The 137,347-nt window shown below is 51.9% G+C and overlaps 10 protein-coding genes across 16 annotated transcripts in view; 6 read left to right on the top strand and 4 right to left on the bottom strand.

Moving 5' to 3' along the window:
* The first annotated feature begins 24,339 nt into the window (after positions 1 to 24,339).
* On the top strand, positions 24,340 to 40,975 carry DELE1 (DAP3 binding cell death enhancer 1). The gene is made up of 11 exons (XM_084215761.1): positions 24,340 to 24,514; positions 24,599 to 24,695; positions 24,804 to 24,924; positions 25,229 to 25,372; positions 31,671 to 31,726; positions 33,424 to 33,517; positions 34,234 to 34,376; positions 35,197 to 35,355; positions 36,192 to 36,284; positions 39,552 to 39,708; positions 40,562 to 40,975. Exons 1-11 carry the CDS (start codon positions 24,411 to 24,413, stop codon positions 40,816 to 40,818), a joined length of 1,425 nt encoding a protein of 474 aa, XP_084071887.1. The 5' UTR covers positions 24,340 to 24,410; the 3' UTR covers positions 40,819 to 40,975.
* A 1,753-nt stretch (positions 40,976 to 42,728) lies between these two features.
* PCDH12 (protocadherin 12) lies at positions 42,729 to 53,779 on the bottom strand. Its single transcript, XM_084215760.1, has 4 exons — positions 50,735 to 53,779; positions 50,256 to 50,350; positions 48,957 to 49,144; positions 42,729 to 44,248 (listed from the first exon to the last, which is right to left on the bottom strand). The coding sequence occupies exons 1-4, from the start codon at positions 53,636 to 53,638 to the stop codon at positions 43,884 to 43,886; spliced, it is 3,552 nt and encodes a 1,183-aa protein (XP_084071886.1). The 5' UTR covers positions 53,639 to 53,779; the 3' UTR covers positions 42,729 to 43,883.
* A 7,223-nt stretch (positions 53,780 to 61,002) lies between these two features.
* Positions 61,003 to 61,386, bottom strand: SMIM33 (small integral membrane protein 33; the record flags this gene model as incomplete). The annotated part of the gene is made up of 1 exon (XM_084216037.1): positions 61,003 to 61,386. One exon carries the CDS (start codon positions 61,384 to 61,386, stop codon positions 61,003 to 61,005), a length of 384 nt encoding a protein of 127 aa, XP_084072163.1.
* A 2,710-nt stretch (positions 61,387 to 64,096) lies between these two features.
* On the top strand, positions 64,097 to 82,986 carry ECSCR (endothelial cell surface expressed chemotaxis and apoptosis regulator). 2 transcript variants are annotated; one of them, XM_084215657.1, is made up of 11 exons: positions 64,097 to 64,209; positions 73,442 to 73,483; positions 74,009 to 74,059; positions 75,358 to 75,474; positions 75,945 to 75,998; positions 77,840 to 77,908; positions 78,449 to 78,547; positions 79,295 to 79,393; positions 79,952 to 79,988; positions 81,093 to 81,192; positions 81,735 to 82,986. In XM_084215657.1, the coding sequence occupies exons 1-11, from the start codon at positions 64,158 to 64,160 to the stop codon at positions 81,741 to 81,743; spliced, it is 729 nt and encodes a 242-aa protein (XP_084071783.1). In that variant the 5' UTR covers positions 64,097 to 64,157; the 3' UTR covers positions 81,744 to 82,986. The 2 variants fall into 2 exon arrangements, with proteins under 2 accessions (XP_084071783.1, XP_084071782.1); XM_084215656.1 differs by lacking the exon at positions 81,735 to 82,986 and having other exon boundaries at positions 81,093 to 81,722.
* Positions 82,987 to 84,174: 1,188 nt separating this feature from the next.
* DNAJC18 (DnaJ heat shock protein family (Hsp40) member C18) lies at positions 84,175 to 98,635 on the top strand. Its single transcript, XM_084215986.1, has 7 exons — positions 84,175 to 84,288; positions 84,409 to 84,554; positions 85,882 to 86,067; positions 88,839 to 88,951; positions 90,700 to 90,809; positions 92,507 to 92,679; positions 96,108 to 98,635. Exons 1-7 carry the CDS (start codon positions 84,251 to 84,253, stop codon positions 96,230 to 96,232), a joined length of 891 nt encoding a protein of 296 aa, XP_084072112.1. The 5' UTR covers positions 84,175 to 84,250; the 3' UTR covers positions 96,233 to 98,635.
* Positions 98,636 to 100,918: 2,283 nt separating this feature from the next.
* PROB1 (proline rich basic protein 1) lies at positions 100,919 to 106,734 on the top strand. The gene has a single exon (XM_084215514.1). It carries the CDS (start codon positions 101,680 to 101,682, stop codon positions 106,372 to 106,374), a length of 4,695 nt encoding a protein of 1,564 aa, XP_084071640.1. The 5' UTR covers positions 100,919 to 101,679; the 3' UTR covers positions 106,375 to 106,734.
* A 650-nt stretch (positions 106,735 to 107,384) lies between these two features.
* On the top strand, positions 107,385 to 108,639 carry MZB1 (marginal zone B and B1 cell specific protein; the record flags this gene model as incomplete). Its single annotated transcript, XM_084215645.1, has 4 exons — positions 107,385 to 107,576; positions 107,860 to 107,966; positions 108,156 to 108,260; positions 108,337 to 108,639. 4 exons carry the CDS (start codon positions 107,385 to 107,387, stop codon positions 108,509 to 108,511), a joined length of 579 nt encoding a protein of 192 aa, XP_084071771.1. The 3' UTR covers positions 108,512 to 108,639.
* Positions 108,640 to 108,916: 277 nt separating this feature from the next.
* Positions 108,917 to 113,289, top strand: SLC23A1 (solute carrier family 23 member 1; the record flags this gene model as incomplete). The annotated part of the gene is made up of 15 exons (XM_084215686.1): positions 108,917 to 108,970; positions 109,469 to 109,540; positions 109,728 to 109,832; positions 109,922 to 110,079; positions 110,151 to 110,239; positions 110,316 to 110,383; positions 110,499 to 110,680; positions 111,251 to 111,371; positions 111,474 to 111,630; positions 111,813 to 111,960; positions 112,058 to 112,163; positions 112,240 to 112,369; positions 112,557 to 112,700; positions 112,839 to 112,934; positions 113,051 to 113,289. The coding sequence occupies exons 1-15, from the start codon at positions 108,935 to 108,937 to the stop codon at positions 113,287 to 113,289; spliced, it is 1,851 nt and encodes a 616-aa protein (XP_084071812.1). The 5' UTR covers positions 108,917 to 108,934.
* Positions 113,290 to 115,528: 2,239 nt separating this feature from the next.
* PAIP2 (poly(A) binding protein interacting protein 2) lies at positions 115,529 to 123,907 on the bottom strand. Of its 2 annotated transcripts, none has more exons than XM_084215774.1 (4): positions 123,769 to 123,907; positions 120,219 to 120,384; positions 117,829 to 118,008; positions 115,529 to 116,634 (listed from the first exon to the last, which is right to left on the bottom strand). In XM_084215774.1, the coding sequence occupies exons 2-4, from the start codon at positions 120,354 to 120,356 to the stop codon at positions 116,569 to 116,571; spliced, it is 384 nt and encodes a 127-aa protein (XP_084071900.1). In that variant the 5' UTR covers positions 120,357 to 120,384; positions 123,769 to 123,907; the 3' UTR covers positions 115,529 to 116,568. The 2 variants fall into 2 exon arrangements, with proteins under 2 accessions (XP_084071900.1, XP_084071899.1); XM_084215773.1 differs by having other exon boundaries at positions 120,219 to 120,378; positions 123,769 to 123,902.
* A 2,338-nt stretch (positions 123,908 to 126,245) lies between these two features.
* MATR3 (matrin 3) overlaps positions 126,246 to 137,347 on the bottom strand; it is a 24,282-nt gene continuing 13,180 nt past the window's right edge. For all 5 annotated transcript variants that reach the window (XM_084216069.1, XM_084216066.1, XM_084216070.1 and 2 more), the window contains 10 exons: positions 136,742 to 136,794; positions 136,142 to 136,267; positions 135,426 to 135,551; positions 135,072 to 135,242; positions 133,725 to 133,856; positions 132,490 to 132,533; positions 131,632 to 132,022; positions 129,671 to 130,064; positions 128,965 to 129,086; positions 126,246 to 127,469 (listed from right to left, as the gene is read on the bottom strand). In XM_084216069.1, the coding sequence (XP_084072195.1) occupies positions 127,419 to 127,469; positions 128,965 to 129,086; positions 129,671 to 130,064; positions 131,632 to 132,022; positions 132,490 to 132,533; positions 133,725 to 133,856; positions 135,072 to 135,242; positions 135,426 to 135,551; positions 136,142 to 136,267; positions 136,742 to 136,794 (1,610 nt within the window). In that variant the 3' untranslated portion in view covers positions 126,246 to 127,418. The remainder of the gene's footprint in view (positions 127,470 to 128,964; positions 129,087 to 129,670; positions 130,065 to 131,631; positions 132,023 to 132,489; positions 132,534 to 133,724; positions 133,857 to 135,071; positions 135,243 to 135,425; positions 135,552 to 136,141; positions 136,268 to 136,741; positions 136,795 to 137,347) is intronic.

The following is a 137,347-nucleotide window of genomic DNA, read 5'->3' as shown; positions in this document are numbered from 1 at the left end:
CCCAGCTGATTCTGGGTCACCCCAAACCTTGCCAGCACCACCTTCACCCTCCTCCCAAATCACTGATGAGTTCCTAACCAGGGCCAGGCTGCAGAGCTCCTTCCTCTGGGAAAGCCCAGCTTTCCTCCTCTTTTTGTCCCATTTTATCTCAATCTTATTTCCTTACAGAGGACATCTGATTACCTCAGCTTAACCACTTGAAGAGTCTTTAGAGAAAGACTTATTGGCATTTGTTTGGGAGTCCATGTGCACTTTATCAGCTGCACCAGCCTTACCTACGAGCTGGGTGACATCTCCAAAGAGCTCCAGGAGATTGATGAGACACAGCCTCCTTCTGCAAGAACTGTAATGACTTCTTCCAAATAAATCACATTTATGAAATTGCCTCCTGGTTCTCTTCTTTATTATTGTAGTTTTTACCCACTTATTCAGGCTGAAGGGAGATTTACTGATCCCTGCTTTTCTCCATTTGTTCTGGAGACCTTTTCCTCAAGGCTGAAGACGCATTTGCCACTGTCCATCCCTCTTGCAGTGTGGTCAACTCGAGTGACACTTTTCATGCTACATTTAGCTTTCTCTTAATCTACTGTTTGAGGTCTTTCAGAGCTCCTGATCAAGTATCATCTTATCTTGTTGCTTTCTGACTGCTCCTTTTATTGATTTGTTCCAAAATGTCCTCTGCTGGAACTTCATTTAGGGACAATTCCTCATGCCCTCCACGGCTTCACCACTAATGCACCCCTTCCCAGCCTTCCTCTGTAATTTGTTCCCTATTATTACGGTTTCCTACCCTTCTGCCAAGTTTCTGAGGCATTTATTATGTCAATAATTTCCTTTAAAATCAGTCTAGTTCACCTCTCTGGGGCTCCAGAGTTACAGCATTTGTATAGATATATTTTTACATTTTTTATTGATCTCATTGCCCATTTTTCATGGGACCTGCTTAGCTGGGACTTTAATTGCTTGGGCCCATTCTTTGCTATTTCCTTCCTTGATGTTATTGATTTCAGCTCCTTCCATTTTTCTAAATCACATGAATTTTCTTCTTTCTCTTGAAGAGGAGCTGTGATCTGGAGCCATGTGCAGTTGTTTATTTGGTGAGTTTCCACAACTGCCAGCTATAAAAATCCCTCCTTGCTCCAGAATGTTAAAACCTAGTTTGCAATGTTGATTTATATAGCTTATCTCCCCTGTAAAAACTACCTCACCAACGACTCAGAATCTGCCTGTCTGCTGCTGTGACAATTTATAACTCAGTGATTTCACTTCCAAGTCTCTTTCCTACTCACTGCTGACGTTGGTACCCACATCACTCACACCACCAGCTCCCTCTAGCACCAAGTGTGGACACAGAAGTCCAGCAGAGCTCAAAGCGCTGCAGAAAATGAAGCTTTTTTCCCCCCACGTTTCAGTAATACATTTCATTAACACCTCCTGGTTTGAGACTTTGGTGATTGCTCACTCTTGTTAAATTTTTTATTTTCTCTAATTCCCATGTCTGTTCCTGGCACGCTCCAGGCAGGCAGTTGGATCTTTTTTTATATATTTTGGTATCTGTTTCCTCTTTCATAAACGCGGTACAAAGCACTTGTTTCTATTTATCTGTTGATTTTTTTGATCACTTTCTTCTCCAGGTTATAAAATCTGATCCTGACCTTCAAAGTGCATCCTGCTTTTACCACAGCCTTTGAGCAAGCTCTTTGTAAAATCACATCGATGATTAATTAAACAACTGAACAGAACACCAGGACACAGCAGCAGGATCCCAGCCCAACAGGGCACCCACATTACAACAAAAACCTCTGCATGAGGAGCTGCCAGGACGAGAATTTGGCTGGAAGCAGGGCTGCCAGAGGGACTGCCTTGCTGGGAGCCCACCCAGTGCCTCCTCTCATGGACCTGCCCTCCCAAAGCAATAAATCTGTCCCCAGGCCCGTCCCTGTGCCTGCACGAGGCACTGCCATCCATCAGAGCAGGGGCTGCAGCAGATGGGCTCTGCCTCACACAGAAACAAGGTAAGTGGCTGGCCCAGCCAGAAATGCTGGGCACACTGATCCAGACCATATTTCTTTAGTCTGCTTCTCAGAGAATCATGTGGAACAGTTTCAAAAGCTTTCCTAAAGCAAAATATGTCCCATCTGCTGCCTCCTCTTCATCTCCTAGACATTATTTTCTCAAGGAAAGAAATTACAGTGAGCTCGCATGATTAATTCTTGCTAAATCTATGTCTTTGCCTTTCTAGCTCCTATTTCCTTTAAATTGATCATGTAATATTTTTTTTTTGTCAGACCTTTTTCTGGGAAGAGTGGCCCCTCATTCCATGGTTTGTCTTTTTTAAAGGAGTGAGCTGTGTTTGCCTTTGGACAGAGCTCAGTGATCTCACCTGCCTTGCAGGAGCTTCCAGGGCAGCCACTAATGCTTCAATAATTGCTTCAGCTCCTGCCTGCCCTGCCCACGTGGCTCTGGCAGCACAGCCCCAGAGCAGTGTGAGGCCAGAGCTGCTGATCTGGGAAGACAAAGAGAGAACAAATGTAAAGCACAAACCCGGAGTAAAAGGACGAGAGGGACGAGGCCTCGCTCGCCCTCTGCTCTCCTCTCACAATAAATAGTTTAGCCCAGTGCACAATCATGCAATGGTTGGGTTGGGAGGACCTTCAAGTTCATCTTGTTCCGCTCCCTGCCACGGTTCCAACCCTTCCAGGCTGCTCCAAGCCCTGTCCAACCTTGGGCACTCCCAGGGATGGGGCAGCCATGGCACAGGGTGTTAAATCAGCAGGAAGCTGCCTTCCAGCTGAGGAGAAGCAGGCTGCCAGCTCCAGGAAGGCTCTGGCTGAAAACCCATTTGAAATTGAGAATTTTTGGTCGACTGTGCTGCTGGGGATTCAAACACCAGGAGCAGGGAGCAGCTGCAGAAGCACTGACAGATCTGCTGACTTCAGAGAGCACCGAGGGGCCTCTCCTGAGACACCTGCCTGGGAAACGCTGGGAGCAGCACCAGGTCCTGCTGCATGGCACAGATCCTGGAGGGAAATGCCAGGGAAGGATCCTGGAGGCAGAGCCAGGCTGCTGGCTGAAGCTTTAGCCCCAGGGGGAGGAGATGCTCTCCGGAGGTGATGGGCTCCATCAGAACTCCACAGAAATCAGATGTTGGGAAATCAGGCTGGGGAAAACGTAGAGGATGTGTTTAATTAAGTGGGAGCTGGGGGAAATCTGTCATGAGCTAAGGGTAAACAGATTGCTGAGGGTTGGTACAGCACAAGTACTCAGTGTGTCGAGCCAGTGCAGAGGAAGAGCTCAGTACAGATCATGGGTGAAATTTTGCATCTCAAAATGGACTAAGAAACTAAACAAAGCTGCCCCCTTAATTAAGAACTATAAATACATGTATATAAAAATGGGGCGGTGTTAAATTAAAGGGAAAAAAAAACCCAACTAGATGAAATAAAAAGCAGGTAATAAAATCAGCAGCAAAACAGCAAATCCCAGTGACAAACCCAACAGAGTGCTAAAATATATGGCCATAAACTACAGAAAAGTGAGTATAAGTCATAAAAGTGAAAGATTCTTTTTTTATATCAAAGAGAATGTTTTAAGGAATCTAGTCAGACTGAAATTCTTACTGGAAAAGACCATACACTGAAAGTGTCTGGCAGTGAGAATGTAAATATATGAGCAGAGCTACCCCATCAGTCACCAGAGAAAGGAGACTGAGTGCTTAATGCTGAGAGGTGAAATACCAAACATGGGCCCCTCTATTATTCATAAAATAAATGGATATAATGGCACAAAGGGAAAAAAAAGGTTAGAGAAGCAATTTCCAGGAGCAGAGGCTGCTGTGCAGAGCTCGAGCAGGCTCTGAGGGGCTGCTCCTGCTTCGTCTCCTGCGAGCTGCAAGAGGAGCCAGCTCAGGAAGAGGCAGGGGATGAAGCAGCAGAGAACTTGGGCTGCTCTTGGAGCACAAAACTCCTCTTGGAGCGCAGACCTCAGGGGTCTCAGCAGGCACAGAGCTCCCCACAAGTCGAGGTGAATCGAGATGAAATGGGAGGAGGGTCAGAAAAAAGGAATTCACTCCCCCCAGCAGCATTGAAACAGAATCCCACAGAATCAGAGAATTCACTGGGCTGGAAAAAACCTTTGAGACCATCGAGTCCAGCAATGAAAGCCCCAGTACATCCAATTCTGGTGTTCCCATTGAACAATGTGGGAAGATTGGATTGGGGGCAGAAAAGAGCCATAAAAAGGATATGAGGAGAGGAGAATGTGTATCTGGAAAGCTTAAACAGCTCAATTGTGGGGCAATTCCATAAGAACTTTCACAAGGGGGAAATATCAACCAAGGCTTTTTAATCTTGCCGAGACAGAAGAAAGACTGAGGACTGAAAAATGAAAGTGATTCAAAGCAGAAATGAAACCCACATTTTTTAACAGCAGTGATGATTAAATTTGGGAACAAACTACCACCTGAAGTGATGGATTTTTCAACTCTTGACATCTGGAACATATGTTCCTGTGAAAAGTTCAAGTTTTGATAAATAAGGATTTTTTTTCTTCCCTGAAAAATAATTTTGTCAGAAAATTCTTCGCCACTGTTCGGGTTTCTTGTCTACTTAAAAAAGATAAAAGATGAGACAGAGAAACAGCTTTGTACGTTGAAAGTTGGTCAAAATGATAATACAAGCAGAATAATGGAATTCCTAGATAAGGAGTATGATATGGCAGGACTTAATTATCACAGCGACTGTAATGAAAATTTTGCATCACTAATATTCCAGAACTATTTGAACATTTCTTTATAATCATGATCAAAAGGGAACTGCTTGACATAATCTACTTGAGCACTCGAGAGCCTTCAGATAGTGTTTTTCAGGCAGGGCTAATCCCAAGGAATCCTGAAATTGTGGATGCTCCCAAGTGCAAAGCGCAGACAGGGCACGGGCAGGGCCCTGATGTCACAAACTGGAATTTCCTCCCAGCCCGGGCTCCTCTGCGAAGGTGTTAAGTGGCATCGTTCCAAGGATCATTTTTAATTGCAATCAAGGCACCAAGAACTCTTGCACAAGTGCTTTTAATACACTACAGGAATGAAAAATGACACAAGAGGCGCTGACAAGTTGTGGAGCATCATTAACCACACCACAGCCATTAAGAAATGCGCCGAGGCAGGCTGGTACAGCTGCGTGGAATTCGGGAGCTGGGCTCCACATCCTTGGAGTTTTTTTAGTCAAATACTTCAGAAGAGTGAAGCTCACCGTGAATCAATAGGATGTGAAGCATCACTGAAAAAAAAGAGAGCCCGCATCCTCTGGGGATTCTTTATTGGCCTGAGAATTGTGGCACTCCTCAGTAAATGTCAGGCTTATCAGCGTTGTGAGTAAGCATCAGTTAGCTCTCAAACGAGCTGACTCTGTTCATTTTTCTCAGAACTGTGTGTAATATTCTCCTGGCAAGGAACAGCTCTTTTAGTAGACTGCAGCACAAATTTGTAAAAGGAGCTTGTCTCAGCTCTGATCCAAAAACCAAAAGAGATCCAGATTAGATGCCTGTGGAAAGAGCTGCTTTTTGACTACAAAGCCCAGATCATTTGGAGTTAAAGCGATGCGAGAAGTACAAATTTCTCCTTTTCAGATCACAACAGATGCACCAATTGTAAGAAAACTTTCTTCCCTAGACTTGTTTACCTACTTCAAATTACATCAGTATCTTCAAGTGTATTTTTGACCCGTGAGTGGTTAATGACATCAATCTCTCCAATACATATTCATCCCTTTCTAAAGACCCTCTCGTCATTTCTCCCATGTAGCTTTCCTCTTTCTAGTGCTCGCTGAGCCCCAGCAGCCTCGTGGTGAGATCTTCATTAGCATTCAAATAAAAATTCATTGTTTGCCTGTGTAGTGGGGAGAGGAACCATCACAAGTGTTTACATTCCGAGCCGCGTTCCATTTGCTCCTGACAGAACACAACAAAGCGCAGCAAGGGCTGCGCTGGGTCAGGGAAGGTTCCCCTGCTCCGGCAGCAGCTTTCCGATGCAGATGCTCGGGGAAGGGGTGTAAGAGCACACCGGGAATGCGGCAGCGCTTTCCTGGAATGTTATTGTGTTTCCCAACGATGTGTGTCTTGGGACTTAGCGAGTCACAATCCTTGGTTTTACTGTTGAACAGGTTCTGCTTTAACTTCCCTCCATTAACTTCTGCCGCTACCCCCGGAGCACAAGTAAACTCCGAGCATCCCTAATATCCCGAGGCAAGGGATTTTACAGCTCCATCACAAGGTTTGTCAAGAACCATCAACCACGTTATGCTGATTTTCGGTTGTTGCTTTGCAAGAGACACTAAAGGGGCTCCTCAGTTTGGAGAGAGTGAGGAGGATGTGAGTGAGACTTGTAAAATTATGGTGAGGCCACCAATCCTGTCCCGTGTCCAGGTCTGGGCACCAACCTGTGAGAGAGCCCTGGAGGGGCTGGAGCGTGTCCAGGGAAGGGAATGGAGCCCCAGGAGAGGCTGAGGGAGCTGGGAAGGGGCTCAGCCTGGAGAAAAGGAGGCTCAGGGGGGACCTTGTGGCTCTGCACAGCTCCTGACAGGAGGGAACAGCCGGGGGGTCGGGCTGTGCTCCAGGGAACAGGGACAGGAGCAGAGGGAACGGCCTCAGGCTGGGCCAGGCAGGCTCAGGGTGGGCACCAGGAGGAATTTCCCCATGGAAAGGGTGCTGGGGGATTGGGAGGGGCTGCCCAGGGGGGTTTGGAATCCCCATCCCTGGAGGTGTCCCAGGAAGGGCTGGAGGTGGCACTGAGTGCTCTGGGCTGGGGACAAGGAGGGGATCAGGCACAGCTGGTGGGACTCCATGGCCTTGGACGTAGATCTCTTCCAACCTCATCAGTTCTGAGATTCTGGATTCTCTGGTGATTTCTGGGACAGGTGGACAGTGCAGGCAGAGGAACCATGGTCTCACCCATGAGATCATTTCTTGTGTAGTTCTGAGTAGGTCCATTAGTGCCCTTTCAGGACCCTTTCACAAACTTGTGAATTGTGGTTACTCACTAGAAAAAATTTCCCAAATACATTGGGGCTTTTCCATTTATTCTGTTTTTTCCTTATCATCTCTCCTCCTTTGCTCAGCACAGCCTCCACCGTGCCCATCTGCAGTTCTGCATTCACTCCTGGGGACCTTCTCCAGGATTGTTGTGACATCTCCCAACTTCCATCCCTCCTGCAGGGACACTGATTTAAGTGACAGGTTACACACTATCGTAGCTCTATAATTGCATATTTGTTTTCCTCCAGAGCTCTTGAGTGATTACCAGATGGTCTTGGTAATTTCTGACTCTTCATCTTATCAATTAGTCCTAAAATGAATTTTATTGTCATTTAATTTGAGACGGTTCCTTACACTTGTCCCCATAAGTTTGGTTCTCATGGGAGAACAACCTCCCTCAACTGCAGACAGCACCAACTCAAAGCTCACTTTGCTTTCCTCTCCTACAGGAAATCCTATTAGAGACTGCTCATCTGTTTACCAAACCTCTGGAAAAAATAGGATTTGAGCAATTTTGAATATATTTTTACAATATTTTTATGATTCCTTTAGTGAGTTTGCACCTTAAAATTTTCCCTTGCCTGCCCTACAGGTTTAGCTTCACAGTTAATGGGTTTTGGGGTTTTTTTGTTGGTTTTTTTTTCCATAGTTTCTTTATTTGCTCAGAAACCCCTGGTTTTGAATACTCTCCTTCCACTCTGCTGTTAGAATATTGCCTTTTTGGTCCCTGGTAGAATTATTTCACTTAGTGATATATTGCTCTGAGCTTCAGATGGGGTGGGTTTATCTCCTTTCTCATCTCCTGCATCCTTAGAGCAGCTGCTTTTAATTTCCTTTTAGGAAGCTCCTGCACTTTTGAATAGGTCTCATTTTTAAGTTAGGTGGTACTGTGAGGGAGTTGGGGGGAAATCAAATATTCCTCAGATAACGTCACAAATCCCTCTGGAAAAGGAGAGGGGTTTTCACCAGGGCTTCCAAAGGAGGGAGCTGGGGAGGAAAGGATGTGCAGAGCTCCAGCTGGAAGGGGAAGGATGGGGAGGGCTCTGCCCTGGCACTGCAGGGACCTTGGTGCTGGGAGAGGAGGGCAAAGGAGCTCCCAGCACCAACATCCAAAAGGGCCTGGTGAGAGACAGGGAGGGAATTCAGAGAAGCAATTCCCAAAGGAAAACCCCTGTTCAAACGCAGGGATGCACCTGTGCCTGCAGGATGATGTGAGCTCCACGCTCAGCTGGAAGGATCTCCTGTATTCCAGGCTCCCTGCACTCACTGAGAGGGGCAGAGCTGTCACATGCAGCCTTCCCTCAGCATTCCAGCTCTGCCTTTAACAGAGGATCTGGGGGGGCTGTGGGAAGCTTGGGGTGAGAGCCTGTGTGCCACCCCCCCACCCCAGCTCTCAGGAATAATGGTTTACAGGAACTCAGAGCTGCTGCAAAAGCACCCCTGGATCTTTTCTGGGTGATTGGCATCCAGCTCCCCTGGAAAAAACCACCCCTGGATCTTTTCTGGGTGATTGGCATCCAGCTCCCCTGGAAAAAACCAATCTCCCAGCAGCAAAAGAGGGGATGCAGGGTGGGCCATGCCCTGCTCTCCTGGTGCCTTGTCCCTGCCTGGATGTGACAGCAGCTGGCCACACTCAGAGTACCCCGGATCCTGGCACATCTGGAGTGTTTGATACCGTGTGGGGAGGAAGTGTTTGTATATTTAAATGGAAATACAATAAAAGATGTGTCCAGGCAGTTTTGCCCAGAGCTGCAGGTGCCCAGCCCTGGGGACAGGCTCCCCCCTCCTGCAGACCAGGTTCCAAGCTGCAGTGGCCATGGAATAGCTAGCAGGCAGCTGGCAGACCCCACAAACAAACCTGCCAGATGTTCAGCCCCACAAGGGAGCCACTCTGCTGTCCTGCTGCAGGGACTGTGCTGTGCCTCCTGGTGGGTTGGCTCCTCGCAAAGAACGCTGGAAAACAGGGCTGGCTTGACAGCTCCTCAAAATTGGTGCTACCACAGGTTTGTGGAGTGAGCAAACATCAACAAGGAATAAATCAGAGCTGGGAGAAAGGCTGCTCTCCACTCTCCCTCCAGCGTGGCTTGTTTACACTCTGCACTGCAATCTGAAAAATGCCATCTCTAATGAATACTAAATAGTGGGAGGCTTCTCCTCAGCAGCCTGGTGCTGAGGCTGATTGCTGTGCAGGAGAATGTGCTGCTGAGAGTGGGGGCTTGGCTGGGGCTCTGTTTCATGCAGTCACAGAAACTGTCAAGCTCAGGTGCCTCTGTGATCTGCAGGCAGCCTCTCTCCCTGCACCCTTTCCTGGCTACCCATTTATTTTTAAAAGGTTCCATTGTTACTGTCTCTCAGGTCTTGCAGCCAATTTTCATGTCATTATTATTTCTCTCGCTTTAAAATTTATCTACTTATGCAATTTTAATCTTTCCCCCCCCCCCAAACCAATTCACAGTAATATGTTAACAGCTGCCTTGTAGTGGAAGTCACTGGGAGTTAATACTCCCGAGCCCTCTCTGGTAAGAACTGACTCACCTCAGTGTTATAAATCTGTTCTACACTGCCTCGTACCCCTCTCCTCAGAACATTCACACGGATCTGCTTCGTCACCACGAACATTCCCGACCCTGCCTGTGCAGGTGACATTAAAAAACAGAATAGCAGCAAGCAAGAGCACTTCTCCACACACAAATGGCATCTAAAATACTTCTGCAGCTCCTTAAGCTGTGAGGATGGGGAAGCAGAAGGGGATCTCTATTGCAGAAGATGAGGGATACAAAAGGAAGCATCATATCAGAGCCCCTGCTCACATCTCAGTATTCCTACATGGAATATAACTGCCTCTCTTTGGGGAGTTTGATGGCATTTCTGGTTTTTCTCCTTCACCAGCAGTTCCATCTTCCCTGGGAGGGTGGGAGGCACTGGGGGTGCCCAGAGCAGCTGTGGCTGCCCCTGGAAGTGTCCAAGGCCAGGCTGGACAGGGCTTGGAGCAGCCTGGGATGGTGGGAGGTGTCCCTGCCATGGCAGGGGTGGCACTGGGTGAGGTCCCTTCCACCCCAAACCAGTCTGGCATTCTGGGGTTATTCCAAGCCAATCAAGGCATTCCCATGGTGATAATTCCACATAACAAAAATACAGAGCAGAAAAGGCACTGACCCAAAGGTTTGTTAATGCACACATAGCTAAGAGTTTGTGGGGTGGTATTTTTTTGTAAAATACCAAATTCAGGCAAAATCAGTGTTTCTGGTGAACAGCAAATCGTTCATCCCAACTGCAATGGTTATTCTTTCTTCCTGCACTCATCTGCTGGAGTGTTCACATAAATATGCATGCACTTCCCACCCACACAGTATCAAACACTCCACAAGTGCTCCAGAGCCCAGGATAATCCGTTGTTTTGGAGGGATCAAACCTGCAGCCACGTGTGTGCAGTGAGCAGGAGATTCTAAAGCCCAGCACAGGGGCACTTCTCACTGAGCTGTGCAAAGGTCACCCTGTGCTGTGATTAAGCTCCTGTCAACACTGAGCCTGTAGGAGAGTTCAGAAAACACTCTGCAAACAAGAGCCAGGCTCTCTGGGTTAAAAGGTTATGAAATTTAGTCTAATCTCTAGCTCTGTTTTCTTAGAAGTTCACTACCAATCTATTATAGCAAAAAAGTCAGTGCACCCCAAAACTGGCTTTCACAATTTCTTTCACATGACCCTGGCCATATTTATTGTAGAATCCCAGACTGGTTTGGGTTGAAGGAACCTTAAAAATCACCTCATTCCACCCCCTGCCCTGGGCAGGAAAACCTTCCACCATCCCAGGTTGCTCCAAGCCCCAGTGTCCAACCTGGCCTTGGACACTTCCAGGGTTCCAGGGGCAGCCACAGCTTCTCTGGGAAATCCACTCCAGGGTCTCACCACCCTCACAGGGAAGAATTTTGTCCCAATTTCTAATCTACCAGACAATTTCTACAAGGCTGCTCAGACTTGCAGTTCAAACTGTTCAGAATTCTCTCAAGACTCCCTTGAAATCTCTTTTTTAAGTCACGCTGATTTGCATCATCATTTCTCAGACTGAAATGAAATAATTTCTTTTTGTCAAAACATTCCTTCCACCACTCTCTTGAAAACCACTTGTGACTCTGTGAATTATCACAGGAATTTCACATTTGGCACAGCATTTCTCCCAGTGAGAGGTTTGGATCTGTTGCCTTCCCAACTGTCCACAAAGTTCTCACACTTTCAAACACTGGGAGCTGTCCACAAATCAAACAGGGCAAGTAAGATATCAAAAGATTTAACACCCGGGAAAAGCAAAACAGCAGAATAATCAGAATGTTTTCTAAGTGTGCAGAAACTAACAGGGAGATGAGTCCTTGTCTACATGAATCCCTCAGGAACAAAACAAGCTGATGCAATCCAATTGTGCTCTCCAGTGGATGAGACTTTGTGGATGAGGAAGCAGCAGATCCCACACACCTGAGGCCCCTGACACGGTCCCACGTGACATCCATAGGTGATGAATGCCTTGGCTGGAGTCCTGACACAAATCTGCTTGGAATCTGCAGTCTGAGAGCAGTTTCCAATGGCTCACTGTGAAATGCAAAGGACAGATTGAATGGTTACTCAGCTGCTCAGAAGATCCATTCAATATTTTATTGATAGCCTGGATGAGGGAATGGACTGTGTGTTTATTAAATCTGCCAAGATTAAATCTGTGAAGAGAGGCTGCAAATACATGGGGGAGAGCAGTATTAAAAACTTTTGACAACTTGGACAAGTCTATAAATACAGAAGGCATCTCTCTGGTAAAAAGCAGAGTGGTTTCACTTGGGCAGGAGTAAAGTGCACAAATACAGGACAGACACTAGCTGGCAGAAAGCAGTCTGGAAAAACAAACCATCTGAAGGTTCTGCTGGATCACAGGCTGTCCAGGGTTATTATCCTGAGAAGAGAGAGAGGTTATTATCCTGAGCAGGTCTTTTGCAGAATTACCTGCCAGACATCTCACAGGTCCTCTGAAACACCTGAGTGCAGAGGCATGGCCAGGTTTGGGTGCTGCTCCTCAGGAAGGGCTGACAGGCACAGCAGCAGGACAAGGAAAACACAGCCTGAATCCAGAGACTGAGAACAGGAGGTGCTCAACAGGGAGCAGAGCATGGAGAGGGGCAGGGACAGCCCTGGCAGGGCAGGGTTGGTGCAGGAACAGCCCTGTCCAGGCCACAGTCTGCTAAAAACTGAAACAACTGCTCAGCACAAACAGCTCTGTCTTCTGGGGAAGGGAGAGATGGACTGAGTGAACAGCTGAGAGCTCATCCAGCTTCGCTCTTTAGGGTTCTGTGCCCAGCTGAGGCTGATCAGAGTCTGTCTGTCCCCAGTTTGCCCAGATGTACCCCAGCAGCTTCACCCAGCATTTGCATCATTTCTGCATTAACATCATCATTAAGGTTAGTGGTTTATGCTCATCTCACCATCTTACCCTGTCTCCCAAACACCTTATCAAAATGCTATTTGCCAGACCAGCATGACTCACAGCTCATCCATCAAAAGCCATTTTAATAATTAGTCCTCAAATACTAATTCAATAAAATCTTTGGACCTTGATTTTCCTTCCCAAGCAGTGCAATGAGCAAAAGGGCTCGTCATCCTTGGCACTGCTTCTCCCAGACTCACAAGATGCAGATCAGAGCTGCTGGTGCCAGCCTCCCATCCCACTGACAGCCTTTCAGAAACAACTACAATTTTAGCAGACGTTGTAGACACTTGGGTGTCTCAGCTGCAGACTGTCACAGAGACACCAGGTCACTGCTGCTGCCTCCAGCACCCAGACCAATCCCTGGCACAAAGGCAGGAGCAGCTCTCCCTGTGTCCATTCTGACATCAGAAAAAACCTCCAAGCACTTTAATCTTGCCCAGATTACCCATTTCAGTGACTGTACATCCTACACCAACCACGTATCCCTGTTGTTACTGCAGTTCTCTCCAGCCATTTTCCCATGGAAAGCAGTTTTAGCTGCAGTGGCCAGGCTGACTAACATGACACCTTCTGATGAATTCTCAGGGTGTCAGGGAAAGCAGTCCTGCTTTATCAAACAATTACAATCAATTACCAATATTGATCAGAAGCAGCTACAGCAGCTTCCTGCAGGATCCATTGAATTAAATGGCTGTGCTGGAAGAAGAGCAAAGATCCCTGTGAAATTGTGCAGGTTCTGAGATTTATGAAAGCACAGCTCGATTTCATTGGCATTCCATCAGTTAAATCAACATTATATAAACCCTTATATATAGGGGTTCTTATATAAAAGAAATCATGCAAGTCACAGACCTCGTTAGCTCTGTGTACCCTTCTACAACTGCTAAATTGAGTTGATATGTCAGAGAGTAGAAACCCAAAAGATTCCTGATTTATCATCTTAATTCTTTACATCTCCTCTCAAGAATTCACAGTGCTGTCATTCTCTCCTCCATTCCCATTACCTTCTTTGTAACATATTGGCCTTCTTACTTTTACTGAATAATTCCTGGTCTATTATATCTATAATTATACTAATAATTAAGCATGCCTTTTCATCAGCTAGCAGCTAATTACTTCTGTTCCTACCCAGCTTGCTCAGAAAACAGTCAATTCATCTGTATCCCCATCACTCTCACCGTTGCTAAGCACTCAGTGCCACTCAGCAGTGCCACTGTCACGGTGTGGGGTGGCTCAAGGTGCTCTGCAGTCCCCTGGTGCTGCTGCCTGTCACCCTCACAGGGGTTCCCCACCTGGGAGAAGGCTTTCCTCACCTGCCTGGCACTGCTGCAGAGCCCAAACAGCTCTGGAGCTGCCCATGAACAGCTCCTGCTTTCTGCAAGGAGCAGTCACTGCAGAGACAAAAAGAATTGGATTCCAAATCATCCTGTACCAGCTTGTGGGTCAGAGCACACCCACGGCTGTGTTAGATGGGAACTGAAGTCATGAAGTCTAAACTCTTGATTATTTGGACTTCTGTGAAGATTTTGGCATACTCAGAGGGATGGAGCACTTCTCCCATGAGGAAAGGCTGAGGGAATGTTCACCTGGAGAGGAAAAGCTTTGGGCTGAGCTCAGGGTGGCCTTGCAGGGCCTGAAGGAGCCCCAGGAAACCTGGAGAGAGACAATTGCCAAGGGCTGGAGGGACAGGACACAGGGAATGGCTCCCAGTGCCAGGGGACAGGGCTGGATGGGAGATTGGGAATGAGGAATTGTTCCCTGGCAGGGTGGGCAGGCCCTGGCACAGGGTGCCCAGAGCAGCTGGGGCTGCCCCTGGATCCCTGGCAGTGCCCAAGGACAGGCTGGACACTGGGGCTGGAGCAGCCTGGAACAGTGGGAGGTGTCCCTGCCATGGCAGGGATGGGATGGGATGAGCTTTAGGGTCCATTCCAACCCAAAGCAGTTTGGGATTCCATGGTTCTGTGATTCTCTGGTGTGAAGAGCCTCTTGTTCTCACTCTGGATCATTCCTGATCTGTGGTGTGACAGCTGGACATTGTCATTGTGCCTCTGCTCCTTACTCTGCCTCCCACCAACACCCTGCCCCAAATCACTCACACCAATCAGTATCAAACGTCAGTGTTGTGGTGATAAATCAGCTCAGATTGGTTTTATTTCCCCAATTTTCTGTCATTTGGTCCGTTGTAGGCTCCAGACAGAAGTGGATGTTCCAGGGCAGGAATTTTCACCATCACCAGCTTTGGCAAGCTGCTTCCTTGCCTGCTCCTCAGGTAATGAAATCAGGGAAATTACCATTAGAGAAATGTTAATGGCTGGTATTTCCAGCTTTCCCAGAGACTGGGTTAGGCTAAACCCTTAATCCTTTTATCTGACTCATGACTGCATCCTCTGAAATGAAGCAATGCTGGCAAATGAAGTGGTTGTGCCTGATTCCAGCGAAAGGAAAATTGGAAAATGAGGGAATTTGTTACAGAAAACACTCAGAGTGGCAGCCAGAAAGGTAAAATGTTTTCAGATGGCAGGTAGACTATTTTAGGATTTTATATTGGAGGCTCAAAGCAAATGCATATAACCTGTCAAAAAAAAAAAGACTTGAGAGGGAAACAAAAAGCTTGCATCATAAAACAGCAGGATCAGGGAGGCTCTTGGAAGTTAAAAGGTATCCTGCAAAAAGCTGAAGTTGTGTCTGAAAAAGGAAATCTAAAAAGAACATAAATTCTGGCAGACTAAATGTAAAAGCACAATAACATAGATGGAAGGAAGAGTTTAGAAGCAGTTTGCTAAAGAAATAGAAAGAATGTTATAAATCCTTCTTGAACACGTCAGGAACAAGGAGCTTGCAAGAGCCACACAGGTGTGGAAGGAGCACTCGGAAAACACGATGCAATCACAAAAATCCCCCAAAAATTCTTGGTTTTTGTTTCAAAAAAACTCTGCTCACCTGGCGAATCCTGGAAACTCTAGAACCAGGGTCTTGTTTATAAGGCCTTCACAGAAGGCTTGTCTTAATTTAAGGGTGTTAAGTGGAGATTATAAAGCAGATAAAAAGAATAACAACATTTCACTGGACGCCCAATGGAATTCACCCAAGGTTTTTATAGAATGTTAAATATGAATCATCACTGAGCTAATACCCTGAGTACGTAACCTTTTGCTGAAAATTGCTGTGATTATCAAAGGACTGGAAGGTAACTAATAAGAAATCAGGTTTTTAAAATAAATCCAGTGGCGATTCAAGAAGCCTCAGACCACTAAGCCCAATGTCCATATGGGTCATGTTGGCTGAAGCTCCAGTAAAGAACAGAATTAGTGAATACATGAATAAAAGTAACATGTTAAGGAAAAGTAAACATGACTTTTGTAAAAGGAATCCAAGCCTTCTAAATCTGCTGGAATTCTTTGAAGGAGTCAAAAGCATGTAAATAGCAGAGCTCCAGCTGAGAATTTTTCCCTGCATTTCCAACTCACCCCAAGCTTCCAGAAACCTCATGCATAGAAGGTCTCATCAAAGGCTTTTAAATAAACTAAAACAGCCAGGGACTACAGGTAAGGACCTCACAGAGTTACAATTTAGCATTGGAAAAAGAAGATTATCCTAAAGGATGAGTTTTCACAGTGGAAGATGATCAGCAGTGGAGTCCCATGGGGATTAAGGTCCACGGTGTTCAATGTGCTCAGAAATGATTTGAAAAGTTGGGGGAAAAGTGAAGAGGTTTTCTGATAAAAACTAAATTAATTAGGATAATATTTACTGCAAAAAGTTCAAGATGCCACGACACTGAGCGAGCATCATGACAAAGTGGAAGATAAATTTCAGCCCTGACAACTATAATCTGGTTATCCACAAAAAGCAACACTTTACACGCAGAGTGATGGGCTCTGAGCTAGTTTGCACAATTTAGGAAATGCATCTCAACATTATAACAGCTGTTCTATGAATATATGACCCCATTGCTCAAGAGCAGGCAAAAAAAATATCCCAAAGTTTCAAATTCCTAGGAGAGAAAAGTACAGCCCTGTCCCTGTTCACATCCACGGTAGCTCTGCTTCTCCAACAGCCAGCACGTTTCTGGTACCCTCACCTGAGACAAAAAGAAACTGTAACAGCAAAAAGAAAAGCTACATGGCAGGATGACAAACATGGGGAGTACCAAAGTGCTTTCATGTGAGACACGGAGTTAGCTCGAATGAGAGGCTGAGCAGGAAGGGATGGCTTGGCATTTGTCGTTGCCAATTGCGCCGAGCAGGCCAGGTGCCAGCAAGGGGAGACGGACACCGAACACGAGCTCTGTCGTGTGCTGCTTTGTTCAGCTGCTGAAGCCTTCATATCCTGTCAGGCAACAATTCTCAGGGCTCTGGCAGGACTGTGACAGCTCCGTTTCCTACATCATCCCAGCGTGCTTTCAGGGAGATGTAAGGGGAAAGGAGGAATGAAAGGCTTGCAGTGCTTTTTGTGCCCATTACCTCAAAATTGTTGCTCATTAGAGGTCTCCACTTCCTTTCCCAGTTGTCCTCCCCCACCACAATTTCAGAATTAAAATAAATAAAAGTAATAAGCCCCACGCACACACTTAGGCTGTGTTTACTAACATCTGCCTATGGTGACCCAGCTGTTTCTTGCCAGTCCCTTCAGGGATGTGTTTTAACACGGCTCCTCTCACCTTTTCACACTTCCCTCATTTCCCAGCTCCTCTGAGCACTGTGGGTTCAGGCTGTTAACTCAGCTCTGCCTTTCAGTCACTTGTGCACTGACTTGTACCAGTTGGTCCCAGACCTGGTAGCAGCCTCCAACTCCTGGCAAGCCATTAATAACACACCAGCAATCATTTTAATTGCAGCTGGGTGTCTGGAATTTTGGAGCTGCACGCAGAGTTCCTTCTCCCCACAATATTATTGTCCCATTGTGCATTTTGGAGTTTAGCTCTCATTAAAAGTAATAGAGGGAAATAGTCTGTGGCAAAGTGAATGTGTTTGTTTTCACAGTTCACCTCCTGCTCCTCTGCACTCAAACACACTCTCTCTCAGTGACAAGACCACAGCTGCTGCCATCGTTTACTTACCTGAGGAGTGCAATATTTAGCTGGAGGGACACTGGAGTTTTCTGTTTGTTAGTTATCAGGTCAACAACTCTCACCTTATCACTTCAGTTTCCATTCTGTTGATAAAACCTGTCAGCCTTCCTTGAGTGGTTCCAGGCCCTCAGAAGAAATCACATTAAATTGGCACAACCAAGTAAATCTGTAAGAGATGTGCTCCTGCCTAACCAAAGGGAAGGGGGGAGGGCTTGGATTCCTTTCCCTCTTCCTCCTTGCACGGTTCCAATGTCCGAGTGCTTGGAGCTGTGTTGAAATCCTCCCTGAGGATTCAGCAGTTCAAGTCAGATCAGGTCTTTGACTATGGCCCAGAGGAGATGTCTGCGGAGCCGAAACTGATATGTTTAAGTGCAAGAGACAATAATCATTTCTTCAAGTAGAAACTAAAAATACCCACAAGAAAGTGGAATTCATAATGGAGATTTTAAAGATCTGTGACACACCAGAGCCTGCACAGGGGTTTTAATGAGAGAGAGGTCAATTTAATTGGTCAGGGCCAGCAGTGCTTGGCTGGGTGAGGGGCTCTGAGGTCTCACACTCGCGGTGAACGCCCAGAGCGCCACGGGAGGAGCCGGTGTCACAGCACAGCCGTGTCACTGCCAGGGACAACCTCCCTCACCAACATCACACGGCCCAGCCACGAGGAGGGGGCACTGAAAAGAGGAGGCAGAAGCTGACAAAGGAACGTTCCTGAAGGTAATTGCAGGACTGACCATCTCCATGAGCAGTTTGTTTCATTATAGCTCTGGGAACGCAGCTAAAGCAGCCCGTTAAGTTTTAAAGTCTGGTAGGGCTGACTTAACAAGGACTTGCTGAGCACCTCAGTCTGAATTCACACCCCTCCCCTGTGCAAACTCTCCTGGAGTGTTTGTGGAAACCCAGAAATAACTTCCATGGACCATTCAATTACAGACAATCACCACCCAGAGCTCCCTGTCCTCGTGGCACGGCTCATCAATCAGGTTTGCTGTCACCGTGTCTCTTCTCATAGCAGTCACCAGAAGGCTCTGAGCTCCCTCTGAATCCATGTGACATTTACTGTCAGGGGCTGTCAACACCAAGAGATTCTCCCAGGGCCTCCGAGTTCATCACAAAGCAACGAGATCTATGCCCAAAGCTGCTCCCAGTCCCAGCTCTGGATTACAGTGACTGACTGAGGGGCTTTGCAGCATGCCAGGAACAGGGAAGCAGCAGAATGAGCCACAGCTTATACCCAAACACCTTTATTTCTTATTCTCTTCTCTTTTCTTATTGTACAACTGCTTAAGAGAGGTCTCTCGGGCGTGTGATTAATTAGCCTTCCTCAAAAATATCCCTTATAAACTTCTTAAGAGAAAGCTGAGATTGTTTACTTGGAAATTTTGCCTTCCCATCTTTAACATTGATCCTGCCTTCACTCTCTGTTTAACAACATAGTGACCTAGTGGAAAAAATTTATAAAACTTAATAAATTGCAGCTGGCAGTATTGACAGAGTGTGTATATGCACATTTGGGTTTGTATGAACATATTATAAGAAATCTAATAAAGTAAAACAAACACATTTGCTTTGTCTGTGAGCTGTGAAACGAGATATCCCCTGTAATTACACTGTTTGAAGTATATTTGGTCAAAGGGGGATGGCAAGATTTTTGGTCATATATTTCTGGGTTTCGTTTAAAATAACAACTATTATCTATCAAAGCTTACATGGTCCACTAAGTTACTTTGCTCAAGATGCAGAAAAATAAAAATGCAGATGAAACCTTACGTTAGCAGGAGGCCACTATAAGACAAGAGGAACCAGATCCAGAGAATAAAGTTCCAGTGCCAAATGCGCCTCAAAAAAAATAATCAGAACCTTGGAAATACATTCATTTTTTTCTGCACTTTGAGGGGGAATGGGGATTAATGACTGTCCAAACCAGTGACTGAAAGAGTGATTTCAACTGCAAAGGTTTTTAAAAGAACTCACAATGTGTATAACCTTCTAGAACTTCCATGTCTATTTTTAGCCTGGTTCCCTCTTCCAACCAAAATAAATATATTTCTTAAAGGAGCACAGTATTTATTTCCCTCAGGAGCAAAGTATTTCTTTTCCTAAAATTATCATGATAACAAGCAGAGTTTTCTCAGCCCCTTCTGGTTCGCTCTGTGTGCTGCTAACCCTCAGCTGACCAGCAGCTGAGCCCAGCAATCCAGGCTGCTTTCAATCCAATTTATAGCCCACTTACCCCATCCACACCTCACCCACCAGGCTGGTAAAACGACACCTTTGTGGCAGAGCCCAGTAAACAACACCCATTGCTCTCCCCCTATGCTCTGAGCCAATCTCATCACTGAGGCAATCGGGTTCCTGTGGCATCATTGTCCTTAAATCCCTCCTGCCTGTTCCCCATCACCATCTTCCTCAAAGCAGTTTCCAGGAGAAAGCTCCCCATCACCTTCTCAAGAGTCAGGTTAAATCAAATGTTTTACAATTGTCCAATGCTTCTTCTTTTCCTTCTTATAAAATCCCAGAGTGGTTTGTGTTGGAAGGGATCTTAAAGATCTCCCAGCGCCACCCCAGCCACAGACAGGGACACCTCCCACTGTCCCAGGCTGCTCCAAGCCCGTGTCCAACCTGGCCTTGGGCACTGCCAGGGATCCAGGGACAGCCACAGCTTCTCCAGGGCCTCACTCCCCTCCCAGGGAAGAATTCCTCACTGAGTGTATGCTGCTTGCCCTTTCTCAGTCAGCAGAATCTCTCCTGATTGCTGTGACCTTGCCAAGGGGCCCTGCAATGACATTGGCCACGTCCCCCACCGCCCCTGGGTGCACAGAACAAAATCCCAGCACCAGCAGGCAGAAAAGCTGCAGCAAGACACTGCACCTGCAGCAGCTCCTCAGGGCTGGTCACCTCCTGCTCCTCGATGTCCTTTCCACTCTGCCTTCAAGGACACAGACTGGCTGAGCTGGGCAAGCCCAGCAGCAGAACCTCAGGTGGAAGAGTCTGAACATTCTCCTGCCTCAGCCTGGGCCACTCTCTCTTCAACATTTCCTCCTTCAGCCACGTTCCTGCACAGCAGCCCCAACTCTGAGCTTTGCCAGCTCAGCCTTGCCAGGCTCTGCACAGGTCCCTTCACAGACTGGGTCAGGCTGAGGGACCACAGGGCTCAGCTGGTGGCACCCCCCTGCCCCAGCAGGGCCATCCCAGAGCTCAGGGCACACAGGGTGTGCTCACAGCTCTGCCATGGCCCCAGGCAGGGACACTGCACAGCCTCTGCCCCATCTGCTCAGGGCTGGCACTGCCCAGGGCAGCAGCTCTGCCTCCTGGGCAGGGGCAGCTCCTGGGCTCAGCCCTGCCCGGGGCTCTGGGGCCATGGCTGGGCCTGGAGCAGAGCCTGGGGCTGCCCTGGCCTCTGCACACAGGGACAGACTGGGGGACACGGGGACAGACAGACAGGGACACACAGGGACAGACTGGGGGACACAGGGACAGACAGACAGGGACACACAGGGACAGACTGGGGGACACAGGGACAGACAGACAGGGACACACAGGGACAGACTGGGGGACACAGGGACAGACAGGGACACACAGGGACAGACTGGGGGACACAGGGACAGACAGACAGGGACACACAGGGACAGACAGGGACACAGGGACAGACAGACAGGGACACACAGGGACAGACTGGGGGACACAGGGACAGACAGGGACACACAGGGACACACTGGGGGACACAAGGACAGACAGACAGGGACACACAGGGACAGACCGGGGGACACAGGGACAGACAGGGACACACAAGGACAGACAGGGACAGACTGGGACAGACTGGGGCAGACAGAGAGGGACAAACAGGGAGAGACTGGGACTCCCAGGGACTCCCAGGAACACCCAGGACGCTCGGGCAGCCCCAGGGCTGGGGCCCCTCTCTCTCCCTGGGGCTCCTCTCCAGGCTGAGCAGCCCCAGCTCCCTCAGCCTTTCCTGGGCACTGAGATGCTCCAGGCCCTTGCTCAGCTCCAGGAGCTCCTGGCCCTGCTGTGCTGAGGGACAGAGCTGGACACAGCACCCAGAGGTGACCCCAGGGCTGGGCACAGGGGCAGGATCACCCCAGAGGTGTCCCCAGGGCTGGGCACAGGGGCAGGATCACCCCAGAGGTGTCCCCAGGGCTGGGCACAGGGGCAGGATCACCCCAGAGGTGTCCCCAGGGCTGGGCACAGGGGCAGGATCACCCCAGAGGTGTCCCCAGGGCTGGGCACAGGGGCAGGATCACCCCAGAGGTGTCCCCAGGGCTGGGCACAGGGGCAGGATCACCCCAGAGGTGTCCCCAGGGCTGGGCACAGGGGCAGGATCCCTGCCTGACCTGCTGGAAAAGCACCCCAGGATCCCACTGGCCTCCTTGGCCACTTGGTCTTTCCCGGCAGAGCTGTTTCCTCATCTCTCAGCATCCCCACACCTTCATCCCCTCCCCTTCAGCTGATGATTTTCCTTCTCCGGGGTCAGACACCAACCCACAACTGTACCATGAACCCTGCAGCTCCTGGGGAATCCCCACAACAGGAATCCAAACAGAGCAGTTCTGCTCATGCTTTGCCAGGCAAAGAAAATCAGAGTATCCCTCACCACCTGGCTGGGGACTTGAAAGGAAACCAGGACCAAAGCATTAAAAATTCAGTGATCAGCTGAGAAGATTGTGGATGAACCAATACCAACAAATGCAGGTTCAGTTTTTGGAGCATTAATTAGTGGTATCAACCTGATGAGCAAGAAAATTAAGGCAAGATTATAGAGTGGAGATGCTGATATTTCTATTTTGCATGTAATTTTCATCCCCAAACAAACTGTAGTAGCTTAGCAAACACCAGTCTACTAACATGAGACAATTACAGACACATTTAGTGAAACAGGCAACTAAATGACTTTGTAATTACACTATTAAGCCAAATCTGGGGTGAAAAGGATAAAGGATTTGTGTCCCATATGATGCTACCAAAAAAAAAAAAAAAAGCCTGTGGAACACCAAGAGAAATTTGGTAATTTAAAGCAAGTGTTTAGGTTGATGAAGGAGAGCAATTATGGATCTTCCACAGTTGGAATTAAACCTGCAGCCATTCAAGCATAAACCACAGCTAATACTGAACAAGAATTCTGAGCTCATAACAGGAATTACCAGCACAGAAAACATCACATCCCAGAAAGAGAGACCAAGCTGGAATGACCAAGAATCTCTGTGCCTAAGGAACAAAGAAATAAATGAAAGTATTTAGCTGGAATGAGCAGGGCAATATTCTTACTCCTGGTGGAAACCCTGGGTGAGGAAGATACGAAGCTGGTTTTTCCTCAGGTTGGCACGGTATGGTCTCAGTTGGGTGCAGCTCTGGGTAAGGAAAAGGCACTTTATCCAGTTTATAGTGCAATAACAGGAATCCTTCAACACTCCCCACTATTGAGGTGCTTCCTGTATTTTGTCACCCGCAGGGCTCAGGGAGCACTCACACCCCAAAGCCACAGGAACAACCTGGGTGTGACAAGCCTGGGGTGTGCCCCTATCCATGTTTTCCTGGGAGGAGTTACCCCCGCCCCACACAACAGCAGATCCCCAGGGACTCCTGCAGCCCAAAACACGTTCTTTCCTCTGTGCAGGAGGCTGATCCACACGAAGCCAAGGTAGTTCATTTATTTAGTTTACATTTTAGCAAACAAAGACATCGGTGTTCAGTGGCTACATGTCACCTGGTTCTCCTATTAATTAGTATTCCATCTTCTATTGGTTAATGAGTCTCTCGCTTCTCATGCTAATTAGTCCCAGGCTGTCCTTCTCCTCTTTTGGGTCAGTGGTTTCTTGGGCCATGGGTCAGTGGTTGTGACCTGCCCCTGCTGGAATTACCTTCTACCCAATCGGAGCTGATTGCAGCCCTGCTGCTGAGTTGGCTTTATCACATTCTTCCTTATCTTACGGGTTCTGCCAAACGTCCTTGTGTCTATAAATTCTGCCTTGTGTCCACCATCAGTGGTACATCCTTCTTTACAAGCTTCCTCAACCTCCCAGGGGTCTGAGGTCATTGAAACGTGTCCAGCCCTAAACCTTAGCAAGGCAATTCTGAGTAATTTGTCCTTCTAACGCTTGGACATCACTTAGAGCTTGTTAGGTGCTATTTGTTCCAGGGATTAAATCTCCTCCTTGTTGATGTGGCTAGAAAGCATACAAAGATCAAGCACCAATGAACATCCTTCCTTAATTTTAATTTATTCTGCATTCTGCAACAAAAAGGCAGCGCCCTGTTTCATAACCCCCTTCTCATTCCGTGTTATACTCTGGACAAATTGTTAACTATTTCTGACTTTGAAATGTCAGCGTCATTTGCAAGGTGACTCTACCAACAAGTAATCGGTCTTTGGAACACCTGGACATGACACAGAGCTCGTGAGCTGCTGTTTCACGGACACAATCACCCTTCTTGCTGATTAGGCTGGAAAGCAGACAGAGATCGAAGCCCGGTGAACACATTTTCTTCAGAAATGTTTTACCCGTTCCACGAGTTGCGGAGCAGGACCCCCTCAGTGCCCACACGGGACCTCCCGGCCGGGCGGCGCTCTGGGCGCGCTCCATGGCGGCGGGGCCGCTCTACCCGCGCTCTATGGTGCCGCCGCCGCTCTGTCCTCGCTCCGTGCTGCCCGTGCCGCTGCATCCCCTCTCCGTGGCCATGCTGCCGCTCCGCCCGCCCTCCCCGTAGCCGCCCTTGTCCCCGCTATCCCCTGCGTGCCCGCCGTGCCCGCAGTCCCGGCCCGCCGTGCCCCCGCCGTGCCCGGCCCCCCGCCCGTCTCTGTGGCCCGCGCGTTCCGGCGGGGCGGGCGGGATGTGGCGGCTGCTGCTGCTGGGCCGGGGCCGCTGCGCTCCCACCCCCGCCCGCCCCGCCTGTGCCCCCGGGCTGGGCGGCGGCCGCAGCTGCAGCCCCGAGCGGTGAGTGAGGCTCGGGGGTCCCCCGGCCCGGGACCGGCGGCGCGGCCCGGCCTCACGGCGCCCGTGTGTGTGTTGTTGTTGCAGGGCGCCCGCGTGTCAGGATGGCCCGGAGCGAGGAGGACGGCGGCAGCCGCTGCCCGGCCTGGTGCCCCGCTACTCCGTGCGGGACGCCGTCACCTGGGTGAGGAGCAGCGCGGGGACACCTCGGGGGATCCCCGACAGAGCCGGGCAGAAGGGGCCGGGGGGAGCGGGAGCGGGGCTGTTCCCTGACCGTGTCCGCTCTCCGCAGGGAGCTGTGGGCGCGCTGCTGCTGCAGCTGCTCCGGCAGATCGCGGGGCTCCGCTCGCTGCAGGACGCCCGGACAGAGCGGAGGCTTCCCTGGCGCTCCTCGCTGCCCCCAGAGCCCGCAGGTCAGCGGCTGGGGCCCGGGAGGGCGGCGGGGGGCGGCCGGCGGGATTCCTGCCTCGGGCTGTGCTCGGTGAGGCCGGGAGAGGCTGAGGGCCGCTCTCGGGCCTTGGGGAGAGTGTCAGGAGAATCTCTGCTTCTTACGGTTTGGTGCAGTCCCACTCTGTGTGTCCTTACCTTTGATTTCCGCTCTGGATTCTGCTGCACGAACTTTCCTCCTGCTTGTCTGTGTGGTCAGAGGACACTGAGTACATGCACAGCCCGGTGTTGTCACCTGGAGCAGACACAGCCTTTTGCTCTGTGTTACAGTGGTGACTGAGGCCTCCACCAGCAGTCCTGGCGAGCAGCTGGGATCCCAGTTCCTGCAGGAAGCAAGTCCAGAGGCTGTAGCAGAGAATTCATCCTCAGGCATCCCCTCGGGGCAAGGAGAGAGGCAGCCCTGGGCAGAAGCAGGTATGTGCCATGTGCTGCAGGGCAGGATACTCGTGGCAGAAGGACCTGGGAGTTCCTCCAAGGCAAGCTCGGAGCCAAGGGGTGTGTAGCCATTTATTGACATTAGAGGAGGCAGGTGAGAGTGGAAAGGCAGAATTTCAAAGAGATGAATCAGAGTCCAGAGACAGGAGGAAAAAACCTCCTGAAGGCAGAGACAAGGCTGTGCTGTAACTGCAGGTGACAACAGCTTTCCCAACAGCGCTCTGCCTTAGCAGACTGATTGCAGCATCCAGTCCTGTTCTTTTACTGTGGACAGATGTTTGCAGCCAGAAGGATTCAGGAGAATGCTGCACCATTGATCTGTGAGACTGGTGTACATGGTGTGAAAGTGGAGGAATTATTCTCTTCCTGCAAGATGAGGATGCATTTCTGAGCTCTTATGCCATAGATAAGGCAGTGGAAGGAGGTATCAAAGACATTATTAAAATGAGTTTTATAAAAATAGAAAGATAGGCTCCAACAAAATTGAAGTCTCGCCCAGGAAAGCGTGTCCTACATAGGGAATTTAAAGTCACACCAAGGAAGATCAGATGAGGCCTACAGCTCACTAGATATAGAAACACTGATAATGGCCTTAGGAAAGTTGTTGGAAGCAGGAAGCCTGCTGGAACAGGTGACAAGGAGACAACATTCAGTAGTGGTGTAGAAGAGGCGCATCAGGAAATCAACCACAGATGTTGGCTGAATCACAGGATCACAGACTGGTTTGGGTTGAGAGGGACCTGACAACTCTTCTTGTTTCCTGCCATGGGCAGAGTCACCTTTCATTATCCCAGGCTGTTCCAAGCCCTGTCCAGCCTGGCCTTGGACACTTTCAGGGATCCAGGGGCAGCCACAGCTTCTCTGTGCCAGGGCCTCAGCACCCTCACAGGGGAGAATTCAAATAGTGAAGCTGCTGCAGAAAAGGTCAGAGCTGTTTCCCATTTTCTGCTTGCTTTCAGAATTTTGGCTTCCTTGTGTGCTGATTTCAGCTACTGCCCATCACTGCTTATCAAACCTTCTCCTGCCAGAGGTTACCATTCCCATCAGTTGGCAAATGGAGCATTTTGTTTCCATGTCTCCTAATTAACTCCAGGAAAACAGCCAGGTTAATTTACCTAAACTGCCAATTAGACTGTTTAACCCATCTGCTTTAGCCTGGAGCATATTAAGAAGCACTCCAGCACTGGCAGGTGACTGGACATGGACCTCTGGGAGGAGTGGTGGGAAGAAGTGGAGACAGCAGTGCCTGCAGTTGGCACAGCTGAACATCCTGGAGTGCCTGTGTGTCTGACAAACAGCTCCTACCGAGAGTCAACAGGAAAAGCTTTTGGGCAAACTGATAAATTGAACAGTGACGAGTCACTAAGGCCACGTGGTCTTTGTTCAGATGTTCTTCAGAAGCTGGGAGATCACTGAGCATCCGAGGACCATCTGTAATCCCATGCTCAAACCTGCTCTGTGGCCAGGGGAATGAGCACTGACAGATTGCACAGCTTGGCTTTTAAAAAGGGGTGGGTGGCTGTTGGTTAGAGGCACAGAACTGCAAAATAGGTGATTCTGATTTGGTAGAAACTCTGTTACAGGATAGAGGTGTCAGATGCTGGGATGAGTGGGCTGTATCAAAGGTCTTGGAAGGATTTAGGAAACCATTTTTCAGGCCAGCTTGCTCCCTTGCAGAGACTTGAGAGAGTTGTAAATCTATTAAGACTTCTTTGGAGAAGTCAACAGGCATGTGGAGCAAGATAATCCAGCTTTTAGCTTTCTGAAAATCATCCAGACAGGACCTAAACCAAAGCTATCTAAAGAATTAAAGCTGATGTGGGGGAACATGGAGGGGTTACACTTGGGCTGGTAACTCCTTAAAGCACAAGAAAGTTTTCACAGTGGAGAGCCATTACTGTAGGATTCCCCTGTCCTTTGTTAAACCTGTTCTGCTCATCACAGTCAGCAGTGATTTGGAGAAAAGAGGTGATGAACGAGGCAGCAGAAGCAGCAAATGGTAAAAAATTTTTCAGGACAGTCAAATCTGAAAGTCACAGGCAAAGGTGGCACAGAACCAAAGCCAGGGTAATCCCCAGGTGGGTTAAACAAGTGTGCACAGGGGAGTGTGGCTGTAAATACACACACAGAGTGAGGAGTGTCAAATTAATAATTGTCTTGCAGAGGGAACATTTAAAGTCACTGTGGATGTGCTTTTGATAAGGTTAAGTCAGTGCTCGGCAGCAGTGAGGCCAATTAAATGTTAATTATGGTGAAGGAAGGAGCTGAGGACAAGGCAGTGCTGTGGGTTCATGTGAGTCTGGGATGCAGCCATGTCTTGAGCACTTAAGGAAAAGACAGTGCCTAAAAAACAGGGACAAAACTGCAGAGAAAAGATGACAGGGAGACAATTACATCCAAACACAGACTGACTCTTCAGCTTAAAAAAAAAGAAGTGGCAGAGAATGTGCTGGTGCTCTGTGAAACCAAAAGTGTTGAGAGAAAGAGAATAGGGACAGGTTTTTCATAATGCTGATATTAAAAGGCAGCGCAGAAGGGTCAGGTGGCAAGTTTGGAAAAAAGCAAAAGGCATTTTGTGTTTGGCCGGTGCCCAGGTAAATTGTGGAACTCACTGCTACGGGCCAGAAATACAAGTGGGTTCCAAGAAGTGATTAGGTAAAATTACACATTGAAATGAGACTTAATTGGTCCAGCCAAACCTCCTGCTCAGATCACAGAACAGCTGATTGCTGGAAAGTTCTGCCAGGGAGAGCGTGACTCTATAATCCCTGCTCCTCACCCTTTCTGCCCAAGCGTCTCCAACTGTCACTTGTCAGAGATAATATATGTCAGAAATAATTTGATTTTGCTCCGCACATAAGTCCTCGGGTTACATTCCACATTTTCTTGTGCCTCCATTTTGTGGGAATTTATGGAGAAAAGTCAGGGGGAAGAGATTTGGTAATCTGCTCTGAAGAGCCTGAAAAAATGCAGGGTTTTGTCATGTGAGAAGTCCTGGGAATCTTTCCATGGAAAGTGAAGCTTGATGATCCCTTTCTTTCACTACATTTTGCTTTCTACAGAAAAACCTGCCTGAGGTACAGGATTTTTTTTTTCCTCTGGTGTTTAGCTACTGAAAGAGGGTGAGGCTGGCAAAATGAGGATGCAGCAGGAAGCTGGGGAGAGCAGAAGGAAGGGAAGGACAGACGCCTGGCAGATGATGCAGGGGAATCTGGTAGCAAAGCCTTGCCATGAGAAAGCAGAGCTCAGAGAGCAGCAGAATGTACCCTGGCTGCTGCCAGCAATGGCAAGGGATCTTCTGGAGAGTCCTTCCCCTTTCTCTGGGTGTTTCAGTTCATTTCCACACTTGCTGGTGCTGGTGTCCTGTGCAGTGACAATCTGCTGTTGTTGTGGCAAAGATCTGTGGGTTGGATCCCAACATCTCAGCTTTCCACAAAAGCCATTCCAATTTTATTGGAGCACAATAGGAACAAAATCTATTCTTTGTTTAAAAAGAAAACTTCGGGAAATTATCTTAAAACTTGCTTTAAGTAGCATTCTAGATATTGCTACCAGCAAGTCCTCGGCTCTGTGTTCACATCTTATTTTTTTCCATGCAATTTCTGCCTCACTCAGAGGCTTTTTGCTGGAAGTTAAAGGCACAGAGTGAGCAAGCAGGTGATTACAGCCAGTCTCAGTGTTACAGCAGCTGAATGATGCCCTGGGGAGTTGTATTTTACCCCTGGCAGAACTGTAAAATTCGTTATTTCAATTCCGAGATTACAGACATTGCAAAAGTGTGTTTTCATTTCAAAGCACAATGAAACCAATTGGAAACAGTGAAATTTTCCATGAGGCAGAAATGCTGGATTTTGGCCAGCTCTTGTTGTGACTTCGTTCTCGTAGATGTTTTGGGATGAGCAATCTAGGCTGTCTAGGAGAAGATTATTAATTCCTCATTTGGAGCTAGCTGTGAGCAACACTTGATTAGTCCAGGATGAACAGTGAAGAGAGACAAAAATATTTATGAACTGCTGAAGATGTGAGCACTGGGCATCCAGAACACTGAAAGCTGCAAGACTGCATGGAAAAAAGAATGTGCAGTCATGTTGCATCATAGCATGGGTTTGAAGAAGTAGAAATAAAGTCATACAGAAAATTCCAGCTGTGATATTCCCATCTTTTAAACATAACCTGAAGAATAATTTAGCTTGCCCAGCCTCAAAGGTGATTCTGAGGGAATTCAGGTCCCCCAGAGCAGCTGTGGCTGCCCCTGGATCCCTGGAAGTGTCCAAAACCAGGTTAGACAGGGTTTGGAGCAGCCTGGGGGTGGTGGGAGGTGTTCCTGCCCATGGCAGGGGTGGAACTGGGTGAGCTTTAAGTTCCCTTCCAGCCCAAGCCATCCTGGGACTCACTGATCCTTCAGGACTGGGGCTGGGTGTCAGGATAGGTTGGTCCCTGTGCTTTTTTCCAGATGTTCTGTGGGATTAGGAACCCTGATCTGTGGAGATTTGAGTGAGGAGGGGTTTCCCATGGTAGAGGGGCACAAGGTGCTTTTGCAGGCTGACAGAATTCAGAATTAGTGCTGCTAATTTTTCATGGTTCAGTGGTTTGTCGAAATTACAACATTTTCACAGTAAACGAGGAGTTTCTGATTTAGGAGTAGACGCCCATGCAAAATGTACAGTTTCTTTAAAGTGTGGATGTACTAATGCTGTTTAAACAAGAAGTGGGAGAATTCTTAATACAGACCATTTTTTTTCCATGGGATTTGCAGTTGTTTGTGTGGCAAAAACCCAAATTACATCACAAGGGAGATACACGATAGAGCCTTACAGTGAGAAATATCAGATCATTTGATGCCTGCTCTGCAAAGAAACAGAAAGCACAACTAATAAATTCACAGATTATACTACTTTAGGTGGAATACTGCACAGAAGTCATGTTTGCCACAGTGATGTTGCTTGTTGGGTGAGTGGGGCCCGTTCAGATAACACACATTTGAATACAGCCAGGGGGGAATTGTTTGTCTGGGAATAATGAGGCTGCAGCTGGCACACAGGCCATGGCTCCCTGCATGCTGTACAGCACAGGCACTGCAAGGAGCACTCCTGCCTGCTGCACACCTCATTGCTGCTGCTCCTGGATCCAAACAGTGCCAGGAGTCCAGGAATCAGGCCCAAAAAGGACATTTTGTTTCGCTTGTGTTGGCTTTCACACCGCTTGAGAGGGAGGCACAGGGAGAGCACAGCTCTGGCTCGAAGTAGTCCAGGCTCCAGCACCTGGAGTTCAATGTCCTGTGGGATCCAGCTGCTTGTGGTGACCCAGGTTAAAATCCTTGGCCTCTGGCTGTCTCCTCTTTGTGAAGGTCGCTGTCCTCTTGCAGTGGCAGGAGTGATGCCACTGTGACCACTGCCAGCACAGTCCTGCTCTGAGCAAGGTGGCTGAGCTCAGGCTGGAGATGCTCTGTCAGATAATTCTGATTGAAACTGGTGACAAAGTGCTGAACTTGTCCCAGTGTGCCTGACAGGGCTGATCATCCCCTGGCACAGGAGCAGGGCTGTGCCCTGCAGAGAGATGACCTGGAGAAGGACATGGGGAGGCAGCACCTCAGCTGAGGGTTGGGTGTGATGCCCTGGGTGAGCTGGGAGCTGCAGCAGTTCTGATCCAGGCAAACTGGGCAAGAGGAGGCAATGTCACCCCTCCTGTGACACTGCTGAGAGGGGCTGCACCTCAGTAACCCCGTTGGAAATTCAGGAATAGTAGCAAAAAGTCATAAAATTAACCAAGGCTGGCAGAAAAGTGCTGCAGTTGAAAGATGTGAATGGTGCAGTCTTTTTAGAATCACAGACAGGAATCAAGAGGGGCTGATTAGTCGTGTCAGGACTTTCAAAAGAAGGAATTGGCTTTTTAGTAAAGAAGAAAAAACCTAGAAGAGTCAGTGCCTGGGAGCAGAAACCCAGAGTAGGAGTACTTTAATTTGAAATGAAGCACAGGGGTTTAAAGCAGTGATTACAAGTTACTGGAACATTTAGGAAAAGCAGAAGATTCTCTACTTTTGGTGTCTTCAGATCAAAACCAGGGGCCTTACTGGAGGAGCTGCAGCCACAGGGCTGGATTCCAGAGCTTGCTTTTACTCCAAAGGTCAGATTGGTTGGGGTTCCTTCTGTTCCTGATGTCCCTGACTGAATGGGAGATCAGACCTTTAGAAAAGAGCTATGGAATAGAGAGGATGAGAAGAGGCAGAGATGCAGCACTGCTAAACTTTGCTTTTTTGTTGGATTTTTTTTTAATGCAGGGGAGTTCCAAATCCCTGTGAGCTCCAGGGTGGGGCCAGTTCTCCACAGTGGAAAGGTAAGGTTTCATTTTCCATCCCTTCTGTCTGCACCTGCCCTGCAGGAACACATCCCAGAGCTACCCAAGCACAGCCTGAGCAACACTCACACACAAGACTGGGAAAAGAAGGGAGATGGAATATACTGACCTCTGCTACAGCCAGAAAATTCCAGGATTTACAAACTGCCATCCCCGTCCTTTGATGTATCTGTGTAACAGGGCTGCTGGCAGGAAAGCACTGAAAGAAAATGGTGAGAAACACCAAACCAAGCAACCAAACAAAAAAATAAATTCAGCAGCACCAGTGTGTTGCTGTGTATATGCATTTTGATGCAGTCTTTCACTAGGTGATTACAGCTGTTGCTATTTTGGTGTTTACCAGACAACCCATGACTGGGGAAGGTGGTGTCACTCCAAATGCTGCAAATCAGGGCTGGCTCTTGTCTGGTAAAGAGGGAAGCACTTGGGGCTTGAAGAGAGTGCATCAGCTCGAGAGTCACAAGGCCATAAATTATATTATTGTTCTTGTTGTGATTAAACCTGCCAATTTTTTGCAATTCACATCTTAGATGCAAATAATTCCTTTTTTAAGATAATCACTCGGCTGAGCAATTGCTCAAGGACATTGTGAGCAGAGTGAGGTAAATTCAGCTTTTAGCAGAGTGAGTTCCTGCAAAAGGCACCAAGGAGGAATTTGCTTGATCTGCTGAGGGGGTGAGCATGGATCTCTCCATCCTGGGAGGTGCCCCTTGTGCAGGGCTGGAGGAAGAGCCTGCAGCTGGGTCATGGAGCAGCTCAGGGAGGGGCCTTGGAGACTTGTCTTGGCCTCTTGGGAGTAGCCCTGAGCCAAGGGGCTGATTCCCCGTGTGCACTGAGCTCTGCTGCCACTCGATGGCACTCAGGGCGTGGAGCTGGGCTGGGCTGAGCCTGCTCCCACGTCCCAGGCTGTTCATTGCCCCGATGAACGGATTTGCTGAGCCCTGCAGGATTTCAGCAGCTGAGGGGGCAGCTCAGCTGGAACTGGGTAAAGCAAAGGTGTGAGGGTGTTTTGGCAGGGACTCTGCTCTGGGCACGATGTGGCAGAGGGAACAAGGGCTAATGTTATTTTTGAAGGGGGGAGTTATCTTGGAGAATCGTGGAATATCCTGATTTGCAAGGGATCCACGAGGATATTCAGTCCCAGCCCTGCCCAGATACCCCAACAATCCCTGGCAGCGCTGTCCAAAGGCTCCTGGAGCTCTGGCAGCCTCGGGGCCCTGCCCATTCCCTGGAGAGCCTGGGCAGTGCCAGCACCCTCTGGAGGGAGAACCTTCTCCCAAAATCCAGCCTGGCCCTGCCCTGGCCCAGCTCCAGCCACTCCCTGGCTGCTGTCCCTGTCCCAGAGCAGAGCTCGAAGCTGTCCCTGCGCTGCCCCTTCAGAGGAGCTGCAGATTGCTGAGTAGGATGAGGTATTTGCTGAATTCTGAAAGGTCTCCTGGTGCCTGAGAGGCTTCACCAAGCTCCCTGGCCAAGGGCAGGGGAGCAGTGTCCGTACAGCTTCCCCAGCGAGGTGGCTGTGTAGGACAGGGAGGGTTTTGTGTGTACACATGACCTCACCCTCCTGATGACTGAACTACCATACAAACAGGTCTCACTGCTTGGTTTCCAAGCCAGCATCTCCTCTAGGGTTGATGTGATTTAGCTCTCTTTAATAGCTTTTTTCTCTGACTCCTCAGGGTGACCCAGCTCAGCGAGGGCATTTAGAGGAAGCCGCTTTCCAATTGCAGCAGATTTTCCGAATTGATATTTCCATTGCATTGAATATCCTTGGTAATGTGGAGTTGGTTTTGTTTTGCCCTTAAACCACAGGTTTCTCATTTTGGAGGACCTCCAAATGGTTGCAGGTCTTGTGAGAAGGCAGGGATGGCAAATACCCAAGCTGAAGCCTCCTTTCAGCAATTTTAACTGTGCTTGGAGAGATTTATTGCCCTTTGTCCCATCGTGCCACCTGATTTATCTCAGCATATTTCAATCCAGGCTTGCTTGAAGCCTGCACTGTTGTCCTGACATCTGTAGCTGGAAATTAAGCCATCTCTGTCTTTTTTGCAACCCAAGATGTCATATCCTTGTATCCTTCTTTTATTGTCTGAGCTCACGGTTTTCCTGGCAAGCTGAAAAAGCAATTGCAGGATTGCAACTCTAAGAAAAGCAGAAGGAAGATGCAATGAGCTAAGAAAAGTCCCTGCCCTATATACACCACTCGTTGAAGAACTGAAAAGCAAGTTGTTTCTTGTGTGAGCCATACGTTGTGTTAGCCTGTGATCCCTCTCTGCCACGAGCCCAGAAAAATCCCTAAAATGCAGTGTTGCCATTTTTCTTACGGAAACTGTGGAAGGAGGGTTGGTGAGCCAGCTGGAAGTGGCCCAGAGCACTTGGCGTGAGCCAAGGAAGGCCCAGTGGCTGTGGGGGAGGTTGCTGCATTGGAGGCTGGGTTGTGGCTGTGTGCTTTTCCCTGTTTTCCATGGTTTGGGCTGTGTTTTCCTCAGGGATCGAGAGCATGAGGGCGGGGCACTGCCGGGTGGCCTTCACCTGCTTCAAGCTGGCGGCAGATCGGGGCTACAGCAAAGCCCAGTTCAACGTGGGGCTGTGCTACGAGCACGGCAGGGGCACCGAGAAGGACTTGGAGAAGGTATCCAGGGCCTGCCCGGGGGGTGGGTGTGGGAGCACACATCTGGAGAGGGATCTGTGCTGGGTGCTTGGAGCTTTGTTCCTTTTTCATGGCTGGGAAAGTCATGGAATGTCCTGAGCTGGAGGGAACCCCCAGGGATCATTGATCCAGCTCCTGGCCCTGCACAGCCATCCCAACAATCCCCCCTGTGCATCCCTGGGAGTGCTGTCCAAATGCTCCTGGAGCTCTGGCAGCCTCAGGGCTGTGCCCATTCCCTGGGGAGCCTGGGAGAGCCCAGGCTCTGAAGATTCAGTAGAAAATGCTGGAAATAATAAAAATTGCAGCTTTGCAGAGCTGCTTTCAGTGTTACCAATCCCCTCAGAGAGGTGCTCTGAGATCCCTTTCCCACAGCTTCTGAGGTTCTCCAGGTGCACAGGCTGTGCTACCAGCACCCAGCAGGGTTCCAAGGAGAAACCTGTCATGTTGCTGTATTTAAGACACCGCTGCACATCCCAGGGCTTCTCAGATCTCCAGTTTGGCTCCTGTAACTCCAGCCTGCCACCTAGTGCAAGCTGGCCAGCAGCTGCTGGAGCTGGGAAGAGCTGCAAAGGCAGCTTGGTTTGAGTCAGTGGTTGGCCCAGTGCCACCCCCTTCAGCTCGGGCTGGGTGGTTCCAGGGCTCTGGGGTACTCACTGTCTCACCTGACCCAGCTGATGTTCTGCTGTGGGAGGGATGCAGCTTGTGATGGGTCTAGCCAGAGAGGTGAAGCTTGAAAGGAGCCATGTCATGTTCAGGGCATGCATCAGCTGGGTTTCTCTCTCTCTCTCTGTCTCTCTCTCAGGCAGGTTTTTATTACTGCCAGGCAGCCAGCAGCCGTCACCCCATGGCCCAGTACCGCTACGCCAGGTACCTGCTCCAGCACGGCCCTGGCAGCCCCTGGGACAGGCATCACAAGGCTGTGGCACTCCTGGAGCAAGCAGCTGGGGCTGGCATCACAGAGGTTGGTGTCCATAGGTCAGAGAGCCAGCAGAGAGCCCTAACTGAAGGGTTGAAGCCACATCCTAGACAGCACTGGAAGGGAAAGCCTTCCAATGTGTTTATCCCTGCTCACAGCAGGGGGGTTGGAACTAGAGGATCTCTAAGGTCCCTTGTGAGCCAAACCATTCTCTGAGTCTCTGTGTGTATTCCTGACATGTCTGGGAGACAGCCCTGCCTGCAGACAGAGCCACTGTGCCACACATTGGTTGGCTCTTGTCAATGGGGCTCTTACATTAAACCTTTGGCTGGGAGAGCTCACCTGTGCTTGAAAACACAGCTCAGATTTCATCTCCTCTCAATTCCAAGAGTACAGGTCACTGTACTGGAGGAACTTCCAGTGCTTGAAGCAAGAACAGATCCTCATTTTGTATCTGTGACTTTCTGAGATGACTCATCTGTGCAGATCTGTCTCCTGCCCTCCTTTCCCACTCCAGGAGATGCATTTAGGCATGTGCCATCTCATCCTGGGAATGCCAGGCTGGCAGTGCCTGTGCCTCCTGGAGCCCACTGGCCAGGGGTGCATCTGCTGGATCTTGGGGACAGGACACGAGTGAGAGCCATTCCCTGGCTCTGACTCCCACAAGGAGTTTGAAATGATACTCTGGCTCTCAAATGTGAATTCTTCGTGTTTACCAAGTCATGCTGATTTTTCTTAGGGCAGCCCTGGCTCTCCCAAGAGCCCCTGCACAAGGAGGGTCCTTACCACACTGCCACAGTAACCTCAGCAGCTTAAAAAATCAGTAAAAAAACCAAATAATTAAAATCCTGGCTGATCTGGGCCGTGTTGTTTTGTTGCAGGCACAGGCTTATCTCGGAGTGTTCTACATGAGGGGGCTGCACCCTCAGGAGAAGAGAGGTCTGAAGTACCTGCTGCAGGCAGCAAACAGTGGGGTAAGTAATCCTTCTGCCAGGGATTGTCCTCAGCTTGGCATCTGCAGGTAGAGGATTTCAGGGTGTCTTGGAAACGAGAGTGTCAGGATTTTACTGCCCAGTGTGAAGGGACAGAGTGGAGCCTTGGTGCCTCTTGGAGAGGTGAGAGGCCCTGGGCACAGACCCTACAGAGACAGCCCTGTTGGGCTGGAGGAGTTCCTACAGCACCAGTGCCTGTATCCAGCTTCCAGCATTGTACAGCTTTCCCATTATGGAGCATCTACACCCTCTTCAGTCAAAATCTTTCACTACTGCATCACTTGGAGAACTTCATTGTGTTTATCTCAAATCTGTTCTTCAAAATTGGCCCATTGTTTCTCTCCTCTTATAGACAGGATGGAAAGACTGTTTCTGGATTTATTTTTAAATTCAGGCACCTTTAACATATTGAAACACTTGAATTTCCATTCAGCCTTTCCCCATTTTTGCTGTTTCTCTTCACAGCTCATGTTAGATCCCCAGGAATCTTACGGCATGCACTTTCCCCGAGTGGCCCAGGCTTCTCTTTCTTGAAGGGCAGTGCCAGTGTGGGCACAGCACTCTCCTGAACCCCCACCAGCATTTAGAGGAGCAGAAGTGTGGATCCCATGTCTTGCAGCCAGGTTTCTGCATCCCACAGTTCTGTTTCTTGCCATTGTCCCCTTGTTTTCAGCTGCATTGTAATGGCCAGGGTTTTTTTTTTCCTGAAGAACTTGTTCATTTTAACTCCAGTTCCCACAGCTTTTGTGCAGTGGAAAATAATGAATAGCTGTTGCCTCTTCTGCTGGCTAATAGTTGTGGTTGTGGTGCCCTTTAGTGTGTCCTCTCTGAGTCATTTCTTTTGCAGGCTGCAGTGCTGGTTTAGTTTGTGCCTCCGTGTAGTTAAGCTGTTCTACTTTGCTTGTCAGTCTTCTGTCTATTTTTCTAATTCTCATTTGACCATTTTAAGATACTTGGACTAAAAGTGGACTCAGGATGGAGGTATGCCATGGATCTCACATAATGAGCTCCTCTGCTTTGTTCTGCATTCCTTTCCAATAATTCCAAGCCCTGCTTGCCCTTTGCCTGGCACTGAGCAGTGATGAGATGGTCTCAGGGAACTATCACAGTGTGATACCCAAATTTCTTCCTATCAGCACTACTTTGCATTTGGCAGTAATGTTTCCTTCATGATTGTGTTGCTCATTCCTTAGGTGTGTGAGAGCTTCTTTAATTAATTCTTTATAGTAAGTTTGACCATTTTTGAATGGTCATTTTTACATCATTGTAAACTTTGCCACTTGGGTTTTCACCCTCTTTCCAGCACGGAGACACTCTCAGTGTGCTGGACAAGGCCTGACTTGCCACAGCAGCTCAGACATCACAGTACACAGTATTTAGTTCTAAATCTGCTAAAGATCTCTCCTAAGTTTCATCCTTGGCTCCTTTTTTCCAGCCTGGAGTCAAAGGTTTATGCTGAACAGTATCACATTGAGTTATCCCATTAAACAGATGATTGGCATTTACTGGTAATGCCTTAACCACACAAAATCTCTCAGGTAACTGCAGGTCCTCAGGTGCACCCCTGGCATGTTTTGGTCAGAGTTTCAGACCCCAAGCATACTTGCCCATCTGTGCTGCTCAGCAGATGCTGTGGATGTTTCAGGGCCTCAGCCTTGAGGGCAGGCTGATGGTGGGCTCCCTGGGATGGGATGTCCCCATTTTCCTAGGAGAAGGGCTCCGTGGACAGGTTCACTTCACATTACCCTGCAGTTGGAATTGATGTTTAGTTGGCTGAAAGAACTCTTGGCATGGATGAAGCAAGGACAGCATAGTTTAGTACAAATCCAGAAAAAGGAAAACAGCACAAAAAGTCACGGATTCAGCATTTCTGTGGTTGTTCTCTCTGCTAGAGCAGAGCTGGAAACTCTGACAAGTGTTTTTCCAACACAAGAACTGTGTTCTGCTTTGTTTCCCACTTTTTATCCTTCCTGATTTCCTACATGCAGCCACAGAATACAAACCCCTAATAGAGAGTTCTGTTGGAGAACTGGGCCTGGCATGCAGATTTCCAAGGGTGTTGCAGTCACTTCTGCCCTGCTAATTTGGGGCTCTCCCCTCGCTGCAGGCTTGGCTCTGAGGTGTTCATCCTGTGAGAGATGGTGGTGCAGCTCTCCTGATTGAACCCTATCTCTTGTCACAGCTGAAGTGCCAATCCTTCAACGTGTTTATCTCATCTCTAAAGGAGTTTATTGCTGTCATAAGCTGAGACTTGCAACATTTTGCAAAGCACCCACTCACTGAGTTCTTCACTTGCCTCTACCAGCTACATCCTAGACAGCAACACTTGCAATATGTTCTTTTCTAGTGGCTTTATTAAAACTCGCTACTTACTTGGTTTTTTTTTTCTTTTTCTTACTTTTTTTGCAAAGCCTTGTTTAGATCATGTTTCTGGCAGCCACACTCTTCAGGCTGTGCTGCTGGCTTTGTTGCTGGAAAGGTCTGTGTGACCACAAGTCCGTGCAGTCTTTTTAATGTCTTCAGGAGTGTCATCCTGCTTTCCTGCTCCCTGAGACCCTTTGCTTCCCATTGGATCTCAAAGATAAAATGCATAGCTGACATATAAACATGTCATGGGTTTGGATTTGGCTTCACTGCAGTGCCAACCTTTGCTTTCCAGTTTGTTCCCAGCAGTTACATATGTCTGAGTGGTTCAGGTGCTTTTTCTCTAGTGCATATTTGCTTCATTTACTTCATTTCTGCTGCCTGAGATTTCTTCTGGAATAAAATGAGGTGAGGCTGAGCAGGAGAGTGCTGCACTGTTGTGTTAAAGGGGAATTTCCCAACCCTTGGCAGCAAGTACCTCTGTGCCATTTGTGATGTTTTTACAAGACTTGGGCTTGAACTCTCTTAGGGCAGTCTCAGGGCGTGCTCGGAGCTTGGGTGGGATCAGGATGTGGCACAGTCACTGCTGCCCAAGACACCTCAGCTCTGACCTCTGAGACAACTGGGATGCTCTGCACAGGCAGCTGCTCCTTTGTTCCCCTGCCACAGCCCTGGGTGTTGAAGGGAAATCAGTGAATTTAATTGGAAAGGGATAGGAAGGAGCAGAGCCAGAGATTATGCTTCTCTCCAGGGGACTAAACTACTGAAGATACAGCCTAAGGGATGGAGCAGTAAACTTAGCAAGGTGACCAAAGATAGAGCAGTAAACTCTGCAGAAGGTGCTAAAGACTCTCTGTTTCCTTTCCCGTGTGATTGCTGTGCCAGGATGCCCAGAGCAGGTTCCATGTGGGCGTTTGCTACGAGCAGGGCCTGGGAGTGCAGCAGGACCTGGCGGAGGCGCTGAGGCACTACCGGCAGTCGGCGGCCGCGGGGAACAGGCAGGCCCGGGACAGACTGCGGGCGTGGCAGCAGGAGCTGCAAGGTACCAGGGCCAGCAGGGCACCAGGGGCTGGGCACTGCATGGGCAGGTGGCCCCGTGAAAGTGGGGCCTGGGTTTGCCAGAGGAGGGCTCGCACAGGCCACAGCACAAAGGAGTTCTTTGTCTGAAGGGAAGGCGCCACTTTTCTTCCTCAGTTCTTTCCAGCTGGAGAAGCTGTTCCCATAGTATGATGGGTCACAGAATTATTTCTGTTGAAAAGACCAACTGTGTCCTGGGGGACACCAGGCCCAGCACCACCAGCTGGGCCAGGAGAGGATTGTCCTCCTCTGCTCTGCACTGGGGCAGCCTCACCTCCAGTCCTGCAGGCAGTTTTGGGCACCACAGTATGAAAAAGGCATTAAACCATTAGAGAGTGTCCAAAGGAGGCCACGAGGATGGGGAAGGGTCTGGAGGGGAAGCCTTGTGAGGAGCAGGTCAGGGCACCTGGTTTGTTCAGCTGGAGGAGACTGAGGGCAGAGCTCATTGTGGTTTTCAATGTCCTAAGGGGCAGCACAGGGCTCCAGTATCTGCTCCCTATGACCAGGGACAGCACCTGAGGGAATGGCTGGAGCTATGTCAGGGGAGGTTCAGGAAAAGGTTTTTCACCCAGAGAGTGGTTGAGCAGTGGAACAAGCTCCCCAGGGCAGTGGGTACAGCACCAAACCAGTCTGAGTTCAAGAAGCATTTAAACAACAGTCTCAGCACAGGGTGGGATTGTTGGGGTGTCTATACAGGAGTTGGACTTGATGGTCCTTAAGGGTCCCTTCCAGCTCAGGGTATTCTGTGATTCCATGGCTGTATGATCAAGCCCAGCCTTTGCCAGTGTCATTAATACCTTGTTTTTCTGTACTTTCAGATGTGCACACAAAGCATCCATTCCCTTCAGGATTAAGAGCCTCCTCCTCCAGCCCTGATTTCTGGACTATTGAGCCTGTGTCTGCAGGTCTCCACAGCAGCCAGCCAGGACAGTGTGGCCTCACCCTGCCCCACTCCTGGAGCACAGGCACACTGCACGTGATGCTGCTCAGCAGTGCAGGGTGGAGCTGTGCCTTCAGAGCCAGGACAGTGCCACTGGAGCTGCAGGGCTGGGAGCCCCAGCACTGCTGGCAGTAGAGCAGTAAGTGAACCAGCAGGCAGAGGGCAAGGCAGCCCTTGGTGTGGGCTGGAACCAGGCTGGCAGTGAAAGGAAAGAGAATGCTCTGTGTTCATGGAACAGGAGGCATTTTTAAATACCTGGGCTTTGAGAATAAACTTTGTGATATCTCCTGCACCATCAAGTACTCCACCTTCCACACAGGGATGTTGCTTCTGCACCTGTGTTTCTGTGTTAGAGCCAAGCTGTGGCTGCCCCCGGATCTCTGAAAGTATCCAAGACCAGGCTGGATAGGGCTTGGAGCAGCCTGGGATAGTGGAAGGTGTCCCTGCCATGGCAGGGGGTGGAACAAGATGAGATTTAAGGTCCTTCCAGCCCAAACCATTCTGTGATTCTGCATCACAGTGCTGTGATGTGGGGTTCTAATTCCAGTAGCCCTGCATGTCTTGCTCGTGGTCCCCCAGGGAAGTTTACAAGCCACCATATGGAGATGGTGGCAACTAACCCTGGGATTGTCCTGGCCCACACCCTCTGAGGCAATTTTCTCTCTCTCCAAGGCAAGTGCTCACAGTACTCCTGCTACCAGCACAGTGTAGGCTGGCTCTGTGTTTCCATTATGGCAGTTTAATCTGCTTTCAGACCTGGGCAAGCAAGAGAATAAATTCTCATCATTGGGCAGAGTTTTTTATGGGATGTGACAGATCCACCTGTAGCAGTGAGGTGACAGCTGTCCCCGGCCATCCTGCACCATGTCAGTGTCCTTCTGTCCCCACTCCTGCTCCTGCAGCCCTGGCAGGGAGCTGCTCCCACAGGCACACCTCTCTGAGACACAATGAGCAAGGTTTGCTTCGAAATCCATCGTGTCCCTGTTTGCTGAGCACGCCAGCTCATTTTCAGCAGAGTGGATAAGGGATGCTCCCAGCGGGAAGGCACCACTGGCAGGCAGCAGCAGCAGGCAGCTGGTGTGATAATTTTCTCCACTGGGGCGGCTGAATCCGGAAAAAGGCATTTGTTCACACCAGTTTAAACTGGTTCAAGGGCATCTGTGCAAGCTGCCCAGCTTCCTGTGGCCCTGGTGCTCTGTGTAGATCAGGCTCTGCAAAACAAAGGCAATGGCCCCATCCTGAACTTCTCCAGCAGCAAGGGAGGGGCACAGCCAGCCCTCAACACATCTGATTGTTCTTCTGGTCTGCTCTCTCCTTCTGCTCAGACCAAGCTTTCTTAGACCATTTCCTTTATCAAGCAGGATACAAGGAGCCGGAAATTCCTGGGGTGGATTTCCTATGCTGTGATAATCCAGAGCGCGCTTACGCATGGGTCAGGATGGGAGAGGGGCTGGGGGGGCTGAAAGCAGTTTGCAGAATCAGGAAATTGAAGCAAGAGGGAGGAATTTGTCTCCTTTTAAACCTGATGTTATAAGGTATTTTTGTGTAAGGACTTTCCTCTGACAGGGACATCAAAGCAACTTTGCAGAGGGAGATGTGAGGTTGTGCTGGCTGTTTGTCCCTCTGCCTGTGCTCCCAAGGTGCAGAGGAATCCCACAGCGCTCACACACAAATGCCTCCCTCATGGTTTGCACAGCTGCATCTCAGTTAGAATCTGGCTCTCTGACATTGTTTTGGTGCAAGAACCTGTTTTGTTTGTAAAACAAACCAGCAAGAGATTTGTGTTAGCAGAGCAGCAGCACGAGCTGGCCAGGCCAAACCCATCCATGGATGGATGCCAGACATGGGCTCATCTGTACAAGCATTTTGGAGACTCGAAATAAAACAACATTTTGGAAATTAAAAAGTCCACCTGGGGAAATCTCACTCTATTGTTCTTGTCATTTAGCCCCAAGAGCAACAGAAAGGGGTAACTTTCTCATTTACTCTGCTTTAAATGGTCTGTGTGATTGTCTGGTGCTGTGGCTCGGGTGTGTCCACACCTGAAGCTGGGAATGTCACCTCCAGGTACATGGAAAAGAACATGGGTAGGGTACCTGAGATGGTCCAAGAGAGCCCAGAAGCCCTTACCTGCCATCCCCACACTGCTGCATGAGCCCGTGGGTGAGCACCACCCTCCTCCAGGAGTGCAGAGACACAAACACCTGGGTGGTTCTTTCTTTGTCACCAATACCTTGGTTTTCCCACCCATGCTATTATCCCAAAACTGTCTTACAGCTCCCAGACAGACAGATCAAAGTGAAAACCCATAAAAAGGGTGAAGCTTGTGACTGAATATTTCAAAACAGTGTTTTCACGCTTCCTTTTTCCCAGGTTACCTTTGGCAGACTCCAGCCATCTGGTGTCTGCTTTTGGATAAGGACTGTGCTCCAAAATCCAATGGCCTCAAAGGAGAGAACAGAATAGAATAGAATCATTAAGGCTGGAAAAGACCTCTGAGAACATCAAGTCCAACCTGTGATTGATCCTCACCTTGTCACCCAGCCCAGAGCACTGAGTGCCACATCAAGTCCTTATGGAGAAGGAAGTGGTGGGCACTTGGAGCAGCCATAGGAGAGATGCCAGTGCTGATTTTGGGGGCTTTTACCAAATGCCAGTTTCCCAATAGCAGAACCACAGAAGCTGGAAGGACCCATGGGAGACAACAGGCTCATCTCCCCTTCCCCAGCTGCCACTTCAGGCTTTGTGCACATATATTATGTCAGCTCCACTGCTGACAGAGAGGGTAGTGTTAGAAAAAAACAGTTTTATTTAAATAACTGAAACCCTGGAGCCCAGCTGCAGCAGTGTCCGTGACAGGTATTTTCACAGTCTGTGATCACACGGATGTATCTCACTGTGCTGTGGTTGTTCTCACAACCCCCTTGCCTGGGCCTGTCCTGGGAGGAAAGGGCCCTCCTGCTGCTGGGTGGGATGGGAGGCTGGCAGAGCACTGGGAAAGGGTGGGAGAGGAGGAAGGCAAGGACAGGCAGGTGGAGGGGAACTAAAGATGAAATCAGTTGAGAAATTCGATGGGGCGAGGCGAAGGAAGGAATACACCTGTCTAGGCATGGGTCATACAGTGACCCTGCTGGGGCTGGGGATAGGGTTGGACACCCCAAATCTCTGACTGTTCTCTCCCTTCCACAGCCACTGAGCTGCTACAGCCCTGGAGCAGTGTCCCCCAGGCCGAGGCTGTGCCCGCGGGCCGAGAGCTGCCGCAGCAGCCCCGCACCCGCCTCACTGTGCACCTGCACCTTCTGGGACAGGATCATCTCAAACAGGGTGCTCATCTCTGACAGGAAGGTGCTTGCCAGCCTCGTCCCACTGCCACCAGGGTCAGCCCCAGCACCTTTGCCAAAGGTCTCAAAGGTCCTCGGTTTCTCCTGCCTTGCAGCTTCCTCATCCTCGGGGGAGCGCGGAGAGTCGGGACAGAAGACATTGTCCTTGTAGCTGCTGGTGAGGGGCAGGGACAGCCGGGCCACCCACGCTGGGTCTGCAGCTGTCAGCCTCTTGAGGGCCAGCTCTGGGGAGGGACAGCACAGCAAAGAGGGGGGGAAATAAATTGATACAAATATTGATAAATGAAAATACCTAAAATCAGCTTAGAGACATGATTGAAAACACATCACCGGTGACACCATGCAAACCAGCAGCTTAAAAAAGCCACAACAGAACTGGTTTGAAACTATTGGGGGTTTTGTTTTGTTTTTAATATAATAGCCATTAGAATCACTGTGCATTCTTATTTGTTGCAGTCTCAATTGGCACTTCACTAAATTGTTAGCAAAGCCTGAGAGAGGGAGGGTTTAGGACTGGTTGAAGGGGAGCAGACAATGAAAAGCTTTCCAGGGGGAAGTGTTGGACACAAAGATAGTGGACTTCCCTTCAGGGTCACTCCAGGGTGGGAATTTGCTGCTAAGGAGGCAGATTGAGACCAAAAAGAAATGGGTTACTGTGAAAACAATAACACCAGAATGAAATTCTGGATTATAAAATGCACAGCTGGATGGTTGGAGACTGGGACCAAACAATCGAGCTCTAAAGTAGTTGTTCCTCGATTGGAAACAGCTGAGGAGCAGGGGGAGCCTGGGCTGGGGGCTGGGGCAGGCTCGTTAGTGCAGCAGTAATTTGATTGTGGCCCACAATGGGCAACTGGAATCACACAGAGGACTCAAGGTATTCCCTGCTGGCAGGGAGGCACAGCCAGGGTGGATTGTTACTGGGTCTGATTAGGGGAATTACACACAAATCTGATTATCCATCTGTGGGAGAGGGAGCTGAAACCACACCAGCAGAGAAAACTGGGGATGAAACCAGGAGTGATCCAGGCTGACACAATGGAGACCCCAAGAGCTGGGGGTTGCTGCTCCTAAGGAAGCAAGTGCTCTCCAGGGATCTGACTGCAACCTGTCATTATTTTGAGGAGATATGCGCCAGCAGAGGAAATCTTTATGCTTAAAATAGTGTTGGCAAGAGAAGAAGTGATTATAGATGTCCATGAATAAACATCTCCTGGAAAATAAAGGAAGGACCCCATAGCAAGGAGAGCCTGGAATAGCTTCCTCGTCAGACAGCAGGAAGGGGAACAGGGATTCTTGTTTTTTGAGGTAGCTGGTAAACAAGAGTCCGTGCTGTGGTGCACAGAGGCTGCATTCCAGCCCCTCATTGTTCCTTCCCAAAGCACATCCCAGAACCTCAGGGGAGTTCAGAGCAACCAGCCAGTTTAGGAAAGGTGTTGGGAGCAGCAAAACCTCACTGGTAACAAAACCCAGCAGTCCCAGGGTGGCAAGGGCTGGTTGTCACTGTAGTAATAATTGTGTGTCTCTGACTAAAAAGTGGCATCTGAAAGGAGGGTCCCCATTCCAATGCTCTTATCCTGCTAATTCCAGAGGATGGTCAATACCCTGCCACAGCTGGGACCTGGGATCTGCAGTCAGTGACTGAGACAAGGCTCCTCCCTCAGCCAGCCAAGCAATTGCTCCTTTTTCTCTGGAAAACAACTGCCCTGGCATGGGCTGGGGGAGAGAGCTGGGAGCCTGGGAGCTCTCCAGCCTGGTAAGGAGAGAAGGGCAGGTACATCTCCTAGATTTTTGTTTCAGCCGGAGCCCCAAAATTCTTTTGTGTTGCTTCACATCCAGGGTTTCTTTCTGCAATCTCAGTATTTGAGCTGCAGTGACTGTTCCTTGAGACATCACCCAAGTGTGCTGCAGGTTTTGCTGTAAAATATGCAGTTTTCTCCTCCCAGTCTGCAAGAAGCCACCTCATTCCCTTAATACTTGGCTGCCTCAGCTCTGGAACAGGGCACAACTGGTCTGCTCTCTGCAGGGAGAGCTGGGCTGACAGTCCCATGGCCATGAAAACCTCATAATTAGGTATGTTTAATTTGACCAATAACTCTTTACTGCCTTGTTTTAATGGTGTTTGGGGAGCAGGGGTTGTTTTTATCATCCATAAAGTTCTATCTCTCATCTGCTGCTGGGAATGCTGTGCTGGGCTGCTGGGGGATCAGAGCTAACAGACGGTGCTGCGAGTTCATCCCACAACATCAACAATCCCAGAGCTGCCCGGGATTGCAGTCCCCCCGCTGGGAACAGCACAAAGGCCCAGCCAGGCTCAGCCAGCTGTTATAGGATGCTCCTGAGCACCAGCAGTGCTTCCTTCCTCCCTCTCAGGATGCAAGTCCACGGCTCTGTTTGTGTCTGGGAGAGGAGGAAGGAGCCCGGCAGCTCCGGCGGCTGCGCTCGGCCGCCTGTGCAGGCACCTCTGGGATCCTGGGAAGGGCTGCAGCTCTGCGCTCCTGAGGAAGGTTTGCAGGTCTGGAACAGATCAGCCTCTGGACATGGCCAGCAGGAATCCACACAGCCTCAGCATTCCCTGCTGCCATGGAGCACACTGCCCAGGGAAGTGGTGGAATCATCATCCCGGGAATGGGGATGTGGCACTGGGGACATGGGTCACTGGTGGACATGGCAGTGCTGGGGAACAATGGTCTGGGAGGGCTTTTCCAGCCCTAATGATCCGATGGAATTCCAGGACTTTGGCCAAAAGGATTTTTTCCTGTCAGATCCAAGGATCATGGGAGATGGCACTTCATGGATCAGCCTCACCATAGCTCTGATTTTCTATCCTTGTGTGGGCAAGACTGGATCCAGAGCTGCTGGGCAGCTCCCGCAGTCCCTTTTCTGGGATCAGGGCATGTCAGTGCACCTGGGATGGAGCTGGGCTCCTCTTTGCTCCCTGCTCTTGGCTGCAGGACCTCAGAATCCAAGGAAACGTTTAGGTCTCAGCCTTTCCTTTGTTTGCTCCTTACTTGAATAAAAGAGCAGGAAAACAAAGGGGGAGAAGCAGCAGGTTCTGTCCCAAAGGAAGAGCACCAAAAATGCCCAGCCCTGGAATTCAAACCAGCCCAGCAGCAAAGCTCAATGAGTTTCTCTTCTGTGGAGGAGCACAGAGGCTCCACAATGAAATTTCTGCTACAGGACATGAGTCAGCCCAACTCTTTCAAATTGAAATGCCAAGAGAGGAGATTTTTAGAACAAATCAATAAAAGGAACATGTAGAAAATGTCAGGCCCAGATGGTATTCACCCTGGAGTGCCAGAGGAACTCAGTTATGAAATTGCCTGGTTTATTAGCTGCTGTTCATTAACTACTGCTTCAAATGAATGCGGGATCAGAGGGAGGGGAGGTGGAAATGGTGACAGGAGTTTTTAAGCATGTGAAGGTGAACCCAGCCCAGGCAGATTCAGAGAAATCCTTCTGTGCAAGGCTCAGCAGAGAGAGCCATGGAGCTGCTGCTCCCAGAGGAACCACCTGACATTGTCACATGGGGAACTGTGTTCTGGAAATTTGGAAGGGCTGCATGGAGAGTCCTGGATTACTTTGGACAAGGGTCTGGAGTGCCAGGACAAGGGAATGGCTTCCCAGAGCCAGAAGGCAGGGATGGATAGGATATTGGGAATTAGGAATTGTTCCATGGGAGGGTGGGCAGGCCCTGGCACAAGGTGCCCAGAGCAGCTGTGGTTGTCCCTGGATCCCTGGCAGTGCCCAAGGCCAGGCTGGACATTGGGGCTGGGAGTAGCCTGGGACAGTGGGAGGTGTCCCTGCTGTGGCAGGGGGGGAATGGGATGGCTTTAAGATCCCTTCCAATCCAAACTGTTCCAGAATTCAATTCTGTGAAGGCAGAGGTCACCTGAGCTGATGGAACAGGACCAGCCGGGCTTGCAGGGGACCTGAGCTGTGCCTGAATTTACAGCCAGGTTCTGTAGGGACTAATATGTGTTAAAAGCTGGGAAGTGAGGGTAGGAATAATTAATCTTCCCCACCAAGGGAGGTCATTAGCAGAGTCCCAGAGTATCTGCTCAACACAGTGATAAATGATATGGCAAGGGGACAATGTTGGTGTTGACTCCACTAAAACACCCAAAAGCAGGGGGTTGCTGAAGGACCTGATAATGCTGACTGCCATGAGCAAAATGTGGCTGGTGAATTTTTGTGTCACCACCTGTCAGATAATTGTCACAAGGGAACAACAACCTGTCATGTGTTGATGGCTCTCCCTCTACGCAGAAGAGGGATTTGGGAATCACAACAAAAAGGGCTCAGCGTGGAGCTTGGGCAGGACAGGAATGAGGAACACACCAGAAAACCTCCTTGTACCCCCAGTGGATCCTAAACACTGTGCACAATTCTGGTCATGTTTCTCAAAAAAGATAAAATTAGCAGCAAGTTGGTCACGGAGATGAAGAAGAAAGAGGACCCAGTGGGGCCCTGAGGGTAGATAACATCTTGAGGGGTTTGACAAGGACAAGTGTCCACCTTTCTCACTCTGCATGGACCAGGAGACCATGAAGGGAAGGCTCAGGCCACCGTGGGAAGCTGCAATGTGCAACTGGACCACACCCCTCAGCAATGACAGAGGCCCAGTTCACACATCACTAAACCCTAAGCCTCAGCAGACATATCCATGGGAGGGAAGAGCAGCCATAAACACATGGAAAGATCCAATGTGAAGCTCAGCAAGTCCCTTGGCCTGCTACCAAAAGCCTGAGATAGCTCAGTCATGCTGCCCCAAGCACTGCCCCTGCCAGAGCCATTCTGGGAGGTGCAATGTGCCCTGGCTGCTGCAGGCCAGCAGGACCTCCTGGATGGGGTTAGTGTGGGTTACCTGAGGAGATCCCACTGCTGGAGCGCCCCCAGCCCCAGCCTGTCCCAGCAGCAAGGTCACCTCACCTGCCTGTGGCTCCAGGAGGGTCTCCAGCTCCTCTCCCACGAGCTGCTGCACGGAGAGCTCGAAGGCGCTGTCGCAGTCGCGGTCCCCGGCCTCGCTCTCGCCGTGCCCGCTGTCCTTGGTGCTCAGGCAGTCCGTGTCCAGCCCCGTGTCCAGCCCCGTGTCCAGCCCCGTGTCCAGCCCTGCAGCCCTGCCAGGGGTCACAACACCCAGGTCACTTCAGTCCCAGTGAGTCCTTGGAAGAGTATCTCCCCAAAATGCCCCAGAAAGGGGCTCTGGGCACTGTCCCCATGCACCACTCACAGAACCAAAGGCATTTCAAGTGCCCATCAGTTAATGAGGTTTGGGGTATTGCTCCATATTTCTTGCCTGAAAGGGTTTTTATCCTTCTGCAGCAAGATCAGAGAACCACAGAAGGGTTGGAAGGGACCTTAAAGCCCATCTCATTCCACCCCCTGCCATGGGCAGGGACACCCTCCATAATCCTAGCTTGCTCCAAGCCCCACCCAACCTGGTCTGGAACATTTTCAGGAATCTAGGGGCATATCCTGAGCAAACAGGGACCTTCTGGTTCCTCCCCATTAATTCAGATGGGCTTTCCACTGCTGGACCAGGTGAGGAGCACCCCAAATACCCTGCTCCCCCTCCCTCTCCATCTTCTGCAGCTGCAGGTGAGAAAGGTGGAGAAAGCTGTGTCTGCCCATGGCCTGGCCAGGTGGGGACAGGGGAACATTGCAAGGAAGTGATGAAGATTCAGCATCCTCAGCAGCGTGCACCCAGAGCACACAGCATAATTTAATGGGAACGCCATGAAGTTTGGAGATATCTTTGGCACACAGCTGGGATAGCTGGGATATCTCAGTGCCTCCAGCCCTGCTGCAGTTCCTCACTCATCTGCCCCCTGGCACAGGGTCAGGTGTCCCAAACTCAGGTTGACAGGCACTAAGAAAGTGTCCAGAGGCATGAGAACACTCATCCTTGTGCTGCTGCCTCCAGAGCTGGGCCCCTCTGTGCTCCTGAGCACCCAGAACCATCAGAGTTCTTGGCAAGGGATGGTTCCTGGCCATGAAAGAACTCAGGCGAGTATGGAGGGACCTGCCAAAGGTACCCCAGGAAGGAGGCAAAAAGCAGCTGGATACCACTGGGAGCCAGGACCAGAGGAGCACAACCTGCCCCTTAAGGGAGAACCTCAGGAGATGAGGCTTTTCCTTGTGCGTCTCTGCCCTCGGAGGTTTTGGCCCGGTGGGGCTGGGGCAGGAGAAGGGGGCGTGGAGAAGGGAAGTGCTGGGAGCCAGCCTTACCTGCTGCCGTTCTTGGCCGTGTACTTGTTTCCCCTGTAGTTTGTTTTGGGCTGGAACTGGCCCTGGTGCAGCAGCGAGAGCAGCTGGGAGATTTGCTGCAAGGCAGGAAAAGCCTGTTGAGCCCCGGGCTGGCCACTCAAGCTGCTTCCTGCCAGGACGTCCCCCCGAGCCCCCCGGCCTTTTTATAGCGTTTCCTCCTCCTGCAGATGGCTCAGCATCCCCACACCGGGGGAAAAACAAACGCTGGGCAGCCCACCTGGGCCCGAGCTTCCCCTTAGCCCTCCTGCTGCTCCCTGTCCCTGGGACTGTCCCCTTGTCACACCCTGTGACAGCCCCGCTCCCGCCCGTCCTGCTGGGGTGACCCTCCTGGGTGCAGGGTGTCTATCCTACCCAGGCCTGGGGAAGAGACCCTCGGGCTGGCCCAGGCAAGGAAGGGCTGGAGGTGCCCGCACTGCGGGAGCGCCCGGAGCTGCTCCTACCTGCACTGGGGGCGACTCCATGGCGAACTCCCCGGTCGGGCTCTGCTCCGCCAGGGCCACCAGCGACAGCCGGACCAGGCTCCTGAGGATCTGCTGGTGGGGCTGGGGCTGCCCGGGTGTCCCCGCATCCACGGGCTGCTCGGCTGGCACTCGGGGCTCTCCCATGGGGGGCTTCACCAAGCTCTTGCCGTGCAGCGGTGCCTCCGCGGGGCCCGCAGCCTCCCTCACGGCGTGTTTGGCTCTGTGGGGCGGGCAGGGCCGGCGCTGCAGGACGGGCAGCTCCAAGGTGCCCTGCTGCTCCTCCGAGCCTTTTTGTGTCCTCTGATTCCTCAGGGTCCTGTAGAGAGTGGGGGTGAGGTGGAGGGGAGCCTGCGGGGGCACGCCGGCCGCAGGGGCGGCTGTGTCGGGCTGCTCCTCCTGGCAGGCCCGGGGGGGCTCGGGCTCCCGGGGGCGGCCCCGGAGCAGCGGCACCAGGTGGATGTCGGCCTTCTGGATCTGCCTGTGCGGCTTCTTGAGCTGCTGCTGCCTGCGGGCGTCCTCTGCCTCCCGGCAGTTGTAGGCCATGCCGTCCTTCTTGTCCTTCTTGCGCAGGGACAGGGTCAGCGCCAGCAGCAGCACGCAGCCGCCCAGGAGAGCGGCCAGGCAGATCAGCAGCAGCACGGAGAGACTGGGCCAGCCGGGATCCCGCGCTGACATCTTGGAGAAGGCCCCGTGCCGCCGGAACAGCAAGCGGAGCCGGGCCAGGGTGTGCAGGGGGGTGTCCCCCTGGTCACTCACCCGCACCAGCAGCTCCCGCTGGCTGCCGGCCAGGCTGCTGGCATTGCTGGCGTTGAGGGACACCTGCCCCAGGAGGGGGTCCAGGATGAAGAGCCTGGCATCATCCCCACCCACCACATCATAACGGAGAGCCCCGTTGGTGCCAGAGTCCACATCCTGGGCCACGATGGTGAAGAGGAAGGGGTTGGCAGGGCACGACACGAGTGTGGAATTGGTCACTGCCGCAGCCCCCTGGGTACTCCCATTCCCGGGGACCACCCAGCAGCACCCGGTGTCCACATTGACCAGGACAGAGAGCGTGGCCACCCCTCCCACCAGGGCTGGTGTGGTGATGATGGGTGCATTGTCGTTCCGGTCGAGCACAGCCAGCCTGATGGAGATGTTGGATGCCAGCTTGGGATGCCCTCCATCCTCTGCTGTCACCAGGAACTCCAGGCTCCTCACCTGCTCATAATCAAAAGCTTGGAGAGCAAAAACATCTCCAGTGATGGGGTCAACTGAGACCAGCCCCAAAGCAGAGGGGTCCAGGATCCTGTAGGTGACTTTCCCGTTGGAGCCCAGGTCAGGATCGGTGGCACGGACAGTGAGCAGGAAGGCAGGTGCTTCACCATTCTCAGCAACAGCAGCCTCGTAGGCGGCCTTCTCAAAGGCTGGGGCGTTGTCATTGACGTCGCTGATGCAGATGGTGAGGTGTTTCAGCACGGCCAGGGACAGGTCCCCCATGTCCCGCACCACCAGCGTCAGGTTGTACTCGGCGCGCCGCTCGCGGTCCAGCGAGGCGTTGGTCAGCAGCGCAAAGCTGTGGCTGTTGGTCCTCTTCAGCCTGAAGTGCTCGTAGCCCTGGCTGAGGGAGCAGAGCACTTGCCCGTTGCTTCCCGAGTCGGGGTCGCTGGCTGTCACCAGGGCCACAAAGCTGTCCTTGGGGAGGGCCTCGGACAGCACGGGCTCCCGCGCGGCCCAGGTGACATGGACATCGGGAGCGTTGTCGTTGACGTCCAGGACCTTGACCAGGACCTTGCAGTGTGCCGGGATGGGGTTGGCGCCCAGGTCCCGCGCCTGCACGTCCAGCTCAAAGGCGTGGGTCTCCTCGTAGTCCAGAGGGAGCCTCAGGAGGATGCTGCCCGTGCGGGCATCGATGCTGAAGGTTCTCAGCACCTCGGGGGGCGCGTGCCTGCTCAGGCTGTACTCAATCTCCCCGTTGGGACCCTGGTCGGGGTCAGTGGCCGTGACTGTCACGAGGAGGGTCCCGGGCTGGGCATCCTCCTGAACCTCCACGGTCAGGGAGCTCTCTGCAAACACGGGGCTGTTGTCATTGGAGTCGAGGACAATGACTTTAATCAAAGCAGTACCTGATTTTGGTGGCTCCCCGTGATCAGTGGCTGTCAGTACAAGGTCAAAGGAGGAGTGCAGCTCCCGGTCCACCTCCTTAACCACGACGAGCTCCGCGTGCCTTGTCCCATCGGAGCTGGAGACGACCTCCAGAGCAAAGTGCTCGCTGGGGGAGAGGGCGTAGGAGCAGCGGGCGTTGGGGCCAGCGTCAGCATCCAGGGCTCGATCCAGCGGGATCCGCGTCCGCAGGGATGCACTCTCTGAGATCTCCAGCTCCAGCTCGGGCGTGGGGAACCGCGGCGCGTTGTCGTTGACGTCCATCACCTGAACCTCCACGTGGATCAGGGCCGGGTTCTGGGCAGCCAGCACGTCGAAGGACACCCAGCAGGGATCACTGTGGCGGCACAGCTGCTCCCTGTCCACCCGCCCGGCCGTGCTGAGCACCCCATCCCCGCTGCCCACGTGCAGCGGGAACCTCCCGGGGGTCTCCATCAGCTGGAAGGTCTCGGCCGCCTCGCCGCTCTCACCACCCTCAAAGTGCTCGGCCAGGCTCCCTATGACAGTTCCCGGGGGCACCTCCTCCAGCACCCGGTACTGCACTGTGAACGTGGCCACCTCCTGGGCATCGGCGCTCAGGAACAGGTACCACCACCACAGCGCCGGCAGCCGCAGCGCCGAGCGGCTCAGCCCCAGCACGCTGCTGGCAGAGCCCCCGCGGCCCCGCCGCGCTGCCATGGGCTGTCCCGCCGGCCACCGCATCCCCGGAGAGTTCTCAGGACCACCGCAGGGCCTCGGCATCCTCTCCCATCTCCAAGGGCCGTGGGCTCCCGCCAGAGCTTGGAAAGGAGGGGAAATCACAAGCAGGGCTGGTGGTTGTTCCCCGCGCTGCCATCACCGGGGCTCCCCGGGCCGGGACAGCCCGGAGCGGAGGGACCGTCCCTGGAGCAGCCACCGGCCGGCTGGCCAGGCTAGGGATGGAGCGGCAGACATCCTATGGAAACCCCACCTACAGGAAAAGGGAGGACCGGGCTGGTACAATGCCGGGGCGGGGTGGGGGCTCGTGGGGCGGCCCGGGCCCGGCTGAGAGAGGGTGTGGAAGTGCCCTCCGATCCCAGCCTGGGGGGACTGTCACCGCTGTCACCTGCAGAGCATGCTGCCCAGAAGGTGGGATTCCTGCACGCCCTGACCCACCACAAACCTCTTGTGCTTCAGAAAGAGGTGATGGACTTCTGCTCCTGCATTGACCCAAAGCCTTGTTCTCCACACTTTACATCTCAGACTTTGACATATTCTCATTTTGCCTAAAATCAAGTGCAATCCCTGCTCCTTGCTCTGCCTTTGGAGGGTGATGTGCCCGAGTCACCTTTCCCAGTACAAAGGTGATGATGTCACCAGTCCCAGCTGGACGCACCAAAATGAGCTGATGAATCAGCAGGAGTGTGGCCACACCAAACACAGCCAGGAGGGCACGAGGGAAGGAGGGAGGTGCTGGCAGACACAGCCTGTGTCCGTTCAGGCCTCTCCCCATCCCTGCATCCGGCTGTCCTGGCTGCTCCCTCTCTTGGCACGTGCTCCATCCCAGCTTGGCTCAGCACTGATTTCCCTGGCGTCACTCCTGCACCATCAAATCCCTTCTTGGCCTTATTTCAGCACCTCACCCCGAGCCCCCATCTTCAGGCTGCCCAGCTGTTCCACCAGTATCACCACAGCTGGCAAGCTGTGCCCACACAGGTAGCACAACCTGAAGGTGTTCCACATATTCCTCCTGAGCCTGCAGAGCCCCCAGACCCCAGGCTGGGTTTGCTTTGGTCTCAAGGTGACAGAAGGCATTCAGGACAGGGAAGGTCATGTGGAACTTTCCTTGGCTGTTATGGAGCATCCTCAAGGTGTGGTTGGAGCCCCACCAGCCATGTCATCTTTGTGTCTCCACACCTTCCAGTCAGCCTCCAGCAGCCTTTGGTGTCCTGTGTCCATCTCGCCCTCTCCTCCTGCTTCTCTAGCCTTGATGGGCACCCCTGTCCCCTCAGCCTATTCCCATCCCTCCCAGCTCCCCTCAGCACTCTGGATTCCCCAGGTGAGGCTCCGCTCTCATCACTTTTCTTTGTCAGGGTGAATTTTGGTGCCCCAAAGAGCAGCAAAGCCAAAGCCACCCCAGTGCCACGAGCTGTGCCCACAGCACAGCGGGAGGAAGGGACGGTGCCGCGGGGGGTGGCCGGAGCCCGGTGCTATTCCTGGGCTCGGCCCCAGCTCCAGGTGACCTTTGCCAAGTCATTTCCCTGCTTTGTGCTAGTGCTTCCTCCTGCGCAGCCCGGGGCTCTCCCGGAGGGATGATCCCGCTCGCTCCCGCCCGCTCCCGCTGCCCGCCGAGCTCCGGCTGGAGAAGCGGATGTCTCACAGCCCGTGCCCGATTTTGGGAGGGGAGGTGGGAAGGCCACTTCCTTCTGCTGGGGCTGTTATCCCTCCACCTCGCGTTTTTTTAATGCTTTTCCTTTTCAGGGATGGAGCGGAACAGAATAACCACGCTGCAACATCACAAGGGAAAGGAAATAAAAATGACACCCCAGGACGGTGAGAGTTCCCCAAGGAGCCCTGCCTGGGGTTTCCTTGCCCCATCACCTCCCAGTCCCACTGCAGAACAAGCCACTCTCCCCCAGTGCCCGTGTTTAACCCATCACTGACACCACAGGAGGTGAATTCCCCCCGACTCCAGCCCCCACGTGCCAGACCCCACTTGCTGCCATCCCCACCCCTCAGCTGGGAGGATTCCAGACCTCCAAACCGCTCATTTTTCCCCCCAAAGACAAGGACCAGGTGAGATTTTGAATACCAGTTTGCTCAGGGAAAGGCTGGAAGGAGAAGTCACCGTCACCAGGCTGTGAGCCCCCTGAGTACTGTCCCCAGCCTGGCTGTACAGATCTCAGCACTGGTGACAGGTCTGGCCTGCCCAGGAGGAGCTGGAGGAGCTCCTGCATGAATTATTGATGATTCTTCAGGAATAAACCCCCACAGACCAGGCCTGTGACCCTCAGCCAGCAGAACATTCCCAGCTGGCAGGAGGATGCTGCAAAAGCATGGCTGAGCTGCAAATCAGTGCTGTGGAGGGAGATGGACAGAAAGCTGCAAGAAAATAGGAAAGAAAAACAGGTTCGAGCTGAGACTTGCCAGAAGCACAGGCAGGGAAATGAGATCTGGTGCTAAAAACAAAACGTGTCTCCTCCTGTTTCCTGTTCACACCCCAGCAGGCTCCCAACGTGCTTCAGGACCTCCGTGGCCACTGTGGTGGCTACAAAAACACAAAAATCCTCCTCTAAGATTTAGACTGCACCTGAACCCTTTCATTTAAAGCTCAGGAAGAGCCTCAGCTACAATGAATTCTCACAGCACTTCATGCACTCACTGTGTGCAATGCTTCCTTCAGCTCTTGCCCAATGCCTGTCAGTGCCCAGAGCAGCTGGAAATGCCATTTTTGGGAGTGCCAACCTGGCTCTCTGCAGCTCAGCTGCTCTCCAGGCTCCTGAGCAGGGCACAGGCACCTCTGAGCTCCCAGGGGTGCAGAGCTGTGCTGGAGGCACCACTCTCCCTGTCCATCACCTGGCAGAGAGCAGCACCACCAGGTTATTTCAAGCTCCACTGCACAGCTGGAGATCTTCAAACTTCATCATTTTGGGCTGACACGGTGCTAGCCTGGGACCAGGAGCTGTGCCACGACACAGCAGGGAGCAGAGGGTAGCTCGAAATGAGAGTGAAGAGGCTTTTTCACATCTAACAATTTTCTCTGATGAAGACAGGCTGAGAGCTGGGGATGTTCACCTGGACAAGAGGAGGCTCCAGGCAGACCTTGAGGCCCCTTCCAGTGCCCAAGGCCTCCAGAGCTCCAGGAGGGTTTGGGCACCGCTCCCGGGGATGCCCAGGGTGGGACTGTTGGGGTGTCTGTGCAGGGCCACGAGCTGGACAGGATGATCCCTGTGGACTCCTTCCAACTGTGGATATTCCGTGATTCCATGAATTTTCAGCCCTTCAAAGACAGTCTTTGCATCTCTAGAAGTGTCGCTCCCTTTTCAGTGGGCCAGCAATCCCTCCCTGAGCATGAGGGGTGTGAGGTGCAGCTGCAGAAGGGAGCCCAGAACCTTCCTCATCCCCAGCCGCCTGCAGGGACCTGCGAGGCTCCTGGGGGCCCTGTCTCAGGAGGAGGGACGTGATTCCCCCTCTCACACCAGGGACGGAACCCTGCAGGAGGTGGAGGGAGCTTCCCTTGGGGTGGCCCGGCTCTCCCTGAGCTCATCTCCGTACAACCAGCGGGTGACGGCGCCTGAAGGTGACTCCGGCTGAAGGTCCCCGTGCCACCCGCTCCAGCCCGGGCAGGGCTGCTCATCTTCCCCCACCATCACCAACCGCCCGGGTGTCCTTGCGGGCTCCTCCGGCGCTGCCTGCCCGGAGCTCCCGGTGCCTGCCGAGGCCGGGGCGGGCCGGGGAAGGCGCAGCCCCTGCGGTGCCTGCGCCGTGCAGTTGGATCCCTCCACCACGAGAGCCCACTGCTGCTCCGCGCTGGGCTCCGCCGCTGTTGCCGCCTGTCCCCGGCGCCGCCCGAGGGGCTGGGGGTGCTGAGCCCCCCAAACTCTCCCCACAGAGGGACTGGGATCACCCTTCCCCCGGCGGACGGTCCCGGGGGGCTCCGCCGCCCCCAGCCCTGCAGGGAGCGATGCTGCAGCTGCCTCCCCTCCATCCTCAGCGGGGGCTCTGGGTGCCTGCCTGTTTGGGACGGGTTTCGGGTGCTTCCCACCGTTTCACAGAATTTTAGGGTGTTTCCCCCGGTTTTGCACAGTTTCGGGTGTTTCTTTCGCTTTCACACGATTTTAGGGCGTTTCCCTGGGTTTTACACGATTTTAGGCAACGCTGCAGCATCACAGCAGAGTCTCCCCCAAACCCCACTGTACCCGCACTAAACTCTCCTTTGGGGGGGTTATAGAGGTGCCTCCGCTCCTGCAGGGCAACTCCGTAATTAGGGAGGAAATAAAAGGAGGTGCGGGCGGTCCCTGATGAGCACAGAGTTAATTATGGATGTAGCAGCTCTCGAAAGCTTCCCCAGGCAAAAACCTGGTTTTGAGCAAAGCAGCTCCTGCCTGCCGGGCTCCAGGAGCTGCCCTGCACAGAGGGGACGATAAGGAGAGTTATTGTTGCTCCGTGCTCATAAAAAGATTATTATTAAGGAGGGGAAGAGAGTTGTAAGTGAAGTAAATTGGGCCAGGCTGGGTGTTTGAATAGACAGGAATAATGTTATGGTAATGTCATGCACGGCTCTGCTGCTCCAGGACCCTGACGTGTTTTATAAAGCCCGGTGTTACAAAAAGCAATTCTGTGAGCAGAGAGAGGGAGAGCTGGCCAAAGAGAAACGAGGAGAAGCTGTAAAAATGATGTTTTATTGTGTGGGAGAAAGCAATGAGTTGAGATCTAACCCTAGATGTCCTTCTGGAGGAGAAAGCTGGCAGCATATTGTCACTTGCTTGTATGATTTAATTTGCTATTCTAAGTCTTACAGTAATTTCTTTCCTGTGCTCCAAAAGCTTGTATCTAAATTTCTATTTGCAAATGAAACACATGGAAGAACTCCCCAAGGCTGGGGCTTCAGAGCTGGATCTTCCCAGAGTGCAGGGGCTGCTGACAGGACAGGGGCAGGGGGCACCCAGCAGCACCACCTTCCACTGCCACTTTGATTTGATTTCAGTTTGACAACCCAAAACACCTGAACACCAGCCTGGGTGGGCTCCCTGCGCTGCACAGGGTAAGTGATGGATCCGGGCTGTGGCATCAATCAGACCTTTACGAGTCCCCAGCAGCTGCAAATCAATAAGTGCCAGCAATAATTACCCATTTTGTCTTTCTCTTTATTAATATTTAGACGTTTTTAATCTTTTCTCTCTAAACATGACGTTTCCCTGCTGTGGGTGTCCTTCAGAGGGAGCTGCCAGGAAAGCTCCTGTTCCTCTAATTAAAGGCTTTGTGCTGGATGGAGCTGCTCCCTGAGCAGGAATGACACAGCCACCAAAGCTGGGGACGACTCTGCTGCCTCAGCCTGGGCAGGTGACACTGGCTGATGTCCCCAGGAGGAGGGTGCAGCCTCTCTGGGTGTCACAGTGCAGATCTTGTGATGGTCACAAGGGGTCATCTTGTGATGGTCTCCAGCTCTTGGTGGGGCTGACCACAACCCACAGATGTCATTTAAAGAGATCATGGAATGGTTTTGGTTGGAAAGGACCTTCAGTCCACCTCAGTGCCACCCCCTGCCATGGCAGGGACACCTCCCACTGTCCCAGGCTGCTCCAGCCCCAGGGTCCAGCCTGGCCTTGGACACTGCCAGGGATCCAGGGGCAGCCCCAGCTGCTCTGGGCACCCTGTGCCAGGGCCTGCCCACCCTTACAGAGAGGATTTCTTAATTAGGAGAAGTCCCTAGAGGTGATTATCTCCTCAGGGGTGCTGTTAGAGATGTACACATTGCAAACAAAGCCCTCTTTTGACATGGAAAGGGTAGCAGGACTCCATGATTTTCAATGGAAATGACAGCCCTTATCTCCTCTAACACGGGTGTGAGAGAGCTGATAATGCCCTATCAGCCCTGGAAGACAAATGGGAATAAATTCAAAACAGAAAACAACCCTCCCAAAAAGTAATATAATTTATGTTTTTTGTGGAGACAAAAAGTTTCCAGCAAGTCCAGCTTTAAAGCAAAAGAAGGGCTGGAAATAAGTGAGAGGAGGGATCCTGGGGCATCTGGCACATTGGGAATACTTCCAGCTCCTGGAGGAACAGGCAAAGCCCATCTCTTGTCCAGCTGTGCCCACAGGGATCTGTGCCAAGGATCTGAATACAGACACAGACCTGGCTTTTCCAGCGTGGGAGAGGTGGAAGCTGCATCCTGACTTCTGAGGCTGTGCAGCAGAATAAATCCTTGGGGTGGGTCTCAGAGGCTGCTCTCTCCCCAGGCACTGCAGACACCGAGGGCCTGCATCCACCACGGGAGGAGAAACTGGGACTGCAGAGATCCCAGGGCTGAACAGAGACAGTGCTCTGACAGCCCCAGGAGCCTGCAGGGCTCTGGTTTCACCTCTCCTGATCCCTCTGTGCCACCTCAACAAGGTTCTCCCCAGGGTGACAGAGCCTCTCAGCATCACCCCACTGAGGGTGACAGTGCCAACCCCACCATTGCTCCCTCCTTGGGACAGCACTCAGGGATGGGGACAGAGAGATGACCAGAGTGGGGGTGACCTCAGTGAGGGTGACCTCAGTGAGGGTGACCACAGTGGGGGTGACCACAGTGGGAGTGACCACAGGTGTCCCCATCCCTTTGCACAGAGATGCTGCAGGCTCTGCCCAGAGTCACGTGAGCTTCCCCTCTGGTGCCAGCACCTCCAGATGTTCAGCCAGCTGTGATGTGCCATTATCACCTCTTGCCTCTGCTGTGTCACCGCTCTTCTCTCACCCACCTCAACTGGGGACAGGACACGTGTCCCCTGTCACTGGCTCCACCCCACAATGAATCAGGAGCTGCATCCTCTGCCTTCCTCTGCTCTGGCTGTTTGCCCGAGGGGCTGGGGGGGCTGGCAGGGGCAGGACCGTGTTCCAGCCCCCCAGTGTGGGAAAAGGGGCTGTGGCATGAGGAAAAGAGCAGCTGGAAGCTCCTCTGTGCCATATAAACAGTGTAATGAGGACACCGTGAGTGTGGAAACATCTTTCACTGGAAAACAATTCTAGATGATGCAACTTCCAGCTACTGCCAGGGGACTGAGCACAGCCCCAGAGCTCCCCAGCTGGGGCAAGGACCAAGGCAGCTCTGCTGGCTACTCCCAGGCAGTGTGGGACAGGTAAAACCAGGGCAGGTAAAACCAGAAGAGATGTTAAAGCTGTCCCACACAGGCTGAGCCAGCCCCAGAGCCCAGGCTGGGACCCAGCTCCCGCCTGGGGACAGTGACACCCCTGAGCTGGACTTCTGGGGCCTGAAGATGGGTCTTGAACCTCCTTGCTGAGCATCCCTGGGGCCACACACGGGTCTGGAGAGGCGCAGCCTCTGTGTGTGGGCAGCAGCAAGTCCTGGGATACCCGAACATGCCACCCCAGCTTTTCCAGTGGGACACATCCCTCGAGCCCTGCCCGGGTGGCCCCGGGCCGTGTCACAGGTAGGTGATCTCGATGACATTGGGCTCGGCGCTCCCATGGGGAAGGTGGTGGTTGCAGGAGCAGTGGCAGGTCACTCCAGCCGAGCCCATCTTGCCGTGGGCATCCAGGCTCCTCCAGTGGGTGAGGAGCACGCTGTCCATGTGCTGGGCCATGGGCTCGTGGTGCAGCGTGACCTGCACCGTGCGCAGCTGCGGGCCGTAGTGCACCAGCAGCACGATGAACACGGCCAGCAGCACGAAGAGCACCACGATCACCGAGATCACCGGCAGCGCGTCCGATTTCCTGGTCACGCTCTTGACGATGGAGACGGGGGTGAAGGCGGCCACGTCCTGGGGCTCGGGCTGTCTCAGCTGGCTGCCGGCCACCGAGGCGTTCATGGCTCAGCGGGGTGACCTGGCACGGGGACAGGGGGTGACCACCGAGCCGAGCCCGTCCCTGTCCTCATGTCCTGCCCTCGAGCCCGCAGCTCCTGCTGCACGTGCAGCTGCCAGGGAATGGGACGATCCCGTGAGCGTCCCCTCCCTCGGGCTCGCAGCACCGGGGATGTTTTGGTGGTGAAGTCTGGGGCTCGCAGGATGAGGCAGTCCCCGCATCCCCCTGTCCTGGGAGCCTTTGGACACTGCGTCTGGCTCTTGTGGGGAGCCCTCCGCCCTCCCCTTTCCGCCCCCAGCCCCACGGTGCTGATCCAGGACCAAACCCCACGGGGACCTCCCAGGGGGACCCAACCCCGTCAGTCGTCCCTCGCCTGACACAAGATCCCGTGGGAAAGGAAGGAAGGAGAGCCCTGCCAGCCCCACGGGGTACCTGGGCGTCCCTGCTGCCTGCGAATCATCATCTACGGCGGCGGGGCTGGGAAGCTGCCGGCGGGGCGAGCAGGACGAGCTGCGGGCTGGTTCTCCGGTGAAGGTGCAGCCGGACTCACCTCGGAAGTTGCCACGTCACGGCCCGGCCCCGCCGCCGCCGGGACTCCCCGGGGCACACGGGGAGCGCCCGCTCATCCCGCGGGCAGCGCTGCTCCCGTCCTGCCGCTGCCACATCAGCGCTGCCGCCCTGCGACCCTCCTGTCCCCCGCGGCGGGACAAGGGCCCTTTTGTCTGGGGAGAAGCACCCTCCCTTCCCCCTTCGGCTGCGGGAAACCTCCCCGCTGCCGCCGGCGGGGCGTGAAAATTGAATGTAGTGAAGGAATGGGTGTAAAAAATCCCCTTGGGCATGTGAGCTGTTTGCACAGCCCGGCACACCCACGCTGTGCTCCGGGCTGGAAGGGTCCTGTCCCCAGGCTTGGCACTGCCCCGGGGATGATGGTCCCTGCCGGGGGTCCCACTGCTGCAGAATTTGCCCATTTGCCAGCACGGCTGTGGGGTGAGTCCATGGGGAGCTCTGGATGCTTTGGGCCTCCAGTTCAGTGGTTGGACTCAATGATTTTGGAGGCTTTTCCAACAGAAAGGATTGTGTGAGCTGCTGGGGGTCACAGGCAGGAGCCAGAGCCAGGTCAGGGCTGGCACATCCCTCCCCTCACACGTGTCACCACCCTGCACACAGGTGCATCCCCCTGGCCAAGGGGTGCCGTGTGTCACAGCCTCTGCCCCAGCAGTGACCTTGAGCACATCTCAGAGCAGAAAATACGGATCACTCGGAGTTTCAGCCATTACAAAATGCATCTTCCCATCCTTCCACCCCAAAACACCGCTGCTCTTACCTGCAGGCTCTCAGCAGACAGGCTGGGGTGAATATTTGGGCTCTGTCCTTCCTGCACAGGGGGAGGACACGGTGGGAAATGCCTTTTCCCATCCAGCCAAGCATCCAGAAGAGATTCAACTGCGTGTGAGCTTCTGGGTATTTGCGCTCATTTCAGGATTCAGTAAAACCTTAATCTACAGCATAATCTCTGAGCGTCACATCTGTGCAAGGCACAAAAGGATGGGGGGGCTGCTGGCAGGGGGTTTGTCCCAGCCAGGCTGCTGTGGAGGCCTCCAGCCTTGGGCCTGGTGGTTTTCTGGGGGGTTGGAGGGGTTGGAAGAGACCCAGGGAATGTGAGGAGCTGTGCCATGCACAGGGGATGACTCCCTCCAGTGCTGCTGCTGTCTGCCAGCTGTGGGAACCAGAATCCTGCTGGCAGCATAGGACACCCTTGATGCTCTCCATGCAGTGAAGGAGAATCTCCTTGGCCTTTGGCTGAGGCTCTGTGGCTTTTGGTGGCTGTGGGAAGGGGCTGGAGCAGCCCCTCAGACCAGCAGACAGAATCCTCTGGCTTTGCATCCTGAACACCACACAGACCCCCGAGAAGGACACAGGAACCTTTCCTAGGTGAGGACACTAAAATGCTTCTCCTCCTGCAAACACCACTGACATCCAGCACAGGATAAACCAGAACCTCTGGGGTTCTCACTGTGACAGGCAGGACCTGCATGGAGCAGCACAGCCAAGCTCAGGGCCAAGAAACCAAATGCCCGAGCCCCTCGGGCTGGATGGGGGCAGAACCAGCCCAGTTTTCCAGTTCTTGCCCTTCTCCAGGAACTGGGAATGGGGTAGATCCAAGCCCAGCATGTGTTGTGTGTCCTGCAGGGTGCTGCCTGAAGAGGAGCATCCCAAAGCCACCATGCCAAGGCCACCACCCCAAAGCTGGCATGTCCCAGCGCCCAGACTCGCTGGAGCTGCCCAGGGAGGCACAGGGTACAGGGCAGGCCCAGCTGCTGAGCCAGCCCGGCCCCACAAGGAGCAGTTATCCCTAAATTCCTCACGGATGTGTGAGAACCCCCCTCTCAGGTGGCAGGGAGGCTCCTCCAGCAGCTCTTACCCCAGGGAGGCAGATGTGGGGGGACGGGACCCGGGGCACATCGCAGCACACACAAAACACCTCCCAAAAAGCCCCGGCACCGCAAGGGAGCCGCTGGGGCCCGGAGCAGGGCATCCCTCCGAGCGGGAGCCGAACCCCGGCAAAGCCCGGCGAGGTTTCCTCTGCCGCCGGTGAGCCATGTCTCACATCCTCCCCGGCCATAATGGGCTGAAAACACAGTTCCCCTGTGGATTGAGCTCGTTTCCTTCTATTCTTTAACAGGAAGCTGTGGAGAGTCAGCCCAGGCAGACGAATCGCTGCTGGCGGTCCCTCCCGGGATGGCCAGAGCTCCGCCAGGCACAGAGCAGCGCGGAGATGCCGCTCCCGTCCCTCCGCGCTCTGCTCTGGCTCCTCCTGCTGCTCCCAGGTGAGCTGCTCGCACCCGGGGAGCACCAGGCTCGGACGGGGGGATTTGGGGGGCCCGGCTTCACGGGGGGCTCCAAAGACAGCTGGGCAGAGGCTGGGAGCTGCCTCTGGAAAGCTCAGCCTCGCAGCTCAGGGGTGGCAGCGGCCGGGGTGCTGGGGAAATCGTGGCTTTGTCAGGTTTACAGGGTTTGTTTGGCACTGCTGGAATACAGAGATTTGTTTGCAGCTTAATGAAAGGAGTGCTTCTGCTGAGGCGTTCGGAGTAAGTGACATTTGTCAAGTAAGAGTCAAGGTGGAATGTTTCAATGTACAGGGCATTGTTTTCCTCACAAATGCTTTTTATTTGCACTTTTTGCTCTCATTAGTATCAATACAAAGCCCACGTGCAAGGCTCGTGCGGAGCACATCTCGTCCTTGCTATAATAATTCTGCTGCTTTGGGGTAATTATTCTTTAACTTCTCTCTCCCATCTGAGTCGAGGTGTGGGATGAAGGAGCTGGTTTCCTGCTCTAAAGGATGACAGGTTGCTTTTCCCTGCATTGTCAGGCCCCTCTTCCCTTGCTGACAGCTGTAGTAGCTGGAAGCTGGAATACATTCAAAGGAATATAAAATAATGTGTCTCCAACTCGAGGTTTTATCATTAAACCATAGAAGCTGCCTCGGGTTACAGCCACTGTGCTGGTAATAATGGGATTTTTAAAAGGCAGAGAATCATAGAATGGTTTGTGTTGGAAAGGAAAGATCATCTCATTCTGCAGAATATAGAAAGCAATTCGGTTTGTAGCTGTATAATTCCAAGAAATAAGAGCACATGGATTGGAAATTTTCTCTCTTCATTAGAGGCCAACACTGCTGCCTTCAGCAGAGGGGGGATTTGTGCCTGGGATCAGAGCAAGGATCACACCAAGGGGCTTTGAGCGCCTTGGCCACCCTGTGACACTCCTTAATGCCCACCCAGAGCGCTGCTTTTCCTCTTAAAACTGCTTGGAAGGGCTTTTATGGGACAGCAATGGCACAGAGAGGGTCAGGCCCCTTCCCTGGCTGGGCTGCACCATGCCAAGCCCCATGGAGTAGGAATCCCAGAGGCACTGCCCAGAATCCCAGAATTGTAGAATTCCAGCTCCCAGGAGCACCTAGTGCTGCAGCACAGGTGGAAGGGATGCCACCCCCCATCATTCAGTCTCCACAGCATCACTCTGTCCTCTCAAAGCCACCTGTCTAAAGTCAGGGGCAGGGACTGTCCCCCTGCATGGTCACAGCACTGTCATACCTCTCCCACCAAACCAGCCTTCCCTGGAATGTCCTGCCTCCCTCTTCTGCACTGATCCAACAGCCCCAAAACAGCTTTTTGATTTCAGTTTTAATTTTACAGCAAGTCCCAAAGGTGGTGCAGCCCCTGGGGAAGCTTCTGCACAAGGCATAGCAGCACCCTAGGAGAGGGGCAGTCGGGCTCCATGGTGCCGCTGATTTCCGGCACACCAGCAGCTGGAAAAGGGAATTAGAGGCTCTGGAACAAGGCTCCCTGCCCTAGGGGAGATGGATGTAACCTTGAGGAGACACAGAATCAGCTTAGGCTGGACACTAACACCTGCCTGGTCCCACACAGGCCTTTCTCGCTTTTGTTTAGTGTAAATCCAGTATTTCATTAATTTATCATTTCCTAAATTGAATTTCTCCATTCTCATGGTTATTTCTGAAGGGAGATTCAAATAAGGGAAGTTCAAACTGTTATTTTGAAATTGCTGAATTGGGAAGGTCTGGCACATTTCCAGTTTGGTTTTCCTCCCCCTAGAAACACTTAGCAGAAAATTTGTCCAAACAAACCTCTTCCTATAGACCCTTTCCATTACAATGGGCAGGCGTTTTCCAGACAAAAGATTTCCACTGCAAAAATTCCTCCTCAAAGCTGATGAAAACCCAGCAGGATTTCCCACTGTTGTTGTTCCATCCACTGCTCTCCTTATCTGTGCCACAGCCTGTGGATGGATAATGCCATGAGAAATGTGGTATTTCAAAAGCAGACATGTGTTTTGAGATATATTTTTGATACAATCAAAAAGATGAGGTGCAGCTATAGGACAGGCACCCGGATTCCAGACTTGCATCCTCAAACCAGAGCATCCTAAAACAGATTTCTCAGCCAAGGGCGAGGCCAGCCCAGCCCTGAGGTGCTGAACAAGGAAGAGAAAGCAGGAGGTGGTTGGAGAAATGTTTGCTCACACAACAAACTGCTCCCTCCGGTAACACGAAACCCCTCGGTGACTCTGCAGCTCTGACTGCAGCAGCTTCCAGGAATTCTGTCCCATTTACAATAGGTGAGTCAACAACAGGTGTCCTTGCAGGAGGTGGTGCTGGTGTCCCAAAGCCAGGAACGTTCCTGCTGGGAAGTCAGGCTGGAGAAGGGAGCTGGGGCTTCTGCACACCAGCAAAGTCCCAGCTGGGAGCTCTCCTGGCCCCAGTTCCCAGAGGAGCCCACCCAGCACGACCCAACCACCTCAACAGGGGAGAAACTCCCATCTGAGTCCAGAGCAGGCACCAGGATGGTCAGAGGGATGGAGTCCCTCTGCTCTGGAGCCAGGCTGGGAGAGCTGGGGGTGCTCACCTGGAGAGGAGAAGGCTCCAGGGAGAGCTCAGAGCCCCTGCCAGGGCCTGAAGGGGCTCCAGGAGAGCTGGAGAGGGACTGGAGACATGGGCTGGAGGGACAGGACAAGGGGCAATGTCCTTAAGCTGAAGTAGGGCAGCTCTGCAGGTGGGGTCTCACTCGAGCAGGGCAGAGGGGCAGAATCCCCCCTGCCCTGCTGCCCACACTGTGGGGATATGAGATGTGGGCATACATGAAGAGTTAGGAAATGTGGGAGCAAAACCTGGGTCATTCACCCAAAATCTGGACTCAGATGAATTGTCAGGCCAAGATGCTTTACCTGGCCTGTGGCTGTTGCTTCTGTGAGACTGGAATCTCTTCCAGGCAGGGTTATCCTTCAAGTGCTCCCCTGGCACTCGAGCCAGGACACTCAAGAAAAGCAGGTGGAAAGAACAGGAATGATGAATTATTATTCTCTCTCAACAATGTCTGTCCTATTCCATAGCATTTCTAAGTCATCATTTCTTATCTCAAAGTTTACATGCAGATGCATACTATGCAAACCTTTTATCAAGCTTTGAAAATTCTCTACAAATCCGTTTCCCACAAAATCCCTTAGCCACCAGCCCCTTTCACACCTTGTCTCCTGAACCAGTCCCAGCAGATCACATTCCTGCTTGGTGGTTCATAAACACCACAGAGCAGCACTCAAATAAACCTGGGCAATCTCAGAATTACTGGAAAGAATAATCAGTTTGGGAAGAAACTTGGAAAGTATCCTCTGTAAAGTGCTTTTCTGCTAATAAGTAATTTTATTAACAAACTGTAGGTTGGCAAAAAGCACAGGCTGGGCTCTGGGTCCCATCAAGCCTGGATTGGTGGTGCCCCCATTTTTCATTTGCCCTGGGCATGGAGTGATTTCTCCTCCAAAATCCCAGACCCAGCTCCAAACCTGAGGAGCAGCAGGGCCAGGAGAAGGACAGGACCCACATCACCAGGAGCGAACCCAGAGCTCTAAAATAAGGAGGGCAGGAGGAAACTGGAACCAGCGAGCAGCTGGGAGGGTGATGGAGCAGCAGCCTGGTGGAGCAGGGGTGGTGCAGCCAGGAGAAAAGCCAGGCTGCTTTTCCTTCCCTTCACATGGAAAAACCAGCCCTGGGCAGCACAGGGGTGCAGTAGAGCTGCTCTGTGCTCGCAGCTTCCCCACATTGTTTGTCTCCCGGGTTGTTTCTACATCCAAGTGGGTTTTAATTGCCTCCCACTAAGATCTGCATCCAGACTGCACCAGAGAGGAGCAGGGAATGTGGTGCTTGGAGAGGATGCCCAGGCCCAGCCCTTGAGGACGGGCAGAGGAAGGCAACAATTAATTTTAATTGCTGATGAGATCCGGGATTAATTCCCGGCTCTCTAAACTTTCCATAACACTTTGACTGAGTCATTACAATTCAGAACAACTTGGCAGCCAGTTGCCAACCCCTCCATGCCATTTGGGAATTAGGCACTTGAACACTTCTGTGGATCTGGCCCTGATTTGGGCTGTCAGTTATCCACCCTGCAGAACAACACTTTTCCTCTCTCTCCTCCACAATTCCCACCCCACCTGTTCTGCTGTGAGACCCTCTAGGCAGAGACACCTTATTTAGGCACTTAATAAAAGAGGACCTAGGCTTTGGCAGGACTCACTGTTTTCCAGGCTTCCTAAACAAGGGTTTTTTTCCATGTGGAAGTCCTAAGAACTGGGTGTTGCTCACTGCTGCTGTGTTTCACCCAGGAAACAGCTGCACCTGTGTTAAGTGGTTGGTTTTTGGTTTTTTGGTTTTTTTTTTTTTTTTTTTTTTTTTTGTTTGTTTGTTTTGGGTCATCTGACAGAAGTGCCAGTAACTGAGTTGCAAAGGCTATCTTTAGCTTGCTGGATCTCTTTCCTGAAAGCATTTTCAAACACAGGGTGACACAAAGGTGCAGCCCTGCCCTGTGGGCTCTGCAGTGGGACATCCCCCAAAACTGCCAGGGAAGGGATGAGTCCAGGGTTCCTTGTCACTGGGAATAGATACTCCCTCCCCATCAGCAGTTCTGAGTGGACAGGAGCAATCCCTGTGACTCCACACCAGTGCCAGAGGTCCTCCCCAGTGACTCCAACCCTCCACGAACACAGGCTGGACACCACAAGCCTGTCTTGAGCCTGATCTAAACCCTTCTGAAACCTTTCCAACAGCTGGCTCAGGTCTCTATAAGAAGCCCTGGCAAAGTTTGGGGGTTTAAAGTAGTCCCTCTCTTTGGTCAGCAGCTGGAAAACCATGCTTTGAATGTCTACAATTGCCAAGAACAATACCAAAGCAGAAATGCCTAAAATTCACCTGCCTTTTGGTTGACTGGTTGACATCACCCTCTTTGTGCTGAGGAGTGAGTGGGGCGAGCTGTGGGCGTTGGGAATATCTCAGCTACCATGAGAGAAGGCTCCAGGTCAGTTAGACACACCTAGTCCCACAGAAAAACAACCACCAAGAACAGAAATCCAAAATTCTCCTGTTTACCCTTTGAAAAAATTACCAGTAAAGCAGCGAGCGCCGAGAGCGAAGTGCAGCTGCAGCCCCGACGTGCTCCCGTGCAGCCCCGCAGCTCCCGTGGCTAACTGGGACTTTCCCATGACAGCACGAGCACAAAGCCGTATTTCCCATGGTAAATCCCTCAGCCAGCTCCCAGTCTCCACCCAGGACTGCACAATCCAGCTGTAAATCCTTTGCACCCAAACACGCAACGAGCTCCTTGGCAGTGCTTGCCCTTGTGGAGGGGCTTTGATGTTTACTGCAATTCCAGCTGCGCCAGCCGTGTCCTGATTATTGCTGGGAGCTGTTTCTGCAGCCAGGGCTCTCTGTGCTGGCAGCAGCCCTGGGAGGGAATGGTTTCCAACTCCAGAATCCCCTGGGATATCTGCAGGGAGCTGTGACACGTGGCGCCTTGTGTCCACCCCATCCTGCTGCCCAGCCCCACAATGGGAGCTCGGTCTCATCCTGCCTTGCACAGATCCATCCCACTCCTGTGGGACCGGGGGTGCTGAGCACCCTCCCCAAAAGAAAACACCCAATAGAACAGGGCTTTTGCTTATTTGAGTTGGCAGGGAAGGCACAACAAGCAGCAGCGGCCAGAAGCCGGAGCCAGGCCGGCTGCCCTTTGAAATGAAGTGTGGATGTGTTTAGAGAAGGCAGGGCCGTTTATTCCGGAGCAGAATGCCAGAAGGGATCTCCAGCCCTCGGCCTCTCCAGAGCAGGGCAAGCATCAGCACAGCCACAGGAACTCTGGGAACTGAGCAGGGGGAAAAACTGCTTTTTCATCTTTTTCATAATAACCACAAGGTTTAGGTTTGCCAACAGAGAACTTCAGAAGGTCTCCAGTGTGACTCTCAGTGACAGGATAAGCTGCAGTGAAGAAAGCGTTGAGTACAATAATTTCCTCCTGTCCAAGGGATGCTGGAGCTGGCCTGTGGATGGCCCCATCAAGGGATGGCAGAGCAGGGCAGTGTTACTTCCCTGGCCCTCAGCTTCCTCCCATCCCCAGAGGCTCTCTTCAAGATCTCAGATTTCTCCTAATCTACACCAAAAATGCTGGAATAAATGTCCATCTGAGCACCTTCATTTTCCCTTTCCCTTTGGCAAAGGCTGAGTGCAGACAGCAGCTCTTTCTCCAGCAATTCTTGGTGCTTCCACCATGTCCATGACAAAGTACCTGGGAGCATTTCCATAAGTGTGCCACAGGTATTTCTCCCCTCAGGAAAACATGACAATGGGTCCTGCAAGGGAATTTTGGAGAAAGGGGAGCTGTGTGAGTCTGGCAGCTGCTGGGGGTTATTGACCCCCAGAACAATCTCAGCACTTTATTTTTTGTGCTGATTGTAGAGAGTATCTTAAGGCATTTGCAAACCGATGTCCAGAATCATCCTCCTTCCTCAAAAGAAGCATCTCTACCTCTTGAGGAAGGGCAAACATGTGCCTAAAACATTCTTTTTTTCCCAATATATTAATTGATTTAGTAGGTGATGGTACAGATGTCCATAACCCTGTCTCTTACTGCCCTGATGCCTTGTGAAGGCTGACCTAGAACAGAGACTGGACAGAGTTAAAGAATAAAGCAGGGATTTATTAGGAGGCCTCAATGGATCCACCTTGGGCAGCACCAGAGCCCAGCCAGGGCTGCACCCCAGGTGAACCAAAATGCACGAGTGCTCACAGGGTCTCTCCCTGGGATCAGCTCTGCTCCATTTGCACCTTGCAGTTCATTGTCCCATCCCAGCCCCAGCCCCTGCAGTCCCACCCTGCTTGTTTTTCTCTCTTCAGCCCTCGTTGTTTGTGCTCCTGGGCTGAGATTTGGATCATTTGTCCTTGGTCCCCATCTAGAGAAGGAATTGTTTTGTCTCCCTGGTCTGTGAGGAGAGCTCACCATCCCCTAATGTGAACCCAGACCCACACACTAAAGCAGCACAGGACAGTCAGATTCAGCTGAAACCTGAGGTGTCACCCTGATGCTCCTTTAAGTCGCTCTTCAAAACCCCCAGGGAAGGATCCCATAAATTCTCCAACACAATCACTCCTAGCACCTCTCTAGCCCTATGTTAAGGCAGGTTCCTCTTTCCCAGCCTCCCTTTTCCTTGCTGCACATAAAGGTCCTTAGTTCCTGATCCTGCTCCAAATGGAGCTAGAAAATCAACCAGTCCCTTCCTCTGATTAAATGATTAAAGACCTGATCCTGTCTCCTCTTTCACGGATTGAACAGGGCAGTTTTCCCACCCTGCTGCCCAGTAAATTAGAAGAGAAAAACATGGAAAAGGTATGAAAAGTCCAGTCTGATTTTCACAGCCAAGCCATTTCTGGGAATAAACCACATTTAATTATGTGTTTACCATGGTTTACACACTTCCTGTCTGGCTGGGATCATTGTCATAAAACCTCAGACACAAAAACAATTACAGCTCCAGAGCAATTCCAGGAGGAAAATGAGATCAATCAGGAACTCGATACACTCAGAGGGTGCCGAGGGTGAGCTCTGAGCCAGAACCCCGCTCAGTGCTCAGGGTCTCCTTCCAGACACCCCTTCCTGCCCGGGCCCTCAGACTCCCCAGGCACCAGCAGCTCCCCCTGGACCTCCCCCTGAGCTCATCCACACCACCCCTACAGCTCTGGGCATCAAAGAGTGGCTTGGGCTGGGAGGGACCCTAAAGCTCATCTCATCCCACCCCCTGCCATGCCAGGGACATCTTCCACTAGCACAGAGTGCTCCAATCCCTGTCCAACCCGGCCTTGGACACTCGCAGGGATGCAGGGATCACAGGGATCCAGTGCCACAGCTTCACTGGACACCCTGTGCCAGGGCCTGCCAGGTTCTGGTTGAAACGGGCACTGCTGTGCCCTGGCTGGTGCTGCCCTGGCTGGACCCTCCCCTGCACCCCCTGCAAAGGCACTGCTCCCACCACAGAGCAATGAAGCATCATGAGGGGACAGTGTGCTGGAAGGATTCAACCTTCCCTGCTGTCCCTTTCTCCCCAGATCCCTTTTCTCCCGTGGGACTCTGGTGAGATGGATCACCAGGGCAGTCAGATTCAGCTGCTTTCTGTACCTGTAGTGTAATTTCTGCCATTAAACTTAACCACGGAGAGCACCAGGGTCACCAGCAATAACCATTTGAAAATCCCAATTAGGATGTGCATTCCAGCAATGACACACTCAAAGTCACCTTCCCAAAGTTAAACCAGCTGGGTTGGATTTGAGCATTTAAAGTGTATTTACATTTTTCAGGTCTTGTCCTCGAGTGTGGGACATTTCTTTCTCCCATTTTCAAGGGCAGTGTTTTTAATTGCCATCTCATCTAACCCTTGGGGTTGGACTAGATGACCTTGAAAGTTCCCTTCCAAACTAAAACTCGGCTCTGTGACTCCATGAGCACAGGACCCTGGGAGCTGGGGCTTACAGGAAAACATCACAGATGCTGAGAATGGGAAATGTGAGGGATTGAGGCAGGGATGCTTTGTCATGAATCCAAAAGAAAAACAAACAAATAAACCAAAAAAAGCCTCCTTTCAGCTGAGGAACTGGGGACCCAGTGAGCACCTACAGCCTTGTATGGACCTGCAGGACTACCCAGCCCTAGAGGGAAAGCAGCTCCTGAGGGCTGCAGCTCCCTCCAGACTCAGTTTCCCAGGACACACAGGATAGGAAGAACAGTCCCATCAGCTCCTGGAAGCCTCTACAAATCCCATCCATCCATTCCTTAAGGTCTCAAGGGAACAAAGTGTTCAGAAGTGTGTCTTACCTCTGAACAGCTCCAGAGCACAGGTCACACACCCTGCTGTGCCAGGGCTGGGCTGAGGCAAACAGCTCACAGGGAGGGAATGACCCCATGGATTTCCGTGGCCCCCCAAAGGGGAGGAGGACATTTATCCTGGCTGGATAAACTCCACTACTAATTTACTCAGAGCCCAATAGTTTTACACTCAGTAAAACTTCTTTGCTACTACTTCTTTGCTAATGTTTTTGGGGCAATCCCGTATTTCCAAGTCATTGTGACAGAAGATGAGGAAAACCCAAACCCCATAAGGACCAAGAACAGCAGTGTGTTAGTGACCACCACAGATCAGCACCACTCACCCTCTGCCCTTTCCTTTCAGGTTCCACAGCTCCCACAAACTCCTCCACCCCTGCTGGAACAGGTACCTCTGCTTGTGATGTGCTTTATGTGTCTCTTTGGATGCGGATGCGCGTGGAAATGGGGGGATGCAAATTTGGGGAGAAGCCCCAAATGGGACCCTGATTCCAAACTCCCACCTGCTGAGGGATCTTCTCCCAGGATCCTGCCTCAGCCTGCCCCAGGCATCAGCAGTCGCCCCCAGACCTTCAAGGGATCATGGAGGGCACTGTGCCCCAAGGACTGACCTGGCTTGGCTCCTTTTTGTCTGGAAAGGACAAGGCTGTGCTCCAGGAAGCCTGGGGAAAGCAGAGGGATCCTGCCTGCTCTTTGCTCCCTGCTCCCCAGCTGTTTCCTAGCAGCAGTGGATACATGGAGCTGGTTCCTACAGCCACACCAGGGACAAACCCTTTCCTCAGCATCTCTTGCTCCCCTCACCCTTTCTGCTCTCATTGGCTACCATGGCCCCTTTCTGGCTCATCCTCCAACCCTCCCTGTGGGATCCTGCCAGCCTGGAAATGTCACCTCCATGCCTCTGCTTGTGTTCCAGGTCCATCCCAATCAACAGCACCCAGCCCTGAAGCCAAGAACCACAGCTCAGGTAATGCTCAGCTGGAGACTGGCTTGGGGATATCCCAGTGGGGAACTGGTCTGACCTCAGCCCAGCTGGGCCAGCCCACAGTAACTGGGGATGTGCAGGGGACAGGGGTGATGAGGAAGGAAATTTTGTGGTGTCAGGGCTTCTGATCCTGCCAACTCACCCCACAGGGATCAAGGCACAGGTGTGAGCAAAACCAGGGGCAAAGAAATCACTAAATTGAATAGGGAGAATGAGATGATCATAGAGTGGAATTCCAGAATGGTTTGAGCTGGAAGAGACCTTAAAGCTCTTCCATTCCCCATGGGCAGGGACACCTTCCACTATCCCAGGCTGCTCCAAGCCCTGACAAGTTGGCTGATCTTTAAGATCCCTTCCAACACAAGCCTTCCTATAATTTTTTATATATACACAAAACCAATTACACAAGAAATTATCACTCCAGCTCCATGTCTGTAAGTGTCCACTTGGATCTTTGGAGACAGATCTCTTCCTGCTATGTTTCAGGGAAAAAAAAATCTAAGCGTAGCTACCCTTCCAGAAGGGCCCAAAAATATCAAGGAATAAGATCTCAAAAAGATCTCTGCTTCTGCTTCCCAGCCTTGAAAAAAAAAAAAAAAAGAGAAACTTAAACTTAATCATAAATTCTAATGTTTCACTGAAACATTTGGATAAAGGGGGGAAAAACACACCACAGGAACCTTGAAACCATTTCACCATTTTCTCAATTTATTGTGAAGCCAAGAGCAGTCTAGAAGTTGCCTATAAATTCCCAGCTGGTGATCCACTGTTCCTTGTGGAGGGATTATTGAAAGCTTTCCCCCTCACATCTTGCTCTGGATCAGGGGCAGTTTGGACAGGCTGAGGCAGAGGATGGAGCCTCCAGACCACTTCAAGAGCCGAATTATTTGTGCTTGGAGACTCTCAGTGAAATGAAAGGTGGAAGTTGGCATTTCAGAGCACAAGGAAATGATCACGTGGTGCCAGGCAGCTCCAGGCAGGTCAAGTGACAAAAAAACCTTCACTTTTCACAGCAGGGAAAGAAGCAGTGGCAAACCCTGACTTTCCCCATGTGTTTGCTGAGCTCTGCCAGCTCAGCATCTCCTCACAGTGAAAAGAGCAAAAGGAAATTCCAAAGTACAAGAGCTCCTTGACTCTGAGCAGGATGAAGGCTATTTCCATGCTTTCCCCAGCAGATGATTCCTAACTCTCAAGAAATTTGAGGGCTCTGCAATAGCTGTGCCCTCTGCAAGCTGTTTCTGAGCTGAACCTTTTGAAGTAACACCACAATTTCTCTACAGAGCCATCAGTAAAAGCAACACCACTGAGCAACCTGAGCCTCACCTCTGTGGGTCAAACTACTACAGCCAAACCCTCCCCCACCACTAAAACAGCCCTGATAGCAACCACTGAGCAAGGTAAGGATGGAAAACTCAAATATTTTCTCAGGCAGGGCTTGTTTGTGCCTCCCTCCTTACCCAAGCCAAACTGCAGGCATCAGAATATTGGGCCTCGTTCACACTGTGCTGGTTATTCAGCAATTCTGCAAATATTGAATTTCTCAGAGTTTTTTTTTGCTGAAAGAGCAGCTCATTCCAGCTCCCCAGATGGACACAGCCAGGCCAAGCCCATATGAGAAAATCCAGATCATGGTTTATCAAATATTGGAGCTGCTCCAGCCTCCCCAGGCTCCCTCTCCCAAGCTCACCTGTCAGGTACACTCTGAGCTGATTCCACACCTGGCTAACTGGGCATCCTGATGTGTGTCTGCAAGGAAAGCAGCATGCAAATAAAGATTTTTGTTCCATGGACACCCAGCAGCTCTCCACAGTGGAATGTGTAGTGGCTTCCCAAGTTAATTGTCCTTTCCCACGTTTTCTTTATCTAGATGAGAAGTCCAGTGGAAAAAGAAGCACGACAGCTCCTTCTCCCGCACCTCAAGGTACTTTGTCCTTTTAGAGACTAACAATAAGATCAGATAATTTGATGGCAATCAAAAGCACAAGTCTTTTTTGGGTGGTGAGCCATCCAAAATCACATTTGGTGTCTTTACAAGCAGCGATAAAACATGAGATAAATGCTCTTAACATCCTCTGCTGGGATGAACTTGAGCAGCCAAACAATGGATCTATGTTTAGGAGAGGAGAGCCCTTTTAAAGTCTTTTTAAATAAAAATAATTTTGCTTTTGACAGTTTGCTTAACCCAATCTGTAAGTACAAATTAGAGAATTCAGTAAGAGTTTTCTCAGAATAAGGGCAGAATCCAAGTGACTGAAGACTGAAATCTGACAGCTGAGCTGACTCTCCATTAAAAATTCAGCCCCAAAAATCTGCAATGGTCAAGAAAGTGCTCTGCCTCTCCAAGTACCTCTCAGATGTCCAACACAAGCAAGGTGAGAAAGCTGTGGTCAGCTGTGCCCACACAGATGCCCACCCAGCATGGCTGTGCCCAGCTAAGCCAGGAGCCCTTTGCTCAGAGCAGATTGCTGTCCATTCCAGCCCTGATTTACCACTGAGAAGCTCCACACATCTTTGAATAAAGATGCTGATGCTTCCAAAAGCCAGGTCTCCCATTGTGTGAGACCCAGCATTTCCCAGGGATGGGGTATCTGTGCCAGGCTCAGCAAACTACAGCTTCTGCCTGTGGCTTGAAGAACAATTTCAGAATTAAACAAAGAATTTGATGAGTGGGCAAAAAATTGTATAGCAGCAGACCCTGCTTCTCCAGACTGTTCTGCTCTTTGTGGCTTCTGAAATGGCTAGATTTATTATTTCATACTTTTTCCCCTTTTTCTTCTGGCTTTTGACAAAATGCCATTCCAAATTAGGGATGTTTGCTGTGGGACAGGACCTGGGTTCAGCTGCTCCCCAGGCAGTGCCAGGGGCTGTGCACACCTCTCCAGGCACCACATCCCCTTGGCCAGAGCTGCTGCTGGGAGCCTGGGCCTGGCAAAGCAGGGAAGAAGATGCTGCCTGACCTACAGATGATCTTGTGAAGCTCTGAAGTATCACTCTGAGTCTCCTGACAGGGCCTGTAGCTGCTCATTAAGGTTGATGCAGACACTCTGGCTGTTCAACAACAGCCTGGAGGCAGCAAAGGATGTTTTTTCTCTGTACAAGTAAAACACATGGACTGGCTTCACATTTCCTTGCACAGGCACTGGAAGCAGCTGTCACAAACCAAGCAGCTTCACACAAGCCAGTTTATCCCACTGAGGACTGGAGTCCTTGCTTGGACAATCCTCTGTGCTGCCACAGCTAGACTACATATGGTGTACAAGACTACATATGATGTACAAGTTAGCCCAACTCAAAGAGGTTTAATTACTTCTAGATAACCCAGCATAGCAAATCCACTCACTTCAAGTCCAGGGACAAGGCAAACACTCAATCCACATCCACATTCTGCAATATTTTCCCCCCCTAATCAGACTTATTTTAAAGTCTCAATGCTTATGACCTACAGCACACCTATAACCTTCCCAGCTCAGTCTTCCAGCCTTGCTTTGCTCTTTCTGCCCCAAACCTGTACCTGGGACTGCAGACCCTAAAGAATTCACAAAAGGGTATTTGAATTTTGGTGCCCTAGGTTTCTATTTGGACATGGAAAATGGGACAAAGTATGTTTGGTGGGAAGCTTTTAGTATGGAGGTGGGAGTATTAATTCCAGGTTTCCCCAGATGTCACCGGCACTACTGTGAATCCATTTTCCTCTCCATCAATTCCTCTGGTTCTTGAATGTCACTGGAGGTCAAGGCTCACATTCTCTGTCTCTCTGTGCAGGTCAGGATTCCGTGAGGAATGAGAGCACCACAACATCAGCAACTCAAGGTGCTTCCTCCTCACAGACAGGTGATTCCTACTCCATATTTTATATTCCTCTGCACAGCCAGCAGCCAGGCCATCACACAGCTGTCTTCAAGGCAGCATGGACACCAAGGATTTCCTGAGGGGTGATGAATGTCCCATCCAGCCCTTGAAAATTCTGTAAAGCTCTGAAGAAACAGCACTTGGGGGCAACTTCTTGAGCCTGGGAACAGCAGGAAAGGTGGCATTATGGCAAAAGGTCGTAAAAGCAGGAAGGCTGGACAAATTCCCTCCTCAAACACAGTGCCAGCTCTGACTTTGACCTTTCCCCACTGGGGTCCCAGAAGGAAAACCCCTGGGTGCTCTCAGCTTGTCCATAAAAGGGGCCCCACCAAGGCAATGATTCCACACAGGTCTCACTCACTTTGCTGTTAATATTGATGGGTCTGGCCAGGATCCAAACTTGGTCTTTTCAGTGAAGTGCAAGTGAGAGTTAGGGCCTCTAGGATTGCTAGGAATCCTCTTCCCAGCCGTGGAAGAATGACTTTTATGTAAAAGTCATTTCTACCTTTCTCCCCTCTGTAGGCACCTCAAAACCCATCACCCCAGCACCCAACTCCTCCAGCCAATTGCCCGAGCCCACCCCGACAGACGAGAAATCACCGCTGACAGTGGCAGCTTTTGGTAAGGTCTTGTGCCACCTGGGGGGAGGAGGGTTCTCTTTCACCAGGCCGTGCTGGTTTGGACACCCAACTCCATGAGGCCCTGGCACAGGGTGCCCAGAGCAGCTGGGGCTGCCCATGGATCCCTGGCAGTGCCCAAGGCCAGGCTGGACACTGGGGCTGGGAGCAGCCTGGGACATTGGGAGCTGTCCCTGCCCATGGCAGGGGTGGGATGGGATGAGCTTTAAGGTCCCTCCCAAACCAAACCATTCCATGATTCTAAGTCCAAGGGATTCTTAGCAGGACAAATTTCCTGTGCAAAGAATTGTTTGATTTATTGAGGCCTGATGTCAGTATCAAATCCACACTTGATTTAAAGTGTCTAAAGATGGTTTATGGGACAGATAACATCACCCACAGCTCTAGCTTGTCTCTCCCTATTACATTACTTATTTATCTGGCTTTACACACTTTTGGGATAAGATTTACCGACTGTAGCAGGAACATACGGACTCTTATCAATCCCCAGTGTAATCAGCTGACTTCTGCCTTCCTGGCACTGCCTTACCAATTAATTATTTATTGATTAAGTATTCATAGCAGCCCTTTGAGGTTAAAACACAGGAGGATAAAGCTATTTGTTCTAACAACTGTTTGCTTCTCTGCCTATTACGAACCATGCTCACATTAATGAAAGTATTGATTTCCTAGCCAAGTTTTGATGTCAGAGTCTCCCTGCTGCTCAGACAGTTCTTTCCTCCATCCCCAGGTGTCATCAGCTTTGTCGTTATCCTGATAGTGGTGGTCATCATCCTGGTCAGCGTGGTCAGCCTGAGGTTCAAGTGCAACCACTCCAAGGACTCAGAAGGTATCTGTCTGGGGGAATCTGTGCTTCCCTAATCAACAAGTCACCAGTTTCCATGTGGATCTGTCAATTCCTAAAAGATGTATTTGAAAACCTTACACCGTGGTGGGGAGGTTTGGAAGCCAGACTGGAACATGGATTGAGCAGTCAGGAATGCAGTGTGACCTCCTCGCTAGAGCCCCAGCCCAGCCTCATCTGGATGTGGTCTCAAATTTCCTGCAGCTAAAATTCCAAGAGGTGGGCAGCTCTTTCAGCAAAAATCGTGGAGTTTGACACTCCTTTTCCTTAGGAATCCCATTTTCCACAAAGCAGTGCCCAGCAGAGGGCAAAGGCTGTCCTGCAGCAAGGCAGAATCCTTCCTAAAGCCCAGCAGGGCCAGCAGGTCCTGCCTGTACGTCCCCTTAGCTGAAGGGTTTTCTCTAATCAACTCCCAAGTTTCCCCACAGTGTCTCCAATCTCATTCAGATTTCATTTTTACCCCTGCACGAAGTAATTCAGAACAGAGCTGACTAATTTTATGACTTCTCACCTCTACATCACCACCTGCTTTTCTCCCCCCAGACAAACAGAAACCAGGAACCTCCATGGTATCAGAGAGGTAAGGCTGCTCCTGCCACCCACATCTGATTGAGAGTGCCTGTTTTATCCCAGAGCTAATTTTAGCAAGGAAAAGAATCTGCTTGGTTATTTCAGGTGGAAGGAAGCTTGTTAAAGCATCTTTGAGAGAGTTAGAAAAGCAAAATCAGCTTTGATAACACCTCATCCTCTGATAGAGACATAGATAGAAGATCAATATTTAGGGGGCTCATCTCAAAGCTGCCCTGAGAGAAGACTCACCACCTTCCCAAAGCAGATTGTCTTCCTTGCCTAGCTAGAGCCTTGAGGTCTAAACTCAAGTTTCTGTCTCAAATATTTCCCAAGATGCCCATTACTGTTTCCCAGTGAGAGCAAGACAAAGGAGCCCCAATTCAGAGACTTTTGGAAGAGAAGTATCAAGCAGAGAATTGTCCATCAGAATCCCATGGTCCATCACTGCTATTCTAGAGGAGAGGCCGAATGTGGGAAAGCAGCAGAAAACAAGAGCTGGAAGGGACCAAAACATATTGCTGCTATTTTTCCATCTGATAGTTTCCTAAACCCTGCTTTGGAAAGGGGACCAGGGACACAGGGAGCAAAGTCTGTGGGTGCCAAATTTGCATCAGCATCAGTGGTCACTAAATACCTTTAACGATCATATCCAAGGGATCTGAAGCCACTGAGGCAGAACGTGCCAGAAAATAGGACAGTACCTAAGGCTCCCTGATCCCAAAGTCATCCAGCCTCCACTGGCAAGGAATGCACATCCCAGCCCTCAAGGCAGGAAAAAAAGGGGAATTCCACCTTCCCAAGCCTTGTAACTCTCTATAGATGGGCCTGAATCAGGACAGCAGCTCAGTGGGTGGTGGAAACCAAACCTGGTTGCCCACACCAGTCATGGCCTTGCCTGTTTGTCTCCAGCTCTCTGCAAATACATTTTGTCCCTGGAGGTGTCCAAGGAACACCTGGACACGGCACTCAGTGCTTTGGTCTGCTGACCAGGGGATGATGACTCAAAGGTTGGACTCAGTGATCTTGGAGGTCTTTTCCAACCTCAGTGACTCTGTGATTCTGTGATTCCCTCTTTTGTTTCCCAGAGTAATTAATTATCTCCTTTCCTTGGCAGCTGCTCAGCAGACACGAGCCAGAAGGGGAACAGCATCACTCTGATCTCCATGAAGAACATCAACACCAACAACAGCATGAGCTACCCCCCATCAGAAAAGGTTTCCCTTTTCAGCCTTGCTTTCTAGGGAATCAGCTGGGGATCCTTTCTCTGGCTGGATAAGAGCATAAGGCATAAGAGCATGCCTTGAGGTATTTCTCTGCTCTTTTATTCCTTCAGAAATATGACAAAAATCAGCTGCCACCAAACTTCTAAAGGTCCAAACTGCTTCCAGTGAGCCTGGTGAAAAGTCTGAGTTGCCCATCTCAGGTTTACCTGGGCTGACTGAACTCGAGGTGCCAAGTTTACCTCATGTACACAGGTGACATCACCTGTGGCCACCTGCAAAGCTGGAGGGGTTTGCCATTAAATGGAGAGGTCTGTGAGAAATCAAGGTCTCACCCTCCAGCTCAGCTTATCCACTCCTGCCCCTCAGGTGGTTGAAGCACATCCCCATCAGGGCTCTCAGGGCCATCCCACATGAGGAATCCTTATCATTTTCAGTTGTTTTAAAGCTGGGACTGAGTTTGGGAGAACACAGTGCTCTACTGCCTTTGTCAGCCCAGCCAGGCCACTGATGACCACATTTTGTTCTTTTGGCAGGTGCTATGAAGCCAAGAGCCCAGAGCTTGAAGCTGACATGTGACAACCAGCAGTGGCTTTCTAGGTTCTTTTTATATTTCCTTCAGGGAAAGAGCAAGGGCGGACTTTATATATAAATTATTATGTCCTTTCTGATCAGTACATTTACAGTAGTGTCCTACATAGCTTCTCCACCAGGGGCCTAAGGGCTTTCTCCAGTTACAGCCTGCCACACTTGGTGGTTGATATCTAACTCTATTTTTGATATGCCTTCAAACACTCAGATAATTCCAGCAGCAAGAAGCACCAAGGCACCATCCACTCCACTAATAAACCTCTGCCTTAGATGAATGGCCTTTATAGTCTGTGCCAGGCAGTCACGGGCTCATTAATCAGCATAGCCCCACGTGGAGCCAGACCTGTGCGTTGGGAAAGCTGATCCGAAGCTGAAGGCCTGATGGGACTGAAATGACCAAGTTCTGGGTCAAATCCCAGCACGACTGCTCCAAACCCCTTATCCCTGGTACCCTCATTGTCCCCACAGCAGTGGGATGGTCACATCACATCCTCCTACCTCACAGGGTTGTTGTGAGGCCTCGTTAATCCCTGTCTGTAAAGAGTTTGGAGAGCCGTGAATTAAAGGTGCTGCTGAAATGCAAATTGCCATCTTAAACACTTTATTATTATGATTATTATTCATAACAACGGAGCTTCAGGAAGGCAGATCGTTATCTCCCCACGTGCTCAGCTGAAGTGTAAGGAACAAAGTCCTGCATAGATCAGGGTTTATCTCAGTGTAAAATGAATGGCCACAGGCAAAATGCTGAGCTCCTTCAGCTCCTGAAGTGTGGCAGCTCAAGTTTGCCAGGAGATCTTCCAAGGGAAATATAGGCTGGTTATTAGGAAAAAATTTTTTACAGAAAGAGTGATAAAGTTCTGGAATGGCCTTCCCAGGGAAGTGGTGGAGTCACCATCCCTGGGTGTGTTTAACAGAGTCTGGATGTGGCACTCAGTGTCGTGGTCTAGCTGAGGTGTTGGGGCTGCGTTGGACTTGATGATCTTGAAGGTCTCTTTGAACCCAGTGATTCTGTGAATTCTGTGTGATCTCCACCACTGCTTCCCCAAAGCTTCCTGAGACCAGGAAGAGCAGCATCCCTTTGTGCAATGCAAGAGGCAGCTGTGCTTTGCAGCTGGCAAGGAAATGTTCAGCAAAAAAAAATGCAACATTTTCAAAGCTCCTGGTAAGAGCCAACACACTTTTAACCTCTGACATCTTCACTGGGTAGTTTGATAAGTTGTTTCTTAATAAATTAAGCTTTTCTGGTAACATTCATGAAAAGTAAAATGTTGTGACTCAGCCAGGCTCCACCAGACTGGTAAATTTCCTTAACACAAAGTCCCAGATAATTCCCAATTAGATGCACCCAGACAGCTCCAGTTCCCAGAGACCTGGGACTCCACACATCAAGTAGAACAAGAAGATTTTTAGTGAAAGTATAGGTTTAACAAATATCCCTGGACCTCTGTGATTCCATAGGATTTCACCACTGCTTCAATTTTCCTTCCTTTGACCTCCTTCTTCCCACAGGCCCTTGAAGGTCTTAAAATGAGGGTGGGCAGGCCCTGGCACAGGGTGCCGAGAGCTGCTGTGGCTGCCCCTGGATCCCTGGCAGTGCCCAAGGCCAGGCTGGACAGGGCTTGGAGCAGCCTGGGGCAGTGGAAGGTGACCCTGGCAAGTGGGATGAGGGGAAAACACCAACAGCATTAGCAGTGATGGAGGCAACCAGGAAATGTCTTGTAGTGAGGGGCCAGAACAGGACACAGCCCCCGAGGTGCCCCAGCAGTGCCAGCACAGGGGACAGCACTGCCCTGGCCCTGCTGCCACCCCAGGGCTGGCACAGCCCAGCAGCCTTCAGCCTCTTGCCCACCTTGGGCTCACATTCAGCTGCTGTCACCGGTGTCCCCAAGGCCTTTCTGAAGCTGCTCCAGAGTGCCCCAAGGAGGGGCCGGGGCTGGGGAAGGCTCTGCAGGGGCACCCCAGGAGGGCTGAGGGCACTGGGCTGGTTCAGCTGCAGCAGAGGAGCCGAGGGCAGAGCTCAGGAAGGAGGGAACGGCTGCAGGGGAGCTTTGGGATGGAGATCAGGAAAGGTTCTTCCCCCAGAGGGTGCTGGCACTGCCCAGGCTGCCCAGGGAATGGGCACGGCCCCGAGGCTGCCAGAGCTCCAGGAGCCTTTGGACACCAGGGATGCACAGGGGGGATTGCTGGGGGGTCTGGGCAGGGACAGGAACTGGACTGGGTGATCCTGCTGGATCCTTTCCTACTCGGGACATCCCACAATTCCATGACATTCCATAATTTCACAATTCCACCATTCCATGACCTCCCGCTCCCCTCAGATCCCCTCATGACGTCACCGCCTTTCGCCGTGACGTCACGCTCCGCCGCCGCCGGGCCCGCTCCCAGCAGCCCCCGCGCACAAGATGGCGGCGCGGGGCGGCGGGCGGTGAGCGAGGGGCGGCAGCGGCCGCGGGCCGACATGACCTACACGGCCGAGCAGCTGGACGGGGTGCAGCGGTGAGCGGCAACGCGAGGCCCGCGGGGGCCCGGGAGGCGGCAGGGAGGGGGAGGGCGAGCCCGGGGAAAGGCGGGGAGCGGGCCCGGGGCGCCCCGGGATAACCCCGTGTGTGCCCTCAGGATCAAGCGGTGCCGGGATTACTACGAGATCCTGGGCGTGAGCCGGGACGCCGGCGAGGAGGAGCTGAAGCGGGCGTACCGCAGGTTGGCCCTCAAGTTCCACCCCGACAAGAATCGCGCGCCCGGAGCCACCGAGGCCTTCAAAGGTGAGGGGGCCCGGGGGGCGCCGTGAGGGCAGCGCCGGTGCAGAGCGGCCCGCCGGCCCACGGAGCCCGGCGGGGTTACGGACTCAGCAGCGGCCTCACGGAGCCCTGCTGCGGCTCGGCAGGGTTTGCATTTCTGTCTGCAAAATACATGTCTCCCTTAGAAACGATGGGAAATGCATCCCAGGTGTCATTCCCAGATACTTCTGAGGAGCTTTACAAGGGTCTGGAGGGACAGGACACAGGGAATGGCTTCCCACTGTCAGAGGGCAGGGATGGATGGGCCATTAGGAAGAAATTCTTCCTGTGAGGGTGCTGAGGTCCAGGCACAGGGTGCCCAGAGCAGCTGTGGCTGCCCCTGGATCCCTGCAGACATCCAAGGCCCACTTGGATGGGGCTTGGAAAAACCATGTCAAGTGGGAGCTGATGGCAGGGGCTTGGAATGAAGTGATTTTCATGGTTTCTTCCAACCCAAACCGTTCTGGGATTCCATGATACTGAAGAAGGTTCAGAACTTGGAACTGACACTGGTCATGCAGGAGAATTGGGTGTTTGTCATCAATAACTGCTCCTTGTCATGAATAAATCTTTATTTTTATATATATGTGTGGGAATAGGAAATTAAATCCAGTGTGCTGTGTCTGGAGTTCCCAGTTATGCTGCAGTGTTACTGTCTAAACTCATACGTATTTCTCCTTTCCATGTAGCCCAGCATGAGGAAAGCCAGTGACTCATTCAGTCTGTTAAAACAAGGAGCTTCTGGAGAGCTGTTCTTTATTTGTTTGTGTTTGGGTTGTATTTGGCTATGAACTTGTTCTGTCAGAGATCAAAGAAGAAGATGAGCCAACCCTTCTGAGTGGTTGGATGTGAGGTGTGAAATAGATGTGTCATACAGCTTCAGGGGCATCTCAGACAGCAGGACAAACTTGGGATAGCCCAATGCATTTTAATTGGTGCCTGCAGTAATTAATTTTGTGTTAATTGTATGTGGGATATGGAGGTGCACTCAAGACTAAACTTGTATTTGGCTTGAGCTGATAAAATGATCCATTCCCATCAATTTCTTGGCTGAAGTGAGCTCTCATGTCAGGTTTACAAATATTTCAAGTCTCTCCATATACCTGGACACTTCTGTGTTTCTCCTGGCATCAGTGACAGCAGGAAGTGGTTTCCATCACAGGTAGTGGCAGGGCTGTTACAAATCTTTTGTAGAAGTAGCTCAGTCTTTGGTCAAGCACAAATTTCCTAGGCTTGTTTGTTTTTTTTTGCTGCTCCACTTCCAAAAGTGTGAGCTCTGGGAATGTAACACTGGTTTTAATTCCCTCTCCAGCAATAGGCAATGCTTTTGCAGTTCTGAGCAACCCTGAGAAACGGCTCCGCTACGATGAACTTGGGAGTGACCACGAGCACGTCAGCTCTGGCCAGGCCAGGCACTACAATTACTACACAGAGTTCGAAGCAGACATCACACCAGAAGAAATATTCAATGTGTTTTTTGGTGGGCACTTCCCTACAGGTCAGTACCTGGCTGCAGTGGCTTCAAAGGGCAGTGGACTGACTAACCCTGAGGGAACAGCTGGAGCTGGGCCAGGCCAGGGCCAGGCTGGATTTTGGGAGAAGTTTCTCCCCCCAAGAGGGTGCTGGCACTGCCCAGGCTGCCCAGGGAATGGGCACGGCCCTGAGGCTGCCAGAGCTCCAGGAGCCTTTGGACACCAGGGATGCACAGGGGGACTGCTGGGGCGGGCGGTCTGAGCAGGGCCGGGGCTGGATGATCCTTGGGAGTCCCTTCCAACTCAGCATATTCTGTGATTCTGTAAACCATGAAGGAGTTCAGCTTCCCTTGGGACTGCTCAGGGAGCTGATGATACATCTGCAAAGAGCAGAAACCTTTTCACGTTGAATTTCTGCCTCTCTTTTATTCCCTCCATCATCTGAAGCCAGTAATGGTATGGCAGGTAACACAGGGTGTGAATGAGAAGGGATCAGAGTTGTTCTCCGTGATGGTTGGACTCAGTGACCTCAGAGGTCTTTTCCAACATGAACAGTTCCATGCCTGGGTTGTACTTGAGGCACCTGACAGCATTCCAGGCCAGCAGGGCCCAGCTCCTGGAGCTGTGGTCTCAGGGAAAGCAGGAGCTCCTGTGCCTCACAGCAGCCTGTGCTGTAGTGGAATCACAGCCTGGGAGCTCAGCAAGTGCTGCCTGCCAGGAAAGGAGCCTGCAGGATCCCAGGATCTGTGCAGGATGCAGGGGTCTGTGCAGGATGCAGGGGTCTGTGCAGGATGCAGGGGCTGTGCAGGGTCCTGGAGCTGTGCAGTATCAGTGACACAGCAATGGGAGCTGCACCTGGAGTAGCTCTGTGCATGTCTCAGCCCAGCTTTAGCGTTTGGATTTGTAGGAAAAATAGAAAGATCCTGCAAGATCAGTGGATTAAAAGGAAATCTGAATGTTTCGAGGACTTCAGGGGCCTTCCTGGCAGCATCTAAGGAATTGCTTTAGCACTCCTGGAACTTTTCACCTTCAAGGTGTCACAAAAAGTGAGGTACACACCACTTACTACAGCCTGAAGACACACAGATGAGTATTTACTTACTAAAGTTTGCTGTGAGTGGTGCATCTTGCAGCTAAGGGGACCTCAGGTCCCAGATTTGCACCAGTGGATATGCAAAGCAAACCCCAGCATGGTGTAATTCCTGGAGTCCGCAAGTTTTCCATCTCTGACTGTGCAAGGAATTGCACCTGGATGTGCCCTGTGTGGGACATCACCCTTGTGGAATGGGCCTGGGGGGGACAGGGGTGCTTGGAGTTAAGGACAGGAAATTGAGGAGCTGTGGGAGGAGTTTGGGTATGAGGCATGGCAGGTTTATCAGGGAGACTGGCATGGAGGAGAAAATGGGAATTTTTGGCAAAGCAGCAAAGAGTAAGAAAATAAAAATATAATTTGTAGTAGTGGGTGTTGGTAGTAAACAAGAGTTTCCTCACTGGGCTTTTGAGGGCAGATTTATGGCTTTATTTTTACTGAGCAGTTTTCCTCTGTGGATATTCCATGGAAAAATGGTTAAATTGAAAATGTTAAATGTGATAAAACTCAAAGGTGACTCCACTTGGCAGAGTGTTGCAGTTGTAATGAAGAGAGGTTACAAGTTCTTCACATAAAAAATAAATGCACGTGGAACAAAAGAAACTGCTGCCAGAAATCCTTGGAGAAACTTAAAATTTGGGAGAACTTTTTTTCTAGGCGTCCCTATAAAAGCCATTCTTCTTTTCCCACATTGGCTGCTTCTTTTCACACCTTGATAAAATCCTGTCTGAGCAATGTTGAAAGATAGAAATAAACTTTTTTCTCAAAAGAAACTTTCCTCCTTGGAGCCAGCCTGGCTTGTCTCACTGTTGGAGCTCTGACTGCACACATGCCTGGAGCTTGGAAAATCTTTGAACAAGCAGTGGAACAAAGGTTTTGACACAATAGCAGAGGTCACCTTTGCCCAGGTTTCTTGCAGAATTCTCTGGGAAACTCAAAAAAAGGACAGGATAAGAGTATAAAATAATGCAACATCTTTCCCAGGGCTTAAAAATAGTTTTGCATGTCTGTTGTGATGATAAGCCACAGATTTCAATTCTCTAACACAAAGATATTCTGAATTTCAAAAGAGGAGAGCACAGCTATTATTAAGATATTCATATGGTGATAAAATCAGATCCTGAGCTTCAAATTGAAGCAGCAAATGCAATTCTTCCCTCATTTTAGATTTTTTAAAAATAAATCAGCCACATTCTGTGTGCAAGAAAGAAAATCCTGAATGGTTCTACTTTTTTACTCTTTTTAAAATCTCTTTCTTTATTATAAAATAATTAAGTGAAATTATTAATGGTTTTAAGGCAGAGGAATTGGAAATGAGGGTAGAAAACCACATTCAGTAATTATGGGAGACCATAATTCACAGCCTGAGCGTGGTGAAGCAAATTCATTTTCCTGCCACAGCCTTGCAAGTGAATGTGACATGAACAGCATTAAAATATGAGATACAATCATACAAATCAGAACATGCTTCTGCAGCTTGATTTAAATTAAGATGGATTGGAGCATGCTACAATTTCTCTAGTAGGCTTTTTGGAAAAACATTGTGGTGGTATTTAATTCTGAGGTGGTTTGTGCTTTTTACTCTGAGATCTCCCAGCTGTAATTCAGGCTGTGGAGTCTAAACCTGGATAATTCAATAGAAGCTGAGGAATCCGGGTGAGTACCAGCAGCTGGGTGAGACATGAGTCTGTGCTGGTTTCTTTGCAGGGAATATCCACATGTTCTCCAATGTAGCCAGAGATGCTCACTATTACCCACGGAGGCACCGGGCCGAGAGGGCGTGGACACAGGAGCCAGAGGAGGAGGAGCACAGGCCACAGGTAGCCAGGAGCAGAGATCTTCTCAGCTTAAATAATTAAACAGCTCAGCGGGTGAGGGATCCTCTTCCAAAGCCAGGACAAACCCTCCCATGCTTCAGTGCTCTGAGTTTATTCTCAAAAGCTGCAGCCACAGTGGATGTTTTCTTTGTCACTGGGTTGGCTTTTATTAACCACTGCTGTAAAGATCCATTGTGTTTACAGCATCTCAGGCCCTCCAGTTTCTGTCACTGAGGGTTTTGCTGCTGCTTGCTTTTTGCAAGCTCTGGTGCTTGGTAATCCAACAACGAGTCCAAATGGGGACTGGTGATGGATGTGGAAGTAGTGGCTCATCCTCAAGGTGTATTTAATCCTTCAGTAAATGAGCACCTAGGGGCTGCACAGGCCTCTTCCAGCTGGGGACAGGATGGGCCTGGGACACATTTCTGCCAGCTGAGACTTCCAGATGAGACACAAAGTGTCCTTTGTGTCACATACACACTCTCCTTTGTGTCACATACACACCTGCCACCTGCCTTGGCAAGATCTTCCTCTGAAGATAGTCTGTTAACCTCCAGGGATCATTCTCCAAGGAAGATGAGTTTTGCCTTGTGAGTCTCAGGCTCAGAAAAAAAACCTGACAGACAGCTAAGCTGGGGGAAGTGAATCCAGCCCCTCATTTCAGGGAAGACCCTGAGGGGCTGGAGTGTGTCCAGGGAAGGGAACAGAACTGGGAAGGGGCTGGAGCCCCAGGAGAGGCTGAGGGAGCTGGGAAGGGGCTCAGCCTGGAGAAAAGGAGGCTCAGGGGGGACCTTGTGGCTCTGCACAGCTCCTGACAGGAGGGGACAGCCGGGGGGGTCGGGCTGTGCTCCAGGGAACAGGGACAGGAGGAGAGGGAACGGCCTCAGGCTGGGCCAGGCAGGCCCAGGAGGAATTTCCCATGGAAAGGGTGCTTGGGGGTTGGGAGGGGTTGCCCAGGGGGGTTTGGAATCCCCATCCCAGGAAGGGCTGGAGGTGGCACTGAGTGCTCTGGGCTGGGGATAAGGAGGGGATCAGGCACGGTTTGGACTCCATGGTCTGGGAGGGCTTTTCCAGCCTCAGTGATCCTGTGAATCCCACCTACTGCTGCATCAGGAGTCCTTGTTGCTATCCCAAGGCAGAGGGCAGAGCCTAAAGAGCTGCATATAATATTTTCCTCTGCATAAGAAAAGGCATTTTAGAGGCCAGTTTAGAAAGAAATGGAAGAGCAGAAGGAAGCATCAGTGTTTGCTCTTTGATAGTGTTTCCACTCTTTTGTTTTGCCAGATGAATCCAGTCAAAAGCCCCAGTGCTTGCATCCTGTCTGAAGTTACACTGCATGGGAGCTCTTAACCCTTTACTGTCAGGCATTAAATGCAGGGCTTGGGCAGAGCCTGAGATCTTTACAATGGGGAGCAAATTCAGAGGCTGCAGGAAAGCTGTAGGATTGCAGAGTGTTCCTGCAGGCTGGATTGCACACTGACAGGTACAGTAGTGCTGTGGGCACTGTGAAGGAAGGGGCAAGGGAAAAGACCATGGAAAGAAAATTGTGTTCAGGACTGTTCTGATATTATTAATAAAGGTTATTTACAAATTACAATGTCTCCCCTCTCAAAATCCCAAAGCGCTTTCTCTTTTTTCTCAAAGTTTACATGTAGCACATTGTTGATCTGTGATTGATAGCCTAGCTTCTGTGAACAGATGTCTTTTTCCACCTCTGTATTTTCTTGACTGCTAATCCTTGTACTTTTCAGAATTCATACTCTGCATTTATCCAGTTGATGCCAGTTTTCATCATCATAATAGTGTCAGTTATAACCCAGCTGATGGCCACCAACCCACCCTACAGCTTATTCTACAAATCGTAAGTCCTTTAAAACCACATTTTTCTGCTGCTGCTGTTTGCAGTATGGAGGCTGATGGAAGTTGGGTTTGATAACAAAATGCACGTTAATATTCTGCTCTTTATAGAAAATGTTACCAGTTTGTAAATAAGGAAATACCAACAGCCTGCACTGGTGAGTTCTGAGCACTGTGAAGTTACCTGTGGAGAGCTTCAGTGCACAGGGTGCTGAATTGTGAGGCTCAGAAACCTTCCTCAACTGGTGTGGAATGGTTTTGCACAGTGATACAGGATGGGGGAGTGTGGATGTGGATCAGCCTCTCATCTGACCAACCCCCAGAATCTGTGAATCACCCCTGAGGTTCCTCTGGAAAGCAGCTAAAAAATGAAACCTATGGTTTGCAGTACAAATCCAAATCTTTTCTGGAACATGAATTCCACTGGAAGCTCAACAAATCATTAAATCATTGAAATGCCCTGGTTTAACCTCTCCAGAGAACCAGGGCCCCTGGGGGCTGGCAGGCTCTGGAAGCAGAAGGACCCCAGCAGAGCTGCTGTCCTGGGAGCTTGTGGGGCAGAGGAAAAGCCATGTGCTGCTCTCAGGTTCCAGGGCTGGAGGAGGGAAAGAGCTGGCCTGTGCTGGCCCTTAGAGAGAGGAGTAGGATTGGCAGGTTTGGGGCAGCCAGCAGAGTGCTCCAAATGGTCCCCTTGTTCCCTTCTGGGAGTAAAACTGCTCAGGTCCAGCCTTCCCCTGCTCTCCTCTGCCAGAGCAGCAGCCCAGCACCCCTCATTGTTTTACCACATGATGTCAGTGTGAGGCCCTCAGAAAAGAACAGGAGGGTGGATGTTTTTAGGGTGGGGTTTTTGGTTTGGTTTTTTTTTTTTTTTTTACCAGGGGGTGTTTTTGCTATCTGCCAGTCCCATGTGAAACCTCCCACACTGCCCCCACAGCAGCTGAGCTGCTTTTCTTCACCACCTCCCCTTCTCCTGGTGATGGGAGATAGTGAGGCCTGAGCCTGGTTCAGAGTTAGGCTGTTTATCTAAATTGTAGCCTTAAAACACTGAACAGCCTAAAAACCAAAAGAAACTGGGGACACCTCTGAGACACAGGGAGAAGAAGGAAAAGAGGAGTCCAGGAAAAAGGGACAAACAGGATTCTTTTGAGTGTAACCTTTGTGTTTTGGCTGCCTGCCTCTCTCTGTGGGCAGTGATTTGGACAGAGGCCTTGGGTATCTGCTCAGATAAGGAAATGCACTCCAGGATTGTGGTTTAACCCAGTGACTGTGTCAGAGGGGCTGATTCTTCCTACAGGGTATTTTCCAGCCTGTTCCGTGCCTCACTTTGCTTACTTACGATTATAAAACCCTGAAGAAAAGTGTAATTAGAATCTCTCCCTGCTAAGTTTTATTTCTACTAAAGGATCCAAAAAATGGGTAAGTTCAGATCAACTGCATTGGGCCCTAAGTTTTTATAGACTGTGGGTTATTTTCCTATGGTTGTAGCAGGAAAGTGGATTCTGTTTCTACTGCACAGCTTGCTGTCCCTGAGATTGTAATTTCCTGACTGGATGGTTGAGGGAGCCATAATCCTGCAGAAATGAACTGTACAAACATTGCTGTAAATATTTTCCTCTGGAAATGCTAATATGGAGAAATAACTCTTGAGTTTTTGAGGTCTGAACTGCTGAAACATCTGATTTCTCCCTTCTGCTCACACAGGTCCATAGGCCACGTTGTGAGCAGAGAAACAGAGAACTTGCAGGTGCCTTACTATGTTGATAAAAACTTTGAAAAGAATTATCAAGGAGCAGAACTTCAAGAGCTTGAGAAAACAGTTGAGAAAGATTACATAGACTATATTCAGACCAGCTGCTGGAAGGAGAAACAGCAAAGTAAGTTATTTCTGTCCCAAGGGTGTTTCAGGGGCTGGGGGGTGGCTGTGCTTCACAAAGCTCTGCTGGTTTTAGCCTCGGTTTCCAATCCTTGTAACATCTCAGCCTTGCACTGGTTTAAAGTGTCTCACATCTTCTCTTAATACTGAATTTGCTATTCTTGAGACCTGTCAGAATCCATTTTAAGTGATTCTGAAAGATGAGTGGAAAGTAGACTTCACCATTTGAGACACTTTTTTCCGCTCAGGTTTTATGCTTGAATAACCCTTAGTGATGGTTTAAACATACAACCCATCACATTTATCTAGCCCTGACAGATTGCTAGGCTGGAAAAGATCTTGAGACATCACCAATTCCATGTTTCCTTTGCTGGAGCAGAATCAGTTTTGCTGTGACTGTCTCCACAAGAAGTTTCTGTAACTTTTTCCTTAAAATTTCTCCAAGAGAGTCCAGAGTGTGTCCAGGTGCTCTTGGCTCCCTTGCAGTGGGCTGTGTTCCTGGTATCAGTTTTCAGAGCATGCTTCTGTGGTTTGGGTGTTATTTGCATTTTCTATCTTTAGCTAAGTTGGAGATCATGTTTTTCACCATTTTCAAGTCTTTCAAAAACAAGAATTGAATGCAGAAAGGAAGAACATAGATGTGAGCATTCAAAATTGTTATTCTCACTCAGGCCTGAGTGGATCAGTGGCACAAATAAAGGCACGTTAACCCCATATTTAATTGCTTGTTAATTCCTACTAATCTGTTTGTTGAAGAGACTACAAATTCCTGCTGTTTGCAGAATGTTAAGAAGTAACAGAAATCAAATCACAAGGAGTAGCTTAGGCTGGGATGTTGTGACTGGCTTTATTCACTGATTATATTCACCTAAAGAGCTCATCACCTTCAAATGAGTGAACACCCAGTAGTGCTGTGTGTAAAGGAAGCTGGAAGGAGTTGTGTGAATGTTCAGTAGCAGCAGAAAAGCTGCTTTCACACCCTGGTGGGGACTTTTAATTGCTCTGTGCAGAACAGTCCTCAGCACACTCCTAAAAGGTGCCTTTACACTTGTTTTCAGTTTCTTTACCAATTTATCTAAAAAAGACTCATTTAATCCTAAAGGAGAGGTAACAGTAGTGCTGCTGACTCCAGGCTCTTTACAGGTGTTTGATGGGAAGGCTTGTTTTGGCTTATTTTACATAAAAGTTACCAATCCTGCTTTTAAAGAGAAATGAAGACATGTAGGCTCTGAAGTGAAAAAGGGAAAGAACATATAATATGAGACTATAAAAGCTCTGAAGTTTTTGGTGTCTTTGATTTGTGAGCTTTGAATGTTTGTGGCTGGCAGGAGCAGCCTCCAGGGATAATGTGGATGTTCATACTCATAAATGTATGCTTGCTAAAGGGGAGAGTTTCTTTCTTACAGAAAAACCCTTTTAATTGACCTCATGCAGTTCAGAGTCACCACATCGTCTCTTTCACAGAGAGCTGGAGCTGAGAGCCCAGCCCCAAAGAGGGGACAGGGTTTGTGAGTCTGAGGGAGCCCAGGAGCCAGAGAGGAGAGATGATCCAGCCTGGAATGCCAAGTGCCTGCCGAGCCATGCTCCTCCAGAGCTTTGTGCACTCAGGGGCTGTGTTAGTCACCAGCTGCAAATACATTCACAGCAGCCACAGTTAGCACAGCCTGAGGCCACTGCTGTCATTAAAAACTCACCTTTTTCAGAGTGCTTCCCATCCTGGCCATAGCTGAGACTGGGCTGACCTTAGGACAGTCATGTTTGTAAAAATAAATTCTGAGTACAGGATGGAGTGCTGGGGGAAAGTTCTGCAGATGCTGAGGCAAGTCTTAGTCAGCTGTTGCTGCACAGTGTTGGTCCCTTAATCCTTGCTGAAGTGTTGGAATTGGTGTGATGAGCTTCTTGTCCGTTGAATGTCTATTTATAGTACATTTGTTGTGTTTACTGAGGGCACGTTTCCCTTGAGCACCAGCAAAACAGACAGAGATGAGTAGTTCAGGAACAGCTTGGGTTTTAAAGTCCTTGATTTTAAGACTGGAAAAGCATTGCCTGGTGTCCAACAACCTTAAGGAAAACCTTTAAAATAATGGATTTGTTGTACATTGTTCAGCCAGTCAGTTTTACAGTGTTGCAGCAGACTCTCAGCAGAGCAGTGTGTGAAAATCGGGTGTGCTGTGGGTTTGGGTCTTCTGAAATCTGGGGCACAGTTAAGTTCAAAGAGCACGTGCCAGGTTTTACAGGAGATCGTTCAGCTGGGATGGCTGAGTTGTAAAGTGAGGCTGCAGAGAGCTTGGGGTCACAAAGAGGCAACTGAAAACTAAGTCAGGATAAGTATCACAGAATCATGGAATGGTTTGGCTTGGAAAGGGCCTTAAAGCTCATCCAGTTCCACCCCTTCCCATGAGCAGGGACACCTTCCACTGTCCCAGGCTAGTCCAAGCCCCATCCAGCCTGGCCTTGGACACTGCCCACCCTCCCAGGGAGGAATTTCTTCTGTATATCCAGTGGAAATATAGTTGAAATTCAGTATTTTAGAATCTCCTTGAAGAAAAGGCTTCAGAAGAGCCACTCTGTGACAGATTGAAACCCACAAGGAGCAAATGTGATGGAATGAACACTGTCAAAAGTGCAGGGAATAATTTTCCTCAATTGGATAAGTATAAACTGAAGTTCTCCACTGCACAACTCCAGGGACTCTGGGCTCAGGGACAATTACCTGGGCCTGGTTTTTACTGGAGGCTTGACAAGGCTGTGCCCAGCACTGCACAAGTGGCATTTTGGTTATAAACCTGTAAATGGATTCCTGCTCTAAAATGAGCTGTTCCTGCCTGTCAGTTTGTGAAGCTTTTCACTGAGTGGGAGGAGGGTTAAATGGCTTTAAATTTCAGTGGGACAGGGACAGAGGACGTAAGGCATGAAAGGATCTATTGAAGTTCTTTCCACTCTGAATAATTTTGTAAAATGAGGGTCTTGTAAGGTGTATAAAAGCTCTTTGAAAAATGGAGTGTCATCAGGTAGCCTGTGCTTACGGAGATGTTGACCTTTTCAGAAGTAAATTACTGCTGTTCTCCTCGGTGCATCTAATCCTGCAGCCAAATTATTCTGCAGGGAAAAACCTATATTAAGACTTCCTCTGCTAATCAGCAAAAGCAACTTCTCTGAATTACTGGGAGGAAATCATTTAAACAATGGGATTATTTCAGTTTTATGTGGCTTTTGAGAAGAAGGGGAACAAAATGCAAAGTACGTTTGAGATTGTTAATGAAAGGGCAGGGAGGCCTTTCAGACGAGTCCCTTGGGTAGCTGTTCACCTCCCTGGCTTCAATACCCACCAAAATTAAAAAGTGCCACAAGGATAGCAAAGCACTTAGAAACAGTTCTTTAAAGGAGGCTCAGGACTTCATCCTAATACATTTTTTTTTCATCTTTCAGAGTCTGATTTGTCCAATTTGGCCAAGCTCTACAGAGATGAGCGGTTAAAACAGAAAGCAGAGTCCCTGAAACTTGAGCACTGTGAGAAGCTCTCCAGTCTGATTGGGATGCACAAAGGGGGCTGACCAGGACGCACACATTCTGTACTTTTATTAATTGCTGATTTAACTTATGTTTTTGTTTTCCTCCATGTGAAAAGGGAAGGAGTCTGTTGTAAAGAGTGTGGAGTCCTTCTGCAGGCAGTGCAGAGGGGCTGACACAAACTGCAGGGCTGCTGTTTGCTGTAATATATCCTGTACATTAGATTTGGGTCCAAGGACCAGTGGCACTTTGTAAATTCATTCCCCAGGACACGCTCTGAGCTCAGACCCCAGCTGCCTGGGTGGTTTGTCTGCCATCCAGGCTGTGTGTGCTTCCCAGGAGAGCAGGCTCCTCTCTGCTTCCCATGTTTCCTATGGATCTGCAGCTCCCTGGATCCCCGAACAGCGCCGTGCTCTGGGTGTCACCTCCCCCTTTCCCTCCAGGCTGTGCCACAGAGCTGGGGTGGTTCCAGTGCAGGAGGGACAGTCCCTGCCTGAGGGCAGCCCCTGAGCACATTCCCAGCTCTCCCATGCTGCTCCAAGGGAGGGCTGTGCCCATCCTGACACCAGCATGGGAGTCTGGGAATTGCACCCATTCCAGTGTCTGCCAGACTGCTGGGAAAGCAGAACTGTGGTCATTCCCTCCTCTGTTTCCCATGACATATTTTGAAGCTGGCTATTCCATTCTGGTTTTTATCTGCACACTCCCCCAGCTCTCCCAGGATCCTGCATTTTCCGGTACAGTTCTCATGTAGCATATTTTTACTCTGTTGAGCAGCTATGAATGTTTCACTGTAGACATGATATTGCAAAGAGAAAAATCCATGTGGCAATGTCCTGTTTTTTCTTGATCCTCCTTCACACAGCCAGGCCTTGAAGGGCAGGTTGATGCTGGGATGTCCTGGTGAGCAGCAGGCCAGTGTTAGGCCAGTGTTAGAGCAGTGTTGCTCAAGTTGAGCACCATGAACCCCCTGAGGCCGTCTGGTGTGTGCCCTGCATGGAATGAGCTGCTCTTCCAGGGAATTCCTGCCCAGGGCGGGGGCTCACAGAGCAGCACTGCTCCCCTCTAACCAACCCTAGGAGTGGGAGTCAGTGACACCTGAGCAAGGCTCTGCTGTTGCCACATGCCTGAAACTCGAGTCACACAGGATGCACAGGTGGCCTTGGCTGAAACCTAAGGAGTAAGTGCTCCAAAGCTTGGGAAACGCCAGGATTAAGCCTGCCTTTAATGCTCAAACTGTTTGTGTGCTGGGCGCTAGAGCAGTGGTGTAGGTATCCCACTGAATGGAACTGGGAATGGAACTTGGTGCCACAGTGTGTCCCCGCCATGTCCCTGTCCCATCCATACAGCCCTGGGAGGTTTGGGAAGAAAGGAAGCTGGAAAAAAACCCTTTTCTGGGTTTTCTGGGGTCTGCATGAGGATGAGATGTTGGTTTGAGGCCTGGTGCTTCTGCACACAGGCCGTAAACATCCCAGGAGAGGAGGAGAACACTCCAGGGACAGCAGCAGTGCTGTGGTTGGATGTCATAAAAAGGGGAAAAAATGACACAGTGACTCTAAATGGCATTTTTATGCCCCATTTGTAGGAAACCTTGTAGGAATGTGGGGAAGTTGAGGTAAAATTTTGGGGCACCTGTACAGGAGAAGCACTGGTGAAAAGGGCATTTTGAGGGGGTTGGTGTAGAACATTCCTAGTGCCAGGGTTTAAGGGCAGGAATGGGTGATGATTCCAGGCTGGTGGCTGGCACAGCAGGCAGCCTTAATGCTGATATTTCCCACTTTTGAGTACATGAGTGTACAAAACTGAAAATAATGTTGCTTTTTATATATTAAATAGCTTGTAGAATATATTAGGAATCTATTTAAGTGGTTGGACTTTGTTCCAGGGCTGGAATCTTCCCTGCCATTCCTGTGTGACTGTAGAGGGATGCAGGTAGGGAGACCAAACCTGGCAACTTCCTGGACTCACAATGTCCTGCACGGAGCTTGAACTCCTCCACAGCATTTTGCACTGAAACCAGATTGTACCTTTCATCCAAAGACCTCGAGTACTTGATGGAGACCTCCTGTGGGAAGCACAATCAGCTGGGAAACGCAGGAGGGAGGTAAAGACATCCCCAAAAGCAATAAGTGTTTTGTTCCTAGCCAGGGTCAGGGTGCTGGTCCTGGTGTGTGCTGTGAGGGAGGGCGTGTGGCTTGGGACCTCTGCGGTGACAAACAGGACAAGCTGTGTTTGTTCGGTGCTCCTCAGGGAAAAGGAGAATCCTCTCTGGGGCCCCGATGTGGAAATGCATCGCTGTCCTTCTCCAAGGGGTACTTGGTGTTCTTTGTGGGGCTCTGACAGGAGGAGAGGGTGTTCCTGGGTGCACCGAGCGCTTGAACATGGGTTTGTGTGTGTATATATATTTATTTATTTTTAAATAAAGACGTGACATCGCTGTGCCTGTCCGTGGTGGTCCGAGCCTAGCGCCGGGACGGTTGCGGGGGATGGCGGGGACGGGAAGGAGGAGGCGGCCGCCATTTGCCGCGGGGCGCGGGACATGGCCGAGGGCTTGGGGTTGGGATCGGGGATGGGGATTGGGGATCGGGGATGGGGATCGGGATCGGGATCGGGGACTGCGCCCTCCCGGCGTGTGAGGGGCCGGAGGGCCTGGGGGCGGGGCCTGCGTACCCGCCCTCATGGCAGGGCGGGGTCTGGGCGGGCCCCGCCCCCGGCCTGGAACGGGAACGGGACACGGGGCTGGGAACGGGACTGAGGGCTGGGAACGGGACACGGGATTGGAAACGGGACTGAGGGCTGGGAACGGCACCGAGGGCTGGGAACGGGACAGGGGGCTGGGGGCTGGAAACGGGGCTGACCCCTGACACGGCGCCGTGTGGCCGCAGGTCACCCCTGCCCCGCCGTGTCCCAGCCCGGCCCCGCTCTCTGGCCCGTGGCTCTGGGCCCACAGCCCTGGCACCTGCCCGGGCATCGCCCCTGTGCCACAGCCCCGGCGGGGCCGGGGGAGCGGGGCCGCCCCGGACAGCCTGGCACGGGGGCGGGTGGGTCCCTCTGTCACACCGCGGCCTGGGGTGTCCCAGAGCCTGAGCTCCCGGGGCTGCTGCCGCGGCCCGGATGCCCAGATCCCTCCCGAACCGGAGGCCCCTCTGAAAGTCAAGCTGGGCCGGTGTTTCCTGCTCCTCCGGAGCTGCAAAAAGTAGCTCCAGCGTGGGAGAGGCACATCCTGCTTTCAGCAGCTGCCAGCAGCCTTCCTCCTCCTCCTTCTCACTGCCCGTGCCAGGCTTGCCAGCACTGAGGTGAGCACTCACCGAGCTGGCACGAAATCCAGGTTAATAAGCAAATGCAGTGGTGAGGCTGCAGGCAGTATCACGCTGGCTTAAACATAAATGAGCGTTTAATTAGCAAGTCTGGCTCAGCCGGGGTCCACCTGCTGTTCTGTAACATGCTTGTGCTCCACAGGCACAGCCCAACCTGCCTTGGGTGCTGGGAGGTGCTGGTTGGATTTCGTCTGGCAGGAGGAGCCCAGGGGTCTCTCCATGGCCCCCACACCGAGGGACAAACCCAGGAGCAGCAGGAGGAGGTGCACCGTGGCCTGGGTTGATGGCAGCCTGGGACTGCAGCCTGGTCAATGACAGCAATGCCCAGCCAGTTCTGCTGCTCCCACAGCACCCCAGAGAGGCTGTTCACAGCATCCTTGGGATCCCAGAATCACAAACTGGTGTGTGTTGGAAAGAACCCCAAAGGCTACTCCTTTCCACCCCCTGCCATGGCAGGAACACCTCTCACTGTCCCAGGCTGCTCCAGCCCCAGTGTCCAGCCCAGCCTTGGGCACTGCCAGGGATCCAGGGGCAGCCACAGCTGCTCTGGGCACCTGTGCCAGGGCCTGCCCACCCTGCCAGGGAACAATTCCTTCCCAATATCCCACCTAATTCTGCGCTGTATCATTATGAAGCCATTCCTTGTGTCCTGTTCCTCCATCCCTTGTCCCCAGTCCCTCTCCAGCTCTCCTGGAGCCCCTTTAGGCCCTGGAAGGGCTCTGAGCTCTCCCTGGAGCCTTCTCCTCTCCAGGTGAGCACCCCCAGCTCGCCCAGCCTTTCCCCTGCCTCACTCCGACACTTGTGCTTTGCACAGTCCTTGCTGCTGCTGCTGCTGCTGCTCTGACACCCGGGTCCTGCTAAGACCACAATGGTCACCGTGACAACAGCTGTGACAAGTGACACAACACCACCGGAGGCTGTGAGGGTGGCAGGAGAGCAGCACCGGACACCCGGCTGTGGTGTCCACCCACTATCCAGCCACTATCCACCCGCTGTCCACCCTCTGTCCATCCCCTGTCCACCCTCTGTCCACCTGCTGTCCATCCCCTGTCCATCCCCTGTCCACCCACTATCCACCCTCTGTCCATCCTCTGTCCATCCTCTGTCCATCCCCTGTCCACCCTCTGTCCACCTGCTGTCCATCCCCTGTCCACCCTCTGTCCACCCTCTGTCCACCTGCTGTCCATCCCCTGTCCATCCCCTGTCCACCCGCTGTCCCCCAGCTGTCCATGTGCTCCCCAGCACCCGCTGTGGGTGCTGTGGGAGGTGGGCTGGCCCCAGACACCCCCTGGAGCCCCGTGGAGAAGCAGGGCCAGGGATGGCTACCCCAGCACTGCCCTGGCAGTCTGTACCTGTGCCAGACCATGAAGAAATGGATTTGGGGGTTTGAAATCCCATATACACACTCCTCCTTGCACAAGGCCACCACACCAGCGAGCACTGCCAGTGGCAGGTCCCCTGCAGTCCCTGTGGGCACAAATGCCACCTGCAAGCCCAGCCCAGCTCAGCAGGGAAGGGTTAAGTGCCAGCCCAGCTCTACGGGAAGCTTTCCTCTCCTCCTTGCCAAGGTTTAAATTTAGTCCCTGCATGAACCCAGAGGACGTGGGCATCGGGTTGCTCTGGGACTGGCAGCGCTGGGGAGCACCTGCTGCTGCTGTTTCATGGTAAAAAATCCCCCAAAAGCTGGGACTGGGCTGCACCAGCAGCACTTGGGGTGGACAAGCTGCAGAAACTCTCATGTCACCCCAGCCACCCCACCACTGGCTTGGGGTGTCCCCAGAAAAGACACATGGTTGCAGTCCTGTGAATTCCAGGGGTGCTCCATGCCCGGATTGATCCCAAGCCTTGAGTTTGCTCCTGGCTGCTTGGATTGGCTGTGGGGGGGCTCCTGCTTGGGGCAGGGTGCGTTTAGGGGAAAGCCCAGCTGGACACACCATTGCTGTGGCGAGGTGGGCAGTGGCACCGGGAAAGGAGCCCTGGTGGGGATGGAGCTGCAGCTCGGGGTCCTGCCGTGCCCTCAGCACCGCGGATGGGACATCCCCAGAGGGGGCTGCGGGTCCCCCCCGCTCCGGGGCAGCCCAGGCCGTTCCATGGGGTCACACCCGGGAGCTGTATGGGGTGCCCTGGGACCTGTCCTGCGGTTTGGGGAGAGCGGGGCGGGATGAGGGGCAGGGATGAGCGGCCCCCGGCAGGTCCCCGAGGCTGGGGGCGGCGGTGGCATCCCTGCAATGCGCTTGGCATCGGCTGCCCCGGCTGGCGCTGGCCGAGTCCATGTGATCCGGGGCTTGCTCTGTGCCGCCGCCGGGTCCAGCCGCCGGGACGGCGAGGGAGCCAGAAGGTCGAGTCAGCGGCCCCGGCAGAGCGGCCCCGGCCCCGAGCAGGGTTCCCCGGCACCGGCTGAATCCCCCGCGCTGCTCCCTGCCACCATGCCCCGCGGGAAGAGGGACCCGGTCCTGCTGTCCCCCGCCGAGCTGCCCGGCCCCGAGGGCGAGAGTCCCCGCGCGGCTGGGGACGGCCGGCGCTCCGCGGAGGAGGAAGAGGAGGAGGACGGACACCTCCCGGGGCTGCCCCGCGACGACCTCACCAAGAGCATGTCGAGCTCCTCCTTGTCCTCCTACCACTCTGCCCTGTGCTCGGACGGCACGGAGACCTTCAAGGACTGCCTGGAGTTCCTGGACGAGGAGGGATCGCCCGGCCGGGCTGTCCCGGGCCGCTGGGCTCCGGCGGGGGCCCCCGGCGTGCCCCCGCCGCCCGGCCCCCTCGCCCGCCCGCAGCGGGCTCAGCTGTCCAGCGCGGCTAAGAATAGCCCAGCGTCGGGCCAGGGGGGCAGGATGGGTCTCCTCGGTGGGGACCGGCAGCCTGTGCCGGCCGCGGCCGCCGGTGGGGAGCCGGCCGTGCCCCGGCAGTCCGGGGCGATGCTCGCCGCGGCTCCCAGCGACTCGGACGAGGTGGACGGCGAGGTGCAAGCGCTGACGGCCAGGGCTTTCCGCAGCCTCTCGGGGCTCCCCGGAGCTCGCCTCGACATGTGCAGCTCCCACACCTCCTCCAGCCTCTCCAACTCGCTGTCGGAGGACGGCGGGCGGCCGCGGCGGTGGCCGGCGGGCGTCGGAGAGCCCCGGGGCGCGGCGACAGCTCTGCACGGCAGGGTGGGCTGGCCTTTCCCCGCCGGCGTGGAAGGAGAGCTGCTGGGCAAGGAGCAGTTCGAGTGCGTGGACGTGGAGCTGGAGAATGGCGAGGCCAGGAAGGGCCACGGCAAGAAGAGGACGGTGCCCAAGCGCCAGATCCTGCTGAAGAGGAAGGAGAGGAAGGAGACGGGCTTTGGCCCCCGGGGGGATGGCCCAGCGCCCCAGCCCCCTGCCAGGAAGGAGCCCCCCAGCAAGGGCAGAGCCATCGGCGAGGACTTCAGGCTCAACTACCAGCAGTTCATGAAGGCGGCGTCCCTGGAGGCCGCCACCGACAGGACCAGGGCGGCCTCGTGCCTGGTGAAAAACGTCCTGGCCAAGAAAATGCAGTACGAGCAGCGCATCAAGATGGAGCAGAAGGGGCTACGGGGCAGCTCGACCTCCTCGGGGCCGTCCTCTGCCGGCACCGACCTGCTGGGGGATGGTCTGGAGGGCAAGTCCAGCTCGCTGTCCCGCTCGGACTGCAGCTTCTCGGCCGAGGACCTGCGGGGCGGCGGGATGCCGGTGGCCACGGTGGCCGCGGGGAGCACCGCCACCACCACCCATCCCACCAAGGGCGTGGTGCTCAGCGAGGCGACGAGGGAGACAGTCTGCAACCTGAGGAAGACGTTCAACGAGCTCAACCAGAGGATGAAGTATCAGGAGGTGCTGGAGGGCCGCTGGCTGCCCGCGGCCGCGGAGGAGCACACGTCGGAGAGGATCTGCTACCAGCGAGCCCGCGCCTTGTTCGAAGCCCAGCCCGGGGTGGGGAAGGTGCTGGATGTCGCTCCCCGGTTTGCGAGGGCGCCGAGGCCGTGGCCCAGCTTGAAGGAGCGAGCCATCGGCCCCATCCATTCCCAAAGCCTCCCCTTCAAGGCCGAGAGCCGGTCGCTCCCCGCCACGCCGCCGCGCCGCCCCTTCGCCTCCTCCCGAGCGCAGGAGGCGAGGACGCTGCCGCAGAGCCAGCCAGAGAAGCCACCAGCAGTGCCCCGCCGGCCGCCCAGCCCCGGCACCGCCCCGGCACCCCGGGGGTCCCCTCCAGCCGCGCCCCCCAAGCCGCAGGACAAGGGGAAGGGGCGCGTCCCGCAGCCCCGGGACGTGCGCAAGCTGGTGAAGAGCAGCTACAGCCTCAAGTTCGGGACTAGCGGCGCCTCCGGCGGCACCGTGGCACCGGCGAGCAGCGGGGAGCCGCCGCCAGCCACCCCTCTGGTCATCCACTGCACCTCGGTCCGCCGGGAGCCGCCGCCGGAGCCGGCGGGCGAGGAGGTGCTGGCAGCCCCCGGCCGAGAGCCGGCCCCGGCGTGTGCCGAGGGGCCCGCAAAGCCCCCCGGCAGCCGGCCCGCAAAGCCCCCCCACAGCTCCCCCATCAACATCACGAGGGTCCAGGCCACGCGGAGGGGAGCGGCCCCCGCGGAGGAGCCGCCGGCATCGCCCCCGCGCCGGGAGCGGAGCGAGCTCCGGCTGCCCCCGCGGGCCCCGGCGGCCGAGCGGGTGCCGCACGTGGAGACCCATCTGCACGTCCTGGTGGGCCGGCCGGGCCCGGCCGCCCGGGAGAGCTCCCCGGCTCAGAGCAGCGCGGTGCTGCGGGCAGAGAAGACCGTTCTCCTGCCGCCGCCACCGCCGAGTCCCGCGGAGGGGACGGAGGTGCGCGGCCGTGGCGGCAGCAGAGCGCTCCCCGCTGCCGAGGGGCCGGAGTCGCTGGGACAGCGGCCCCGCAGCGGTGACAGCCGGGACCCCCGAGCCGGAGCCCCGGGCGGCAGCAGCGCCCGGCCGCGGCCTGCGGAGCCGGCGGCGAGGAGCGCGGCAGAGCTCGGCACCGGCGAGCAGAGGCAGCAGCAGCCCGGCGGCCGGCGGGTGTCGGTGGGCAGCGGGGGTTCTGCCGGTGGCACCGGCCCCGCCGCCCGGCTCCGAGCCGGGGACAGCAGCGAAGGCTCCCCTGGGCGGCTGCCGGAGCACTGGGAGGCCTGGGAGCACTCGCCGCCGTGGCCGGCAGCTACAGAGCCCTACCCGCCTGCTGCCCCGGCAGAGAACTCCAACTACTTGGCAATCCCCGAGAGAGCCCCCAAATCCTCACTGATGCCAAAGCTGTCCTCGGTCCCCAACCAAGGCAGTGCATCCTTTGGGACCCCCTTTGTCCCGAGCCCGGCCAGCACCTCTTTTGCGGCTCCCTCAGCCCCCAACACAGCCAGTGCCTCTTTTGGGACCTCCATGGTCACCAACGTGACCAGCTCGTCCTTTGGCTTCCCATCAGCCTCCAGCCTGGCCAGCACGTCATTTGGAACCCCCTTGGTTCCCAACTCCAACAAGTCTTTTGGGGCCCCTCTGGTCCCCAACCTGTGCAGCACTTCCTTTGGTAACCACTTGGTCCCAAATCCATCAAGTGCATCCTTTGGGAACCCCTTGGTCCCAAGTGCATCCAGTGCATCCTTTGGGAACCCCTTGATCCCCAATCCATCCAGTGCATCCTTTGGGAACCCCTTGATCCCCAATCCATCCAGTGCATCCTTTGGGAACCCCTTGGTTCCAAGTGCATCCAGTGCATCCTTTGGGAATCCCTTGATCCCCAATCCATCCAGTGCATCCTTTGGGAACCCCTTGATCCCCAATCCATCCAGTGCATCCTTTGGGAACACCTTGGTCCCAAGTGCATCCAGTGCATCCTTTGGGAATCCCTTGATCCCCAATCCATCTAGTGCATCCTTTGCGTCCCCACTGGTCCCCAATCCATCCAATGCATCCTTTGGGAACCCCTTGGTTCCCAACTCATCCAGTGTATCATTTGGGTCCCCACTGGTCCCAAATCAATCCAGTGCATCCTTTGGGTCCCCACTGATGCCAAATCCATCTAGTGCATCCTTTGGGAGCCCCTTGATCCCCAACCCAGGCAGCTCATCCTTTGGATCCCCTTTGGTCAGCAACCCAGTCCCCACTTCCCTTGGGCATCCATCAGTCTCCAACGTGGCTGGCTCTTTCTTTGGATCCCCTTTTGTCCCCAGCCCAGCCAGCGCTCCGCTGGGAACTGGTGCCTATCCCTTTCCTGGTGGGGAAGTGCCCTGGAGCAAGCCCAGCCCTGAGCCGCCCCTGTCCCGACCCCCTGAGGGCTCGGCTGCTGTGGAGCCTCCAGCCCAGCCCCACCTGGAGGATGCTCCTCATTTCCTCAGGAGGACCGATGGCCCCTCGCCGAGTGGGAGGAGCAGGCAAAGCCCCCCCAAGCCCTTTCCCTCCGCCGTGCCTGCCCAGCGGAGGATGCTCGTGGATCCCAGCAGCGGGAAGTGCTACTACATGGAGCCGCCGCGGCAGCCGCAGATGAAAACGCTCTACGACCCCGAGACCGGGCAGTACCTGGAGGTGCTGGTCCCACCGGTGGCATCTCACACCGGGCTCTACCAGGCACCGTTCAACCCGCTGGTCATGGCCCAGGGGGTCTATAGCCCACCCTACGCACCCTACGGCGGCTTCCCGGGGCTCCCGGCACCGCCGCCCTCCGCCCCCTCGCCGCCGCACCCCTCGCTGCCGGCTGCCGACACCCCCGGGACCCCCGGCTCCGCTCCCAAGGGTGAGGGGTCGTCCCCTGCCGGGGGTCCCGACTGCGGCTACCTGGAGAGCCTGTACTACATCCCCACGGGCATGCGGGCCAGCCCCGGCCCCGAGCAGCCCCCGGCCCGCGCCAGCCCTGCCGCGCCCGAGGGCTCGCTGCTCCGGATGTGACGGGATGGACCCGCGGGGATGTCCCTTCCTTGGCCCGGCTTAGCCCAAAGTCAGCATCACCTCTGGTACGGGAGAGCCTCCCTGCCCACGGCTGAGCTGGTAAAGCACCGAGGGGTAGCGGGCACTGGTTGGACTTCACTGGCTTCTCATGGAAACGGGGACAGGAAGGGTGTGTTCCGGTGTGAGCAGCTGGCAGCCCTAGGGGGACACGGAGGTGTGGGCCCCGGCCAACAAAGGGACCACAGAGGCCCTGCTTCTCCCTGTCCTGCCAGTCCCATCCCAAGGATGACCCGGGCTGGTTTGCAGAGAGGGTGATGGCCTGGCCACCCCCAGCTCCCCCAACCACAGCTGCAGCACAGACACCCCAAAATAGTAATAAAAATGCTGAACTTTAAATCTGCTTATTCATCCCGCGCTTGTGTGGTCTGTAAAGGGAGGTGAGGGGCTGAGGCACTTGGAACCTGTGATCCTTCTGTCTGTCTTGGGGTGTCCATCAGATAAATCCCAGTCCCGAGGAGCAGGTGGGGACTCTGCAGCCATAAGTGAGCCCTAAACCCCAAACCCCAGCCCTGAGTGCCAAACCATACCCATGAGCCACAACCACAACCATGAGCCTCAAACCTCGGTCATTAACCCCAAATCCCAGCCCTGAACCCCAAATCCTCACCCAGCCCCAGCCCCTGTAGGTGCACACCATCCCAGGAAGGACTGAGGTTGAGGAGAAGGGATCAGGCTGAGTTACAGGACTGAGTTACAGCAAAAACCTCCTGGAGAGGGGGCACCCGGTCGGGACACCCCCGGCACAGCCCCCTTCCTGCCGCGATGCCCCGGTCGGAGGGGCCGCCCCAGCCGGATGCAGGTGTGCGCTGGCCGCGCCTCGGCGCCGCTCGCCACTCCCGGGGGGTTTGTAGCCCGCCCCGGGGTTTACAGCCCGCCCCGGGGTTTGTAGCCCGGCCGGGGGGTTTATAGCCACCCCACGCCTCCGCCCCGCGCTTTCGGAGCGCGGCAGGATGCGGGCGGCGCTGGCAGCGTGCCTGGTGCTGAGCCTGCTGGGGGGGACCGGGGCCGAGGACGCGTGTGGGGACCCCCCCGCAGCCCCGTCCCACTCCGTCCCCGCGCCCCAGCTCAGCCTCGAGGAGCGGCTCTCGCCCCACATGCCCGAATCCCTGCGCTGTGACGCCTGCCACGCCATCGCCTTCCAGGTGGGGACCGGGGACACGGCGCCTCAAAAGCGGCAGTGAGAACCCCTGTGGGGAGGCTTCAGCCTGGGGAGATGCTGCTGCTCCTCTGGGGCACGCCCCTGATGGATATTCTCCTCGGCACCTTAAAAAAGCCTTTTGGGGCTCCTCATGGACCCTCTGACCCAGATGAGCTTCTGCTGCTGGGGCCGCACAGAAGGGGGTGCAGAGCCCAGCCCCGCTCGGGAGCAGGGTCACGGACAGGCTGCCGCCCTCAGTGCCCCGATTCTGCCTTTTCTCACCCCAGATTGAGGAGCAGCTGCGCAAGGCAGAAGGGAAGGTGGGCAAGAAGGCTCTGAAGGAGTCGGACTACATAGAGGTGCTGGAGAGGACCTGCTCACAGGACTGGGAGAGGTGAGCAGGGTGTCCCTGTCATGGGGTTGTCCCTGGGATCAGGGTGATCCCAGCTACAGGCGAGTCCCCCGTGGTCAGAATGTCCCCGAGGACGGCGGTGCCCCAGGGATCAGAGTGCTCCGGGGGTGTCCCCAGGGACAGGGGTGTCCCCAGCGAGCATTTTGCCTCCAACCCCCCCTCTCTCCGCAGTTACGGGGTGCTGGAGCTGGACGGGGAGAAGCGGCTGTCGGGGCCGGGGCTGCCGAGGCAGCAGCCCCTGAGCGTGCTGGTGTCGGGGGGACCGTGGCCGGGCAGGTGAGTCGGGGTTTGGCGGTGCAGGGGGCCGGGCACCGTCCCTTCGCCGCCAGGTGACCCCCGCGGCTCCTCGCAGGCTCTCCAAGCTGTGCCACGGCTACGTGGGCGAGCGGGGCGAGGCGCAGATCTACGGCGCGCACCGGCGGGGCCCGGCCGCGCTGCGGCAGCTGCTGTGCCACGGCGACAAGGGACCCTGCGCCGGCCGCAAGGAGCGCCCGGACCCCCGCAAGGCGCTGCAGAACGAGCTGTAGCCCGGCGTGGTTAATGCTTAATGCCCCGGTGACCTTCGGAGCCGACTTCGTCCCCAGCGGGAGCCGACACGTGCCGGGAGATGGGCGCCTTGCCGGTGTCGCCTGTCACCGATGTCGCCGCTGTCGCTCGAGGCCCGACCCGGCCGTGCCAGCAGCAGCGCGGACTCCGTCCCGGCGAAAGGGGAATTACTCTGTAACCCACGGGCTCTAATGTTTCACCGCGGCGCTGCTCCGGGCGGGTGCAGCCCCAATTAAAGGAGTTAATGGCTGATCCGCGCCGGGGCTGCGCTCGCCGGTTTCACAACCCCCAGCCAATGGCCGCCCTCCCCCCGCCACCGCCACCGCCCGGCCGGGGACTAAAGTCCTTCCCACGGCCATAAAACCCCCTGAGCAGGGACAGCGCCGCCGGGGACACGTCGGAGGATGGGGACCCGCTCAGGAGACCTGGCTCAGCCCCAGGTGAATGCAGGCGCCGTCCCTGTCCCCGTCCCCATCCCTTCCTCGGTGTCATCCCAGGGCGGTGGGGAGGGAGGTGGTGGCCAGGCACACTGACCCCAGTGATGGCCAGTTCAGGGTAAGGATGCCCTGCTGGGGCTGGCAAAGGCCGGGGTGATCCTGGGGACTGCGGTGAATCGCGGGACTGAGGGGAAACGCTGGGATGCTGCTGCTGGGACTGGCTGTGCCACTGATGCTGCTGCTGGGACTGGCTGTGATCCCATCACCTGCAGAGGGGATCCCCCTCCAGACTTTCCAGGAACAAAATACAACGTAGGGATCGGCGGTTTTGGGAGCCCAGACCCCTCCTGGGGGTCAGAGCGGGCACCGGGTGGGACTGACAGGAAACATGCTGGGCCATGGCCCGGTGTCACCCCTGTCCCTCAGAGCAGAGCCCAGCCCCTCTCCCGTGGGACACCTGGGTCCACACTGACCCAGCTCCTCCCTCGTCCCCACTGCCAGAATGGGAACTTGGCTCTGGGCCCCGCGGGCTCCCCACACACCCCTGGGAAGGAGCTGCCTGCAGTGGGCAGGGTGAGTACCGGGGCACCCCGTGGGCAGCACCACACCCCAAATCCATCTGTGACACACCTGCGGATGGAGACCGGCCAGCTGGGAGCCCTCCCATCCCTGCGGGCACAGGGGCTCCCATGGGGCAGGGTGAGGTGCCCATCCCTGCACGCAGCCCCAGGGTGAGACAGGCTGAGCTGTGCCCCCACAGCAGGACCCCGGGGCGGGCACCAGGCCCCCCCGGCCGGAGGTGGACATGCTCTACAAGATCGAGGACGTGCCCCCCTGGTACCTCTGCATCCTGCTCGGCTTCCAGGTACAGCCTGGAAAGTGTCAGACCCCAAATCCCCGTTCCCCGTGGCGTGGGGCACCCCCAGCCCCACTGAGCCCCTCCTCACCCCCCAGCACTACCTGACCTGCTTCAGCGGCACCATCGCCGTGCCCTTCCTGCTGGCCGAGAGCCTGTGCGTGGGCAAGGACCAGCTCACCGTCAGCTACCTCATCGGCACCATCTTCACCTGCGTGGGCATCACCACCCTCATCCAGACCACCGTGGGCATCAGGTAGAGCCGCGGCCCCGCGGGCCCCCTGCCCAGCCCCGGGCCCGGGCGCAGGCATCCCTCTGTCCCCGCAGGCTGCCGCTCTTCCAGGCGAGCGCGCTGGCCTTCCTCGTCCCTGCCAAGTCCATCCTGGCCCTGGAGAAGTGGCGATGCCCATCTGAAGGTGAGGGCAGGGGGGTGCAGGGGGTGTCTGGCTGCTCCCCGACCCCCAGGACCACCTCACTGCCCTTCATCCCCAGAGCAGATCTACGGCAACTGGTCACTGCCGCTCAACACGTCCCACATCTGGCAGCCCCGCATGCGAGAGGTACATCCTGCCACCACCCTGCCACCACCTGCCACCCCCTGCCACCACCCTGCCACCACCCTGACTCCCTGGCAGGCTGCTGACTCCCTCTCCTGCACCTCTCCATGCCCTGCAGATCCAGGGGGCCATCGTGGTGTCCAGCCTGGTGGAAGTGGTCATCGGGCTGCTGGGGCTCCCCGGGGCACTGCTCAGCTACATCGGGCCGCTGACCGTCACCCCCACCGTGTCCCTCATCGGACTCTCCGTTTTCCAGGCGGCTGGTGACCGGGCTGGCTCCCACTGGGGCATCTCTGTGCTGTATGGCATGGGGACATGGGGGACATGGGGACAGGAGGGCAGGGTTGTCTGACTCAGAGCCAGGAGGATGTCAGGGGCGTGAGGTGATACCTTGTGAAGGCTGACCTAGAACAGAGACTGGACAGAGCTAAAGAATGAGATAGGGATTTATTAGGAGGCCTCAATGGATGCACCTTGGGCAGCACAAGAGCCCAGCCAGGGCTGCACCCAAGATGAACAAAAATGGTCACAAAATGCACGAGCAGGCACAGGGTCTCTCACTTTTATAAGTTCTGCTCCATTTGCATATTGGAGTTCATTGTCTAATTATAGCTTCAGGTAATGAAGTCAAATCCTTCTTCTTTTTCTCTCTCCAGCCCACGGGGTTTGTGCTCTTGGGCCTGAGATTTGGATCATTTGTCCTTGGTCCCCAGCTAGAGAAGGAATTGTTTTGTCTCCCTGCTCTGTGCTGAGAGCTCACCATCCCATAATATGAAGCCCAGACCCACACACTAAAGCAGCACAGAATCTGAAAAATATAAAAGCTGAAACCTGAGGCGTTAGAGGGATCCCATCTGTCTTTCCCCCCAGGACCATCTTCCTGATTGTCCTGTTTGCCCAGTACCTGCGGCAGGTCGCCATCTGCCTGCCCGGCTACCGGCGGGGCCGCGGCTTCGTCCTGCTCCGCATCCAGATCTTCAAGATGTTCCCGGTAGGGGCTGGCTGAGAGCATCCTGGGGCGGCCCCAAATCCCCCCGTTTGCCCCCGGGCGGGCTCGGGAGCGGTGCGGGAGGTCCCGGTGTGTGCCCCGCAGATCATCCTGGCCATCCTGCTGGTGTGGCTGATCTGCTACGTGCTGACCCGCACCGGAGTCTTCCCCAGCCAGCCCGAGGAGTACGGCTACAAGGCCAGGACGGACGCCCGCGGGGAGATCCTGTCCGTGGCACCCTGGTTCCGTGTCCCCTACCCCTGTGAGTGCCCGGCAGCCCCGCGGCGCCCTGGGGCCCCGATACCCCTTTGCCCTGGGGATGCGGGGACCTGGTGCAGCATCACCAGGCAGGGGAACAACCGGGGGGACCCAAAGTGGCACCGGTGAGCGCCGGCTGAGGGTCCTGGGCTGTCCCCAACCCTGACCTGCTCTGCCCCCGGACAGGCCAGTGGGGATTGCCCACGGTGACCTCAGCAGCCGTGCTGGGCATGTTCAGTGCCACGCTGGCGGGCATCATCGAGTCCATCGGGGACTACTACTCGTGTGCCCGGCTGGCGGGAGCGCCCCCGCCCCCTGTGCACGCCATTAATAGGTACAGCCGGCTGTTCCCCCCTCCTCGGTCCTGGACACCGGTCAGGGATGCTGCAGGAGAGTGGGATAGGCACCAGCCCGACCGTGTTGTTCCCCAGGGGCATTTTCACCGAGGGCATCTCCTGCATCATCGCGGGGCTCTTGGGAACGGGTAATGGCTCCACGTCCTCCAGCCCCAACATCGGCGTCCTGGGCATCACCAAGGTACCGGGGCCGGGGAGGGTCCCGGCTCGGCCGGGGGGCGCAGGCACCGTCACCTGCTGCCGGTGTCTCTGTGCAGGTGGGGAGCAGGAGGGTGATCCAGTACGGCGCCGGGATCATGCTCCTGCTGGGGACCATCGGCAAATTCACGGCGCTCTTCGCCTCCCTGCCCGACCCCGTGCTCGGCGGGATGTTCTGCACCTTATTCGGTAACTGTCTGCCCCAAACGCAGCCCCGGGCCACGTCCCCGCAGCCTCGGGGGCTGGTGAGCCCAAGGGTGCAGGGTGGGTTTGGGGGGAACGGGGGCCCCTCGCACCCTCCCCGGGGCTGGGGCAGCCCCCGGTGCCCGGCCCAGCGCGGGCACCTCCGCCTGCATCGCCGCCTCTCCGCCGGCAGGAATGATCACGGCCGTCGGCCTCTCCAACCTGCAATTCGTCGACATGAACTCGTCCCGAAACCTCTTCGTGCTGGGCTTTGCCATGTTTTTCGGGCTGACTCTGCCAAACTACCTGGATTCCCACCCCGGGGCCATTAACACAGGTACCGCCCCACGGAGAGCCGCAGTTCGGGGAGTCTGGGAGGGAGAAGGGCAGATCTCCCGACGCTCGCCCACCCGGGGGAGCAGCGGGGAAATCCGGTTCCTCACAGCACCCCCGGCTCCGTCCCACGCTGTCGCAGGTGTCCCCGAGCTGGACCAGATCCTGACGGTGCTGCTGACCACGGAGATGTTCGTCGGGGGCACCATCGCCTTCGTCCTGGACAACACCATCCCGGGTAACCGGGCACACGGGCCGGGCAGGGGGAAGCAGCGGGGCTGGGGCAGGTTCCTGTTGATTTAGAGCTGCTAGGGGGGATGGCAGGGCCGCGGGGTGACACTGGACACCCCGCAGGGACGCAGGAGGAGCGAGGGCTGGTGCAGTGGAAGGCAGGAGCGCACTCGGACAGCACGAGCAGCGCCAGCCTGAGGAGCTACGACTTCCCCTTCGGCATGGGCGCGGTGCGGAGCAGCCGCTGGCTCAGGAAGGTGCCCATATGCCCGGTGTTCACCGGCTTCAGGGCCCGGCCGGGGGGCAGCGGCACGGCGGCCGCGGAGGGCCCGGACGGGGGCTCGGTGTGCACCAAGGTCTGAGCGGGGGGAGGCTCCCGGGAGGTCCCGCCCCAGCGCCGGAGGAGCCGAGCCGAGCTCCCGGGGGGCTCTCGGGGTTCGGTAGCGCCCACCGAGGCCAAAGCCGAGGCTGCCGGTGCTCGGCTCGAACGCGGGGCTAGGGAAACACAACGCTGCTCACGGGGGACACCCCGAGCTCCGGGGTACAGCCTGGGGACCGCCACCCCGTGCCGTGCTCCGCCCGAAGCTTTAGCTGGCTGAGGCTCGTCCAGCGCTTGCTGAAGCCCGGCAGCCACATCGGAGCCAGCCAGAGCCCCGGAGCCACCGACTCCCACCCGGGGCCACGGATTTTCACGCTGTGCCCTCGGCTCCAGCACGGTGACCCAGCAGCCGGCATGGGCTCTGCCTGGGGCAGTGTCCAGACCAGCCTTAAGATGCCTAACTTAAGATGATACATTAAAAATGATAAAATATTCAAGTGCACGTGTCCCTCCAGTGTCTGTGCTGCCTCCTGCACCGTTCCCTCGTCCTTTGTGCACGGCAAAGGCGCCAGCACCTTTGACCTTTGTGCTCTTCCTGGGCTGCCAGGCACTCTGACACCCTGGATTTCTTCCAGGTGGGCTCTGCCTGAACCCGGGGCTGTGGGAGAGGCAGCTCAGCACAAGCCCTCGGCAAACCCTTCCTGCCCCGGGATCTCTGGAGTGCTGGCCCTGTCCTGGCCGTGCTGGTGACTCTGCCCCATGCCACCGGGCTGCTCGCAGCTGCAGGCACGGACGTGGCTGACCCCCGCCACAGCGGGGTCAGGCCAGTTCTTGGCCTGGATTTAGCACCAAAGTTGAGCTGAGGCAACATTGCACAACCCTGTCACAGCCCGGGGTGGCACTGTCACACTCACTTCCAAGCCTGAGCAGGGAAAGAAGTGAGAAAATCTGTTAAAAGTGAAGATGAGGGAAAAAAACCACGGCAACTTAAAATAACCTACAAGGGATGCAAATACAATCACTCCTCACCTCCCACGAGCACCAGCCAGGCTCTGAGCCCTCTCTTAGGCTGCTGTCCTGGCGCTGGTGCCGAGCACGGTGTCACAGTGTGTGACACCTCTCTGGCCAGCAGGGTCCCCTCCCATTCCTTTGTCCCCCGAGCCCACCCGCTGGGGCTGGAGCAGGATTGAGAGGGAGCCTGGGGGCAGTGCCAGTGCTGCTCAGCGCTGGGGTCCCCCCCTCTGCTGCAGTCACCCCCCAAACCCAGCAGGGCAGCATGGACAGGGCAGCTCCTCCCCAGTGCTATGGGACACAGGAGAGGGATAAACCCAGCTCCAGCAGAGCAGCCACGGCCAGGCTGGCTGCTCCATGCACCGGCTCCTGGCTGCTGCACTCAGCTGCCACCACCCCTAGGTGACAGTGCCCAGCACAAAGCTCGTGGACAAACTGCAGCCACGCAGGACTCGCGGGTGGAACTCCCACTGCAGATAGAAATCAGCTGTGTGTTATTTGCTGACCTTTTCCTTTAGGTGCTCCAGTCTAAACTCTCCCCAGGTCAGTGGAAATCCTGGAGAAGTTTTGCCAGAAGGCAGCGCCCAGCACAAAGCTGGGGTAGCTCCGTTACCATTCTGCAGAGCGGCAGCAGAAGGGGTTGGTGCAGCGGAGCTCCCCCAGCAGGGAGAGGCTCTCCTGGCACAGCCAGCTGTTCTGCTGCGGGGCCTCACCCTGCCCGTCCCGCAGAGCTGCAGCCTCAGCTGGGCCCTTCGCTTTCATCCGAGCTTAAAAAGGAGATACTAACAGCGAGGCTGGGCTGTCCTGAGCACGGTCTGGGCTTGAGCATCGTGGGTCCAACTCAGGATATTCCAAGAAGGAAGAGTGGATGGGGCTGGAGAAGCTGTTGAGCCCTGGGGCTCCAGTGCCAAGCAGCAGCTTCTGAGAGCCCTCAGCTGCTCCTGGGGCTGCCAGCAGGGCCAGCCTGGGAACAGCCACAGGGAGAATGATGGGAGAGCACCGAGTGGGAGGAGAGGAACAAATCCCATCCCTGGAAACATCCGAGGCCAGGCTGGACAGGGCTTGGAGCAGCCTGGAACAGTGGAAGGCATCCCTGCACATGAAACTGGGTCTCTGAAGTCTCTTCCAAGCCAGAGCAGTCTGTGATTCCGTGAAGAGTCCAGCTTCAGCCAGGATCCGGGGCCATGGGGTTCCACAGTGCCAGCCCTATCCTCCACATGCTGCCAAGCGAGTTCCCGTGCCAGATGCCCAGTTATGAGACAGCCACCACATCAGTTCTACTATTATTTATTTTTTTAAATATTTTTGAAAAAATATAATTTTTTTACAATATTTTCAACTTAAACACTATTCACACTGAACACGTATGGCAGCTTAACCTACCCAAATATGAAGTTTAAGAAGCCAAAACTGTTCTAGCTTTATTAAAAGAAAGAAAAAAAAAACCAACAACCAAAAAACCAAAAAAACCCCAAAAAAGTCATTGTGCTGTAGACTATTGTGTAGTGATGATTAAACAAAGCAAGGGAAAAGCACCACTCAAATCACTAACGCTGGGGTTTGCCTGGTTAAATCCAGCTGTGGGAAGTTGGATGCTAAGGGTTCCGTAGGCAGTGCTATGTGGGATGCCTGTTCTTGGGAGGAACTGTGATGGATCTCACACCTCCCTGAACAGCACGGGAAGGGAAGGATTCTAACATGATCACACACTGCAAAGGACAGGGAACTGCTTCCTCCCAATCACCTGGATGTTAGTTCAGGAGCTGAGATCTACGACTCTGTACAGGTCTGTGAGATTTGGGTTAAGCTCACGCTCACGATGTTTTGTAAGGGGGAAAATTAACATTAGTAACAACACTGATACCTCAAAGGAAAGTTAGCTAATTTGCATAACAATCAGATCTCCTCACTTTCACTTGGAAGTTAAGGCATTATCAGGTGCAAGCTAGCACCAGTTAACACATCTTTAGTTAAAAACAGACCATTCACCGCAAATTCCAAGTCCTGTTTAAAAAGTCAGAGTCTGCAGGTTTTATTAACGCGGTACTTTGTCTCAACTTGACTGGTGCTTCTTACCTCACTGCCTCCTTCGCACAGAGCCAGGGCCCAATTATGTTTCCATTAAACTTTTGACAGATTTACTTAATAACAGTCTCAGCACTTTTATTGAGCATGCAAGACTAACAAAACTTTGGCAATGCATAAGTGTAACACAGTGACAAGAAGAGAGAGCTTTTACAATTAAATCTTCTAATACTGGCTTCACAGTGTGGAAATTGTGCTACATCCACCAAAAGAGGGCCCAGTCTACTCAAATGTTTAAGTACTTCACCCCAGGAACAAACTCCTTTGCGTTTGGATTCAGATTACTCTTGACCTGAGGAAGGGAAGAACAGAAATTGAGGTGAGTTGTTATTTTCAGCTTTCATTTTCAAGCTGAAGACAATTAGAGGCAAAGGTTTATGGATTTAGAGGAACAATCAGGTATACAATAGGCTTCTTACACTTAGCAGCAGTCTATAATCCCCAGAAAAGCCCATTCCTCTGTGCTACTCCCTGAGTTATCCAACCTTCCTCAGCTCTACCTGAAGTTTCAGCTGGATGAGGGCTCAGGGAATAAGCAGCAAACCACAGGCATGTACCAAACACAGCAGCTTCCCCTCATGCTGAAATAGCCTTTTCTCAAGTTGAGCTGTTAAAACGTGCCATGAGGTTTTTAAATTTCGCTTATTTAAGCAAGAGGTGACTTGTTCCAGGAACTTCAGCCACTTCTGGGAATTTTATGTGTATGAGCACTGTACTGATTTTTTACATGTCTCTGTCTGTGACTCTCCTGTCCTGCCCCTTGGCAAGCTGCTGCTGCTCCATGTCCCACAGTTCAAGGTAGGCACCAGCACCTTCAAAAGAAGCTCTTTATCACAAAGAAATGGAGGATTAAGCTTTTCTGATCTTCACTGAGACTGAAAGTGCTGCCTGCAGCTGCTTCAGCTTGGGAAAGTGGGGGTCTGCATCTGAATCTCAGAGTAGTTGTGTGAACGGATCATGTGGGGTCTGTGCTCTGTACGAGCGACTGTGGATTCTGTGAGGGAAAATAAGCACACGCTGCCCTTTCCTTTGGGTTGAACTCTGCACAGAAGTCAGACAGCAAAAAGAGGGAAATAATCACAGTTTGGCTGCTTTCCCCTTCCCTACAATTGTTCCAGGGATCTGCTGTGGCTCTCCCAGTCCCAACCAGACCCTGGGACAGGGCCCAGACCAGCCCAACGTGTCAGTGCTGGCAGATGCCCAGTGACCCTTTACCAGCCCTGGCTCCACTCAGTGCCCTTCTTTCATAACATCCCACACACTCCTGGAGTTGTGCCATGGGAAAGGCTCCACGTGGGTATGAAGAAAGCCACCAAACAGGTCACATCCCATGGAGACACCTCCTTCCCACCGACCCTGCACAGCCAGGTAGGGTTTAGTAGGCTCCCTCCTGCGGGGGAGGACTTTCTCTTGCCACAAGCAGCAGTAAGCCCCAGCCTTGCACAAAGACTTCAGCTTTAGAAACAGAATGAGAAGCTGAGCTTACCACCAGATCCTCCAGCGATGAGCTGTCACTGATAACAAGGTCATTGAACTGGTCCTGGATTTGATCCATTGTTTGTGGGAGATCACGGGCTGGAATAAACCACTCATGCTCCTCCTCCTCTTCCAGCATCTCCTGGAAACAGCGCTCGATAAATTCTTCTTCCCACAACTCCTCTTCGATCTGTGCAATGAGAAGAAACTGCTTCAGCAACAGATCTATTGTGGTGAGCTCATGGGGGGTTCATTCCCAGGCATGTGCACCCAGCTGTCCAGCAGCACCCCAGCCCAGCACCATGTCCATGCAGCAAGGACATCAGTGCTTTGTCCAAGAGATTGGGGCTGCAGCTGAAAGGAAGAGGCAGGAGAACCCCTCAGCCCCAGCTGTTTTGTTTGCAGCTTGTTATGACCTGAAGGAGAAGGAAAATGTAGGTCCCAAGCAAAAATTGCAGCTGTACCAACTAGTCTGGACTGAGCTTGCTGCAAGTTTGAGGAAGGGAGCTGTGCCAAGACACAGAGCCAGGAAACACTCCCCAGGAAAGTGTCCTGTGGGACTCCTGGGGAAAAAATAACCCCTGCCTGTCACCTGGAACAAGAAGCCTCTCCTGGCTGCCAGTATGTGCTCACCCACTGTGCTCTCCTGGGGAACCCCACCTGATCCCAGCAGCTGTGAGGAATGCAGCTCTGCTGTCCTGGGAGCTGGACAAACCAACCCAGGCAGAACTGACATGCAGTGCAGAGATTAAAAGCAGTTTTCCTTGGTTGTTCAGTAAACGAGCTTTGGAGCGAGATCATCCTACAAATTTTCCATGTCCTGAATCAAGAGTGTGTAAGAGAGGAAAGCAGGGAAACAGAAGCTGGTGTGAAGGACTTGCCCAGACACAAGGGAATGGAAAATTGATTCAGGACAGATTTAGAAGTTCACTCAGTGGAAGCTCGAACAAGTTTTCCCATCTACCCTTCGCTCTGAAATCAAATACCTCCTCAATCCTGGAGTGGAAATTCAGTTACCACAAACACCAAACCAAAAACATTAACACCAGATTATCAGGACTGCTGTGCAATCTGGGTCTTTGCCCTTGGGGCAAACACACCCACAGCTCACCGGTGCTCTGGCCAACAGGGACTCATCCCCACATGCTCAGAGCCACCGCCCAGGCACTGCAGAGGCGCTGAAGGCTGACTCAGTGATTCCCCAGAGCAGCACTCCAGCCTGGGTGGCACCTCCAGGAGGCACTGCCTCCCTCCTGCTGCAGGCACATGCCCACAGGCTCCTGTTACACAGGGTTTGCCCAGCTCCAGGGGCTTGGTTACAGGCCTGTACCCCTACAGATGCCTCTATGGCAGCTCCAGCAGTACTAAATAACATTTAATTCCCCAAATAGCTGGAAATTAGGACTGCCTGTTTTTATTTTCCAGCTCCAGTTTAACTTGCTCCGGCTCCCAGAGGGCTGTGTCTGCAGCAGCAGGTGACCAAGCTGCCCCAAGTGTGTCTCTCTGAGCATGACCCTTCTCCCCTCACACTCCCACTTCTCCTCTGCCCTGACAATGGAATCTGTGTCTGAAAAATCATGGCACAACTCAGCTCCTTCCCAAAGTACTACACCTCCTGTATGCTAACTGTGGGACAGTTCCCAGGGAGAAAAAGCCACCAAACAGGAAACAATGCACAAGAGAAGAGAGAACGGAGGTTTTGTGAGCAAACCTGACTTTGAGTGAGCTCAGAGCTGCTGGCACCCTGAGGATCCTGTGCTGGTAACTCAGCACCCAGCACAGCCACAGCTGCTGGAGCACAGGCAGCAACTATGGAGAGCACAGAGCAAGCTGGGAATGGGAAAGGAGTGTGGAAAGAGCTGGGCTGTTCCCAGTCTCCAGAGTAGGAGAGAAAAGGGTGACAGAGGCAAGGTGGCAGAGGAAGGTAAGGCTTCCTTCCCACTGGGTAGAGAAGGGAGCTGTAAGACTGAAGTATGAAAATGAGCAGCTGTCACCCAGCACCCTGGGGAGCAGCAGCGCTGTTCCCAAGGCAGGTGTGCACCTGGAATTCCCCGGCTCAGCACTGGGGCCCTGAGCACGTCCACACAAGAACGCCTCCTGGGCCAGCCCTTCCCAAGTGCCACGTACTTCTGTCAACTCTCTGTTCTCCCCTCCCTCCTGCAGAAGCAGGGAATTAATTAATGCATGCATTAGAACATGCTGCACTTCCTGTATTTTCCACCAGGACTACAGAAGATCAGCATTTACTGCCAGAGCAAGGGAGACCTGTTTGTTCCCCAGGATCACTCCAGAAGCCCATCTTCCTCTCCAAAGGAGGGTCAGTGGTGGACCCCAGCTCTGTCCCTTCAGCTGGGAAGTGACAAAGGACAGACAGGCCATGGAAAGCAGGGAATGACTTGCCTGCCTGTTAAACTCCTCTTCGTTCTCCATCCACATGTACTCAGCAAAGGGGTTGTCATCCTCGTGGGAGTGCCCGTTGATGATCACATCCTCGCTGATGATGCTGGGGCTGGTACTGCTGCGACTCGGGTCCTTCATGGCTGCCACTCCGATCCCAAACCTGCAACTGAGGAGGGCAGCATTAAACACCTGCAGGTTCCTCATTCACTGCCCTGCACAAGCCCAAGGGAACGGAGGCTGCACCTGCATTCAGAGACTCCAGGCAGCCTTGCCCCGACTGCAGCAGAGCTGTGAGATCACAACAAGGAGCAGCATCACAAGCACGGCTCCCATTGTCTGTGGATTCCAGCGACAAATTAATTTCCCAAACTGAACCTCACCACAGCCAAGCACCACGGCCAATGAAAAGTGACAGGAAAAAACAGTAGGAAACTTGCCAGTAGGAAAATATTTAAACACTCAAAAGGAGAATTTGTTTTCCAAAGCACTCTTAAGTGTTGTGTGTAATGGCACGAGCCAGGTTTCACAGCCCTTTCCTGCTGGGAAACCTTGCAGCGAGCAGAAATCACGAGGAACTGACCCTGCACAGGGCCACCTGGAAATCTGTGTGTTCTGAGGTGACACAACATTGCTGCCCTTCTGTACCATGCCCAAATAAACGGATCAACACTGGAAAAGCTCAGTATTTTTGGATAGTAACACTGGTAGTATCAATTTTCTTTAAACAGTACACGAAGTGAGGCAACATCATAAAAAAGACCTAAAAAAAACCTGACCAAAAAATCTATGACTCAAGTCAAATCTTAATGTTTTTCTCATGTTAAAATTCACAATGAAAGTTTCAGCAGCGAGTGAAAATATTTTTATTTTATTGACAAAACTTCGTTGTCTGCATATCAAAGAGTGACTTCTTCAGAGAGGAGGGTATCAAAACACAGCCTTGTTGTTATCTGAGTACAAGGGCTTATCACCCAGCACCTCACATTTTCTCTTTGCCTTCCAGTTGGTTCTGCTATCAAGGGAATTAATGCAAGTTTTGGTTCAGAACTCTGGATGACACCAGCTAAAAGCCTGCCACATCTGAGTGACCAATTGAGAAAAGCACAAAGAAGAAGGAACCTGCCTGGCTTGCTGTGTTCCACATTTTTCAGTCAAAGACAAACCCCAGCACACACTGCTGCTCCCTGGGAAGTGCCACAACTGGGAGCAGATGCCTGTATTCCACTGTGTATTCCATGAGGGAAAACAGGTTCTTTTTGATGTTCTTTCAAAACAAACTTGCTGAGGATTACTGGCAGTATTTACATAAAACAGGAAAGGACGTTGTGTTTAACACCAAAATTCAAACTTGAAATTGCTTTAAGCCACTTCAGCTGTTCCCAAACCAACACATGGGATGGAGTACAGGAAATAAAGCCTAAAAAACCGAATCTCTCCCCCTCTCCCCCCACTTTTTTTAATGGCATGTCTTTTCAGCTTCTCTTTTGTGGAGCTAGTCTTGATATTATTGTTTACCTGAAAGTAACTGCCTCAGCAGTGAGGAACTCAGGCGGCTTCTACACAAAGGTGACTGTACCCAGACAAGTCCAGAATGGTAAAAATAATTTAAAAAAACCAACCCAAACCCAACAAACCAACCCTACTTGTTTGTGTAAAAGCTTGGAAGGTTAATTTGTTGAATCATGGGCCAGTTTTCCCATTTCTGAAGTGTTCTCACCAGACAGGAGCTCCAGCTTTAGGAGGGAGGGAGGGAAGTCCAGCTTGGACATAACCAGCTTTGTCCACCACTGCCCAAGGATGATGGGGATGATCTTCAAGAAGGACCCAGGTTCAACCTGAATATTTGAAGTTTATCTGATGAAGCCCTCAGACCATTCATGCCTTTCCCACAGTGAAACATGCCCACGCTCACGTATCCTGCAGGAACTCTGAGGAAGCCCCAGGCTGGTTCCCCACTCCTGATTTAATTTTCTGCAGCTTCCAACAGAACAAATAAACCTTCCAGAACAAATAAACCTTCCCATTTCTCCACTTCAAGACACAGAGGAGGTTTCTGAGCTCACGTGTGGGGACAAGCTCAGTCTCGTTCCACCAGTACTGGCACAACCTTTTCAGTCAGGGAATTCTGAGGGGGAGAGCCAAATGCCACTACAGTCTTGCAAAATGTCCCAATCCAAGCAGGCTGCTGCAGGAAACAAGCCCCAGTGCCAGGCTACACTGCTGCTGGGAATAAAAATAACCCATTTTCCATCTGGGAGTAGGTGGGAAGCAGAGGAGCTCAAAACTCCTCACTGAAGAAGAGGAAATATAACATTGGCAGTGCTAAGGAACAGAAAACAGGGAGAATTCTGCCCCGGTGACGAACTGTGAGGTTCTGACCCAAGTTCCTCTGGGATTTTGGTGTGGAGTGGGGGTGGTGGAGCAAGCACACTGCAAGTGTGTAAGGAAAAACACTAGTAAAAAATAGGACTTGTATCTAAGGGACGAAGACAAAAATAAAAAATCCTGTAACAACAGGCTTTCAGTTAACCCCGAGTTGTTTCCTGTATGCAGTGTGCAGCTTGTTACTCTAGAGCCATCACTAAGGCCCATTAATTCACCCATTTCCCTGAATTTTGCTGCAGTTACAGCCATGAAGAGCCCTTGACCGACCATCATTAAAATTCAGAGCTTTGTGACTGAAGAGTCTGCATTTAAAACCCAGTCACGAAAGAAGATTATCCACTGCCTTCTCCGGAGGTGAGGTCAGGCCTAATTCCATGCAGCAACCACAGCTCCTCACCCGCCACAGAAAAAAAGAATAATTAAGTTAAAATATTACGATATTTGCTTTAAGCACCCAAAAATAACATGGTTATAGTGGGAGCTGAAGATTAAAGGAAGGTGTTTTAGAGCAGCTCGGGCAGAAGTCAGCGACTTGTTTATCAGCCGGTGATTGCTCCTGCGAATCGGCAGCACCGGCCCAGCTCCTCCTTATCTATCGAAGATTACCACACGGCTCTTATCGAGGGAGCTGATTATAACCGTCTAATAATTATACTCGCCCAATAAACAGATTTCTTAATCAAATCCACGCGGGACGCCAGCGCTATCTGATATAAACGCCTCCGAGCGCTGCGCTGGAGGTTACCGAACGCAGCCGCCTCCCCCGCGCGGGGCTCAGCCGGGGGTTGTGGGAGCAGCGCCCCGCCAGGGACGGGGCCCCTCAGCGGCTGGACCCGCTCCGGGGCCACGTTTCGGTAACAGCGGGGCCGCCGCCGCGAGCCGGTGTTGCCGGTAACCCGGGTGCCGGTAACCCCGGGCCGCGCCGCTCGCTGCCCCGGCCCCGCGCGGGCGGTATCGCCGCAGGGCCAGCGCCCCCCGGCCCCGCTTTGTTCGGCACCAGCCGCCCCCGCAGGCCCCGGATGGCGCCGCAGACAATACCGAGGGGCGGCCCCGCCGTGGGGGGTGGTGGCCGCGGCCCGGCGCCGCCTCAGGGGAGGGGGCGGCGCCCTCGAGCCCCCGCGGTGGTGCCGGCGGTGCGGGCCCGGGGCCGTCCCCCGAGTCTCACCTGCGGTGCGCAGAGGAGCCGCCGCTCCGCCGTGACCCGCCCGGACCCCACCGGACCCACCGGCCCCGCTCCGCTCCTCCCGGTCCGCGCTCGGCCCGGCCCGCCCCGCTCCGCCACACACCGCCGGACCTGACGTCACTTCCGCCAACGCCGGGCCCCGCCGGCTCCGCCCCCTTTCCCCCGGAAGCGACGGCGGCAGGCGCGCGGCAGGCAGCAGCATCGGCGGGGGGGCGGCGCGCTGCACACCGGGACGCGTAGTCTTTTCCCCCACCCTCCTCCCAGCGCGCGGCATGCCGGGAGCTGTAGTCCCGCACGGCACCTGGCGGCCATTTCGCGTGGCGGCGCGGGGCACGCCGGGAAGCGCAGTCCGGCGGGGGAGCCGCCATCTTGTGGCAGCGGCGGTGAGGGGGCGGGGGCCGAAGACCCCGGGGCTCACGGAGGGATCGCCGAACGGCCCCGGGGCTCTCAGAGGGGGATGCCAACACCCCCCGTTACCGGCCACCCCCGAGGCTCCCCCAGCCTCCCTGGGGACAGCGGCTGACCCGGGAGGCGCAGACCCCTCGCCTCACTGAGGGAGGGGATAATGGAACACTGAGGGAACAACACTCCTGTTCTCAAAGTGGTGTTTCTGCCCGGGCTCGTCCGTTTTAAAGCTCTGTATCAATAAATGGGACAGAATAGAGATTCCTTTCCGAGTACGTGCCGAGGTTTCAGCCCCATTTACAAAATGGGTTCAAAAGCCATTTTTATTCTCTTTTGCTTCTCCTTTCCCTTTTCCTCAGGGGGTTGGGAATGCCCCTCCTGCCCATTCACAGCCTCACAGAGGCACAGAAACCAGGCACAGTCTGGAGCCACAAACCCTGCTTGAGCCAGCTGCCCCAGCTGCAGCCACGCACGGCACACAAAGCAGCTGGAAATGCCCAAGTGTATGTTAGTTTATACTGATTTTACCAGCCACGATTAGCAACTTGTTCCCAGGGCCCAAGGGTTTCCCCATAGTCCATCAAACACTGCAAAATACCGCTGCAAGCATCATCCTTAAAAAAACACTGTGCTCTTGCTACTCTTATTTCCACAACTTCCAACTCTACAAATCCAACAGGATGTGGTTTTCTCATCTGGAAGAGGCTTCTCTTTCTACTTACTCCCCACAGCAAGGGGACAGCAGTCTCCAGGTTACTCCTCACAGTTGAAATTTGTGCCTGAAGTGCAGAGCCCAGTATTTCACACCCTTGTGCTCTGGGATTCCCTCACCCTTCACAGTGCAGCTATTCCCAAATAAGCAGTCCATGACACCAATGTGTGTGTCTGGAATCTGTCCTCTACATCAGGCTTTTCTGGCACCTTTTCCTCAGAAATTACCCTAAGGGCTCTATTCACCCCAACCTCTGCATGGAAACAGAAGACACTTTGCAGAAGCAGTGGGTTTGATTTAACTTCTGACATGTAAAAGCATCCTTACACTCACAATCACTCATAGCTGGGAATGTTTTATGTTTAAACACTAAACATGATGTAGATGTTTACCTATACGCAGGTCAGCACTCACACAAGTTACATGATCAGCACAGGTATTAGCTAACAAAAGGCTACTTTAAAAACTGAATGTAGCATTTTGATACATTAATCTAAAATGAACATTGTAATGAAACTCAAAAGACTCTGGAAATAAATTATGCGGCCCATCAGGGAGAAGGGGTGCCTGGTCTGCAGCCAAGGCAAAGGGACTCACCAGCCTCTCAGGACAGATGAGTGACAAATGCCACCTGACTGGGGCTCCAAAGCCCAGCCTTATGACTTAGTTCTGCTCTAAGTGCAGGGCTGCTGGTGCCTGTGATTTCTTTCAGGGCCCTCAGAAAGTTTTAAGATTCTATCAGTGCCTGACATTTAATCCATTTCCTACAAACCCTAGCATCACTTTGCATACTAATGAGTGTCATGTACAGAGCAGTAACTGCTCTCTGTACAGGGATGAGTCACTGCATGGTAAAACTTTAATTTGGATGTGCTATTTCAACAAACCCTGCACTGGAGCTGCTCTTCAGCACTTCTCCGCTCTCCAGGCCCCCACAGAACCTGCTGCCCTCGCTGGAGGTGGCTCAAGCTCTGAGGGACTGCACCTCCTCAGGTGAGGGTGCAACACAAAGTCACAGCTGGAAAAACGAGTTCTCGAGGCTTGACTTGCACACAGCACGAAGTCCTGTGTCTGCTGGGTGTGTCTGCTTAAGGAAGGACATTTTGACTTCATCAGCACTCAGCCTCCTGCATGCCAAACCCCTTCCGAGCCCCAGATCCTCACTGGTGGAGGCTCAGGCTGGAAGAATGGGTCCGAGGCTGTTTTGTCTGCCTGAACGGGATGTGGCTTCAGCTTTGATGAGAACACCCCAAAACTCCAGAAATAAAAAGTGTCAGCAGAATAGACCTACCAGGGTTTTAACAAGTGATATTTTAATTTGCTTGGAAATGCAAGAGGGTTTAGGGAAGAGAAAGAAGAGTTATGCAGGAAGCTGCTGAAGCAAAGGCATTAAAAACATGCACATTTTAAAAAGAGAGCTTGAGTTTTGGTGTGGTGACGTGACACAGGATAGAGTTCAGCAGACACACTGGTTAACATGCCAAACATCTCTAACAAATCACTGTGGTCTAGCTTTGTTTATTGGGAATCACTTTAGTAACCTGAAGTCACAAATAAGCAGTAAATAACAAAAACTACAGATAAACACAGGTTACACATGCAAATTCCTCTTCACATCTCACATGTGCAGGTACATTAAATGCACAGTTCTAAAGAGTCTTGACAAAACCAGGTTTTAACAAAAAAATGGTGTTAAAATGCAGGTATGAAAACTTCCATGTGAAGAATATAAAGACACCTTTGTCCCTTTTAGGACTCCAATGCTGCTTTTGATATACCAGAGATGTACGACAGCGACGAGATTCAAGTAAAAGCAGGAAGAGCTCAAGGAAATAATACTGGTCAGAGAATGGGCATTTACTTCTCACTAAAAATACACGGAATAGCTGAATAGGAAAGTCTAGCAAGAGCTTAGGAAAAAAAAATCACAAAGTTGTAAAGCTGACTAATCACTAATTTTCCTATTTGCTATAGATAACAGCAGTGACATTAAAAGAAACTGCAATTCAACATTTAAAAATGCAACTTACATTTAACGACTTTTCCAAAGTGAAATGCAATGACAGCCTTACACTCAAAATTAAACAGCTACTAGGCTCAGACCAAAATACGGAATGTTCTAGATAAAATAAAAATACAGTATTACTTTTCATTTTTTATTCAGAATGGAATTGAAAGACAATTTCTGAAGCTTGAAAGTAGTAAGTTTCATTTAAACGCAGTTTTCTTCTCATAGATGAGCTTTCCACAAGGGTGCAAGATTTCATTTTCTGTAATAGCTTGAAGTGTCAAATGAAAAGTTGTTGCCATTCTCACATTAAGAACAAACTGTTGTCATTAACTTAACTGCATATGCTTTTTGCTACAACATTTAACACATGAACAGACCTATAATGCCTACTGTATCTCACTAAAACAAAAAAGAATACAGTATTTCCATCTACTACTTGTACTGCTTTTAAAAAAGATTAACATTAAAAACAAAGCCATGTTTTCCTTACATCCTTCCTTCTCTTTAACCTTCTTTCTTTTGCCTGAAGTCTTCTGCCATTTTATCCAGAATTTTCTGTTGAAAGAAAGCAGTTATATTGGAGATATATTTAAAGAGTTTGTCACAGGCACAACATAAAGAACAGAAACATAAATCCAATTTCCAAGTTTAAATCTGTGAGCATCAATCGCAATTGCAAAGGTCATACCTAACAAGGCTGGCACTTCTCCCCACCCTGGAGTGGAGCTCTCCTTGGCAAGCCAAGGGAAATTCCTCTCCCTTTTGTCATGGACTTGTGACATGACTGAGCCACTTACCTGGGTGCAACCTGCCCTCTGCAGAGGCAGGGACACAACAGCTCAATATCTCCCCTCCCTGGAGAAGGGTTAATTTGAAAGTGTGAGGAATTTGGTACCACTTTGATGACATTTGGCAGCAACATCAATTCACTTATTTCATTCTCGCAGCTCTCCAAGCAAAGGAGACTCTGAGCTCCAAGCAAGTGCCACTGTCAAACAAAAGCTGCATTGCCCCCTTCCCTCCCCAATTCCAAACCCCACCACAGTCACACAATCACTCACAAGCAGCTCACTGATCATTTCTGCCATGGAAAAAAGCAAAGCAAATCATGTTTCATTCAGGTAATAAAGCTCACAAATTGGCATTTTCCCCCCTTCCCTTTTTACATCAAGGCTTTAATGTCCCATAAGCAGGTACCTCAATGGAAAAAAAAAAAAAAAAAAAAAGAAAAAACACTATGGTGATGGATGAGGTGGATTTTCTTCCTACAAGATCCTGCATGGGAATTGATTTTCTGATCTACTCGTTCACAGTGTTGTTTGGTGACAATTTCTGTGCCATCTGCCTTCCTGGGCCCTCTGTTTATTTAGGGGTTCCCTGTTACTGCAAGAAGGCAAATGTTTGAATTATGAGGTGCCACATTCTCCTTCTCTGTGGAGCTCCTGGGGTTTGCTTTCAGCTCAGGGATCAACTGCCCTGAAATGCATTAATGTGACACTGCAGGACTATCAGAATTCTTTTGGGATTGCCCTTTCCTGGAGGTCATGTTTGCAGCTCACAGTATGAGGTTACAGCAGCAGCATTGTCACTCATGCCATGCAATCATGTGATACCTCATCCAGTTAGAAAATGGAAAAAGTGCTCACAAAATCAGAAGTTGCAAAGGTTTTTCCTTTTTTAAACATATAAAAACTTCATCTTAAGCATTGCTGACTGGTTGAAAACACTCTCAAAAGGACAACTGGAAGCGATCTGGGCCATCTGTATTTACTCTGCATCACTACTTCTAAGCCTGGCCTTATTCCAACTGGAATTCCCTCTTGAATCCAAATTTACAAGATAAAAAAATGCTGGAGCCACTCTTTAAACTGTGTATTCTGCATATTGTTTTCACAAGATGACATTTTGGAGAGGTCTATCTAGAGTTAAAAGTTATCGAGTAAGCCAATTTCCACTGCCTGAAAGGTATTTTTGTTCTCAGTCCGGTCTCGTTGAGCTCTATTCCCCAGAAAGAATCAAGCCATTTAAAATGAACAAGTTTTTGCCTTACCTTCAACTTTTGATAATGAGGAAGGCTGCTGCAATGGGTCTTTTTTGCAACATCTTCATTTGTGTAGAACAGGGAACACAATTTGCAATAAAACCCTGTTTTGGGTACCACATAATTCACACCTAGAGGAGTAAACACCACAAAATAAACTAAGAGATCTACTCTACATCATTTCTTTTAATGTCATATGTCATTTCAGCTAAATCTTAAAACCATAATTCACTTTACATTTAAAAGCTGCTTTATCTTTAAAAGTCTCTGTTTTAGTTTAGTCAAGGAGGGGCCGAGTAGTAACTAAATATGTGCAGGTTTTTTTTTTAATTTAAAAATCAACCTTTCAGATTAAGAGTCCATTTTTATTGGGTCCTTCAAGAACTCACAATGTTTTGTGATCAGTTTTGTAGTATTTAAGATGACTCTGAACTATTACCACTGTTGTGCTTTGCGCTAAAATTGAATTTGTGTTGCTAAAAGATACCTCTGTCAATTTCTGCCTAAGGAAAGGGTTATGAAAAACGCTATGAAAATAAGGAAAAGAGGAAGAAAATACTGGGTTTAGGGCAGGAGTGAAGAATGGAGAGGAGGGGAAAGCCCTAAAATGAAAGGCTATGGGGCAATGTATTGCCAAAAATAAAAGTCAGATGAAATGAGAAATGCTACTGCGATGCACAGAGACATTTTGGGAAAGAAATGGAAACAGCCTTACCAACAGGAATGTTTGGCTGGTATGGCCCAATCCTAAACTCATCTGGGACAAGAGGTTTCTCCAGAACACTCTTTGTTTCCTGCTCGCCCTGGGGGTCTGCGTTTTCCTCGGTGCTTTTCTCAGTATCCTGTGCTGTCGTAGCATCAGAAGCTTCAACACTTTCAGCCTTGGCGTTCTCTTCGCTTTTCGTTCCGTTTTCTAACGTTTCACTCTCCTGCTCTGGCTCCTCAATCTTGTCCACCTTGATCTCTGCCAGGCTGTCCTCGCTCTTGCCCGCAGCCTTGGCTGCCAGCCCGGACTTGCGCAGCTTCTGGTGGTCGGAGTCCTCCTCGTCGCCCACCTCGTCCAGGGTGACGAAGCCCTCCATGCTGCGCGGGAAGCCGCCCACGTAGCGCTGCGGGGACAAGGGGGCCGTGTCAGCTCAGCCTGAGTGCTCCCCTCAAACCCCCCTGAGCTTCACAGCACAAACGTTCTCCAAACTCCTCCCACGAGAGCTGTCTCACTCACTCCTACTGTTACTCAAGGTTTACCCAGCTCTTTTTGTACCCCACTGCCCCAGAATCAAGGATTACCTTTCACAATTATGGGGATTTTTGCATCAGGAGTGGCCACTGTTTTACCACAGCAACGTAACTTCAACTTAAGAACAGAGCCAAAACCACTTAAATGCCCAAGATGAAAGTTCTTTTAATATGAGTACCTTAAGTGAAAGAAATTTTGGAGCGCACAAATTTTGTTTCTAATTGAGAATCCCATAAGATCCTTGAATTCATGGCCTGAAGAGAAGGCAAAACTTTACCAGAACTATTCTGTCCCCATTAATGGTATGAAAGTCCATCAAAAAGAATTAAAAGCTCTTTTCACCCAGTAGAAAGCTTGGAGCATCCATATTAAAACAAGCACTAAAACAAAACCAAACAAATCCCAACCCAAACCCACCGACCACCCAAACTATGAATGCCTCTGAAAATCCAGGTTTCATTAGAAGAGGGACTGTTCAAATTTGGAATTTTTGGAAATGTTCCTGCTGATATGGAGATATCACCATTCCATATACTTAACAGCAACTGAGAGCAGGACTGAGGCAGCATCAGCTTTGTGAATGTGGGTCTTCAAAGAATGAAGTTTGGCTCTGAAGCAGTTTATCACAGCCAATGCCCACATACCAATAAGGAACACTAAGAAAACTGGGAAAGGCCATTTGCATGGCCAGTATCCATCTCAGCACCATTAACCAGGTTCCTGATGAAGATCCCCTAAAACTGAGACCCACGCAAATCTCATTAATTAATTAGGGACGTGCCTTTCTTGCAAAACAGCATTCCAATAAATTACTACAACTTTGCACACTACTCCACAGAACTGAGTATGATTAACAAAGCAGATAGGACATAAAACCCACAAGAGTGTGGGATGATGTGGTGAGAAAAAGGGAATTCACAGCAAGTAGCCTGTGACTGGAAACCAATTCCTGTCTTTCTCCAGTGGGAAAGGGGCCCTGGCTAACTGGAGATGGCCCTACCTGTCCCTAAGTGTAAGGCACAAAATTCTGTCCAAGCCCAGATTAGCCTCAAGCCCCCAGTACATTATTTTTTGAACATAATTTCTGGCTCATGGGTAACTACATATCATTTGCTGAGAAACGGCTCGGGAGAACACAGTTCCTGGCTAAGTATTAATCAAAGAAAGGGTGAAAAGCAAGCAAATCCCCCACTAGCCACAAGGGTTGAAGCCCCAAAATTAAAGCTTCTGTCAAAACAGAATCAGGGATTTATAACTGAATCCATGTGCAAGCTACACCCAGTGATATCTTCCATTTTCTTCACAGAGCTTTAACACCTGTTCCTCTCCAGACAGGTGTTTTAAAGACCCACAGAGGGAGTTCTGCATCAAAATGTACATGGTGTGCTACCTAAGTTACACTGGGCTTCCCCCACTCAGCAGCTCACTGTATGAGTTACCTTTTTAAGCTTTTTCTTGGCTGCTGGAGTGGCTGCAACATTCCCCTCAGTTTTTACAGTTGCATCATCAGGTGTGTCCTTTTTTTCCTCAGTAGCCACATCAGCTAAATTGGCAACATCTGCATCCTCTCCTGCTGAGCTGCCACTTTCTAACAGTGCTGCTGCCTCCTCCTCATCCACCAGCAGCTCATCTTCAGACTCCAGGAGTAAACTGGGCTCATCTTGCTCTGTCTGTTCCCCACTTTTGGCACCTGAAGGCTCAGCAGCATCCTCCTGTTTCTCCTCTTTCGCTTTTTCTTCTGTATTGCCACTTTCAGGTTTCTGAGCAGGTTCTGTTTTGGACTTCTTATCACTGGGAGAATCTTTGCTGTCTGGGGAATATGTTCTCTTTCTGTAAAGAACAAAGAACATTGCTGCTTGTAAACCTGGAGAGAGCCCAGAAATTACAAAAGAAAAAGATCATATTTCTTTAGACAAGCCTGGAAACTGTTGTTTCAGTTCAGAAAATGGAAAGCTGAGGGAAACCCTGAAGGACATAATTCTTCAAACATACAAAAGGCTGCTCCAAGGAGAAATTATCCTTACAAGACAGGACAACTGCTTGTGGGTTTAAATTGCAGGAAGGTAAGGCTAATTAGGGACTGCAAAGGATTTCCTGAGCAGCCTGAAGAGGCTGTGAAATCTCCATCATTAGAGGAAGAGGGTGGGCAGCAAATTTGAAACAGTTAATCTCTGGGCACAACCTCCAGCCATTTGATCTCAAAGCTTGCCTGATTCTTTTGTATTGTTTCTATACTCTGAATAAGGCATTCTCATATTTCCTTTAAACAATATCATGCTTAAACACTAGGAAATTACCTGGTTTTATCCTTTTTCAGCAGTTCAACTCCTTTGTTGGGAATCTAAAATAAAATTTTAAAAATCTGTGAGTAACAGCAGACTATGACTTAACTGCTGCAGCATTAATTTAGAGCAGAAACCAATCCAGCCAAGTGCTTCCAGCTACATAACCCCCAGGAACTCTGTCCATGCCAGCCACCAACTATCAGTAAACCTTTATTTCATGTAAGACAGGATCTGACCAACCTAGAAATCCCCTGCCTTTATTCACAGTAATTATTCAATGCAAAAAAAATGGGATAGCCTGCTCCAGAAAATTCACATACAATTCCTGGTTTGTTTATGAACCAACAGCATGTAGTGCAGGCACTGGCACAGATCAGTCTTAAGCTGTACTTTTCTCCATCAGTACTGGAAAACCTTTAGCAGACTCCCATCACTTCACCTGTTTATGAATTACTGAACAGGAAATGTCACTTGTAGGCAGTAACAAGGAAATCTATTCAAATTGCCACTAAGTGCTCATTTTGCTGCACAACCATGTGCATCAGTAAGATTTCTTCAAGCTCCACAAAAAGCTGATGTTTCTAGGAGACAGCCTGACAGTACAGATTTCTTCTGCTTTCATTATCATAGGACTTTATTATTATCACAGACTATTCTGAGTTGGAAGGGACCCATACGAATCATCAACTCCAGCTCTTCAGTGAATGTCCCAAAAGGGTTGAACCCACAACCCTGGCATTATCAGCATCATGCTCTGACCAGCCGACCTCCTCTCAGTTTTCTACCTACTGTTCCAGTCTGATGAAGAACCACCTACAATTGCATGCATATTACCCGATATTATGTAAAAAACCCCTTCAGTCAACCTTTCCCTCCTTTGTATCAGCTGCACAGGCAGAGGTGCAGTTCTAATATGTTTTAAGTTTTCACCAACCTTTTCACTTTCAAATATGAAGGGGAAAGAAAAAGGATCCCACATTAGAGAATGTTCTAAATGGAGTAATTTTAATTAAAATCTACATAATTCACTCCAAAATCTGAATTTTAGTACCTGCGTTGTTTAATCGGAAAGGAATATCCTTTAACTTGTCTTGTAACACCACACTTGTGCCAAGTAACTGCACTTGAGGAGCCAGAAAATATTACAGCCAACTGTTTAATTTTACATGCAACACTGAGTTTTCAATAAGCAATGGCTGTCATCTACTTCCCTTTACATCTTCAACTACAATTAAAAAAGTCCTTACCCTTAACACCAGTTTCTTGTACTTTTCAGATAAATCCACTTTCACACATCTGCCTTGGAACCAAAGCGCTTTGTTGGCACAATGCTCAACCATGGCCAAAGCATCTTCTCTGGTCTCCATCTCAATAAAGGCCTGAAAAGATTAAAACACACATTAAAAAGGACTCTGAAACACACAACAGTTTTCCAGGCAGTGATTTAACTTAAAACACAGCATTTCCAAATACTGAAACAAAATCACAAGGTTCAACTACATCCATCCTCACCAAACACTGTAACATTTACCCAAGTGCTCTACAAACCCCAGCTTTTCCATTCAGAACCTCTGTCCCAGAGACAGTTCTGAAATTAAACAGGCATTTACATAATCTGCCAAAAAAGCCACCAGAAAGTAAAATATTTAAATAAAAAAGTATCAGGACAATGAAACTCTTATTTAGTGCTTATGTACCTGGGAATTTCAGGGGAGCTGTGAGATTACCTCAGTATTTTATTTTTGGCTTTTGAGAGAAGGATGAAACAGAAAGGCAGCAACTGCTGCTCCTCCAGCTTTGTAAGGAGATCTCATGAGGCTGCTGAATGAGCTTTCAACAAACACATCTGGGCTGCAGTATCCTTGCCAAAAAACTGAAAGCTGTTTCAGCAGCCAACTTAGACAGCAAAGGGATTTTGTTTTTCCAGTGAAATAAGGTCAGGGAGGACTTCCTAGGGGTCACACAATAGTTTAGTAATTTTTCACTTCTCAAGTGTGGCATTAGGGGATTCAGGCACCCATCTCTTTGTAAAAGCAGTGGAACTTTCTTTTTTACTCAAGAGAGCAATGAACTGGGACAGTAAAGCTTAAAAAAATTAGAGCTAAATAGTTTTAACTCCTGTATATTTATAGAAATCTTGTCCATGTACATCAAAAGCATTTCACTATACACACACAATGGTCTGTCTTCAAACCTTTCCCTTCCAAGCTAGAAAAGCACAGCAGGACTGCTTTTGTTTAGTTTTAAAGAATGAGAAATAAAGGGTAAATAAAAGAAACATGTAACAATGGAATATATTTGTTTCATAGGTAATGGTTTTTCAGCCCTAAGAAAATAATCCCAAGGCTCCATGCAAGAATCTGCATAATCCAATAATTAAACCTCCATGTGAAATACATTTTTTCTGTTTTTCAGCTCATATTTCAGGGACATCTCCCAAGAAGCTCCAAAGCAAATCCCCAACCTAGACAGACCCTGTGTCATTTCCAAACCTATGCCAGAGCACAAAGTCCACACATGCCCCAGCTGAAGGTGTAATTTCTTCCCAGTTAACCCCCCCTTCAAGCTGTGCCCCAGGGCTCCCCTGCAGTCACCTGGCTTTTCATTCTCATGAGGATGTAGTTCTTGATCTTGCCGTAGGGCTCGGCCAGTTTGAGCACGGCATTGTCAGAGTAGCCCGAGTGGGGCAAGTTGCTCAGGTGGATCACACGACCAAGTTCTGGTTTTGGTGGCTCAGTCTTTTGGTCAGGTTTACCCTCAGGTTTCTAAGATTAAAAGGGAAAGACATTTAAGACCTACATATAAAAGATACATAGGTGACTGTCCCTTGATTAATCTGATGCACTGAAAAGTACAGAAATTAGGAATAACTAAAATGCAGCAGCCTCATAACACTGACTGGCCCAGATTAAAATAAGGCAATGCTAAAAAAAGCAGAAGTGTTTTACCTTTATTCTCTTGTATTTCTGTGACAAGTGGACTCTGACTGGTTTACCAAACACCAGGGCAGGTGTTGTTGAATAATATTCCACTGCAGCCTGAGCATCTTCAGTGGTTGACATTTCAATAAATGCCTGAAATCATACAAAATCAAATTAAGTACTGCTCTTTCAAGAATCTAATTTTGTTTCAAATTTTCAAGCTCTCCCATGCTTTCTCTTAAAAATAACTGCATCAGAAGTGAAAACTGCTCTTTGGTTACAACGTGAACGGACCTGCAGAACTTGGCAGATACTTTATTTAGGTGCACAAACAGAACTATTTTGTTTGTTTACATTCCACCTAGATTTGGAGTCAAAACATTCAATTGCTTCCTGCTTTTTCCACTTTTACGGTATTGCTTTTTTTTACACTTCAAAATAAGACACACTCCATAATACAAACCAAGATCAAGTAAGTTTTCAGATAGTTTTCAAACAAGAGCAGAATGTGGTGTTGTTGAGAAAGCAATGAACAACCAACCAGGAGGATTTTCCAGTATATAAGTGAAAATGCAGTAATGCAGCATTTCTGGAAACACACTCCTTTCCTTTCCCACATGCCTCTGATGACAGATATGGCATCTCAGTGGGTGGCTGAACAAAAACAAAGCTCAGACAGTGAAAGGAAGCCCACCAGACACACCAGCCAGCCCCACCAGCAGTGCACTGGTACCCAGTCCTACCTCATTGATTTTATTTAGAATCAGGTGATTTGTGATTATCCCAAAGGGTTCAACGAGCTGAAGCAGCTGATATCTCAGGTTCTTTCCCCTCTGGAAATCCATGATGTGCACAACTCTGCTTGTTTCCTGTAGAACACAAAGCACGTGCACACAGCATGAGAAAACCTGAGTGCCAGCAAACCTAAATTCTGCCAAGGCTCTGCTCTACTGCTGTAACTGTGTAAATTTTTAAAAACTATTTTTATCTATCTTCACTAGTGACCAAAGATGCATCCAGAAAAGGCACAGAATTTCTATGGATTTCCAGAGCGAGATGCCTGCCATGCCAAAGCTGCCTTTCCTTAAGTTCACTTCCCACAGCTTCATCATGAAGAGAACCTCTAAAGTAGTCCTGTACAGTTTCAGAATAAATGTTTTGTAGATTATTCAACACAACAAACTCCTAATCTCATGCCAAAGCTTCAGTACTTCCACACACATTCTAAAATCTCACTTCTAAAGACAATCAATTAATTAAACAAAATCCACACCTTAAGCAAGCACAGAAATATTATATAACAAAAATGTGAGTTAAAAAAAAGAATGAATTTCAATACTAACCACTCTGCCCTTCTGCATGTGTCGGGGTCCTTGCATATTTCCATTTCCAGCTCCTTAAGAAATTAAAAGAATGAACAAGCTTAGTTCAGCCTGTAAGACTGGGATTAACATGTCTCATCACGAGCTCTTAAAAGATATGTCAGAGTGAGATCAAGTTCTAAAAACTAATTATTTCATTGCACTCTAAAAAGGCTTCTTATTTATTTCAGAACTCTTGTAACTTGGGGTCCTCATTCCTGCTCCTTGCTCTTCACTCTAACATTAAAGAGCTGCATTTATTGCTGTTAAGAAACAGCAGAGAGTAAGCACAGCCCATTGGAAAAAAAAAATCTCCTGTTTTAAGTGAGATTTGCCAGAGGAAAACTTCTCTGTACACAAAGGATGTGAGATTTCTTTATTGAAGACACTCGTTATACAACTGTGGATTTAGGTTCTAAAACATCACCAATTCAATAACAATACCCATTAAAAAAAATCCAAAGAACCAAACACAAACAAAACCCCCCTTTCAAATAGTTTGGCCTATAGTTAAATCTGAGATATTTTGAAAAATTAATGCTGTTATTTTAATATAATAAACTATGAATGCATCTATAATCTAAAAAG

The sequence above is a fragment of the Fringilla coelebs genome, assembly GCF_963513975.1.
Source record: "Fringilla coelebs genome assembly, chromosome: 15".
Classification (NCBI taxonomy): Eukaryota; Metazoa; Chordata; class Aves; order Passeriformes; family Fringillidae; genus Fringilla; species Fringilla coelebs.
This window is presented reverse-complemented; position numbering and strand designations above follow the sequence as displayed.

Excerpts from the sequence above, each read along its gene's own strand:
- DELE1 (XM_084215761.1), top strand. The coding sequence starts at position 24,411 with ATGTGGCGGCTGCTGCTGCTGGGCCGGGGCCGCTGCGCTCCCACCCCC. Across the intron at positions 24,696-24,803 it reads TGCGGGACGCCGTCACCTGG|GGAGCTGTGGGCGCGCTGCT; the intron begins GTGAGGAGCAGC and ends CGCTCTCCGCAG. Across the intron at positions 39,709-40,561 it reads GTGGCAGCAGGAGCTGCAAG|ATGTGCACACAAAGCATCCA; the intron begins GTACCAGGGCCA and ends CTGTACTTTCAG.
- PCDH12 (XM_084215760.1), bottom strand. The coding sequence starts at position 53,638 with ATGCCGAGGCCCTGCGGTGGTCCTGAGAACTCTCCGGGGATGCGGTGG. Across the intron at positions 50,351-50,734 it reads TGGAGTCGCCCCCAGTGCAG|CAAATCTCCCAGCTGCTCTC; the intron begins GTAGGAGCAGCT and ends CCTGCCTTGCAG. Across the intron at positions 49,145-50,255 it reads ACGGCCAAGAACGGCAGCAG|GGCTGCAGGGCTGGACACGG; the intron begins GTAAGGCTGGCT and ends GACCCCTGGCAG.
- ECSCR (XM_084215656.1), top strand. The coding sequence starts at position 64,158 with ATGCCGCTCCCGTCCCTCCGCGCTCTGCTCTGGCTCCTCCTGCTGCTC. Across the intron at positions 64,210-73,441 it reads GCTCCTCCTGCTGCTCCCAG|GTTCCACAGCTCCCACAAAC; the intron begins GTGAGCTGCTCG and ends CTTTCCTTTCAG. Across the intron at positions 79,989-81,092 it reads ACCTCCATGGTATCAGAGAG|CTGCTCAGCAGACACGAGCC; the intron begins GTAAGGCTGCTC and ends TTTCCTTGGCAG.
- DNAJC18 (XM_084215986.1), top strand. The coding sequence starts at position 84,251 with ATGACCTACACGGCCGAGCAGCTGGACGGGGTGCAGCG. Across the intron at positions 84,289-84,408 it reads CAGCTGGACGGGGTGCAGCG|GATCAAGCGGTGCCGGGATT; the intron begins GTGAGCGGCAAC and ends GTGTGCCCTCAG. Across the intron at positions 88,952-90,699 it reads AGGAGGAGCACAGGCCACAG|AATTCATACTCTGCATTTAT; the intron begins GTAGCCAGGAGC and ends TGTACTTTTCAG.
- PROB1 (XM_084215514.1), top strand. The coding sequence starts at position 101,680 with ATGAGCGGCCCCCGGCAGGTCCCCGAGGCTGGGGGCGGCGGTGGCATC.
- PAIP2 (XM_084215774.1), bottom strand. The coding sequence starts at position 120,356 with ATGAAGGACCCGAGTCGCAGCAGTACCAGCCCCAGCATCATCAGCGAG. Across the intron at positions 118,009-120,218 it reads AAGAGGAGTTTAACAGGCAG|ATCGAAGAGGAGTTGTGGGA; the intron begins GCAAGTCATTCC and ends CTCATTGCACAG. Across the intron at positions 116,635-117,828 it reads CATCGCTGGAGGATCTGGTG|GTCAAGAGTAATCTGAATCC; the intron begins GTAAGCTCAGCT and ends TCCCTTCCTCAG.